General features: G+C 39.5%; 6 protein-coding genes across 15 annotated transcripts; 5 read left to right on the forward strand and 1 right to left on the reverse strand.

The window, feature by feature from the left end:
- The first annotated feature begins 11,697 nt into the window (after positions 1-11,697).
- On the forward strand, positions 11,698-20,809 carry tmem106ba (transmembrane protein 106Ba). 4 transcript variants are annotated; one of them, XM_064349616.1, is made up of 8 exons: positions 11,698-11,824; positions 15,372-15,575; positions 16,081-16,144; positions 16,310-16,469; positions 16,696-16,836; positions 17,646-17,695; positions 17,818-17,871; positions 18,188-20,809. In XM_064349616.1, the coding sequence occupies exons 2-8, from the start codon at positions 15,380-15,382 to the stop codon at positions 18,324-18,326; spliced, it is 804 nt and encodes a 267-aa protein (XP_064205686.1). In that variant the 5' UTR covers positions 11,698-11,824; positions 15,372-15,379; the 3' UTR covers positions 18,327-20,809. The 4 variants fall into 4 exon arrangements, with proteins under 4 accessions (XP_064205686.1, XP_064205696.1, XP_064205705.1 ...); XM_064349626.1 differs by having other exon boundaries at positions 11,705-11,824; positions 15,369-15,575; XM_064349635.1 differs by lacking the exon at positions 11,698-11,824 and adding an exon at positions 11,965-12,101 and having other exon boundaries at positions 15,369-15,575.
- Positions 20,810-24,886: 4,077 nt separating this feature from the next.
- seraf (Schwann cell-specific EGF-like repeat autocrine factor) lies at positions 24,887-27,920 on the forward strand. Its single transcript, XM_064349658.1, has 5 exons — positions 24,887-25,263; positions 25,724-25,819; positions 26,206-26,310; positions 26,700-26,795; positions 27,558-27,920. Exons 1-5 carry the CDS (start codon positions 25,029-25,031, stop codon positions 27,680-27,682), a joined length of 657 nt encoding a protein of 218 aa, XP_064205728.1. The 5' UTR covers positions 24,887-25,028; the 3' UTR covers positions 27,683-27,920.
- Positions 27,921-28,743: 823 nt separating this feature from the next.
- vwde (von Willebrand factor D and EGF domains) lies at positions 28,744-50,280 on the reverse strand. Its single transcript, XM_064349605.1, has 33 exons — positions 50,123-50,280; positions 49,931-50,022; positions 46,209-46,399; positions 44,813-45,044; positions 44,410-44,475; positions 43,724-43,956; positions 43,523-43,612; positions 43,272-43,416; positions 42,842-43,056; positions 42,628-42,701; positions 41,692-41,965; positions 40,922-41,118; positions 39,664-40,544; positions 38,543-38,679; positions 38,009-38,173; positions 37,553-37,657; positions 35,859-35,973; positions 35,343-35,593; positions 34,791-35,010; positions 34,347-34,484; positions 34,165-34,224; positions 33,845-33,991; positions 33,339-33,656; positions 33,075-33,170; positions 32,703-32,798; positions 32,057-32,152; positions 31,774-31,869; positions 31,462-31,557; positions 30,824-30,919; positions 30,484-30,579; positions 30,001-30,096; positions 29,815-29,912; positions 28,744-29,456 (listed from the first exon to the last, which is right to left on the reverse strand). Exons 1-33 carry the CDS (start codon positions 50,152-50,154, stop codon positions 29,442-29,444), a joined length of 5,259 nt encoding a protein of 1,752 aa, XP_064205675.1. The 5' UTR covers positions 50,155-50,280; the 3' UTR covers positions 28,744-29,441.
- An 8,534-nt stretch (positions 50,281-58,814) lies between these two features.
- On the forward strand, positions 58,815-64,367 carry si:dkey-30e9.6 (uncharacterized protein LOC564083 homolog). Of its 3 annotated transcripts, none has more exons than XM_064349684.1 (5): positions 58,815-59,016; positions 59,619-60,099; positions 60,383-60,506; positions 60,858-61,000; positions 63,046-64,367. In XM_064349684.1, the coding sequence occupies exons 2-5, from the start codon at positions 59,662-59,664 to the stop codon at positions 63,127-63,129; spliced, it is 789 nt and encodes a 262-aa protein (XP_064205754.1). In that variant the 5' UTR covers positions 58,815-59,016; positions 59,619-59,661; the 3' UTR covers positions 63,130-64,367. The 3 variants fall into 3 exon arrangements, with proteins under 3 accessions (XP_064205754.1, XP_064205765.1, XP_064205774.1); XM_064349695.1 differs by having other exon boundaries at positions 58,818-59,016; positions 60,383-60,467; XM_064349704.1 differs by having other exon boundaries at positions 58,819-59,016; positions 60,383-60,461.
- A 151-nt stretch (positions 64,368-64,518) lies between these two features.
- Positions 64,519-79,484, forward strand: scin (scinderin). The gene is made up of 16 exons (XM_064349672.1): positions 64,519-65,635; positions 66,435-66,589; positions 67,278-67,439; positions 68,681-68,830; positions 71,232-71,324; positions 71,438-71,570; positions 71,785-71,873; positions 72,019-72,234; positions 74,480-74,601; positions 75,134-75,224; positions 75,904-76,074; positions 76,236-76,413; positions 76,816-76,937; positions 77,925-78,002; positions 78,085-78,145; positions 78,858-79,484. Exons 1-16 carry the CDS (start codon positions 65,443-65,445, stop codon positions 78,989-78,991), a joined length of 2,148 nt encoding a protein of 715 aa, XP_064205742.1. The 5' UTR covers positions 64,519-65,442; the 3' UTR covers positions 78,992-79,484.
- A 1,885-nt stretch (positions 79,485-81,369) lies between these two features.
- Positions 81,370-84,716, forward strand: LOC135262643 (ADP-ribosylation factor-like protein 4A). Of its 5 annotated transcripts, none has more exons than XM_064349747.1 (2): positions 81,370-81,558; positions 83,044-84,716. In XM_064349747.1, exon 2 carries the CDS (start codon positions 83,044-83,046, stop codon positions 83,644-83,646), a length of 603 nt encoding a protein of 200 aa, XP_064205817.1. In that variant the 5' UTR covers positions 81,370-81,558; the 3' UTR covers positions 83,647-84,716. The 5 variants fall into 5 exon arrangements, with proteins under 5 accessions (XP_064205817.1, XP_064205793.1, XP_064205809.1 ...); XM_064349723.1 differs by having other exon boundaries at positions 81,375-81,558; positions 82,933-84,716; XM_064349739.1 differs by lacking the exon at positions 81,370-81,558 and adding an exon at positions 81,951-82,153.
- The last annotated feature ends 39,631 nt before the right edge of the window (positions 84,717-124,347 follow it).

Consider the following 124,347-nt stretch of genomic DNA (forward strand, 5'->3'; position numbering starts at 1 on the left):
AATGCTTAATGCAATCAATAATCCATTCATAAAATATAGCACCAGTTACAACATTTAATCTGTTTTAGTACTGCCAGTTAAATGTTTTAATTCAAGCCATTTAAGAGGAGAGCTCTGCTCCTGAAGACTGCCTAGGAAGGGAATGACATGTTCTATTTGATAATGCAGCCAGTAGACTGTCACTTCTTATTTTCCATAGATTCTCATAATCAGTATAATCACAGAAGAGAAGACTGTAATTTTGAAATACTACTAAGTGCTCCCTTACTTAACCCTTGGGTTGTTTTCCAGTCAAATTTGACCGATTTTCACATTTTCGGTATCAGAAATGTGGTTTCGTTTATGTAATAGCCATAAGGCTTCATAGGGCTTTATGCCATCTAGCTGCACAATGTAACTAGCTAAAAGTAACATTACTTATAGGTCTATATCAAAATAATACATAATTTGTGCTTTACTCAAAAATGAATGGCATAATTTAGGTAAATAAGATCTATAGAATGTCAAATGTACAGCCATGAGATTTCATTTTAAGCCAATGTGACCTAAATATTTTTACTTCAATTAGAAATGCAATTCAATTAGATGCTTAAAATGAAAAAGGTATATGTCTTATGATAAAATAGGTGATAGCACTCTTCTGGAGAATTTTTTACACTGCAGAAGCACATGTTTCTCCAGATCAAATGCTCTCTGGGGGACATAGTAGGTTGGCATAAAGAGACTGCAGCTCAGAATATGGGTCAATTTTCACTTGTGAACAAATTATGACTGAAGCTCTACCAATAGTCCAGGATATAAATAATGTGATACCCTTAATACAATACTCTCTGTCATTTCCATTCCATTTAGTACTTTACAGGTTACCATGGAAACCAAAGCTCTCTGAAGCTCTCATAGCATACTGTGACACTCCTGGATAAACATACCTTATTTTAACTGATTTATTTTTATTGTCCTTGTTGTTGTTTATTTTGTGCTATTACCGGTGTCTTATTCGTTCAGCAAGTTATTCTGATATGAAAAACCTTTGCTGTGCTTGACCTGAGGGTGAGTCCCAGTGGCTAGATAGATTTAATAATTGTACAGAATGTGCCATAAGAGCTATCAGAAATATTACCGACAACAACTTAGCATACATGATTTTCTTCTAATGTACAGTACAGTAGTGTCACCATAACAGACTATTCACTCATTTTATTGAAGGTTAACTCCTGACATAAATCTGCATTTGTGTTATTTTAGAATTTCACTCTTTTACAGTAGTTTTTTTTTCATGTGATTGCAGAATGACCTACATAAAGGGTAGCCATGGGGCCAAAGGCATTAAGTACTGGTGTGGAGAAGCGACTGGGGTGCTGACTTGTGAAGTGTAGGTCATTGGTTCAAAATAGAAATGGGACATTGCTTATACCCTAAAGCAGGGAAACACTTTAATTGAAGGTCCATATTAATAGGTTGTAGTTAAGAGTTACCCAAGTAATGAAATGAAACAAATAAACAAAACATTTTATGGTTATAAAGGTGACACGTGTCTGTCTCTGTCAGAACCATGTCCCTGGGGAAATGAAAACTGGGCTGCCATTATGCTCTCAGTGCCTGCTAAAAAAATAATACCTCACCACTCTTTGAGGAGTTAATTCACACTCTGGGCACCAAGAACATTGTGACACCACTGTTAATGGGAACCATCAATAACCGGGCTGGGGTTAAAATTTAATGTAAATCAAATTAGCGTTAGACCTATCAAACCAAGAGACCATTTAAAATTTCAATTGATCAAGAATCTCTGTCTTGACAGAACGTAATTACCACAATTTGTCCAATTTGCTATTAGCGTGAATGCAATCAATTATCTCTCTCAGTTCGGCCACTGCATCTCAAAAATTCCATCCGCCATTCTGTGCATTATGTTGTCTCAACATGAGAATGAAATTGTCCTGTTGCTTGATTATAACAGAAGAAAACTGTTCACATTTGCATATGACTAAAAGACAAATCATTAAGACTTCAGGCATATCCCTCTTTAAATTCCCACCACAAAACTGTGTAGGAATATTGTTCGAAACCAGACTATGCTCTTCAGTGAACCAGCGTTATGAAATTATTAGCACCAGGTTTCTCTGGCTGAGTCATTTAATCCACCAGATGTGAAGACAGTATTAAAATGAAATTGGATTGAAAATGAATATGGCAATTAGTAATGTAGCTCATATAGCTTAGTCTAGCGGATAAAAATTTCAACTTCCAAGCAATGTCCTAAAAACAAACATACAGCCAAAACTGAACTGCTGGTTCAGGACTATTATCACAGATTTTTTGTTTTATTAATCTGTTAAACTAATTTTCACTATGATACAGCATTGCAGTACCTGTAGAGCGCTAGCTATATGAACTGCTTGCAATGCATGCAATGTGAATAGTAATATAGTGTAGGATAGTGTAAGATATGTATGATATAAAGGAATAACATATATTTAAATAATATAATCTAAACAATATATATGTGTATGGATGTATGCATGATGTTGCCTATGTGAGGAAGAATCCAAGTTTGTCCAATGAGAGGAGAGGAGATAATAATAGCAGAATGAGTAGGAATGTTGCTGTTTCAGGGTTGTGATTATAATCCCCCCCTGGCCCATTCTGCAGCTCCTTCATTAATGAACATGCCACAGGATAAGCGTACAACTGGACACATGTCACTCACCCCTGCCATGGCAACCATCATCACTGCAACATCATTTTCCACTGATGAGCCCTGACAGGCAGGAGGAGCAGACTGAGCAAGTCCAGCATTCGTTAACCTCTCATCGCCGCCAATTACACCACCTATCCTCCATTTCCAGGGGGCTGTTTAACAATGGGAAAATTAGTACCAAGACGTGCTGGCTCACCGAGGCACAGCTTTCCGGAAGCCCACCCTTCGCGGCAGTCGGGATTGTTGTGCTCCTCTTTTGTCTGCAGTCTGCAACGTCTCGTGAAGGGGGAGAACAACAAATGTGCTCTGAGCTATTCCCTCCCCGAGACAGTGATCAGACGCTGTCCAGGGTGCTGAGACCTTAGTCGCCCGGCGGGTCTGACTTATCGCGCGTGACCTACAGTCATCCCTGCCCTGGCCCTGTCACTCGCTGTCCTCAAACCGCTCTGCAATTTGATAAATTAAAAGGTTACTTTGGAGATTACAATGGAGTGAATGTAATTAAATCCCCTTTCTCTGCCTCAATCTGACATCTCTGTACCTGGCTAAAGGCCAAATAAACAGACAGAAAGACAGACAGACAGACAGACAGACAGACAGACAGACAGGCAAGCATTCACGTGCGCATGTGCATGTAAACACACACACACACACACACACAAATTATCTTATTACACAACACAACATAAACAATTAATCTACGTGCATGCAGGTATATACGATTGACCTCTCTTTTTATTATTTCAAAACTTTAAAATGGAACATAAACTCCACACAGGTAGAAGAAGACAAATAGGTTTGTGTGCTGATCCAATTATAGCCTTTAACAAACAAAAAATAAATCATTAAAAAGTTTTTCATTTACGCATTTACAGGTGAAGACCAAGTGATTGACCTTGGACATTTGAAAGGAAATCTGTTAAGTTTCAAAACAAGCTAAGAGCTGAATGTACCGTGCAAATGTAGTCTGTTGTTTGGCCACTTTAATGGTCATTCAGGGGACTTAAATTTTGTCAGCAAGGATGCATTCTACTGGATCAACTCAGCATTCAGAAGCCAACAGTACATTCAACTCTCTGCAATTACTATAATTAATTTGAGATTGAGATTTTATTACTTATGGATCCTATATCATGTTATTTCACCATCATTTATGTGATAGTATTGGATATAAAAGGGCAAAGCAAAGAAAAACTGTTATTAAATTTGAAGCAAAACATGATTTGAATATAGCCTTAGTATTTTAATGTGGGTCGTTATGCTGTATTATCTTTCTAATCTAATAAAGTTATTTTGGGAAGTCTCAGTTAAAGAAATTGGATTGGTGCAGGGGGATATTTTATGCTCTTAAAAAATTCCACCAAGGGCCAGACTGGCCCAGGACACTAAGATCTAGATGATAATGTGCCAAGTAAGAGCCAAGCAAATTAGATCAGCAAGAAAAACAGTGACCCCCCTCTCATTTAGTCACTGGACAAAGACCAAACCCTACTACATATTATGGATATGAATACAGGAACTACTTCTGCTAGTTGTTGTCATTTTTTATTTTTCATTTCATATTTCGTATGATGAATGGTATAGTGTTATTCTTAATATTTAGTTATTTTACTAAGAGCCACCAATAATAATTGACACCCTTCAAAACATGTGTGCCTGCAGCATGTTGCATGTCTTCTTAAACATCCTAGAAGAAAAAAACAACAAGCCCTGAGTAAAAATTTTCCCAAAACAGCACATTTAATACCCGGTCATGTCAACAGAATTTAGTCTGAGTAAAATAATAAAACAATAAAACTAATCTTACATTAATTACAAACTGCAATTTGCTATACAGTACAGGATTACAATAAAAGGCTTATCTAAAAAAAACATCATTATGATTATTCATTTGTTTTATACACTGTCTTGTGTTCGCATGAGTTCTGAGCTGACACTCTAGTTCTTGTGAATTCCATCCTCTGGGAGATTAAGAAGCAATTAGTATTCATCTGCGAGATATGAACAGTGCAAGTCATGCAGTGCAGTGACACACAAAAAGCTTAGGAGGTATCACCGGGCATTTATCATCTAACGTGGCATTAGTGGCACAGTAACTGCAGACAGTTACTTTCATTTCCATCACATACGCCCCACAAAACCCACCCAATTGCATGACAAGGTGACACATCTATATCACATCTACCCAATACGGCAGGCAAAGCCTCCACCTCCCCCAGGAAGCGTAGACTATAAAGCTCTTACAAAGACAGAAGTGATGCTACAGAGAGAACTGGTGCACAAAAATAGGCAGACAGATAAACTAAATGAGAAATTAATCTAGATCAACAGCATAGCCGAGAAAATAAAAAGAAACAACTGCTGTCGGGCGGTGATATGCCTTTTGCATATGTCAGCCTTTTATTGCAGATGACATGCATGTATATGTTATGTGACAGGCGTCAGGATGGAAGAAAAGGTCATGTCAGATGTGTTGATTTGATAGGAAAAACACCTGTCACGGAACCAGTGGGTAATGGGAAATTGTGCAAATGTGAACTTACAAATGAACCATTATGAGTACAAACTGACAATTGCAGCCTTTTCATTTGATAAATTCGCCCCAGCAGTTGTATCACATATATGACAATAAATAAATATTTTCTTATTTTTCCGTGTTACGTTGTCCAAAGGTAGAGGGCCATAAGCAGCAGTGGGCACAGTTTTCCCCGTTTAATTGTTTGCCCCTATATTGTAAATGATAGGTGTTAGCATTTTTAACTGAATGTGAAAATGAAGTTTCCCATCTTTGCAGTGTCCTACATCAGAGCTGCCCAACCCTTTTCCTGGAGATCTACCGTCCTGTAAGTTTTCATTTCAACTCAGAATCAGAATCAGAATCAGAATCAGGTTTTATTGCCAAGTAGGTTTACACATACAAGGAATTTGTTTTGGTCAGGTGGAGCATAACAGTGAACATAAAATAGATAAATAAAATAAGATAAACATAGTGCAATAGAAGCATAACAGACATAACATAACATATACATAGTGCAAACGGTAAACAATAAACAATAGTGCAAGGGGATAAAGTGTTATAAGTACAGGTGCTGTCTGTTTGGTGTCCGTGGGGGTCAGGATAACCCCCCCTAAAGTGATACACCTGATTCTACTAATTAGCAACTCATCGAGATCCCTAGCTGTTGAACGCAGTGTGCTCTGTTAGGGTTGGAGTGGAAACCTAATGGAGGGTAGGTCTCCATGAATAGGGTTGGGCAGCCCTGTCCTGCATCATTTTGGGAGGGTGCACAGCCAGCCTCGGCTTCTGTTGATTCCACAATCGATTAGATGCAATGTTACTGCCTCAAAGTTACCTCCTGGAGGACAGCAAAACAAGTGCAGTTGGCGCAGTCAGATCATAGAAAGTAACAACCTTTCCTCCCTGAGTGATGCTGCAGAAATGATGCACTAATCTACTGGGCTGCCAGCCTCAGTCAGCATAGGAATGGTCAGGATTCCATCCTAGACTGTGGAACACATCAATTCACTGAAGAAATGTCCTTATAGATGTACCACCCAGCAACCTGTAGACACATTATTATTATTATTATTATTATTATTATTATTAGCCAGTAATAGTAGTAGTGGTAGTAGTAGATGCAGCAGAACTGAAATCAGCATAGCTCTTAATTATTAGTCACCCTGCCTTGGTGAGCACTAGCATTGAGGATAACTCCTTTTTCCGCTGTGCCATTTTCCATTCCACTGCTGGACCTGTGTCACAGTCCTCATCTTCCCCCTCACAGCAGGGACTTAATCCTGAGACGCTGTACAGCAGATGATTGTTTGAAATGCTGACACCTGAAGAGGTGCGGCATGCCCTCACCGCAGTCCAAGTTGCCTTATCTCAACCTTACAGGCAGCATTACCGGGGCGACCTGCTGGGGGACTGTTACCTCCCTGCATTGTCCAGCAGGTTTTCACCTGGATTTATTTCATTTGATTTATTTGCAAATCTGATCACGTTCCAGTGGATAACCCTGTATGTGCGAAGCAGCCTCCGATAATGGTACATTCTAAAATTGAGCAGGCAACTGCCACTCCATGAGAGGACCACAGAACATCTTATTCCTCCAGACTTTTGAGTTTTAACCCATCAATGCCCTTTTTTGCCCACGCTGACAGTTGTAATATACTTTCCATCACCAAAATGATATCATTGAATCATAAAATATAGTAATTCACAATGAAAAAATACAGAGGTATGACCACCAATGGTATCTTTTCATGCCATAAAAGTAACCTATATTTTTCCCCTTCTCCCTTGGTCCAGGAAAGTCTTAACCACTTAAACCACTCAGGCACAAATAGAACTACATTATATTAGCTTTCAATTTATATTATTAATTGAATTTAACTTCATAACCTTATTTGTATTGGTAATATCAACCACAGCAGTGAGGGAAAAAATCAATTAAGAGCATCAGTGCATTTTCACTGATGAAATACAGCTGATCAGAATTTGATTTCAGGTTGTTGCTGTTTGAAAAGAAAAAGCATTGAGACTGAAAGTAGCATGTTTCTTAAAAGGAAGGATTTGTGTTTTGCATATTTTTCTTTTGTTTGTTTTTTCTGACCTCATTTATGTGAGCATAGCCAGCTATCCTATGATCAGATACTAATCAAGTACTGAGTCTCTCAGTACTTATTTCACAAGTACTTAATACACTAAAATTATATGTGAATATAGGCACATTTATAAAATAATATATCTGTGAAGATAAGTGTTTATTTTTGGAATTTGTTGTCTCTAGTCCCGATTGAGCTCTTTATATAATTCAGAGCATTAGATCCTCTATGATTTGAATGGTTGAGATTAGATGACAAAGGGGAAGCAAAACTATCAGGATGCAATATAATACAGAATATTGAATTCAAGCTACCTGATATCAGAGAGGCATATTCCTAGAAATATATGCTCTCTGAATCTCTTCTAGAGCTCTCTCCTATTGGCCGTGCAAACTATATAAATGCAGTGGGAAATGTTCAGTGCACAATCCATAGCTCACAAGCCTCTGCACAAGCCTTGTTAGGTCAAGGGATCTGTAAGGTTGTTTGATTTCACTTTGGCCGTATAACCTCACCAATATTGTGGGCAGCTGCACCCACCAGCCGAGAGTCTGTTTCACAAAATATGTTTGTGTGCCAGAGGAGCAGGACTCCACAGGAGGGAAAAAATATTACACACTGAATGAGCAGATTCTGTATACCACAGTCCACTAAAACTGTGTCAGGGCTATACAAAGACGGATGAGGGAAGTTAAAGCTTACCTAATAGATATCTTTACTGTATGAACCTGAAGTCTCCATCTGTTTAGGCATGTGTTAGATTAGCTTTTCATCCAATAATTCTTCATGGCAGTTACTTAATTCACACATGCCATTATTATGACAAACAGGGCTGTCTCTGCTGGGAATACCAGGATTACCCACCAGCCTTCACTCAGCCTCTCTGAGTCCAACACTCGGTGTCCCTGCAGATGGTCCTCACTGGTCCAGGGCCTCATAATCACCTTAGAAACCACCTTGTCATCTCCCCCCTTCCTGACCCTGAGGGATGGGAGGTAGCAAAAATATCAATGCAAAACTTGACAGTACCTGGCACATTGCAGTGCAGACCATAACCTTTTAATTCTTCATGTCCAAAATCCAACCTGATTGTCCAATTAACACCTCCCATTGAGTTCAAAAGCCATTTTTACCAGGGCACTGTATTGCACCACATGGACTACTTTCACTTTGCCTAGTCAGGACTGTTATCTATTTGACCACCAGAATGCTGCTCTCTTATTGGTCTTCACCTTAACCCCACCTTCTCCAATGAAACATAAATGTAATTGTCATGTTGTCTAACTCCACAGGTCTTTTTCAACAAAGATGATTCCACTGCATTATTCCTACATATCTACAAACACTAACTGCTACAACCCTTACCACATCCTCTGCTTCTCTACTAATAGCTATCTGTCCATTTCACCTCAATACTCTGAAACTGAGCTCCAGTTGGTAATGGTCCGCTGCTAAACAATTCAAATATCAGCAAATTTTACTTTCTTCAAAGACTAATATGAGAAAGGATTGCTCAGGTAAACTTTATCTATGCTTGTTGACACAGGGGATCTAGGTAGAAAGACATAGATTACCACCACCAATGCATTGATTATGTATGCTCATTCTTTTCTTTGGCACAATGACAAAATTGTATTTATTCTGCATCCCTGAAGAATTACTTTCCTCCACCTTCATTTTCCCAGGTCATGCCAAATGACGTTTCAGAACAGAAGTATCGTAAAATATTTTGATGAATATTTTCGTGCACTCGGAAACGATAATACCAACAACTTTGAAGTAGGCCTACCCTACACAATGAGACAAGTTGCAAATCGGCGGGGAAGTACGACAAGTTCGGATCTAGACCATCCTGACAGACGAAACGATATAATAAAATATTTCCATGATTAGACCAGTAAATTCCACAGATTTTTTATTTTTATTGTTTTATGTGTTTGTGTGCGCATCGTGACAAAAACGTGTAGACACTGGTGCCAATGGATGTCAAAAGCTGCCTACTGCCATCGTCTGGAGAAAGTGGTAGTGCAAGCTCTAAAATTTGCCGATGGTTTCTATTTTCAGATTTTCTGCTTGTCAGAATGCATGTCCACAAGCAATGAAGAGGGTGATAGATTAACTTTTATTTGGCTTTCGTAATATTGTAGCGTAATTTATTGCGGGGTTATTGATTCCAATTTTATTATGCATTATGTGCATTTACAAGTTGTTACTTTGTGCACGGTGTATTACGAACACGTAACACATTGTCTGTAGCCTATATTTAAATGATGAAATAAGTATATGTGCCTAAGGCAAAACACGATACATGAATTAGCCTACGTATTATAGTTTACATTAAACGCCATATTGAAGGCATCCCAGAAGATACCCCGTTACTTGGGTTTCTGAATAATGTGTGTCAAAATATCTTATGTTGTATCTTGCCTGATTTTTCCCCCATTGACTGAGAACGACACATCCCAATTTAAATAGTCCGTTGGGACGGGAACACCGGCAAGGTCTCTATGCCGGTTCTGCATTTTCTTGATTTAAAATGGAAATCAAATCACACAGATAATGTGAAAGAGCACAGCTGTCGCGCGTTCCTCACGTGGCTTTTTGTCAAAAAGAACTATTGCGTTTCAGATTATTCCACCGTCCTGCGGAACAGGACAGAAATGTCGACCATCTGTCCCACAGCACTCTAGTTTTATTTATGTATGTGTTATCACCACAGCTTACGGTATCGTGTGACCGTTTTACAATACGTAAAACAGCGTAAAAACGCTTTTTCCGTTGAGATTGTATCATTCTCATGGCAAATTTTGATTGTTAAACTTCAACACGTATTTAATTTAGCTAATTAAATTATTGTAGTCAAAATTTCTTATGCTATCATTTTTGTTGTGAAGCCTATATAGGCCTACACTTGCCGCGGGGCATGTTGAAACATGGGAATTTTAGGTAATTGCACCCGAGTAAGAATGATATATTTGTTTCACAGCAGAATATTGTGGAAGTCAATCGTGCGCACGCACACACACACACAGCTTTCGATCTGTAGTCCACACCATTCTACTATTTTCCCTCGGTATTCAGAACCGTCTCTTGATACATGTCCATTACAACTCCAGAGTGAAATCTATCCTTTGTCTGTTGAATGCAAGTCCAGAAAAACTGGCTTTTTTACGGTATTTCATGACTTTTTTCATCTCTAGAGTTATTTTTTAAAGACCATATCAGCGCCATACCAACGTATCAGTATACATTAGTTTTTTATTAATTATTTTATTGCTGTAAAATTTGAGATGTGGTGTTTTGCATCATTTTAGCAACACAATTCATAAGTTGATGACAGAGCAATAAAATGAATGATGGGGGGGGGGGATCAGACTAAATTCCTTGAGAGGCATGCTGGTATAATAAAATGGTGAATGTGCATGTTTGAAATGTGTTTTCAATATACTTTCAAAATGAATGGGCCCATATGGGGGCATTTTCAAAACAATCTAGTGTTGCCAAATATTTAAGAAACCAAAGTGTGCAACAAAACAAAAGGCTTCATGGGGCAAACAATTACTGTCAAGGTAAAGAGACAAATATGTCAAGATTCCAAAAAATGCTGGTATGGCCCTTTAAGGCTGAATTACCAAACACACACACATACACACACTACACACGCACACGCACACGCACACGCACACGCACACACACACACACACACACACACACATATATATCTGCTATACTTTTTTGTTACATATGTTTTGTAAATTGTTGAGTAGGGTTGAAGGTTTATATTTTAACCCATGCTTGCTGCCAATAAATTTAAAGTGATAGTTCACCCAAATTGCATAATTCTTTAATATTTGTGTGACCTTGTAAATAGTAAATTGACTAATAGTACTCGCAAACAGCTCATTGGCTTCTGCTGCTTTGCTCTCGTTAATAGCCTGTTAGCTTCATAATGCAATTTCAGGGCTCTAAAATTCTGAGGCCCTGGAATTTGATTATTTATTTATTTATTTATTTAAGATCCCCATTAGTCATTACCTCAACAATTATGAAACTATGCAAAGCAAAAACAAAAGGCAAGGGACTAACAAATAGTTATATATAGAACGCTGTTTTGAGAAATGGTTCTTTGCAGCCAAGGACAGAACCGTAGGGTTCAATATAGAACCATAAATTCCATAGGGTTCTATATAGAACCCTAAAGAACCATTATTGTAACCCACACACAAACACACACCAGTTTTTTGTCGACCTGTCTATTTTAGTCTGTTGGGTTCATTTGTGAATAATGAACCATATTATCAGACTGTGCAACACTGAGGAACTAACTAACAATATACTTCAGTTAGGCTATATTTCAGTTTTTACTCATCAATACAAATGGATAGTTGCGTCATCCCCATTGGCACGAGACCCGAAGAGGGCGTGACCAAGAATAACGCAGGTCAAAGTAATGGGAGGAATAAGCAAGTATCTCCAACGACTGCCAAAAAAATAGCTACAGAAGGTTACATTCCGGTAAGAGTGGAATGGCATTGAATATCTGACTGTTCAAATGAGAATGGATGTTAGCTGTTTCGCTGTATTTTATGAAGGGTGATAATTACCTTGTCAATGACGATACATGCATGTTGTTCACACTAGAGTGCTACTGTATTGACCGCACTGGTGGACAGGCCGAACTAGCCACAGCCGTAGCTTAGATTGTTATGAAGCTACCCAGCTTTTAGCTAAGAGCTAACGTTATCAACGTGAACCGCATGCATCACAATTCATCCATAACGACAGATTGCGGGTAGGCTGCATCCCTATCTTAAAACGTAATCTTCTGCGAACGGCATTGTTAGGCTAACGTTAAGTGATAATCACCAGTCGCAGCTAGTTTGTCAGCTACCATTATCACGTTAGCTCTGTGTTTGGAGACAACCATTTACTAACATTTGTTTCGCGCTTGTAGATCATTGCTAATTAACGCTAGACCACATGCTCGTTTTACTAAAGAATATCTGATGGTTGTTATGGTAGCGAACGTTTGCCAACGTCTGTCGACCTAACTAATAAATTAGCAAGATAGCGTTATTTTTGACGAATGCCCATGACATGTGATGCGAAACGGCTTGCCATAGCCCTGTGGACTAGCTATCATTATTTGCGGTTGAGAGTGCCCGATAGCAAACGCTGCACTAACGCCATAGTTACTTGCTGAATGTGCACTATTGAAAGAAATGTGCTAGACTTGTTAACGTTAAATATGTATTGCGCGTATCGATAGCTAACTGAGTTACAGTATTGTACGTGTATGCTAGCAATTGTCTTATTCGTAGTCCAGGGTTTTGTTTTTAAAGAAAAACTATCGATAGCTAACGCTCCCTAGCTTGTAATGCAAACAGCTGGGCTCTATTCGTTAACTTCATTTTTTGTTGTTGTTGCTGTGTACCTAGTAGGAACATTTAAGTCCTTATTTATTTTATGAACAAAATGCTTGTTGCCGAAGCATAAATCTTTGTTTGCGAGGCTGAATTCAGGTAGGCTAATTATTATCAATAATACCTGCATAGCACTGGCATTTCCAGTAAGTGGATGTCGGTGTGACAAAATCAAAATATGTTGAATCACAGAAGTATTGGCAATTGTGTTGGTAGCAAGAGGTGGAAATATGTGCTTTCAAGCTGTACAGAAAGCTCAATAGTCCGGTGTAAAGCCATGGTATAAATGTAAAAACGTTTCCCTTGAGAACAATTCCAAATGAACGTGGCCTATTTAGGTGGTATTAAACACATTCTAAAGCAGGGGCCTATGGAGTACTTTAGAAACGACTAAAACATCTAGCCTGATAGGCTATGGGGGCATAAACCCACTACACCTGCAACAATGACTGTCCCAGACTGGACCTCTCTGACAGTGACCTTCCTGTTATGTGTGATTGACACACATAAAGGGCCACATGGACAGTTTAAGGGCAACAAGGTAATTAATTATTCAGCTTTGGGATGCACCCTTACATTAGAACCAATTAAAATAATTTGGCTCTGATACTGATAAGGTTATGTGGGAGGCAGGGCCAGTTTATTAGCGATTAAACTCCCATTTATTTTAATGTAATCAGCACCATTAAAATCTTTGGAGGAGTATAGTCATGGGATCAGAAGCACAATCACCCCTCCAAGATCAAAAGCAAACTAAATACAATTCAAGGTCAGCAACATTTTATATAAATGACAACAAACATATCCAGTGAGTTTCAAAATAAATGCTTAATTTTATGAATTGAAAACGGTACAAATTTGATCTGTGTCGAATGTAACACTCTTTTTTCAGTTGCACCTTCTGGAATCCCGGTTTTTCACATATTAATATGAAGCTCTTCTCAATCCAGTTGGCTTGCTATGATTTATTTTTGATGTAAAATTGATGAGAAATATTGGATTTATCTAAAATGAGGGCAATTTGTTAAAAAAAAAGCTTAAACAGCTTTTGTTAACCTTCATGTCTTGACTCACCGATTCATAACAAGGCCTGAAGTAAAATTATTTTACTTGACTGAGATTACAACAGTTTGTTGGGCTTGTGCTCAAATATTGCTGTATTCTGTATGAATATAGGTGGTCTATACATTAAAATGGGCAATATATTACTTTTTGTAGAACTGAAACAATTTTTGACATTACCTGTGATCACATAATGGAGGCATTATGGGTATTTAAAGATGGCATTTTAATTTTCTCACATTGCAGTATCAAGTGGAATTGTATTAATATGATGATATAACAACAAAATAAGAGAAATAGAAATACAAAGTTACTGTCCACTTTGTTTTCAGTCTATGTGATCTATGTGGAGTAGTGATTGTGCTAGTGATCAAATTGAATTGTTCTGAATTTGAAACGCTACAAAACAATTTATTTAAACTCGCTCCACTAGATTAAACGGATAATCAAAAATGCAATGCTTAAAAATGACTTTGAACTGATATACTCAGTGGTGGCACCTGTGCAGACTACATTGGTTCTGTCCAGAATAGAATCTGGGCGATGCCTTTGGCAGCTGTTGCCGGGAGACCTCGGGAGTGAATCATAATTGACTATAGCGTTGCCAGGGACTTAGGGCTTTAGTCGGCCAGGTAACACCCACCTCATCTCTAGCTGGTAATTCCTATGATCTATCAGATGCCTGCTGTCTGCCTTTGCCAGCTGTGCTCTCTAACAGTCGCTGCTGCAGCAGCTAGCCTCCGCATGTCACATTGCAGAAGGGGGTGAAAATAATCTGTTGACTGTCGGCACATTTTCTAAAAAGACACTTCACCATTTGCAGCACAAGGTCTGAAACAAATGGTCAGCATGAGTTTTTGCACTCTGTGAACGGAACATTCCACACATAGCCTATAGCCTGTTCTTAACCCCAGTCAAAAATTATGCTGGAACAGGTCATTTAGTTTTGTTTTTTTTCCAGACCCTCAATTCATTTGATTGCCCGAAAAAGTAACAGTCTGATTGCAAGAAAATGTATTGTCTTTACTAACTACAGTTTGAAGGCTTCAGCATAATAATTTGCTTACCATTATGCGGTGTAGGCTAGATGCTTAAAATTCTAAATTGGCTTACATTGGTTTGTTCAAGCAGGGGCTTTGTCCTTGGAGGCTACTTGAATAGGCTAGACAATTTTTATTATAAACAAGCTAGCTCCTTGTCAAGCACTTTATGTCTAGGCCTATAGAGGTCCACATACTTTTGTGAAGCATAATGTTTATTACACTTACTGTATGTGCAGAAATTAAGTGGTAACTTTGATTTTGGTTCCAAATTTGTATTTGGAAATCAGAGTGCCTTTCACCTAAGTCAGTGCACCTGTACCACACATTATTGGGCATTCCTATGCAAGTTGCTGTCCAAGTGCCCCTAAACTCTGTCGGAATCTCTCCCTCGGCTTTGGGATAGCCTCCTTGCCGCAGGCTCTCTTGGCGACGCAGAAAAACCAAGTCTTTGGGGAAAGCTTGAGGGCAGAGGGACCGGATGCAGATAAAGCCATTGGGACCTTGTCCCATTTTTCTCTTTCCTCGCCTCAGCAGCTGTTGTCATGGGCAAGTCGCTCTCCCATCACCCGAAGCACAAGGATGAGTGCCAGGAGGGCCTGACCTCGGCCCCCGAGTACACCGACTCGCACAGCGAGGACGGCAGGGGCGGCGACGTGTCTCAGTTCCCCTACGTGGAGTTCACCGGCCGGGACAGCGTCACCTGCCCCACGTGCCAGGGCACCGGCCGGATCCCACGAGGTGCGGGCACAGACGGCGCTAAACCCGCCTGCTTCCTGTTTCGTCTTCAGCGCTGTGTTCAGATCAGACTTGGCAGCCCCAGACAGAGATGGCTGCAAGCCTGAGGTTTTTCAGATGTCTACAAGCCAGAACACTTTCTATTACTCAGGCTGGGAATCAGGGAAATTAGAAATCTGTATTTGTAGTATGTGCAACCTAGGGAATAATTGGTTATATGACTGGGCTCAGTGCTCTTGAGGAATGAAACGTCCTGGATAGGGCCGCTAAAACTGGAAATGAGCCCCTCAGATTAAGCACTGGGACGTACTTAGTGAGTGTAATTAGGAGGAGTCGGGCAGACGGTCATGGTTTGCCAGAGTTAATGAGTGAACTTACCCAGAGAGGAAAAAGGAAGTACAAGTTCAGATTGGAGACACCATGCTTGTGTGACTGCACATGTGATTGTGTTTCTGCATGCCACATCATTCTGCCTGCCATTAACCATTTCAAATTCTTTCTACCACAGGTCATGAAAATCAGCTTGTTGCTTTGATTCCATACAGTGACCAGAGGCTCCGACCCAGAAGGACGTGAGTTTATGATCTCTCAATCTCAGTTTCTTAATAGCCACTCCATTGGGCATTGGACTAATATGGGGGACAGCTGTAAGTCTTGTTGCGAAAGTCTTTTCAGTGTTGCCTGTAGTCCAGTCTAATGGGTTTCCTTCTCCCTAATGATGACGTGTGGTCCTGTAGAAAGCTGTATGTGACGGCGTCAGTCAGCGTGTGTCTACTACTCTCCGGCCTCGCTGTCTTCTTCCTGTTTCCCCGCTCCATCGACGTCTCCTATGTGGGAGTGAAGTCCGTCTATGTCAACTACGACCAGGCCAAACGCATCGTCTATCTCAACGTTACGGTGAGCCGCTTACTCTTTGTTCCTCATTCCTTTTTTATCTTAACGTCTTCACAGAGTGACACTGATGCTGATTTGGTTGTCATCAATGATCAACCATGCTTTAGATCAGTTTTACTGACTGCGATGTTAAAAAAAGACTGTGTCCATTGCTGTGTATGTTAGGTTTTTTGTTGATCTTGGTGGGTGCACTGGTGATGGAAATAACTGCCATCTCTTTTGCTTCTAGAACACTCTGAGCATCACCAATAATAACTACTATTCTGTGGAGGTAGCTAACATCACTGCCCAGGTGCAGTTCTCCAAGACGGTGATTGGCAAGACTCGCATGAGCAACGTGACCTCCATCAGACCCCTGGACATGCAGCAGGTACGGCCATTTTGGCTCGGCTCCCACACGTGGTTAAACTGTTAGCGGGTAAGCCATTCCACATTGTTGGAACTTTTCAGGTCAAAATCCGAAAGAGAACTTGTACTATACAGCCAGGCCCTTGTCTATTGGGCGCCTTTCAAGTGACGGAGGTACCCAAGTGAAATTGCATTCTTAACAGAATGTGTGTAACGGCCTTTCCCATTTCTGAACTGAGCTTCAGAATTTCAAAGGAGCACCAGCCGGCTCGGCCTAATTCCAATGTGAAAACCCAACCCCATCTCTGGCATTAAATCACATTGATCCATCCTGGAGCCTGGCTACCTCCCGCCGTGCTTCGGGAGTCAGAAAACCAGTTTTCGCACTGAAAGGCATGACCGTGCACTGACTAACAATGCGCCTTATCACTCACTTTCCTCCCTGCTGGAGCTCACCCCCTATTGTGACAAATCGGAGTGAAAAGAAAATAATCCGTTATTATAGGCCTCAGTGTGAGAACGTTGCTAGTGTCTGTGATTTATATAGTAGCCCTAGACCTACTGGACTTGCCCTGCAGAACACCGTTTGTTTCAAGTCAGCTACTCCTCCCATTGTCATGTTCAAACGGTCAGACCAGCCAGTGCTGTTATTCTTCATGTTTCCTTTTACGAACAGAGAATTCCACTGTAGGCAGCATCCTCGGCTTCATAAATGACTGTAACAGCGGTTCGTTGGAACAGCCGTATTGCTGTTGTTTATAAGTGATCTTATGTCAGCTGAAGAATTACGTGATTAAATGAAGGGAATGGTAACACTCCTGTCGTTTCCAGATCGACTATATGGTTCCCACCACCATAGCGGATGAAATGAGCTACATGTAGTAAGTATACAGCTCTGTCATTTATGTTTTGTTTCAATAAATTTAGTACATAAAATGTTTGCTCTTTTTGGGGTATAGAAAATAAGTGGCGAGTTTAACCACTTGTCTGCTTTCTCTTCTAGTGATTACTGCACCTTGCAGACCATAAAAGTACACAACATTGTGGTTATGATGCAGTAAGTACCCCCTTTTTTAATGTAGACATATGTTTGTGTTTTAAATTCAATATTATTAAGAATCAGAAAATGTACCCCAGGTGAATAATTTAGCTGCATCCCCTGTGTTTGAACCCCACCAGATACTGAGTAGATTTCATTGTGAAACGCTAATAAATGGTGAATCTAAAGTGTATTCTATAAGAATAGCTGCTTATTTAGACGATTCTCTTGTAAATATGAGAATGTAAATCATGACAGTTGGATGTCCGCTGTTGGCAGCCAAGCAGACAAAATGCTGTGAAATCCTCTGACTGTTTTTTTCCTTGGTCACTAGGGTGACTGTTACCACGGCGTACTTTGGGCATGCCGAGCAGGTTTCTCAGGAGATGTACCAGTATGTGGACTGTGGAGGGAACACCACTTCCTTACATGGGCATGCCAAGATCTCCAATCCTGTTGCACTCCCTGAATAACACCACTGTCCATTGAAAAGTGCTGTTCGATAGTCCTTCATGAAGGCCATCCAGCTGGTTCACTGTGTTCCGTTATACTTAGTTTGCAGGGAAAGCAAGCGTCATGCATTTCTGTGTGTGTGTAGGTGATCTTGGTGTAAGATACCCTTACTCAGTTGTGACATTAGGAGTAGAAGTTTAGCAGTGGGAATAGGGGGCAAAAGGCTCATTTGTGTAAAGTTGTCCTCATCTCTATGGTCCTCACATTCCCCTGTTATGTTGGAAGGAAAGATGCACTTTAGATGGATATTGAAGATTCAGTGCACTGTGATGGCATAAAACAGAAGAGAAGTCTTGGTTAAAAATGGTAGAACCACTAACTCACTAATCTCAAACCAGTTTTGGTTTATATTTGATTAATTTCATGTTTTGCACTTTATTAAAAGGCACCCAGGCTTTTGTGAGAAAGTGAAACCCTAGGAAAGAGCTAGTTTGATGTACTAAGCATTCATACATTTCTATTGTAGGGACTGTGAATGTGTTTGGTATGGTCTGTCCCAACTAAGAGTTTTCCTTGGTTTCATTTTCAGATTCTTATTGTGTCAATAAAAGGTCAAATTAATTTCAAGCACATTTTATATGGTAAATGGTGGTAGGACAGTATGCTACTTTTCTGAGCTATTCTACAGTTTTTGCCTTTAAAGCAGGCATTTTGTTCTCCATTGTCATATTTTAGTGCAAGTACCTCTTGTCTACTACATTTGACATTATCACCTCATAATCTCATGTGATGTTACTACTAATATTTATTGCCTTTACTCTGTATTTATTTGTTCAGATCTCACTGTTGTGCAATATTGCTGTATGAATGATGTAAATGTGAAAAAGTCTTTGGGAAGGCTTTTTGTTTGAATGACCCAATTGGGTTGTCGCCAATGGAATCTTTACTTGCCTGTGTCTACTGAGTAAATTTGACATGTCATAGTCTCTTCATTTTGAAAAGTCGAAAAGGCATGTTTTTCTTCATGTTGCACTTCTCCATCGAAGTCTCAGCACCACACAGTGGTATATGTAGAAACACCACTGGAAGTTTGTTCAATATGTGGCCCAGTTTACGGAGGGAAGTCCCAAAAAAAACAGTCTAAACCACAGTGTAGAAAATAAAAAACAAGGAAAGCTAATTGATGTTCATGATCTAGGCATTACAAAATAAACCATGTATGTTTGAGACTGGTGCATTGAGCAATGAGTTTACTTGCAGTGAATTTACAAACACTTAAGTCTTCGTTCATCTAAAGAGTTGAGCTCCAGTTTAGTTGTTACCTGTACTTGTATGTGAAAGGTACAGTTAATTTCAAGATGAATTTTAGATGTGAGGATAATGAGGAGCAGCCACAGTCTCCTTTAAGCCTCAGGTTGGAAGTGCTGTCCCTTTCATCGTGTTTTAAAAAAGGTAATCATTCGCAAGTAAAAAAAATGTTTAACTTGTGACTTGCATATTATTAAGGGAAAATGTTGAAGAAATTACCTGGCATATGGGATAGGTTTTGTTATACTAGATGAATTACTTAAAAATTATGCTTTACTTTAATACTGATAATTTCTACAAAGGTTTGGGAAACTTCTCTTTGTAAATATTTGAATTAAGTTTACAAGAATCTGAATGCATACACAAACATTTGATGTCTACACGACCGCAGCTTGTTTAGACTAATGCTGTATTTTGCTATGGTTGCTAAGATAAGGCTGTTAACAGTTCAGCAGTAACATCAATGGACGCCTGAAGAGGTTGGGTAGAGCCGCTGAAATGGCTGTTTGTGAATGTGAGAAGGGATTGGGTTTAGAACCCGTGCCCTGGCATGCTCGTCAGGCTGATGCCTGGTGTTCAGCACGTGACGGCGCATTAGTTCTCATTCTTAATGTAGTGTCATTTGAACATTTGTTTTTTTTGTTTTTTGTCATCACGGCATGGTGCATAATTGATGCAGTCAGTTTCTCAGATTTCTGTGTCAGAACGATGTTTTGCAAATGATCCATCATTTTTGCAGTCTTGCACATGTTATTTATAGCTATGGTTATTTTGATGATGTTATCCATTCAAACTTCTGTTTGTTTTCTGTTTGTTTGGGAATGGATATTAAAGTACAAATGCATTTCGTAATAGTAATATTACAGTGGAAGGTATAATAATAAAAAAATCTAACCGAAGGATTCATGTCCAGGTTGTCACCTCCAATTACAAGGTGACAGCAGAACAGCAATTATTTGCTGTATAGCCTTCACACATTCTTAAGACCATAGCTGTAGAATTAGCTGTGTGAGAGTACACAGAGGACTGTCTTTGGTAATACACTTGTTTACACACATTTCCATCACATGGCATGTGTTACATACTTGTTTTGTGAGTTTATTTTTTATTTTGTTTTCCCACAACTGATGTGTGCTTTTCTAATGTAATACTATTGTTTCTTCTCAGCATGAAAATAAAATGGAAATTTCAATCACTTTTGATTGTGCATTTTGTGTTTGCTCTTGGACTTTTATTTTTCTTCCACAAAACATTTTTGTTTTATGATCCAAAATTACAGCTGTGGTCTTTTTTTCTCTTTTGGGGAAATTTAGTTACCAGATAAATTATAGCATGTTTTACATTATTGTGTTTTGGGAGGAAAATGTGCTTTTATTAGCGTATTTGTGAAAATACGCCTTAATTAGATACAGAATCAGTTGATTAATTCATAAAAGCAGCCGTTGCAGGAGCTGTTATTTACATAAAAATCCTTTAAAAAATCCAGTGACTCTGCCCTGTGGGGGCTCCTAGAAGCTATTGGGTTTTTACTGGATGTTACTTGGAGGTCTTTAAATACCATATCACTAATTGGTACCGTGCACATTAGATAAATATTGTGCAATGCAATGCATCCTGAAACAATGGTGCTGGTAAAGCATGTGGGGATTGGACACGGAGGATAGTCATGTCCATGCATTCTGCTGTGAAGGTGCGCATGGAGTTTACCTGTGAGCTTGCAATGAATTATCTATGCCCATTAATTTCACTTTAGCAACAAACTGCCTCGCTTTCCTATAACCAGAGCATCCCAAATGCCCTACAGTTTTTGAAGTTTAGCTAATGGCCATTTGGAGAATTGAGAATGTATTACCTGTTCCTTTTTCTCCTTAAATACTGGTTTGTATTCAACAATTAGTTTTTATATTAAATTAAACTGTAGCCTTATTGAACAATGGATAAACATAAGTGAGACTGCTTTGAGGGTTGTAGAAGATAGTAGAATTTTGCCTGTCATACAGCTGAATGCATATCATTTTACATCTCTTTCCAGGGGAGCAAAATCTATATCAGAAAAAAATCTGTATTACAAGACTAGATCACCCTAACCCTGTGTATGTTCCTTAGATTGCTATTGCCTATAGTATCCACAGGGTGGCATCTGTTGGTAGAAACGAATGCAGTAGACATCATTTGAAGATACCCTACAATGTCAAGTTTTCTCCGAACTTATATTTCATTTTTGGTACATAGCTACTTAGCCTAACTAACCTGAAGTGTTTATTCAAAAAGGAAAAAAAAATAATGAACATGTGCAGTTAAATGCTGACAAAAAGTCTACAGCTGATTCTAGGTGTGGAATTTACATTTGGTGTCTGTTGCTGTTGTCTGAAGGCTATACCGGCAGGGGTCATACCCCCAGCAGGTCCAACCAAGCCGGGAAGGTTTCAGGGTAGAGGCCAGACAAAAAACAGCACCTGGCCCTCCAGGTTGGGGGTTGGGCGTGGGGCTAACTACTCCACCCCATAAAATGCCATCTTGTTACAGAAACTATGACAAATGCTACTGTAAAACCAGGGGCCCTACTGTAGACTCAAGCCAACCCACTGGCAATATGAACACTCCTGCTGTTGTCTCTCAACATGTGGACCAAAGAAGTGTCAATTCCTGTAAAGCAGGCCATCATGAGGCTGAAAAATCTGAATAAATTGATCAGAGACACAGCCAAAGCATTGGGTGTGTCAAAATCAACTGTTTGGTACATTGACAAGAAGTGAGAACACACTGGTGAGCTCAGCAATAGCAAACAAGCCGGTAGACCTGAGAAGACCACTGTAGTGGATTACTTTCAATTTTGAAGAAAACCCCTTTTCAACTGTCAAACTGATCAAGAAGACTCTTCAGGATATAGGCATATGTGTCAAAGACTAAAATAAAAAGAACTGAACCAGCATATCCTCAGTGGGTTCATTGCAAGACAAATTACTAGTAAGCATCAAGAACAGAATGGCCAGGTTAGTACTTATAGGAACTGCTCATGATCCAAAGCACTAAGGCTGAGTGGCAGCTTCAAACTGGCACATGCTTTAAAATGTCACAGCATGCATCAAATAGGAAAAAAACATCTTTCTCAAAATGTCTGTATTCCACTGTGGGAAATTTTCTGAGAAGCGATTCCATGCCGTTGACATCTGCATAAAGATTTAAGCTCCTGCGATCCATCTGTGTCGCCCGTGGCAAGCTGCTTTGGAGAAATGCTCTCTGATCCCCATGTCCAGGTCAGCACAGACAGGATATAGATCGAACGGAGCCAGCAAATCAGGAAAACAGGGACAGCAGCCTGCGGATGGAGAATGCTCAGTGTGTACCGTGTAGAATGCGAGTTCTAATGCAGAATATTGCTTGATTTGGTTTATTCAGCATTTGACCGTGCTTTAAACAATGCATTTGTGACAGTGGTTTGATGTGATATTGTACCAAGGAGGACTGCAACTGGTGTTGTGTATGTGTGTCAGTGTGCTACCTTTTTGTTCCCTGAGACAAAGCTCTAGAAGTGAGAGTCTCCCGTGGATAAAGGCATGCACATCTGCTTGTGTCGTTAAAGACGCCTGAGCAGGATGGAGGCTCAGATTCGTTTCACTTAACAACTCAGAAACAAGACCCCCTGTGTCACGTGGGTGAGGCTGAAATCCCTCTGGATAGCCTTGCAGGTTTCAGGTTTCCTGTACAGTGTTCACTGAGGTAAAAATGCCAAAACCTTAACATGTGAGAAAGATTTTAATAGTGTTTTCTTCAGCGGCTCTACATCAGGTGAAACTGGGCCCCATCCTTTCGGTCAGATGGGAAAATTGTTTGAGGAAATGGTTCAGATTCACTGTCCTCATAGACACTGGAAGAGGAGGTTGTTCTCATTGACAATTTTCCTCCTGTGAAAACATTCTTTTATTTTGGGTCATTTTATATCTATTTCAGCATAGTATAGGTTATACTTCTGAAACAAAATACATCAGTTGCCTGACTGCTTCTGTGACTTAAAAGGAAATTCTTGAACAATCAACAAAAATAATTTTATTTGATTTATTTTGAATAGAACTGACCAGTTTTGTATGTCCATATGTTTTATACTTGCAATATTGTTCAGGTTATGACATTTAATCTGTGTCATGTTGAATAACAAAGCAATGCAAAACAGAAATATATTTTTTGCTTCAACAGCACTCTTAAATACGAAAGGGGGGAAATGTTGAGTTGCAAGTCGCACACAATGTCAACTGAACAAAAATGCATCTGTTGAAGCCATTTCACAACATCTGGTAAAAGAAACATAAATATGATCTATGAGTCTAGGGAAGCAGTTCATATGATTACATTAACATGCATCTAGACCGTATGGAGCAGTTCAAGAGAGCTGTTCTAAATTCTGTTTCTTGGAGTAGTTGGCTCATTTGCATTGCAAATGTACACATTTGTTATCGCTGGGGAATTGTTTGATGCACAAAGCAATGAGAAGATCTCTTTCAAATTGCATGAAGAGAGGCGAATGAAGATTATGAATGTTTGATGCTGTTATTTCAATTCTCATTATGACGCCCTCAAGTTATGGTGCAAAATGAAATTACGTTGTATGTTTCCTCTTATTTTAAAATTACTTTTAAAGTTTCATATTCCTCCATCACCATGTTTTGTAACCAATTGCACTTTGAGGTTGTGTGAGGTTTAGTGGTTAGAACTGTGCATGTTGGACCATAGGGGTTGATATTTGAATATTTCTGAATATTTACTTAACTGCTACTGTACACTGCTTAAGTTAAGTTTAATTGTAAAATTGTATGCTAAGATAAAGGTGTCTACAAAGAAACTAAAAGTGTAATAATTCAGGAAATGACGGCACAGTAATTTGGCATAATAGTTGTCACTTTTGTGATTTTTTACCTGATATTTTTGTTACTAAGGGAGCGAAGATATGTTTACCCCATGCCATTTTTGTTTTTACTGCAAGGTGGCAGTTTTAGTGTACTGCCTTTATATCATGCTAGTTTACACAGATGGGTAAACATAACAGGAACTTGACAGCTGACCTTTGACATCTCGTTGGACCCCAGAGACTTGAGTGTTTTAACAGTCAACTTATCACTGTTTGTGCTGCTTCATATTAGCAGAAATATATCACCAAACACAGCGTTTTGTAGTGACCTGTCTGCGGAGGAAACAGCGAGCTGAGTTACAGATCTCCACATGTGCGTAATTCATTTTCTCCCCCTCTTGGCCTCTCGGTAGCTGGGTAGCTGCAGCTGTTGTACCTGGAGCTCTGTGAGTTCCACATATCACCAGTGGGGGCACCAGAGAGGCAAACCTGTGACAGTGTTTCTGAGTGGGGCTACAGTAGAGTTCAGCTTTGGTGTGCTCCAGTTCCTCCTGCCTACTCTCTGAAGAAGATGGTGCTGTTTTTCTGCTCTCTTGGCCCGTTGAGGACGGGGCTCCTGCTGGCCTCCGTTGGTCTTTTCGTGAGCGTCTGTGAGGGCCGTTCAGAGGCGTCCCGCGGGGTGGTCATCCCCTTCGTGTTTGACCCCAAAGCAATATGCGACCCGCCATGCAAGCACGCAGGAATCTGCATCCGAAACAACACCTGTTTCTGCTCCAAGGGCTATGAGGGAGAGCTCTGCCAGTATGGTGATGTAGCGTCCTTTTGATTTTCTTACCCAGTCAAACCAAGAGTTTCTAGAGATACACGCTAATGCTTTTGCTAGAACAAATTGTATTGATATTGGTTGGCCCGTTGTTCAGGGAAATAAAAATGACATAAAAATGTTTGGATGATGTAAGTTTTACTTTTAAATTTACAAATTTAGCATACACTGAGTATTGCTGAATGAAAATAGTTTTCAATGTACTAAAAATGTTTTCAATGAACTCAAAATGTATGTATTTAATAATTTATTAATGTATTGCATTTGCATGTGTCTTATGTATCATTATGTTTTTAGGACTGTAAGTTTAGACTGTGTTAGATACATTCATGCTGAGTGGTAGTATAGTGTTCTAGGAACTTCTGGTCAGAGAAGACTCACTGTATAATAACTTAAAATGTGCAATAATGCTAATTTTAAAAAATGACTAATTCTGATTGTAGCTGACTGTTATCCCAAGTGTAAGAATGGAGGGGAGTGCCTTCGTCCTGGGAAATGTAGATGTCCTCCAGGATTTGGAGGAAAATATTGTCATAAAGGTAACTTTTGCATCTGCATCACATTTATCTGACTGTCCCATTTATGTGAATATTTCAAGGTATGCAAGGAATAATGTGTATGGCAGCTTCAAAATTTGGTAGTTACTGTAATTACAAGCAAGGTGTGCTGTACTGGAATGGAGAACATCTCTGAAAAAAGATGTTCAAGATTTTTCATGCATGTTTTCCACAGTTTTTCCCCTCTGTGATTTGTGCACATTTGTGTGTGTGTGTATGTGCATGTGCATGCATGTGTGTATATGTATGTGTGTGTGCGTGTATACGTGCATGTGTGCATGTGTGTGTATGTGTGTGCGTGCATGTAAGTGTGTGTGTGTGTGTGTGTGTGTGCATGTGTGTTGTCTTACTGTGTCTCTGTCTCGCAGTGGTCTGTGATGGGGGTTGCTGGAATGGAGGAGACTGCACTGCAGTGAATGGAGTAGTGAAATGCCTCTGTCCCTCCAGCTGGACTGGGTCTAAATGTCAAGAAGGTGTGTCCTTACTTGTACATACAATCAGCTCATTATTTATGTAGATTTTTATATAGTTGCAAAAAATAAAGATAACAAAAAATGCAACGAATGCCTTTTATTATTGATAAAATGCTTTACTTTTGAGCATTTGTGTGTTTGACTATTGAAACTGACCACCTATATATTGAGATGGACAGCCCATTACAGAATATATATAAACAGAAGAAGGGATAGAGATAAAAGTTAAAGATGATTGTGGATGGTTGCATGGTTCTCAGTGTATTGTAAATTACTGTGTGATCCTCAGTGCAAAAAGTATTTTGTCTCCAGTGTTAAAATGTCTGCATGTTCTTATGGAACACAAGTTAATTTGTGCCTCCTGTGCGAATGATTCGGTGTCTCGGCAGCGATTTGTCCCCAGGGCTGCAGGAACGGGGGTAGCTGTGTGGCCCCAGGAATCTGCAGCTGTCTTGAGGGCTGGCTGGGAGGGGCTTGCCACACCGGTGAGTTCCACCTACCATCACCATCAACACACAAATCATTTATCAGGAAACAGCCACACACAACAAAACTGCTGGAATTCATGTTCAAATACGTCTGATTTAGATAAAGACATCCTGAGGAGGCTCACTGTGTGTTAGAATATACTTTACAAAATAATAACGTGCTATGTATTAGTGAATTAAACCAATTCTTTGCAAAGTGGGATTTTGATTTTTGGATTGGCCTGGTTACAGGAGATCTGGTTTAGTCTTTGACGCCTGGGATATTATATCTTGCCAGAAAAAACAAATGAGCTGTCTGGCTGATGTATTTCCCAGAATGCATAGCATCAGGCATGCTCCCTGTGGATTTGGCTCCTAATTACTCAGGTTATGAAGTCAGGCAAAGTTCAACAAATATCTGTCAGAGGAATTGAAATGTATGATGTCATTATATACATTATTATATAAAACCAATTAATTGTCCACATAATAAAAACAACATTACTGAAACAGAAATACAGGTCAATTATTTTTCCCTTTTTTTGTTTTAATTGGGTAAATGAGAAATTATATCCATTCTTGAAGGTTTATATGGTGTGACATTGTTATATAAACCAAATTCTCAGATGATAAAATTTAGGGATGAAAGGCGTGACACCAGTACAAAGCAGCCTCTCATGAACAAGATATGACATACATCCACAGACTAACCTCACCTCTCCTGTGGCTGCATATGGATAAATACTGAATCCCCCCCCCCCCCCACTCTTTTTCCTGAAGCTGTCTGTAAGCGTCCATGTCTGAATGGGGGGAAGTGCATTTCCCCTGATGTGTGCAGATGTCACCCCCACTTCTCTGGACCACGATGTGAGGAAAAGAAGAAGGCTTTCTACAACCGGGGGTAACAAAGTGCCTTACACCCCAGAACTACAGGAGAACAAGGGGAAAATAACTCACTTTTATCTGTAAACCTAACGATTTTAAACAATGGTGCTATAGGTAAACTGTTTGCTATTTAAATGTTGGTATGAATTTATTGTATGAATCACTGAACTGTAATTTGGGACAAAAATGTCCTGATATTTGAAAACATTTTATTCTGTCTATACCAATTATTAAAAAAAGGAAAAAAAGTATAGTTAATAGGAGTCATGATTCACTGTGATGTTTTGGAAACGGGCAGTCAGTCACAACTGTGGGGGTTGTATTTTAATTGGCAAAATAATAGTCACAAAACACCTAACAGCTTGGACTTCTTACTTGAATTAAATACATTTATTCAGTTATTGTTGATTATTAGTATACTAACATCTCCCACAATGCATATTTTCTTTCCAGCAGTAAGAAAAAAATGCAATTGCAACTAACCCAAATTTAGTAAAATACAATGGAAGTATCCATTTATTTTTTCCTCACGTGAATTTGTGAGAACAGAACTCATGGAACAGAGGAAAGTTGGGAAAACATGCGAAAAAGTTGACCTTTCCAGTAAACAGCATTTGTATGCAGAGTAGATTTTGTCATTTTTAATAAAAATTATATACCTTAGCATGCTTTCAGCAGTATGCACACAAATGCACATACGCCTTACCTCACATCTTGACTGTATTAAAAAAGAATAGCTCTCACATGCAAATGATTAAGTTGTTACTGGCACTACACGTGAGGTTGCTTAAAGCACCTGATACTACTTTCCCATACAACATTTGAGAACATCTGTCTTGGTAGCGGCTGCTTGGTTGACTGTAGTGGCCAACTTCAGATTTTAGAATGAATAAAAGTCAGTAACAATCAAGAAAAATAACCCACAAATACAGATAAAAATATTTTATTTTAAAAATACTTGATTTACAGCAAAAGTAAATATATCTAAAATACTGAACAACTATAATTTATTTTCAGAATAGGTTTAATGCTCCAAATACTGATACAGATCCAAGTTCTGTATTCGACTTTCTTCATCTGACACTGCACAAGATTTTTAAGTAAATTTGCTTTCACTCTTTAATATACAGCAATATGAAAGAGAAAAATAAAACTCATAATTACTCACAAGCAGACTTGGCAAATGTGAACAGTCAAGAAAGTGTGTTACTAGTTTATGTTTTGCTTTCAGGGAAACATTAAACTATTATGAGCAAAGATGGAATTAAATTAATCAATTATGTATGTTGTATACAAATGAGAAAACATGTTACTTTAACATTGTTTCAGGCATAGTATTGTGTAAAATGACACAGTGCACATCAATTAATGAAAAACACACACTCAGTAACACACACACTAAAAATGAACTTAAGTAGCATTACATGATAAAGCCGGGACTGAATAAAACTTTTGAGAATAATATCAATCAAATTATGAAAAAAGATCACACTATGAGACAAAGGTCAAAGGTTAAAGGCGGGTTAAGTTTTGAGAAAACCCAACGAACCCACACAGTACACAGTGTCATGAGGTAGTGACAGATGGACACTGAGAAAGGTCTATTTTCATTGTCTCTGATTATTATCTCTTCTCAAAGCAAATCACACGCATACAGAAACACACGCGCGCACACACACACACACACACACTTCCTCTCAATGCTGTACTTCTCATGGGTTTAGAACTCCCAGCAGTTTATCACATTTGCAGCTCCTTCGGCACCCCCTTAAATGACACTCATCCCTGTGGAACCTGAAACATTTCATTAAAAAACACAAGTGTTCATTTAATCAGCTCATTAAGATCATCAACACTAATTTGAACGTCATTATAATGCCGGCCAAATTTTGTTTATTTAAGCATATTCTTCTAACATATAAAAGCCAGTGGGGGAGGGGGGTGTGGGCGGGCATGACTGAGAAATAGTGAAGGATCGTTATTCAATCCAATAAACTGCTATTGAAAAACTACATTAAGAATGGAAGAATTCCAGAGCCAGGGTCAGTCACAATTATGGAACAATTGCAAAATAAAAATGAGATTTCACTGAAAATAGTCACCAGCATATCCTGGTATTTATATAAGATATATAGTAAGAGCTGTATGTTACCTTTTTCCCACAGGCAACGCCTGTGTAGCCAGGGCGGCAGTGACAAAAGTTGGGTAGAACACATCGCCCACCATAAAGACACTTCTGCTTGCAAATTGCTGTAAAACAAGCGTTAGTTGTCAAGGTTACCTGAAAAGATGAGCACCACCATGATTGACAGGGTTCAAAGGATTATGGGAAACTCACGTGTCTGACACTGAAACCCCTCCCATCCAGCTGGACAATGGCAAGTGTTGGGACCCACACACTCACCACCATTCCTACACTTCTGCAGGCATACCGCTGTACTCAGCACATGGGTGGAGAAACAACAATAAAAGATAAAACAATAATAATAAGAAGAAGAATAAGAAAGAAAATTAAAAATGGAAGCCAAATGTTAAAATATTTATGCGTTGAAATAAAAAATGCAACTATTGATTCTGCACTACTGTAATGGTATTGAATCACTTAAGAAAAATACTGACTTAGAACCTGAGAGAATATAAAACACCAAAGGCCCTGGTGTCCTACCCCCTGTCCTAATCACTGTTACTACAGCCTTGCAGGTCATTAAAAATAATGCTGGCATCGAAAGGCACAGAGGACATGATGGCACACGGTGGGCCTGGAGTGACCAGGCCCTGAGCGTGAGGTGGAGGGTGAACAGGATAACGGCGTCTCACTCACGGACACTGCACTTCTTCCCTCTCCAGCCAGATGCACAGGAGCAGACGTTAGGGCCCACACACTTCCCTTTGTTCATGCACATAGGATCGCACACACCTAGAGGATGGACACACAGACACACACGCACACACACGCACACAGACACACACACGCACACACATGCATGCACAGACGCACACACGGACGCACAAATACACACACGCGGCTACATTAAATCTGGAGCAGCTATGCACTTCCCTGTTCCATGGAAAGTTAACATTCCGATGGGAAACTCACGTATAAAGCAACTCCCTGATAATTGTAAACACAGACACATCTGTTTTCAGCTGGAGATACTCACTCTTTTGGCATCGTTTTCCATTGTAGCCTTCAGGACAGGAGCACACATTGTTCCTCATGCACTGCCCCCCGTTTTTACAAGGAGGATTACAGACAGCTAGAACACAAACAGGGCATGTACAGCATTTATAAACAATATGCACCATACAGCCATTGATATAGCCTTTACACAGGGCTGGATTCTGACCTGGAGATGATTCAAATGTTTTTTTAATATATACATATCTCACACAGATACATATCTCAAATTCAGGTGGTAATTTGTTGATGTTGATGCATGTTCAATCAAATTAATTTTGCTCATTAGCTGAGCTGCCTAATGATGCACAAACACACTTTCCAAGGAGTTTCACATGAATACAAATTCAATTTTGAGCAGATGTCATTGAAGTGTGCAGAAGTAATTCAAATAGACTTTTTTGCACATATGGATTCTAACTCAGGACTGGCCAAAATGATCATATCACTCAATGATTTTCATTATTTCATTATGATTTAATGTACCAGCACTGAGAGTGTAATTTAAATGAGGAGGTAGAATCTGCAAACTACACTGCTTTCACTCCTTACACAGTGTAGAGACAACATCTTACACATCTGACACAGTGATATGTGTCTCATAAAGAGACAGAATCTTACCAATCTGGCACTGAGAGCCATAGAACCCACTGGGGCAGACGCACACATTGGATTTTATGCAGGTCCCACCATTCAGACATACTGGCTTACAGAGCGCTGGGGAGCAAAGGGAATGTAGTCAGACATAATTACATAAAGAATGACACCTGTAAGTAAGCAGAAATACCATTCTACAAACATATGGCAGTACCTGTAGTACTTTTAGACCCAAATGACTTCATTGAAAACATTAGTGGAACAATGCTACAGCATCTTCCCAGGATGAACTTTATTCTCTTTCTTGACTAAACTGTGGGAAAAAGGAAGACTTACCTGAGCTACAGGTGGGCCCATACCAGCCCGACTGGCACTTACATACATCAGGAGACACACACTCTCCTCCGTTTTCACAGTGCCTGTTACACACCACTGCGGAAAGAAATACGCAAGTACTGCACCTCAGAGAATCGCAAACATAAGCACAGCGACAGCCTAGAATTGACATGTCCTATAGCAATCACATCTGCATTATTAAATACTATTACGTGCATAGACGTATAAAGAAAGCACATCTATTGAATTGTAATAAAACTGGACTGGAGTAAATGAGTCGTACTTGTTTCACATCGGGGTCCCACGTAGCCGTAGGGGCAGGTGCAGAGGTTTCTGGCGAGACAGGTTCCGCCGTGTTGACAGGGAGGCTCACAGTTAGCTGGACAAGAAGATGAAAGAACAGATCAGGAAATTTACCTCTCTCTCTGTCTCTTTCTATCATGCCAGGTGTCGATATCTAAAGTCACAGGAAATCATTGCAACCATTCCGGAACTACTTCTTACACAGGAGGTCCATTTAACTGGCTCCTTTTTCAAAGTATCCAACTGAGTGTTTTCTCAGTCCATATCCAACTGTTTTATATAACCGCATTATTTTAGGCTACTTGTACTCATTTTCAAACCTACTTTATATCAAGTATTGTTTCTGTTCTTCAGTTATTAATAAACAGCTGAGAATTCTATTATGGAATAAAAATAAACACTGATTATCATAAAGGGCTAAAGAGTTCCCATTTGCATTGCTGGAAATAAACAGTTCTGGTGTTGGAGCCTTATGATAAACAATGTAGGGATAACATTATTACTTTACAGTATACTGTAGGGAGTGGGGCATCTTGGGCTTTATTGATAATCTCCACCGGTCCTTATGGGCCAGGTAGTGTAATGTCAGATGCAGGGTGTTTTGGCCAGTGTGCTGGTGTCATTACCTTCCTCACAGGACGGCCCACTGTACCCCAGGGCACAGGCACACGTGTTTGGCTTCACACACTTCCCTCGGTTCTTACAGTCCGGCCGGCACACAGCTGCAGGAGGCACAGTGCAGTCAGGGTGTGTTTGTGTGTGGCTATATCAACAGAACCAGGCTAGAGGGGCCGACCGTGCCAAAGCTCAGACACGCAGCCCAGATACTGTTATGAACACAACACAAAATCACACCCTTAAACTTAAACTGAGAACCACTTGAATACCTAACATGACCTCTGGTCTCATTTAGTCTTAGTGTGAGTAAAATTCAAGCAGGATGTCCCATCTCAGCTGCTTTCACATACTCCCCCCCAAACCCCACCCCCTCCTCTGACCTATGTGACAGCCATATCCAGTGTAGCCTTCCTTGCAGGTGCAGGTGTTGGGCCTGGAGCACTCCATGTTACGTCCACAGGGGTACCGGCACACAGCTGTAATACATTATTCAATGGCTGTTATCATTTTACACTCTACGGGGATAATAAATGATTGTAATGAGAAATGTCTGGGATAAGCACAATAAAGGGCAAGTAGAAATGTCCTGGAACGTTACAAATGAACTGAAAGCAGGTATTGTCAGCAGGGAAGAGGCTGGTGACCTTTGCAGTTGACTCCATCCCCAGTGTATCCATAGGGACAGCGCCCACACTTGAAGGACCCTGTTTGGGAGGGCTCACAGGGAACTCCGGAGAAGCAGGGAGAGTCTGCGCATGTCACCAGGGGACGTGGGGGAACTGTCCCCTCTGGACCGGTGTGCCGGGGCGGTGTCCCGTCTCGGCTGGCCCCGGCCTTGCGGACCTGTCCTGTGTTCCTGTCCTGTGTCTGTGTGCCTGCGGGAGTCCTCCGGTCACTGGAGGACAGTCGCCTGTCCCAAACGGACTCCACCTCGACTGCAGTGCCAGAGACAGGCCTCTGCCCTGTAAAACACTGGAAGTTAGAGGACAAACCTTAAAAATGAACCAGACCAGCTTACAAGCTCTTTTGTAAGAGATCTCAACTATAGACTTTGCATCTATAAACTATTAAAGGAGACTGATTGTTGGTGCCAATGTTAAAACTGTAATCAATGCCTTGCGAGTGATCAGGTGCACATGTGGCTTCGTACCAGTTGGAGAGCCCCTTGTGCAGGTGTGGCCGTTGCCATGGAGCCCAGATGGACAGGGCCCGCAGGTGTATCCAGCGGTCAGGAGCGGGCTCTCAAAGCACTGCACACCTGGGAAACATGGTCGCCTGGAACAGGGGTTCAGGGCCACTGCAATGACACAGAACAATTAAAACAGAGGGAACCTTCCAACAGCCAGAAGTTGTTCCAGTTAAACAAAATGAAAATTCATTCTAATAGTGATATACAACACTACATACAGTATCTTATTTATAGGTTAAACAACAGTGACTGTAAGTTGCAATGGTGATGCTAATCAGGACCTGGTTTGGGTCTGAGAGATCCCTGGCTCCTCCCACTAGGGCTTGCATCACGGTCATCACCTTCACAGAGAGGACGAGAAACACGTCTGTCAGATCTACGTTCCTCTGCTCCTCTGGGCTGCTGTTTAATGAAAGTGTGAGCGGTGTGGAGCATGCAGCAGTGCTCTTATGGCTGAACCCACGTTTGCAGCTCCTCCCATCTCCAGCATAACCCGCAGGGCAGGGTCCGCACATAAACGATCCCAAAGTGTTGTTGCAGCCAACTCCAGGGAAACAAGGTGCTGAAGCACATTCATCCACATCCTCTCCACACGATGTACCTGGAACACACAGTGTATCCTAATGCTTGTTCTATATTCCAAATATATTCAGAATGTAACCGATATTTTGTATTCTATATTGCTTAAATAATTGTAAATTAACAGTGAGAAAGGCATCTGATTAAAAAAAAAACAGATATAAAATCTACAATAATAATCATCATCATCATCAACATTCATAAATCATTACTAGGTACCATGGGTACTAGGGTTTGACAAATGGCTTAGTTACTAAATTTAATTACTAAATACTAAACCATAATTAAAAAAAAAAATTCTCAATCATCCTCAGTGCTTGAGTTTTACCTGTCAGTCCAGGTGGACAGATGCAGGTGTAAGAGTTAAGTCCATCCACACACCTGCCCAAGTGACAGGGGCTGGACCCACAGTCGTCTGTGTCAACGTCACACCTGTCCCCCTCAAACCCTGGAGGGCAGACGCACAGGTACTCTCCACTCCCGGGGGGGAACTTAATATCTGTGACACAGGAAGCGCCGTTCTGACAGTCACATGGTCGCACTGAGACCTGGAAAGGACACAGAGGTACTGCTACAGGCCAGCTCACTGCTGCTCACAAACACTGGCTTTTTCTTTGTGTTCGAAGAAAGCCAAAAGGAATTTCAATTTCACAGCTCCCTCTTGTGGCTGTAAGTTGTCTACACTGCACATGGACGTTATCTAAATTAGTTACAGTATACTGCATGTGTATTGAATAAATGGAGCATCAAAATGATCAGTTAAATGGGTATATCCACACACTGCATTATTTGCATGGATTTGCCGGTCAGGTTGTGGCTTCAGTTTCAAACAATCACTTAAAAACCAGGTTTGAAGCAGGTTTCTGCATGTGAGTCGCACCTGTACAAACGCCCTTGTTTCTGCACTGCAGTCATCCGTGACAGCGAACTGGAAGGTCTGCGGAGAGGTGGACGACACCTTCCAGATGAGCAGGCCAGCTGGAGAGAGCACGGCGTCCTCTGGACCCGACTCCAGGGTAAAGAGGACCGCCGAGCCCTCGGGGTCCGACGCCAGGAACTGGTATACAAAGTTCTCCCCCTGGAAGGTCTGCAGCTTGGCCTGAGCTGCCTGGAACACTGGGGGCTCGTTCTCTGTCCAGGCAAGAGCACCACCCGAATTAACGGACAAATGAACACATGCCTGCATACACTGTAGTACAGCCCGCTGGATCCAGTCAATGAACGTGGTAATATGTTAAATCACGTTACACTCACTTATCCACGACTTATAATACAAAGTGCACACATGCATTTAAATAAATTAATAAGGATCATTACACCTGGTTTAACTTCAATAGGCACACACATATCCCGTGATTCAATAATAAAATTTTAAATAATAGTGAGATAGATGTACTTTCTGTGATTGACCATGAGAATTTGGAAACGTCAGGGCGGCACATCAGGCAAGGGCTGCTGGGATTGAGGTCCCCCTCTCCATAGCACAGTCCGTCAATGTTACACGTCTTCTCCTGAAAAACATTAAAGGAGTCAGCATTCAGAGAACATGTGTGCTTCTTACATGGTTACATCGGTTGTAACTTTACCAATGAACAGGCACCATACTGTAATATAACTCATGATACTGCAGTATGTTTCAATTTTATTGTGATTTATGGTATCCAGGGGAACAAATAGCAAAATAAGCTAACAGGAGTGTGTTACAAAGGTATGGTACATACACTGCATGAGAGCTGGGAAGGGTTAAAACAGAAAATGCTCCCTTCCCCCTCTCAAATGGCAGCAGGCAGAAAAGAACCTTTTCTTTGCTTTGATACAAAACACAGCAAGGAGCCTGAATAAGTTAAGTGTGCTGTATGTGTAGTTTAAACAAAAAAACAAAAAAACACTAAATTGTTTCCTGTATTTGAGGAAATGTGAGTCATATTAACTGAGGGAGGGGGAATTAATAACAGTTGGAAGAACAGATTAAGTACCAAGCTCCTCATCTTGCCCGCAGTCTGTTTAGCTGTCCTGCTGACATACTGCACCCATTAAAATGACTCAAAGCACACTGCCAACTCGTTATACCCTTCAGAAGTTTGTTTGATATACTCAGTGCTCTGCACAGAACATTGGACACATTTTCTAAATGTAATTGTGAAGAAATATAAGCACCAACAGAGGAAGGTGCACTGGGCCTTTCATTTTATGATGGTATTTTGGCATTCTATCAGTTTTATTTGAAGACCCAGGCCAGCCCAGGAAGAATTTTACTGTTTAAAAAGAATGTGCCTACGTTTTAACATTATGAGACTAGTAAAGAACTTGAAAAATTAAGTGCACACAAGGCCAGTGGCTTGATGAATAAATATGGTACCTCCACAGCCAATATATTTTAAATTGTCATGCAGAAATTTTCATTTCAGTCAATGTGATGGATTAGGGTCTAATACATCTCACACACGTGCACTATTGTGTTTCTTTTTGGGCATGTCATATTTAGAAATGGAATATACCGCAATATAATATATTTTACAGGAGATCTTTAAGTGGCAATATACTGATATATTTATGTCATATTTTGGAAAATTTAAATGCGTTTGCAAGAGTCTGGGACCTTTTTCAATACACCACTGAAGACAAGCATCAATGTTCTCCAGTTGAAATGGGCCATTTGCACAGCTGAGCAAAGGTGAGTCTGCCTAGTTATCTAACTGCATTTAAGGAATTGGCTTGTCCTTATCCTTCCGGCTTCTTTAATGCTACATACTCCCAATACACATGCCTTTGCTATGTCTTATTCCTTCGGTAACTATGGCCATATTACTGCACGTATCTTGGGATGTCAAAACATACAATTGTTTTGTCATTTACATTTTTCACACATATCAAAGGTTCTCATGAAGCTCTAAGCACTGTGTAATAAGTAATAAAGTTGCCCGTGCAAGTTAAATATTTAGTTGAAAATTACATTTTCAGAAATATATGTTTTTTAGGCAACAGTGAAGACATGTTTATATGTTCAGCATATGGATGTTACCAACATATATGTTCACACTGTCCGCCCCGATGGCCCCATGCAGTAGAAAGCAGAAGTATGTCACCCACCTTCAGAGTACAGACTCCTTCAGTCTGGGGTGTGCAGACCTGACATGCCCCATCAAACAGAGTCAGGATCTTTGCATTGCTGAAGCTGTACCCATCATTGGACACCTACAGAATGGGCCTGACAGTCAGGATCCAACAACTACAAATTCATTGGTAATGACATACATTTTTTGAAATGTATTGAATGTGAATTTGTCTTTTTTATTTGTCTTGATATCAATCTTAGAGCATGAGATCTGCATTTTAATGTCTTGCTTAGTCATTTTTTGGCATGTGAAACACATTCATATAAAGAATTACATAAATGTATAAAAAATTTCATAAGAAAGTTAACATAGAATGTAAACATGCAAAAAGTACACATATAGTTTGGTATTGTGGTTGAGGGGCCATGTGGTTATTTTATTTTTAGTGATTTTATTTCATTTTTTTAATTTGGTAAATATTGATACTCACTCGAATTTGCCATCTGGCGATTGGTTTGTCGTCCACCATGTCCAAGTCCGGGGTGTCAAAGGACTGGCTATTCTCCAGAGGGAGCCTGCAGTCCAGGGACGTGGCACTGAGGAAGGAGGCTGGAATGAACTGTGGGTCCTCCAGTATCCACTCCCCATTCACAAACTGCACACACACACACACACACACACATATGAAGGGAAAGGTTATTGATATGCATGCTGCAATGTAACAGTGACCTCTATTAAATTAAAGCTCATCTTTATCATAGCTTTATCTTTAAGATTTGAGTGATGCATTTCACTTTTCTGTTGTTTCTTACACAACAGCTTCAGTGGGTGGCTGAAACTGAGAATGCTTATGTAAGGTAAAAACAAAACAAAATCAAATGTTAGCCCTTAATACAGTGTAGTTATATGAAATAGAGGCCAATGAATGAAACTACATTTTCGAGTTAAAACTAGTAATTATTCTCAAATGATGTTAATTTATTTAATTAATACTAGTTCAAAGATAAAAGGGGCAAAAGTATACCTTCTCCTTCACAACTTCACATTTGAGTTCAAAGGAGTCTTTGAACCCCTGACCAAACACACGGATGGTGGAGCAGTCATACTGCCGGACATCACAGAGTCCTGCTTTCTCCAGCTCGGTGATCTCTGGGATCTGATCTTCGGAACAATATCAGAAAACCAAACGACACACCAGGGACATGAGGGGAAAAAGAGAGAAGTTTCACTGACAAAAACAACAAAAAACTGAAACTTACAACTCTCGCTTGCACAAATAAAAACTCCCACCTGCTACCTGAAATATTTTTACCCAGTGATACTATTTTCAATGGTGTTTTTCCACCCAAAAATGCTGATAATTGAATTATTTACATCCAGCTTTTCTGGCTGGTGTCAATGCTCATTTGGTTCTCCATAGACTTGGAAGGCAAAAAAAGACCAGAAGGTGGTGTGGTGTGTGCAACAGCCATTGCACAAGTCCAGAGAGGACGATGGAGGGTCTAGTTCTCTGGTGAAGGAAAGACATGCAATTGGCTAGCACTTGCATTTCAGATATGACATGCGATTGACTAGCACATATAGCATATTTATGGAAGGCTGTAAATAGGCTTGACAGCCTGGTGGACAGAAATTGTCCCAGCATTCCTCATTCAAAGACACACGCACCACTGATAGATGTGTCAGACATGTTGACAGTAACCTCTGCTATACTTACAACAGGAACTATATAACAAGGCATAGCTACAAGCTATAAAAATGGACCAGGGCAGTGTTGGAGTTTGCATCAGTGAGCACTTTTTTGAGCACCAAAGCATGTTTGCAAAATGTGAACTATAGCCAAGACAAATGAAAATACAACATCAAACTGGCCAATAATGGGTCAGTGCAGCTCTGGGTTAGTAGAGTGGTGTAGTCAGGAGGTGTCCATACACTCGGCATTTGAAGGCCTGAAGGCCAAGGTTTGTGATATCACCAATAATATGCTCTGGGAGGCATGCTGCCCTGACCCTTGAGCAGTGGTCACATGGTCAATGTGGAACCTCCGCGCTATGCAGACACTTTGCTTAAGTGAGTCTTAAGCAAATTAAGCAGCAGATGCAACTTGAATCAAACAGTGCACATACGTATTCCAGGGATACTTACCAGAGAGCACGCTACAATCGTAGGATCCAAACCCAGGGAAACAGACACAGCCCCATTCGGAGCACTGGCCGTTTCCACTGCAGAGGCTGGGGCACTTCAGGAAAGACAGGATGTCCTGGTGCTGACTGCTCTCCCCGTCCCGCACCAGCCTGCGCTCGCACTCGTTCTCCAGCAGGGGCAGTGCGCTGCCCAGCCAAGCCAGATCATCCTTAAGTTGCAGGTCAGCCATGCACATGTCCACCACGCTGCCCAGTGCCTCTCCCAGCAACCGCCCGCAGCCCGCACCCACGCTCGAGTTGGCAACAGCATGCCGGCAAAGCTGCAAGGCGTGGCCCCGTGTCAGGCCGGACTCCGTAGGCCAGGTGGGTGGGGCCGAGGGCTCCGATTGGCTATCCTCCACGTGGTCTTCGGGGAAGAAGTAGGCAAAGCCCTCGATGTCAGACTGACTTAGGCTCTGGAAGGGGAAGTTGGAGACAAACGTGTAGGCCTGTCGCCTCCTTCTGCTCCGAGCTCGCAGCCCGTCGCTGGGTCCGTCGGGGTGGGCCCCCAGAGTGAGGTGAAAGGCGCCATCACTGGCCCATCCGCCCTGGCTGTGGCGGACAGCCTGTCCCCTCAGGGAGCTCGCAACCTGCTGCTTGTCCACCCCTTTGACAAGATCCGCAGAGTTGATGTATTCAGCTGTGACATCCAGGGATGGTATTACCGCCGGGAGCCTGACGTTGTCATGGTGAGAGCAGGAGGTCAGGTGACCGGGTTCCAGATGAGGCTGGAGTCTGGCAGATGACTGGCGTGACTCCCGCTCACAATTGCAGTAGTTCCTGGAGTTTGAGGAGCTTTCGAGGGATGGCATGCTGTCAAACAAGCTGCTGCCAGGTGGCACCCTGGCAAGATAGGAACGTGCAATTTAATGAGTACAAGTAGAGGACAAAAATACACCAGTTCAGTACATACTGTAATACTTCTCAAGTGTTACTGGAATCTACGTGATCACAGGATAGCAAAGCATCTCTTCACACTGTCCAGTTTTGGAATGAAACTAAATATTCAAATAAAGCATAGTCTAAACAAGATATTTATTACTTCTACAAATAGCTGCAGAAATTGAAAAAGTAATAATTATTCATGAGGTAAAGCATTCGCTTTTATATGTGACAGAAGAAGGGGCATGATGATTTTATAGCGCTTCTTTAAATATTCTTGTGAAATTTAAAGAATACTTTGTTTTGATTTTCAGAAACTAGATTGGACAGCTACTTACTTCCAAGCAGAAATGAATGTTCCAACATCCTGTGCAGAGTCACCCCCTGGTTTGTGAAAGTCATTCTGGGGATCCCCATCGAAGGTCCCACACAGGCCCTCTGTGTGGCCAAAGTCTGAGCTGGGGGCTCTAATGGTCAGACTCATCCCCCATTCAGCCACGTCCACACGCACGAAGGCTCCCGAAGAGAATGTGATCTATAGTTTAAAAAATTACAAGTTCTAACTGTGCAAGGCAAAGAAAAAGCAGTCTGGGATCAGTTCATCCCTGTAAACAACATCTGAAATTCAGGACATTGTTTACTCCCACACAAACACCCATAATCAGGTAAAAGGCCAAGACTGACATTTGGTAATTTAAACATATTCTTATTACAGCCAAACAGTACTTTGAACATATGGACCAACTGCTCCTTTTTCTTCCAAAGAAAATGACATTATGTGAATCTTTTGCAGCATTCTTCTATTTAGTTGCAGGTAGAGCTGACACACTGTGTGTCCTGGGGCCACTTCTACTAAAATTGGTACTCAGTATCACCAACTGCTTATTATTGTAATAAAAGTAATAACACATGGTATGACATGATTATCACTACAAAATATGTGTAGTAACATTTCCCCTTTCAATGATGTTGTTTGTAATCTTGATTATGTACATGTGAAGTCAATGTTTATCTTTGGAGTGAATTTATGAAACAAAAGTTCATGTAGAGTACAATATATAATTTGAGGGAATGAGTATGTGTGAATAATTTATACCCTGACACATACCGTCACTTTCCTGCCCTGGTAAGACTCTGTAATGCGAACGCTCCTTCGTGCAGTGTCTCTTTTCTTCACAGAGAGTTGTGGCTTTGTGTCATGCAGCTCTCCATCACACATGTCGAAGGAGATGAGGTTGCCTCCATCTCGGGCCACAAAACCACAGGCACAGGATGATGGGTAATGTAGGCTGCCACACTCCCACTGGCGAACTTGGACTTCAAACTCCCACACAGTGCTCTTGTACAGCACAAAGGTCCCCGTCTTATAATTATCATATTTCCTGTTAAACATATACCAATATTGATTTAAGTCTTCAGTATAGTGGTAAAATAATGAAAGGATCACAAACAAACAAGAACAAAACTTAAAATCATATCCAGATATAATACCTCTAAACATGGCCAGGTCAGTCTGATGCTCTGTACGTATTTGTGGACATGGTAAATGGCCACCACAGGAAAACTCAGGCACCTCACTGGTTGTCATCCAGCTATTGCTAATTAACAAATTATCAGTATTTTGGTCCAGTAAACCTTACTACATTTTCCAAAAAGTATCTCTCAGTCAACAGCACTTTTGGTATTAAAAAAATGGATTTACCACAGGTGTATTTGCATTTGGAGTCAACTGTGGCAAATTTATCACAGTGTCATAAGTGCCAGCACTGGAACATAGATGGAAGTGCCTAACATGGCTAAACATGTGACATCAGGCAACATCCACTGGTGCAAATTAGTCACGTAGTTTGCTAAAGATAAAACCACTCTAAGAGCCAGCATGAATCATTTTCATTGGGTCTTTTTGGGGGGCTAGTGTTCTGGTTGGCCCTCTGTATACAGTCGCAGTACAATTGCATCTATGATCACCTTTGCAGCCTTCGGCAGCACTGACATAGAAATAACGAATTATGAAAGGATAAAAAGTTGCACATGGTTGAAATACCTGCCATCTAATGTAATGATATGAGGGTCAGTGAAAGAGTAGCAGTATGCAGATGGAACATCCTTTACATGGATCTAAAAAAAACAGGTAAAGCAGTTATTAAGCCAGCACTTACATTATAAATACATTGTAACTAATTACATTAGGCTACACGAATGCAAGAGTAGGATTAACTGCATACTACGGTATAGTTTCATAGCCATGGCTCTCCTACCTGCACACTCTCAGGTGTGTAGCCACTCCACAGGAAGTTTTGACTGACAATGGGTTTGACCCAGATGGCGGTGGTCCTGTCTCCATCCTGGACAAAGTCAGTCACTGCAGTGAAGTGGACCGAGGCAGAGCTACAGCTCCCATTGTGACAGGGAGATCGTGGGAGCTCCACCTGACAGGCAGAAAGGGCCAGATTTGGGCCTAGGTGATCCTCCCCTGAGCAGATTGAGAGAAAGGTCTGACATCATTTTTTTCTCCTCACAACTCAGTTATGGGTCTTTATCTGTCCATCTGATCATATCAACTGTTCTTATGTTCTAGCAGAACATTAACAAAGCTGTGAAACCTCAAAGACATGATTGACAGTGACCCTTGAGGGGCCCGGTTTCTCACTTCAAAAGTAAGGTATGGGTTATTAGTGATGCATTTACCTTGATTGCTCAGACTCAGGTGTAATGTGAGAGTACACTCCTCAGTTGGTTGGCTTTCAGAGGAGCAGGGGACAGGAACCGTACTCTCCAAGGTCAACTCATACTCTTCTCCATCCTCTGAGATAGATATCGTCTCTGGATTCAACTAGATACACAACACCGAGGCACTCCTCACTAACCACCACCCATTTGCACAAAAATAAATCATATTTACAAGTACTGAGTCTTGCAAATCAGCTTAATTTCCATACCCTGATCCCAGCAAAGAACTCCTTGCTTTCCACGGGCGTCCCTCGAACATGTGGCGAGTCAAGGAAGAAACTGGAGCAGCCACAGTAAATCTGGCAGTGGAGAACAGTGGCCACAGCGGGTAAGCATTAGCATGATGACAGATCACAAAAGCAAATACCCAGTGTTTTACAGTTAAGGAAAGTGTATGTGTGAGCCTTTACCTTGTCCCCCAGTCGTAGGTTAATTCCATCCAGCTCAATGAAAGAGAAGGTCTGGACGGTCGTTTCCTGTTTAAGCTCCTCTTTGTGTCCTTCGGGGGAGAGGCGAGACCATGCCACAATGTACCCCAAAGAGCTGTTTGGACTCTGACCCCCAAAACTGCACTTCAGGAAGACGCTGTGGCCCGAAATCTCTGCTGCGATCTCAGGTGGCCTTGGCGAAGGGGGGCCTTTTTCTGGGATGCGCACAGAAACAATTTGTAACTACTTCTGTTCCACATAAAACACTGTGTAGCAAGTGAAGGGTACGGTAGGGGACAGCGTTATAAATATTCAAGTTGGTGTGCATGCTTGCTGTCGTTTATCACAGCAGGGAGAGTGCGTCTGACAAGGCTAACCCGGTTCTCACCCTTCACTGCTGTGGGACAGATCTGAAACGTGGATGAGAGCCCCATGCCCCTGTCAGCGAGCAGTAAAACTGGCTGAGGGATAATTAACGAGCCAGCAGACGGAGGATGCCACAGTCAGCGGCGAAAATGCAGGAGACACATGCTAAGCTCATTACGGAGGGCCGGGAAGAGAAGGGTGCATTCCGCCAGTGCGGCAACTCTGACATTAATTATTCTGGTGTCTGGTTGACAGTCTGGCTGTGCCCTGTCGTGGCACACAGAGGCTTTTGTTTACCTCACCTTTACAAATCCCATCCATGTCCATCTCCTCCGGGCCACAGACAGCTGGCTTTGAGTCTGGCATTACTGTTAAAAGGAAAGCAGACACACAAATAAGACCCTGTACAAACAGCTGGTGTAGGGGGCATAACACTCAATTGGTGTGACACAAGGATCAAATGTTTTGTTTGTGTAAGCTAATGGCGAGCATTCCTTTAATGAACTCTGGTCGGGGCTTGCAGTAAATCACCATAATGCTTCGAGGAAACATATACTCTTACCATCTGCACCAATAGATGCCAGTAATGCAAATCAAACTGGGTAAAGAGCCCTTCAAATTCAGTGCAGTGTAAAATCATCTCTCGTAAACTCTTGTGCACATAGGCCAGCGTATTTACCCACAATCCTCAGCACTTAATCTTACCCTGCGCACAGTAGCCCATACACCCCTGTGTTGGCTGCAGCAGGTACACGTAGAAGTCACCACAGTTCCGCACAGTGACGGGGATGCGGAAGAGACAGCAGTCCTTGCTGCTGCTGAAGACAAACTGCCAGGTTGCACATGCAGTGAGCTGCTTCACCTCCAGGGGGCGTGGCAGAGTTTCCCCTTCCCCCAGAGACAGCCACACCGGAGCCTGGGTCCCACAGTGGTTCACCTACAGACCCATACAAGTATGAAAGAACCACTTGTAGTTAGTACATGTTCTTTTCTTTCAGAGTTCACTTCTTTAAGTGGTCACTTAAGGACACATTAATCAAGAACTAAGGTCAGGCTCTGCCTCATTATGTGCATATGCCTGATCTTAGAAAATTCCCTTCAGTGTACCTTTTAAATGCGTGTATATACATATCTTTTGTATCAGCTGCTATTTGAGTACCCCCTCTGTTCATCTTGTGTCAGCATGCCACTCGAATATTAGTGTCCTTGTTCTAATGTTTTAAATAAATGCACCCCTCGATGAATCAGGGAACCTTGAGAGGAAAAAGGTGCAGTTGACATTTAAAATGGAGCCGTCAAGGGCTTTAACAGCAGGCCATGATCTCCAGCTGGAAGGAAATGAGAAACACTCCATCTCAGATGTCCTTTGGAACTCTGCTACTGTTTATGTGGATTCAATCCACTCTCCCAGGAACAAAGACCCAATGTTCACTTCAAAGACCTGCTACTGCCTGTGCTATGCAAAAATACACATAAAGCAAATGGCATTTGTACACTCTATTTTAAGCAAAAGAAAACAGTATGAGAATTTTTTCCTCTCCTTTATTTTTAAGTCACTTCAGACCCGTCACCCCCATCCCACAGGTGGACATTTCAGGGCGGCCAGCCAGCGGTGCAGTACCTGTGGTCTCGTCAGAGGCAGTTTGTGAAAATGAATGTTTTTTTTTTTTCCGATAATACTCAATTGACTATTCTGGGTCAATACAAAAGTACTGTCCTTGGGCTCACTGTTTTCACTGAGCTCATTGAAAGACATTCTAGTAATAGGAATAGCTTGAGCAGCTGAGACAAACTAACCTAGTGCTATCACAACTTAGCTTATTCCAAGATGGCTCTGCCCTAGTGCTAGTAGCAGCAAAAAGGCAAACTTCAGCTTATTTTTCTAGCAAACATGGGTCGATTCCAGATTTCGATGCTGGGCCTTATCTAAGATGAAAAGCTAATGAACCAGAGTCAAATTACCAAGTGCTTCACGATACTGATTGTGGTGCCCATTTTCTTCCAAAACGACAGAAGCACTGGAACTCTAAGGCACTGCACTCTGTGCAAGGCGGCTAATCATTGAAGATATCAAAAATGGGAGGGGAAAGTGGCGATTTACCTCCACACATTCAGTGGGCATGCTGGCAGGCTTGTCAAAGATCTGGAACTGATACCAGCCAGGAGTGAGGGAGTGATCGCAGATGAAGTCCTGCAGGGAGGAATGCTGCAGCCGCTGAGAGTTGAAGCTGACACTCCGATAGGGGTTCTGAAGAAGCGTGTGTCCCCCTGGAGCGCACTCCGGGGGCATTCCTGACAACAACCACACACATACACACACACACACACAAGCACAAGCACAAACAAAAAAAGTATCAGACAGAGAAGACATACGATCAAAATGGGACAAGTCCAGTGCGCTCAAGTGACAAATTATATGGTATGTTGCATAACATAAAAAGCAGTGTGTGGTACAAATGTAAAATTTGATGAAAAACACATTTCTTCAGTCAAAACTAACATATCCTCAGGAAAAACAATTTGTATAATAGAATTTTACCTGAAAGTGCTGTTATTTCTACATGGTAACATAAAATGTATTAAAATACCCATCTGGTGTTTGAAGTGTTGTCTCAGGACGAGTATTTTATAATTAAAAAAAACAGACAATGTATTTTTTCACATGTTAGATATTATCATGTAACACAGTCATGTGTTTTTACTAGGCAATACTTAACATTTTGTGGGGGGAAAGAATTTTAGAATATAAATATGGAATTATTCAGCACACTGTCAACTATTTTTAAAATATGCATACACAGTTGAGCCTAATAAGATAACCATATCTGGCCCTTACATGCATAGAAAGAGCGATAGCCTATTTACTTTTCTGGGGAAAAATATCTGAACTTTCAGCTGGGGGATACGAAGCCACAGAATAGCATCTTTCTTATGGACTCTTTTCCACAAGTCTCAGCATTCATTAACCCTAAAAAGCATTTTTGGTTCAGTACCAATTATTATGTGCATGTCCAAATGTTGCGGATGTCCAAATTTCAAATAAGGTTCATACGACAGCAAAAGTCAATACACTTTTGAAAGTTTTATGTTTCAAATATAACGCCTTTAAAGGCATGGCTCAACTATTGCAATCTCTCCAGTGTGGCAAAATGCAAAAGGCCCAAGAGTCCAAGGAGGTTTCATAGACTTACAGAAGTATTATAGATAGGTAAAAGGATTATAGATCCAGGCAATGCTAACACCACTAGGACCCAAGAATGGCTAGACTCCACAAACTGTTAGAGGACAGTGTCCCAGAACACTTGAGCGACACTGTATAGGAAAATGAAGTGAAATGGTAAAGATTCTAAATTTTGATGACAATAAAGTAATAGCGAAGAGCTTTTCCTGTACCCTTCTGAGAGCTTGATAAGAAGAATAAACAAAATAAAGAAATAGAAACAAGGTTCTGTAAGGAAGAGTACAGATAAATAAAGCAGAAGAAATGAGAAGACAGTAACGTCTGAAGATAAGCAGAAAGGTCAAACAAACTAACAACTTCAATGCCTCTTCAGACTAAGTAACAGACTTTGATATTTGAATGCTTCATCAAAATAGAGGACCTTAAGTGACCTGATTATGCCTGAGTCACAGCTGGTTCAGCCCAAAATTGCTTTGAAGGTCAGTTTGGACAAAAGCTTATTTATGTAAATAAATGTAATCATGGCTTATCGTGCTGTCCATTGAAGTCTTCCAGACACTCTTATCGGAAGCATAGAATGCCAGACACAAATTTATCATGTGAACAATGAACCTGATGGTTTAATGGACCACAGACTAATTGCACCTATCAGTATGTGTTCCAAACAGTTTGGACTAAATTGACCTTTCCTGTAATGTGTGTCTAGAAATGTGGAGCCAAAGACAAAATCTATGTCAGTGCACACCAGGTAATATAGGCCTATCAGTCCACAGAGCCAGAATTATCTATTGAATTTGAGGACTAAACAACAGGAAACAAAACTCCCCTCATCAGCCGAGTGCGCTTGGACTCTAATGGACCAGGCTAAAATCAAAGCTTAAAGGTGGGAATGACAAACTGTTTTCCTATAAAGAAGAAAAAATGTTCTACAGAGAAAAATAATTACCTGAAAACATCATTGACATTCCTGCCCCCAAACAACTCAACAATACCACTCAATAAAGCAGTCACAAAGGCTATGTCCATCACATTTCAACTGTGCTGTGAAAGTTGGACGTGAGGTCAGAGCTTGTCATATTGCAGTGGGGAGGGACCCTCGTCAGTGGAAGCCAGACAGTCAGACAAAAACATGGAAGGATGGAAAACTTTCACTGAGAGGTTTGCGGCAGCACACCTTTTTGAATTTTTATAACTAACTCCAGGCACATGGCCAGTGGATATTCCTGACTTGCGCTCCACCTGGACAGTTTCCTGATAGATTTTTCCTCTAGCGAAACCATTGAGGAGGTGTGACAAAAAGGGTACAAGCCCACCCGCTGTTTTCTCACTTTCACCACCTGCAGCATTTTGTTTGATTTTAAAGAACAGATTTTTCGACTGGATGTACTGCATAGTCTTGTGGACCATTCAATCATGTGACCCAAACTGCAAGGACATCTGAGAAGGCCTCTGATATACATGGGCTTTAGAGACCAGAGAACCATGGGTGAGAACTAAAATGATGGTTCACAACACTAACTTCTGCCATCGTGAAAGTCAGCAGGCATCAGCCTGTTAGGTGCTGAAGCCTACTTAAATGTCTCTGTCTATCTCACTTCAGCTGCAGGAAGACTGTTTACATGATTTGAATTTCTTTTAGAAATGAAGAGAGCCTATTTATGACAACAAGTAGGTCTACAGATGATTCCTAAAAAAAATAATACTAATCATTTATATTTATATGTTCAAACAAACTGTTGAAATGCATAAACAAGAAATGTTTGAGGGCTGCAAGAAGGAAAACGCCAGGCAGAAAATGATGCATGTTTTCAAACGCAGTCGTGCGTTCTATTGTTTTAATTGGTGAAAATATTTGGTCCTGAAACTGCATTGCATACGAAAGGTTTGGGATCATTCTAAATGTGTATAATCCGGTCTTGGAGATGCCCTTGCACTTCGAATCCGCTGTGGGAAAGTGCTCACCCAGCCCAGGAGTTTTAAGGCCACGAGTTAGAGCACACGCAAGAGAGGTCGTGTCAAAACGTCTTTACACATCATAGTAAATAACGAAAACCTCAGGGGAAAGCTAGACACCATTTTATGGGTAGAGTTAATTATCACAAGCTAAGCCTTCACAACCAGAAGTCCTTAGGCTACACTACTGTGCGTATCTTGTTCCTACACAATACTACCGTCTTGTAGCCTACGTCGCTACAGAGCAAATGAATGGTGAACTATGAACTAAAGCTGTTACTATCGTGCTACTTGACACCCTTAAAGCGTCTTTCATCATCGCATCAATAATAACTGGACAATTTTACTGTGGAAAGTCTGTGCCAAGGACATAGCTTTCTATTGCATTTAAAGTTTCCTTTTTCAACAATAAACTGGCCAACGTGAAAAAGAGTCATTAAAGATATAAAAGATATAAAGAGCAATGTGTTTATACAAGCGAGGAGTCAGAAAAAAAATGTTTAACTAAATATTTGTATAATTTCGGTAATATTTCAGTGCATTCATAATTCAAGTGTGCAGTTCCACATGTGAACACCTACTTAAATACAGGATATAAACTTCAGAACAACATGAAAAACAATCATATGAGGCCAACGAAACTTAGCTGTTGCACACGCTCGCATATGAAATGAAAATGGTTGACTTACCCATTTGACAATAGCCACTGGTCGTTAATAAGGTGATAGAAGGAATAAGGCACAGTAGGAATCGTTCCACTGGATTTTGTATTCCCATGGTCCTGTACATGTACCAAGATATTACTGCCAAGGTTATTTAACTCTGCATGAATTTTACCTTCATACATCAAAGCGACATTCAAACTCTCCGTGTTTTCTCACCTGGAATAACTTTGTGAAAGTCCCCATTTCATGACGGAATTTCAAGGAAATCACCTGAAGAGCTTCCAACGTTTGCTACTGTTGCCTCAGCTGTCCGTCCCGAGTCCAGCACATTTCGAACGGTCTAAACTGCGGTATGTGACCACAGATTCTGCAACAGCATCACAACAGAAGGGGCGTTCTTTCGCCTAACCCAGAATGTATGTATGCATAATAAATGGTAACACTTAAAAACGTTATGGATAGTAATGAGAGGCTGAAGAAGAATTAGAAAGGGACCCTGTTACAAAACGTTATAAAAAGGGAATGTTTCCGATCATTTGTATAACAAATCATGCAATTATGTTACTTGCGTAAATTCCATTGACATTAATGAGAAAATATAATTTATATGTGATTTACTTTGTTCCGGTTGAAAAATATGTTCGTTGAGACATCATGCGGTGTATGAAAGTGTAGTCTTGGTCCACTGTCGTACATCATCCAGTTTAATTTGCACAATGCTATTCTTCCACCCACCATGCCAACATTCAAACAGAATATGCAATTCAATTTACGGTCTAAAACTATATGCAGTATAAAGCCCAGAACACACATATCCAGTTGTCTTACTTAGCTGCTGCTAATTTACAAAAAAAAAAAAAAATGCTATAGCCAAAATTGAATTAAGTATTGTTCTTAAGGTAATACAGTGTAATTTCCTATGTTTTAAACAAAAACAAATTAGACCTTTGACCTCTTTTCCCTGAAGGTCGGTAGCTTCTAAAAATAATCCTGGGCAATGTTGCTGTCATCATGTTAGAGGTTTCTTTTTTACAAAAGTAAAAAAAAGTGTGTTTTAACTAATGTCTCACTCAAAAAAATGACTGCTGGAGCAATGCCACAAAGCAATGGAGGTAATTTGCCTTGTAATTTTCTCCAGAAGGTATAATTAAACACATTCCATACATCTGTGCTCAAAGCTGTAAAGACTTTATTTACAAAACAATTTTAAAAGACTTGAACAGATTCATTTTAGCTAAGCAGCATCTGGCATGAATATTTACTTATGCACATTCACATTCACAATATATACTTTGAAATGCAAAAACTTCAGAGGTAACAAAGACAGCTGTACTCTGTGAGTCTTAAGATATTTCATTAGGCACCATTCTGCTAAACAGAAAACCAGATGGTTGAATCTTCTGGAAAATCACACACTGCCAAAGAATTTGAACTTACAAAACCAAGCCTGTATTTTTCTCAATAAATTCTAACTGTGCCATTTGTATCACTTCCCAAAGGCAAATTTGCAAAGGTGAAATTCCAGAGAAGATCTGTTATGTTTACCTGTGATCATGCTCTGGTGTTTATGGTAGTGAATAAACATGACAAACTGGTTTAATTCCGTTTAAACAGTTAAGGTTTAAAAATGACAAAATTATTCATCTTTCACTGTGTACACTTGGCCGAGCTTTATGCATTAATACAGGACGGCCAGAGGTTCCCAGCCGTGAAATGAGCTAAACACAATCTGTTGGAGGATGTCTGTATGAGGAGTTAGGCTGCTAGAAACCATCTGTTGCCCAGCGTTAATTAAGGATGCTCCACCCTGTCCAAAGATGTGAAAATCATTTCTGGTATAAAAAATGAACCATCTGCTGTTTGCATTTTGGCAACCTCGAACTGTCAACATGATATACAATTTTCCATGATGGCTGAATCAACTTACACAACTGAAGAGCCCATTGGCATCATGTCTGTTGATTGTAGGGGCAACCACACTGAAGTGCATATAGAACACACATGACCTTCTAACATCCAGCATATGACCAGAACTATTACTCATATTTAAAAGATTGTCACAGGCTGTTCTTGGTATGTACCACTATATATTGCAATCCATTGGCTTCCTCTCAGGTGTCACTGACTACATTCACTGAGATCAGCAGGGTGAAATAAAACTATAAAGTCCTGGGATGATAAGTAAGCATCTAATTATTTAATATCTCAGTCAGAAAGCACAGCAACATTCCAGATTCACAGATTCAAAGGTTCCGGGTTCAATTCTCTGCTGAGGTGCTGCCATTGTACCCAGGAGTAAGGTACTTAACCTACATTAACTACCCTATGGTAGAAGTGGGTTGGATGCAAAAAAAAAAAAAGATCTATGCAAGTTGTTTTGGATAGGGGCATGTGCTGAATACAGAAATGTAATGGTAGTATTGTCCGATATGGACTGTTTCAGACCAAAATTGAGTTGCTTGAGGGTTAATCGTTTGGTTTGAATTCCTTTGTACCTCATAAACGTCCAGACATAACAGCATAATCAGCTTCATGAGGGTTCCATGGCTACTTCATCCAGTAGAGCTGGGCAACTGGGGCTCAAAACGGATGTAGAACAAATTCTGCTATAAATCTCCCGGACTATCAAACCATACGAGCCTGGAAAGTCAATTATTTGTTGAAAAGTGGAAGTTTTTCCACGCACACACACTTTCTTATTGTATAGTGCATCCCGTGATTTAGTTTGCAAGAATAGCTTGCTTGGATCTTTACTGTCAGCAGCTGTTTTTCCTAGAACCAAGTGTGTTTTTGAATTTTTTTCCTGTATGTTTTTTTTCTTTTGATCTGTTTGTGTTGTTACTGTATCTTTTTAAAAAATGCCTTAAACCATAAACTCACAGACAAATCTGACATCATGTAGGGCTGTGCACAATATACACACTGTAGGCTACTATTGTATAATACAGGGGGAAATTATTATCTGAAATTTAGATCCAGTTTCAAAGGAGAATTATAATAATTTCAACTGTTAAAAACTAATGATTTCATTCTGTGTGGTTGCACAAGCAATCAATCAACTTTCCGTTGAGTCACAGGAAAAGTACAGCACTTAGCCCTTTAGCCTAGTGCAGCCTGGGTCTCTTTTAATAAACTAAATGTCGCAATCACACAACTCTGGAATTAATTAGACTTCAAGTACCTCTAAGAAGAGAACTACCTTATATTTATAGAGGTTAAAAATGAATACTATAAAATAGTGATACACAAACACAGCCTCACACACACATACACACACACACACACAAAGGGGTCCCTCTTGCACAATCCACATAACATTTACAACACAGTGAAATTGACATCACATTCATGATAGAGTTACAAAAGAACTACAGCACAAATAAAAGTCATATTTCTGTGGCATGCCAAATAACATGATTTACAGCAGTTGGAAATGACTAATAACAGGCCTCATTTGACAATTACAGAAATAACCACCTGCATGCTCTGTGAATTCCAGTAAAGGCCAATGATCCATGGCCTTTCTAGTGCTGTCTCACCTGTCCTAGCCTGCCCACCTGTCCAATCTACCTGGGTTTTCTAAATCACATTCCCTCACCAGCAGGTGTTTAATATTTTAGAGTATGAATTGGCACGACCTTGAGGACAATAAAAAAGAAAGAGGAAAAAGACAGAAAAAAACAGCCAAGCCAAAACTGAAAAACAATCCCCCCCTTTTTTTGGTACAGAGATAGTAAAATTATCAACCAAGAGTGGCCGTACTGTTGGAGCATATAATATATCTTTTAGTCACCATTTCAGTGTAAATACACACGACGCTACTGCTAAACACGATACGTGCCAAAACCACATTTGCCCCAACAATTAATAGTAATACTAGTTCAGTACAAAATGAAAACAATATTTCCGTCAGTGGACTCATGAATATTTTATTAAGCCCGTATGCAATCTTGATAAGAAGGCTCTTCATCTTAAAAGGCATGATAAAAACAGGCAATCTTGATTTATGACCTACCTGAGGCGAGGCGGTGCCATAAGTGAAGGGGGAACGTGGACAAATAGGCTACGCACAGCAGGGTTTAGAACTAGTTTTACCCTTTGATGATTTCAGGGGCTCAACATTAAGCGCGTTTTAGCATTCATCCCTTACCAGTAATGTTTCTGAATTTCTGAGGGTCTACAGCCTCATTTGATGTAATACTTAACACTCAGCAACAAAGACACAGCGATCCCACCGCTCGTAAACACGCTAAAATTCCACTTTGAGTCTACTGGGGAGGTGGCGGATAAACAAACCAAAGGAAATTCGAGACAGGCTGGTAATGAGCGCAGGATTTTAAGTTATAATCGTTTCCACAGCAGACCACCGAGCACCGATTCGATGTTTTTTTTTTTTTCTGCACGAAAGCAACTGTTCTTGACCGGAGTTGAGCTTCTCAGCTTCAACAAATAGCCATTTGCACTGGTGTAGACACTATGGACATTAAAACTACGATTTTTATTGAGCGTGCAGTTTCACCACAACCCCGTATTGCCGGACAACAGTTTGTAATCGTTAGTCTCACCATGTGAATCCTGCTTGTAAATGACACCTGGGACAACAAATCACATTACTCACATAAATTGCTGAAATACAGCCTGCATTCAATGTAAAATCCCAGATTTATAATAGCTTTGAAAAAGGGTCTTTTCCCCCACATGAGCCTGCCATGTTGAGAACATTTGATTAATTATTCATTCCTCTACTCCATATTCACAGCTAAAATGCTCTAGAAAATTAGCAACCATGGCTGCAATGTAGATAAACTGGCCCACATGTAGATGGAGTATTTGCCTAAGGAATCCCCTTCTTCCTCATCTGACCCCAATAAATACCAGCTGTCACCTTTGACCTCACTGTCCATCTTCAACCCCCAGGGTTTTGTCTCCTGCAGGATATCTAAGGATGGAAATCAAAACAAAAAGTGATTTTGTCGTGGAGCAAAAGCCCTTTTCACAGATGAATCGTGTCATTTGGGTTTAATCATTCCGCATGATTACTAGTGACATTTTTCAGTGATGTCCCTTGTTTCACAGTGTTCATATCCAATTTAAGGTATAGATACCCACTTTTCCCACAGTCCCTCAATTTGTTATTTCAGCAGCCTTGCTGCTGAATTCGACCTGGTCTTGGCAGTTTATTCTGTAAAAACACAGCCATGTATCACCAGTAGACATAAAACACTTGTCTGATTTTGAGAATGAAAGCAGTGGACAGTCTGGTAGAGGCATCATTCTGGTGCCTGCCAAGCCGTGGCCTGTCTCCAGGGCTTCTGTGACTGAAGCATATGATTATTTACCTTAAAATACACAACATACTGTTGAAATATTTCCCAAAACTGAACAGAAGTCACTTTTGATTCCACAGGGGCATTTATTTAACTGTAGACTTACAACAGGAATTTACATCAACAAAAATAAAATCCATAACCATATCAGTAATGTTAGAGGCAATACCAGATGCATTTATTGTCCACAGAGTGATAGAAGACTGTCTGATGAAGAAAAGTGATGATTATTAGTGATAATTATATTTCTTGTCATTACCATCACCACCACCACCTCCATTATCACCATCATCATCATCATCATCATTATCATCTTACTGCAAACTCTGAAACAACTTTAGTACTTAAATACTTTAGTGTCTCTAAATGAATTCAGAATGACGATGAATAATCTGGTTGGCTAAATTGTGATCGCTTTAAGTTAATTCTTTTTGCATTTAAAAAAATCTATTTAATTGATTTTATTCTCTCTGTCGTTAGTATTTTAAATAACTACACGTTGGGTTTCTGAATTTTAAATATGTATTTTAATTTTTGCTACTTATTTTCTTTTCTAATTGTTGTATTTTATGTGTATATTTGGTACACTTGTAAAAACGGGTGCCTGCTTTCAGTGTGTTTCTGAGTTTGAATACAGGAACATTAAAATAAAACAAAAAATTAATCATCGTCATCATCATTACACAATTCATATTAGGACAGCTCCCAGCTATGCGACTTAGCCTAGACCCAGACTTGAGCTCAAAGATGGGAGGTCTCTGAGCAACAGATAAATACATCAGATGTTCCAGGCAAACCTCCATTTAGGCTACTGATATCCCCCACTGTATGGGGTCATGTGATTGACCCTATTGATGCTGCTGCCGTGAGCAGCCATGGGGCCACCCCAGTATGGGGGAAGACATTGCCGGCAAAAATTGCAGGGGGTATACCGCCAACCTAATGACTAAAGGGGTCATAGGTAAAGACATGAAAACATGTGCTGAATTAAATATAATACCTGAACAGGAATCATTCCAGGGCTGCAATTTTTTGAGTTTTTTTTTTTTTTGCTTTTGAATGCTAACCTTGTTGTTTTGCATTGACTGGAGCTGTTTATTCATTGACACTAACAGTAAGAGAGTGATTAACTCTATGGTACCATTTACAGGGCTTAGATTTCTGGTTTCAGAAAAAAATTGCATTATAAACATTAATGAAAATAAATAAGTAGTTTAAAATGGTCTATCTCTTTTTGGTTGTCAAGGAGACAGTTGTGCCCCTCTGCAGAGGGTTAAGCAGCGTGCTTATTTAAAAAATGAACAGAAAAAAGTCTATAGGAAATATAAATATTTTACTCACATTCACATTTGGATAAAACATTTAACAGCATTGAAAATAAAATCATCAAGGCACCATTCTTGTTAAAGTGCACGGATGAGCCCCACAGCTTGTGTCAGTGCTTACTGGGGCCAGTAGCCCCAAAGGGCGACAAATAATTGGTGGTTACCTCACCCAGGGTTACAGAGGATTCAGTTAGCAGGGACTCAATCCTCATTGTTCTCCAGCAACCCCTGCTGGTTGGTTGGGCACCTGCAAGTCTGTCTGTTAAGCTGCATGTTGATTGTCTTCTTCAGACTCATCTCTGTGCAATGTGATGAAAATTCAGCCATGACATGGCATTCCTAAATATAGCTGGGGATCCAGCAATGAATGCTGATGTGATTGAGTGTTTGAAATGGGGTGGAAGAAAAGGAGAGTGTAAATAAGTAAATAAATACAAGACTTCATGACGTACAGAGCAATCGATAGGAGTCAATTTGGTCCTGGCATTACGATACCCTTACCATTGCAGGCTAGACGCTAGCCATGTCTTCAAAGGTTTGAGCCTTGGACATATCATTTACTGGCTGCAAATGTGCAATGGTGAGATTGTTCTGCTAGATGTTGGGTGGAGATAAAAGATCAGTGTTTGCAGGTGGATGCACACACTTAAGCAACAGTGTATAGTGTGTGAGAGCTGAGCCACAGCAGCAATTAGAGTCATAACTGGCGCTCATCAATGATGGATAAATCTGGATTTTTGTCAGGGATTCAGGCGGTTGGACACAGGCGCAGAGTAAAAAACACAGGAGTCTCCAAAAGGAAAATTCAAACAAAGACTTTACTAAATTATAAACAGGGAACAAACAAAAGGCCACGAGGGGAAAAAACACAAACTCCAAAATATCTAAGAACAGAAAACAAGAGGAACTCAAAACACGGGCAGGGCAGAACACAGGCAGGCAGAGTACACAGGCAGAAACACAAGCACAAACACTCACATGAAGGACCAAAGCGGGCAGATACATACAGTCAGAAACAAACACAAGGAACCAGCACACAAGTCAAGGGGACAAGGAACTTAAATAGACAAGACACAGGTGAACTCAATACATAATCAAACGAGAGGGAAGGGATAATGAGAGGCAGGTGGGGATGATGATTAAATAATGAGACAATAATGGAAAACAATAATACAATTAACACGGGAAACCAATGAGGGAATGAACAGAAATATAAAAACTGACAAGTGCCGCCAACTGGGGGCCCAAAAAGGAAAAATAGAAACAAAAAGACAATTTTGTTGGATTTAATATAATTAAGAAGATTATATAACTACACCTAAGAAGATGATTAATTCCAGTCACCCTATCTCAGGGGCACAGATGGCGGGGGAGGCGGGGGGATACGTTGCCCCCAGCTTCATAGGGACCCCTATCCGTGCCCCCGGATCGGGGTAGTTCGATAAGCTTAAAAGTTGAGGCCTTTCTTTTGCTCACAGTTTGGTCCCCCCCACTTCAAAAATCTCTCCTGCACCGATGCCCTATCTTCATTGTTTTATTGTAGATTTTATTTAAAATAGACAGCACAAATTACAAATATAATAGTACCATCTAGTGGTTGTTTCACAAAATTGCCTGTTTGGCATTATTAGTACGACTGACTCCTTAACTTTGACCAACTTTGACCACTTTAGGAGGACCCATTGTAATCTAGAATGCTTGATAAGAATAGGCTGATCAGATGTTTTTTTTTCTGGACATTTCTTCATTTTTGGACCAAAAATATCCCTCTAAGCAGAATTCCGAAAAATTTATGGTTAGGTTTTGCTGGACTATTTGCCTAGTATTATGTTTACAATGGCTGTCTGCCCCGTCCTCTTTTTTGAAATACAATATATGATCACCCTACATAAGATTAGAGACAGTTATTATTACTATGGCTAAATAATAATAAAATTGTAATATTCATCTTCTTTCTAAAGTAATGGCCATCAATCGATGATGTTGAATCAGTCAACATAAATACATTTTCTTTCATAAAAATAAAAAAAACTTGTAATAAAATGTGTCACAACATAGTTTGGTAGTTTGGAGCATTCAATCACCATCTCTCTCTCTCTCTCTCTCTCTCTCTCTCACACACACACACACACACACACACTCATTTTCTCTTTCACCTTCTCTCTTTCTCTCTCTCGCTCACACACACTCTCTCTTTGTGTGTGTGCATGTGTTGTTGTGTGGAGTTCATTGTTCCTTAGTTGCCAAGACGTTTGTTTACTCTCAAACTGTGTGCTGTGCTCCGTCCTCATACTTACTCTTTATGTAAAGTCACAAGAGTCCGTCACTTAGCAACCAGGCTTTATTGGATTGAACAACTTCTCTGAGGCCTGTTCCTTCAAGTACGATAAAACAGTGTTGGATGGAAGCACTTCTCTCTTGACCTCTCTTGGACATATGACGGTGGTCTCTGTGACAGGTGAGTTGAAATAGTTGTAAGTGCTGCAGATTTTTGTTTGACAGCCTTAAAATGGTGGCCTCTGAGGCTAAAAGGATTCACTGCTTTTTGTACCTCAACTATGAAAAGCAGTGATGTAATTTACAGCAAAATGAAGCTGCGTTAAGCATATATTCCTGCTAAATGTGATATTGCAGTTATTAGCAAGATCACTAAATGTTAGTGCTTGTCTCCTATTAATGTGTAAATGGTTTTAATTTTAAATTTGGCTATTTTGTTAGCAGAAGCTCCCTGAAGGTATTGCATTACACCATGAAATGAAATGAGTTAAGTGAATGCAACTTCACTGCAAAAATATGAGGATGGACAATGCATATCCTAAAAATTGAATATTTTTTGTTTAAATTTCAGCATTTCATTATTTAATTTTCCATACACAGACACAATGGTTTTGTTTTATATAGAATATACAGTAGTTCCTTACCATTTGTGTATTTATAAAAAAAATATATCTTAATGTCTTTCAAAATATTTGTATCTGGGTCATTTTCTGCACATCTGATTCATTTCATAAAGTCATTATCATCATTAATTACATTGTCGATACACATTATTCTTTGCAGGAGGGCCTTTGTGTCCATGAACGGAGAATGTGGAAAAGCCTAAATGATGAATTCAGACCAGAACTTGTACTCCCCAGCATCTGTGTGCTTTGAGAAAAAGACAATATTCTCAGCAAGTCGAGACTTGGCTTCTGTACGGAGCAGAGGGTTTGTTCATCTTGAAAAGGCAAAGGACATCGATGTGTGGGCGGTTAAAGCACCCGATTTCTCCCCAAAGCTTTACAGCCATCTGCATCTGCCTCGGAAAAAGAAAGAAAACAGGAGCCCGCCCTTATTCATATCTGACTCACAGGAGATGCTTTTCAGGGTCAAGAGGCCGGCCCAGATAGTTTTACCTGAAATTAGTCAGAGCAGAGAACTGCCAGCATTCACCCTGCGATACCGACCACCCGGTGGGCTAGAATCCAAGCTGGCTTTTGTAAAAAAAGGCAAATATCCTTCTACGGCCTACAGTGACCCCAAACCTTATGATTTCAGACAGGTAAGACTTTGGTTGAAAAAAAAATTATTTTAGCTATAAAAATCTCATTTTTAAATGCAAAGTTATCAAATGTATCATGCATCATATCACGTGTGTGTTTCAGACATTATTCCCCATTTCATTCATTTTTTTATTTATTTCTCACTCCGAAAACCTCAAAGAGGCTTGAATCTAATCTGACGGGAATAACTAGATAAACAATCTGAAATGAAAAGGAAGGAATTATCATATAATGTAATGCCACATTAGTAATTACATGTTACACCTTGTTTTACAATTTCAGTATGCTGATAACATGCCAGATATGGTGACCACCCAGAAAAGGGATCCTGGCAATCTGATCTTCAAATCTCTGCACTTGAGTACAAGCATGTATTCATTTATCATTATATCATTAATTTTGCTCTGTGAGTTTCACTGAATTTTATTTACTTGAAAGTATTACAACAAAACACAGTCAAACGTTCATATAAAATGATCCAATAATCTACAGTCAGCTACAAAATTCCATATGTGATAATCATTTTCTTTTTTTGACTTTTTTTTTGTTGCTTTTCCCGTTATTATGCCGTTGCTTTTTATTGCAAAAGCCTATTTGCTGATTACGTGTATGAAGTCGCTGCTCTCTTGGGCACATACGCTTATCATGAGTTCGCTCAATATGATTATATATTTATACATTTGTATATACTATAGACTATGTACATGTTGGCTACATTATGCCTGCAATTGTCTTACTACGAATGATCTTTATCAAGTTGGAGGGACCACACCCAGGGAGGAGATTCATCAGAGGGCAACAATGAAGCAGTTTGACACCTTTAAACCAGAAGAGCCAAAATGGGACTCCCAGCTGATCTTACCCAGCATACCTTGGCCCCCAAAGTCAGCCTCCTACTCAGTGAGTGGACCACTTAGTGCCACTGCAAAGTTTACAAACTAGATACATTTGCTTGTTGCTGTGACACACTACATAGTGTATTATCCTAAGATTATTTTCATCTCAAATAAGTTTTTATATCCCATTTTGAAGGGTGTTGTCTGTCTACAATTCAAAATAAGCCAAGACTGCCCTCTACAGGATACTGGAAAAGATTATTCTGAAAGCGTTCATTTCAATGAATTTATTGAACCAAAATGTTATGTTCATAGTAAGGATTTCATTCGTTTCCTCAGTACTTCACCAGTGTACTGTTTCTCCTGGTGCATGCAGTTATTGACTACATCATAAAATCATCATGCGCCATGAAGAAGGACAGGATTTCATGTACAGTGGGGTCCAAAAGTCTGAGACCACAATGAGAATCTATAATATTTTCACGTAAACCTGGAAATAATCAGAAAGTTTGAGGATTCAGAAACATTTAAAAACACAAGAAGTTATTACATGTAAAATGAAGAAGAAATATTTAAGATTATGCACTATTTCTAGGTCAGCAATCAAATTTAAGCAAATTTGTACTTATTCTATTATACTACTATTCATACAAATACTTTGTACAAAAGGTCAGATTTCCTTGAGTTGTATCCCTTCCATTGAAGCATGCGTTCAGATGACAGGTGGATTTGATCTACTCATCAGAGGCTCGTTCAAGTAACTCAACTTGCAGCCAGTGTTCACCTGTTATAAATATGGCTGTGCCTCAAGTTTCCAGCAAAGCATTGCTTACTAAGTAGCATTGTGATAGTGGGAAACATGAAAGTGTCAGAAGTCAAATTGTTATTCTAAGCAAAGAGGGGCTTTCTCAGCATCAAATCATGGCTAGACTAAAGGTTTCTAAGAGGGCAGTGCATGGAACTCTAAAACGCTTTGCAGAAACTGGATCAGTTGTATCCAAAAAACGACCAGGAAGACCAAAAATGACCACACCATCAGAAGATCAATACATCAAGCTTAGTTCCCTGAGAGATAGAAAAGCAACTTCATCACAGATACAAAATTTGCTAAATAAAGAACGCAAGACTCCAATCAGCAAAAGTACTATCAAAAGAAAGCTGTCTTGTAGTGGTCTCGGAGGATGAGTAGCAGTTTCTAAACCACTTCTCAGGAGGGGAAACAGGGCCAAATGCTTGGGGTGGGCTAATAAATACCAGCATTTCACAGTGGATGACTGGAAAAAAGTCCTATTTACTGATGAATCCAAGTTTGAGATTTATGGCAGTAACAGAAGTGTGTATGTAAGGAGACGAACAGGAGAGAGAATGATACCACAGTGTATCAAACTCACAGTGAAACATGGTGGTGGGAATATTCAAGTCTGGGGGTGTTTTGCCTACTCTGGAGTTGGACACCTGCACCGAATTGACTACACCCTGACCAAGGAGAAGTACCACTCCATTCTTCAGAGACATGCTATACCCTCTGGTTTGCATCTTTGTGGAGAAGGATTCATACTGCAGCAGGATAATGACCCCAAACACACCTCAAAGCTTTGCAAGAACTACTTGAAGACCAAAGAAGTCCAAGGAGTCCTGACTGTCATGGACTTTCCTCCACAGTCATCTGACCTCAACCCCATTGAACAATTATGGGGGCACTTGAAGACTGAGAAAGCCACGCATTCTGTGACATCACAAGAAGCTCTTTGGAACATTGTCAAATCATGCTGGGATAACATGGGTCATCAGGTTATGCACAAACGCGTGGAGTCCATGCCAGCTCGAGTGCATGCTGTCATTAAAGCAAAAGGGGGACATACCAAATACGAAGATATTCTGAAGTTCATGTACATTTTTCAAAAATTCAACTTTTCACTCAAATTGTTAAGCTGATATTATCATTTGTAATGAAAGAATTAGTATTACATTCAAAACAAATTCAAAATAGAAATATCTTGACTAGTGGTCTCAGACATTTGGACCCCACTGTATGTGGTGTTGTAAAAATGAAAAATTCCAAGGGGTTGTTGAGGGCAGTTCCTCAGTGTGACACTTCCTGGTTCACAGAGACACAGACGGAGGAGAGGGGTGCACAGTGCTTTCATGGACAGAGTGGAGGAGAAACTCACCGACTCCTGGAAGAACAAATGAGTCTCTATGCACCTGCACATTGGGTACATTGATTTTGGCTGCAAACGAAGGCTTACAGAAATAACTGAATGCTCATTCAGGAATAGTTTATGTTGGGTAAGCGTGGCCAGCCATGAAAAGCTTATGTTATCCTTCACAGTGGACTATATATTCTTAATTTCAAAGTGAAGTGAATATAACTTTTCTCAGAAACTGCAGCAAGGTAGTGCTTCTCCCTTTTTCTTGCTAACTAAAACTTTCTAACCAAGGGCTTTATAGACTGGTTTAACCAGATTGGGAGCTGTTCGTGCTGTGCATTATGCATTAAGAAGTGCCTGCAGTAAGACTGCAAACAAGGTAATGGAAGGGAAAGAAAAGGTGTGTTTTTTGCTCTGGATTTTGATGGTGTGAATGAATATCTCCCCAATCACATATTATTTCATGTGCACACATTGGTCCAATGCTCTTCCCTTGGTTGTTGGAGAACCTGGGGTTAAATCAGAAGTGGTGGTTTCTATCACCATCCATACGAAAGGCTGCTGTAAGTGTTTCTCTTTTGGTATAAGGCATGATGCTTTCAGGCTGGCCAGTTCTCCCGCAAGGTAAATTACAAACGATGATAGGAGAGCAATGACTATGACTTTGAGTTAATGGTCGAACTGGAAGCCAGCAGGGGGCTGGACACTATATTAGCCTGTGTCAGCAGCATCTGCCCAAAGACCCAGCCATCTGCATGGACATTACCACAAGATCCTTGCCGAACTAGTATATGCACCACTGAAGCAATGTGTACAATACACTTACATAAAATAACATCTCCCTCCTCACTAAGTCAATATTTCTTCTTCCAGGTGTGGGTGGAGTCATTCTTTTAACACCTTCTTAATGATAGCTAGGGCCTGGAATGAGGACCTCTTTGGTTTGTAAGAGAGTTAACTGTTCATAATACTGTTTGGAAAATGTGAATAAAAAAACATATTGCTCAGATGTTAAAGGATACAGAGCAAAGGGTTAAAGAACATTTTCACTATCTGCAGTTTTTACTCTTTATCATGAAATTCACCTTATCATTTCTTATCATCCTCTTATTTGTCTATCCATTAGTTGTAACAGTGTTTAAAGTGCAGTTTACATTTTCAGGCGGCGCACCTTCATATTCTTCTTCAGAAATGTTTTTCTTTCACTTTACAACACAAAAGAAGAACCGGAAAAGGATGCACCAACACATTGTTTCAATAGCAATGTGATGAATAATGAAAGATGTTTCCATGTACAGAGTCTTCATTAATTTGTTATCTATAAAACATTTGCACAGGCCAGAGAAATGCTTTGCACAGATGTCTCTCCCTTTCACAGATGTCTCTCCCTTGTTAGAAAATCCCTGAGGTCAAATGTATGGGGGCTTTTTCCGTAGTGTTAGGGTGCTTGTAATGTGAGGCTTTAACAGGGGTTTGATTTCATTATTTTCGGGCATTTTATCATCATGAATACATTAATTGTAATATTTTTTACATTTTTGTATCTTCTGAATCTAAAATTTCCTCAGTAAAATAGTTGATTTTCTTGATTAGAGAGTATATAAATTATTTTGAACAGGAATGTTCAACAGTAAATGGATGCAGTAGAGTTTTCATATTGTAATATTGCACATTAAAACTTTGGTGCTAGCTTGCAGGGCAGTGTATGGAATTGTTCCATCATAACTCCAATCTCTCTTCAACCTGTATACCCCAGACAGATCTCTCTTCCCTTTCTGGCATGATTGCTTCTTCCAATCACCATGGCTGTCTGTACTGGCCATACATTACATTACATTTATTTGGCGGATGCTTTTATCCAATGAATGCATATCAAAAGTCGTTGGAACAACTACAAAACACAGGTCCGATAAGGTACAGTCCTCATTATGCAACAGTTATCCATGGCCATGAAAACATTAAGTTCAGTTCGCACAGTAAGCATAGGCTAGGTCAGAAGTTATGATAAGTCACACACAGTGACAGCTGTCATGGAAGAAGCACTTGACAATTTTTTGCTTTTTTCCTCACGACAGTGGTTTGTGTGTGTGTGCTTGTAGACGTGTGTGTAGGTGTGTCTGCGTGTGTGTGTGAGTGCGTGTTTCAGCATATTTGCTCGAATGCAAGCGTTTGTGAGCTTAAGTGTGAGCATATTTATGGACACACCCATTTAGGTCGGAGCGAAGAGTACTGCAGGCAGTTGCTGCTGGTTCGCCTCTCACTATAAAGAGAGAACTGCACAGTGTTTGCCTCACATTGCACAGTGAAGCCCTCTTTCCAAAGTGTTCAGACATTTGGTCGTACGAAACAGGTAGAAATGGCACTGAGCCACAAAGAGTTTGAGAGAGCAGGGAAGTCTGCTGGACTCCAAGTCTGGAGGATTGAAAACATGGAGCTGGTACTGGTACCTGAGATTCTCCATGGTAACTTCTACGTGGGGGATGCCTATCTCATTCTCCATACAGTCAAACAGAAAGAAACTTATTTCTATAACCTGCACTTCTGGCTGGGTGAGTAAAATATGTTTTTGAATTATTTATTGGTTGCAAAATTATCAAGTGAAACCACGGAAACTGTATCAAAAGGTTTTTATTGTACAGATGGTAAGGTATCATGTATGAAATTAAATCTTTGGGGAAAATATTTATTTTCTGCTCATGTAATGTGTTATGTGATGTTTCCTGATTTATAAACATGGGGATATGTTTAAAAGTAAAAATGCGAAGTATCAAATGTATCTTTAAATACAAGAAACAGGTACTCTTTTCACTTAAGCCACATCTGAATATTTTATACCTCTATTGATTAACTTCTTGTCTTAGCATGATCAATAACTCAAGGATATTGCCTAGTCCTTGTATTCTCGAAAGCTGTTAGGGAAGTTAAGGCAAATGGATGTAATGCATTGTCCTTTTGCCCTTAAAAGCATTTATAGCGCACAGCATATTAAAAATGTATGAATATTAACTATTGCACAGCATGTGGTATCACTAGCAGGTGTCGAACCAGCACTGCCCAGACTAGAATACACTTCTTTCTGAATCATATTAAATACACAAATATTTTGCAAAAACATTGGCTTAAAACATAATGGGTTATTTACTCAGAGAACAAGGTGTTAATGCCATATTTCCATGCACTTTCTAATAACAAAGTAAAACAAAAACATGCTGAAGAATAGCATAAAAGACTGAACCAGATGTGAAGACATATGAAAGGATTTCAGATTCATTTTGACTTCAGAAGTTTCTCATTGTGGACTGCCATTCAGTCAATGTGTTTATACCTGTCTTACACCTGTGTGAGCAGGTAAGGAGTGCAGTCAAGATGAGAGCACCTCCGCAGCCATATTCACTGTGCAAATGGATGACTACCTGGGAGGAAAACCTGTCCAGTACAGAGAAGTTCAAGGGGCTGAGTCCACCTCCTTCACCGGTTACTTTAAGGGTGGAATCAAGTACAAGGTATTCAGCCACTCTCATGCTATGCAGTTATGACTGCTGGAAATCCTGCTCAAAATTAGTGTGACAGTATTCACACCAAGGATAAAGACTGGTCGTCCTGTAAAAGACTTGATGTGAAAGAAAAGTTTAGCTTCTCTTCACTCTGCAATCCACCAGTTAAACTTGCAGGATGATTCATGTTTAGCTTGTGCAGGTAGACCTTTGGTGCCTGACGGACCAGAATGGCTCTCTGGTTTGTGATGGAATCCCACCCACCCCATGCAATGCTACAGTAAAATTTGCACTGCGGGGCTTGCTGGCCACTGGCATGGATACTGGACAAGACCGCGTGGCCATTCCACACAGCAGAACAGACTGTTAGCAGCATGAGCCACCCAGCACCCCCAAATATTGTATTATTTCATCAGTCTTTAATTCACATGCATGTTCCTGTTAATTAATTGCATCTTTATCTCAGCTGGGTTTACTGATTTTCAACTCATCAAGTCTAATGAACCTATAATGACACAGAAGGCAAACTATCCCAGGCTCAGATTTTGAATTACAAACAATTAGTTGAGCCATTTTCCCGCAGTGAGACACATCTTAGCTTTGATTGGTCAGCATGTGCCTCAGGCTGGAGGGAACACAATGCATGAGAGGAGTGAGTAAAGTTCATGTGAATCGAGATATGTGTTTTCTCCCTTAGGCAGGAGGTGTGGCCTCCGGATTCCACCATGTGATCACCAATGACCTGACAGCAGAGAGGCTCTTCCATATTAAGGGCAGACGGGTGGTCAGGGCGACAGAGGTGCCACTCGCATGGTCCAGCTTCAACAAGGGAGACTGCTTCATTGTGGATCTGGGGGCAGTAAGGACCAAACCTTTTATAAAGGAAGAATTCAGTTAATTTAATACACATGATCTTGCCTATGTTTATGGTGATAATAATCAGTTAAAGTACGGCTTTATTCATTTTTGCCACTTATAAATCATACCTTCTGACATACTCTGCTACACCAGCTTTTAAATTTGTCATTGTAACATAATTCCAACAAAGATTTCACCAAGTGTGAGACAGGGAAATATGAATATGGTTGCATATACTCCCTTTCAACTTAAATGCAAAAGATAGATAGGGATATTGTATTGACATGCCAAACTGCTGTACAGACAGAGGACAAATGCTTGTCCTTACATAGCTGAATGCTTTTTGAAAATCAGGAAAACTGTAAAAGGTAGGAATACTTATTTACATCTGGTTTGCATATTAAATATCATCTGGACTAATACATCTAAAATTTAGTGCTATCTTGTTAAGCACAGTGTTATATATATCTTGCTCTGGTGTTTTGTATTTTACCTTACCGTGTAATTTCTTTCCCTTGAAATTAGAAGTAGACAGCAAATATTCAGAATACATTATGGTAGACCACAAAACTATGTGGACTGAAACTAATCTGCATTCTGCTGGTTTATATAAACCTGAAGTACTGTATTATTAGGGAAATTTTCAGCACGGTTTTGTCACAGCAAACAAAATTATTCCTTCTATACACAAGAACTGTGTATTTTTAAGGTGTATTTGTGTGGCTTAGTATTATTCACCTCAGGTGTTGGGTGTCTATGAAGGTTAAACTCCCTCATTCAATAAGGTTTTGTGTGACAGCCATTCTCAGACATGTATTTTCTCTGCCAGTGTACATTATGGTAATGCATAGTGTACAATATTAAATTATTTGCGATGGCTTGTTATTTCTGCATATGATAATCTCAGGATCTTCAAAAGTCTATAAACACAAATATTTTTGATGCCACTGCATGTTGGCCTTTGAAAGAGGTTCAAATCAATATACAGGAGAGCTAAATGTAATCTGTTTCCTGTTTTATTATAGTAATTATAGTATATAGATATACATTATATTAAATATTACTTCACAATTTAAATGTATATTCCTCACCGTGTTCATTTGATGTAGGCTGAAATAATATACAATATACCAAATATACTGAATGAATTGCTGTAACACTGTTGAACAACTGAAACTACATACAAGGTAACTGCAGGGACATAAAACTGAGAAATCAGGCAACAATTTCTTCTCTGTGCAGGTGATATATCAGTGGTGTGGCTCCAACTGCAACAAATTTGAGAGGTTGAAGGCTGCACAAGTGGCAACCAGTATCCGTGACAATGAGCGTAACGGGAGAGCTAAGCTCATAGTGGTGGAGGAAGACAGGGAACCAGAGGGCATGATAAAGGTAACAAAGTCAAGCACACTTTTCTTTATTATATTTTTGTATGCATGAATGTTCAAAATATTGCTCAGTACATGTGCCAAGGTAGCCACTGAATATGATACAATGCAGATGATGGTAACAATGATACATGGAGTAATTCTATCCTTTCACACTGTAAAAAACTGCAGAAAGAAAATAATTGGCATATTAGCCTTCATTACACAAAATAAATATTATCACAATGTACTATAGTGGTGGAACGGTGGTGCAGTGGGTAGCACTGTTGCCTCACAGCAAGAAGGTTGTGGGTTTGAATCTCGGCTTGGGGCCTTTCTGTGTGGAGTTTGCATGTTTCCTCCCACAGTCCAAAAACATGCAGGTAGGCTAATTGGAGACCCTAAATTGCCGATATGGATGAGTGTGTGAGTGAATGGTGTGTGTGCCCTGCAATAGATTGGCGGCTTGTCCAGGGTGTAATCCTGCCTCTCGCCCAATGCACGCTGGGATAGGCTCCAGCACCCCCCATGACCCTGCTCAGGATAAGAGGGTATAGATAATGAATGGATGTACTACAGGTTGAGGGTCTAATTCTGACATATAATATGATGAATTCTCCATTAGTATGAGGTATTATTGGTCTTCTTTCACTTCATAAATGCATTATGAATATTTCATAGTGTAAACATTAATACAGTACAAATTGTGTTCTTCCTCACATCTGCCATAAAATATTAGTTAATTGATCATTTATGTGTTGAGGATATGGCTTAACCCCACCTCAGAGAGAAAATTTAATTGCAGCCATAACAAGCCATTTCATACTTAACATATAAATGCATGCTGTTCATTAAAACATGTATTTATATTTTTCACTTTTCATTGTTTAAATTGTGATTTGTAATATTTTCCAATATAGAGAGTACCTTTGTGCTTATTGGAAATGTAGTTGTTTTGACATTAAATGAAAATAACACTGAACTGAAAATAATCTCAGGTATTTATTCTAGAGGGAACTCCCATCAAAAGCTATACAGTAAAAACACTTATACATATGCAAAAATGCAGGGCAACCTTACTCTGCAGAATATACTTTTATATATATATTGAATATAAAACGGGCAAAGCAAATTATACAATATATTTATATCCTGGGAAATTTCTGTCAGCCACGGTCTTTTTTTTTATGTGCCTTTTCATATACGTGTTTGTGCACATGCATCCAGGCTGACTGGTGAAACCAGTTTCGTTTTGATGTTAATCCCAGGCTGTCTGACAGTTGTGAATAAGTAAACAGTGTGCATAATCTCTCTATTCCTAATTAACTGTTTGTGTTAGATTTCTTTCCTTGTGATAGCCTGGCAGTCATGCTAACTTTACATATAATTTCCACAACCTTGATATAATTTATTTCAGCATGTATAAGAAACAGTCTCAGACATTATGACCATGAGGCAATATAACTAACTAAAAAGGTTGAGGCCTATTTTTCCTGGAACTCCACTGAGGTGACTCATTTACTCACGTGGTCATATGTTAGCTTGAATATACAACAGTGAACAGTATGTCTCCTGTTTATTAAATTACATATAACTTTCCTTCCACTAATCCCAGCTCTCTCAGGCCATCACATAGTCCCCTTCAAATAGACAACACCTCTCTGCCAGCAGGGCAGTGAGGTGAGCACTGCTTCAGTCTGTCTGAAGCAGTCCTTTGCAAAAAGGACAAACACAGTGTGTTTGCAGATACTGTGAAAACACTTCTATCACCTCACCAGAAGAACACTGCCTTCCTCACCTTGATGGTGTCAGTTACAAACCGTCCATGTGGTGAGGTATGGGAGGGTCAGATAATACTCCAAAATGTTTAGCTTCTCCCCTTAACAAAGTCATTCACAATATATAGCCATAATATCATTTTCTTTGCAATATGAAGTTCTACAAAGGACGTTACACAACACCTTTACAGTGACAACTACATTTGTGGTTGGCTGCTCATTGCTGTGTAAATATTCTAAATATTCTAAGCATTCTACCTGATTTATTACTAATCAAACTTGTTTTCTCCAACCTCTGAAAAAGTTTTAAAAAAGATGTAGTTGTATTATCAACTAATTTTTACTGATGTCAAACTGAATAATATATGTATTAGGAAAAAAAAAAAAATTAAATTGCCTTTATCTAAAATGATGATCCAAGTGTTAAATGCAATCATATATTTTAGGTCACAGCCCAATAATGTATTGTTTCTCTCTCCCTGTGACACTATGGTATGAAATACATTGCATCTTTCATAATGTGTTATCAAATTACATAGCGATGTTATTCTGCTGAACATTGCTGCTCGTTGCACCACCAGATACACGGTGCCAGATAGACAGTATGTTCTGTTGCCATATTTTTAATATACTTATGTTGTCTCGCAGGTCCTGGGTAAAAAACCAGATCTTCCAGATGGGGATAATGAGGATGACGCCATTGCAGACATATCCAATCGTAAAATGGCCAAACTTTACATGGTATGGAGGCACGCATGTCGGCACACAAACACCCAGACACAAAGTTTGCAATCAACCTGCATTAGAGAATTAAGCTTCTGGATGGCACAGAATATTACCATTTCTGATTACAGGTATCAGATGCAACAGGGACCATGCAGGTGTCTGTGGTGTCCGAGGAGAATCCCTTCTGTCAGAGCCTTCTCCTGTCTGACGAGTGCTTCATTCTTGATCACGGAAAGAGCAGAATGATATTTGTATGGAAAGGTTAGTACTACACTCAAGCCTTACCAGTATCCGCAATCAGGAGTAATTTCTGTGTGCTGACAGAATTATTTACTGAAACAAAAGTGGCAGAACTATATGTAAAATTATGTCATGCAATGCTGCTTCAAGTGTTGTTATCTATTAGTGTTGTTAGCTATTCTGTCATTTCCTCATATCCATTTTCCTGTCATATGGTCAACTTCATCCCTTTAAGGCAGGAATGCTAACAAGAGTGAGAGGAAGGAAGCAATGAAAACAGCTGAAAGCTTCATAAGACAGATGGGCTACCCACAGAACACCCAGGTTAATCATATTCATATTAGCTCCAAATGACATGTTTGCTGGGGTCTTTGCTGCCATCTAAAAATACTGGATGGTTTTGTGAAAAATACTAAAATCAATAAATACAGCAGATAAATAAGCCTAAATTATCATGCCTAACTTCTAGATTCAAGTTCTTCCAGATGGAGGTGAAACTCCAATCTTCAAACAGTTCTTCCAAAACTGGAAGGATAAAGACCAAAGTGAGGGACTTGGGAAAGTGTTTGTCACAGAGAGAATTGCTCGGATCCAGCAAGAACCATTTGACGCCTCCAAACTCCATCAATCCCAACAAATGGCAGCCCAATACAATATGGTGGATAATGGAACAGGAGACACACAGGTAATTAAGCATGTCTGCCATTAAACAGGCAATGGGTTGCCATATTGAGCTTGTTAAATGACAGAAAATCAGAAAATGTTTGTTTTTCCAAGAAACATGCAGCTGAAGTATTTCTGAAAAATTTTTTTTTTTTCAGGCAGTGTGAAAAATATTTTCATGAATACACAAATATTAAGAACAAAATTTGTTCACATGATTATAAGGCTTCTATTAGGCACACCTGCTCATTAACATAATAGCCTGGTCCTCCAAACAGTGAATCATGTGGCTGCAAGTCAATAAGGCCTTGATGTTGTTCCAACAAACATTACAATAGCCAAGATTCATGATCTAAGCAACTTTGGCTATGGAATGATTGTTCGTGCCTTCAGTCTCTAGAGTTGATGAATGGTAGAACAGTGAATGGTGTGGGGAAAAAAACATCCAGTTCTCTAAGCAAAAACACCTTGAGAGAGGTTAATGAGAGTCATAATTTGTCATAAACAGCATGAATCCATGGATCAAACCAGCCTTGTGTCAATGGTGTAGGTTGCTGGTGGTAGTGTAATGGTGTGGGAATGTTTTCTTGGCACACATTAGGCTCCTCAATACCAACTGAGCATCAATTGAATGCCACAGCATACCTAGGCATTGTTACTGACCATGACCATCCCAGGTTCCAGAAACATGACAGTGACTCCACCAGTGGCTGGCACAGTCCCCAGATCTCAATCCAAAAGAGCACCTTTGGGAGGAGGCAGAATGGGAAGTTCACAACATGAAAGTGTGGCAGAAAAATCAACAGAATGCAATTGAGTCAGCACAGACTAAAATCCCGAAGTAATGTTGCCAGCAACTGGCTGAATCAATGCCACAAAAGATTCAGGCTGTTCTGGAGGCAGAAGGTGGTCCTACCTAGTACAAGATAAGTGTACCTAATAAAGTGGTCACTGAGTGATCAGTAACACGGTTCGTTGAAAATTCTCCAGGGGTGTATTCCTGAGTTTACAGTCATCTAACGTTGTTTTTCAAATGTTTAGTTAAACCAGGTCTTACACAAACAAACCATCGGCTCCTCTAAGTTCCTACCACAGACGGATCCTTGCTTATTCAACTTGAACATAAATCTACCCTGGGGCAGTAGTGCCTTATAATGACTAGGGAACCGGCTTGTAACAAAGGCTGTTGGCCAGCATCCCAGCTTCCATTGAGCAAGGTGTTTCAGTAAAATATACAGCCATAAAAATAGATTGTAGCTAACAAAGTAATTTGTGGCAATCACTCTTTATAAATACTGCTAAAAGTACAATAGAGCGACAACCAAATTAACCTATTGAAGTGCAATTCTCCAGAATGTCTCAGACTGCTGAACAAACAATTCTTCAATGTAGCACAGTGGCAACTGTTTTTATTGACACACACGATTGCACTTCCCAACTCAAATGCCTTCATTGCAGACCACACAATCTCTAAACCAGGTGAAGGCAAAAAAACACTTGGTTTGCGAAGCAGTTCCACTAGTACCCCAGTGCATTGCTGGTACTGTTGTCAGCAAAACATGGCCCTTAGGCTTTTGTGAGGTCCAAAGCAGGGGAAAATAAAAATGTTTCTTTGACTTTCCACAACCTAAATAAAGTTTCCAAGTTGCAATTTTTATTCTTAAGCAAAACAAAGTATTGTGCAATATCATCAAAATGCAGGGCAGCTATATCACTGAATTATTAAATAATTTAGGCATTAGGCTACCGTAAACATTGCTAAGGGGCGCAGCAGGAAGGATGAGAGTTTTGAAAATTGTGTGTAGTTTTTTAACTGAACAGGATGCCATTTGTGCTTTTAATAGTTCATCGTTCGGTTCTCATTCTATTCTTCAAACAAGCTGGTTTCTCAGCATGCCAGCATTTTTTTTAAAGTCGCCTCAGTTCACTGAATCATTACTGTATTTCTTGTGCAGGGACTTCTGTCCATAAAACACATGGGTGGGTAATGTAGCCTGCCAGTCATCTTGACATTTCTGATGTTAATCTGTGAGGGGAAAAGATAATTAAATGTAACCATTGGAATCTTCATCATAATCATAATAATCATATTTAATGTTTTATGGTTTTTCCTGACATTTGTGCCACCCACTTCCTAAAAATACCCAAATGGAAACCAGTATACCATTGCTACACATAATGTGCATGCACAATGAAATTGAAACACATGATGTAAATATTAGTTAGGATACTGCTAATGATGTTTTTATACTTGAAACATGTTGCAGATCTGGAGAGTGGAAAATGGTGAGAGAGTTGAAGTTGACCCAGCAACACATGGGCAGTTCTATGGTGGAGACTGTTACATCATTTTGTACACATATGCCAAAGGGAAAATCATCTATACCTGGTGAGTAGCCCTCACACCTTATCTTCTCTTTTTTTAAGCGTCTGCCATTTGAGAATGCATTATTACATTTTCCATTTGATTTGCAGATACCCTCATCAGGAATAAATTCTGCTTATTTTTCACACACTCAGCAAAACTCCACTGCTGAATATTTGCTTAAGCCATAGCAGTTATGTACCTTGCAAAAGGTTATAGCAACATTGTGTCACCCAGGATTTGGACCAACAACCATCTGGTTACAAACTTATTCTTCTTACAACTACTACACACCACACACCATTCCAGGTCATGATTGTTTACTAGGTACATATGAATGCTTTTGGTTACCTACGCAACATAAACAGACAAAATATTTTTAATATCGGCTGATGTCCTTTGGATAAATAAAGGTCTCCATTAGATGTTATGTGATGATCTCCCCCAATGGCATCTTCATGTGTCACTGGGAGTTGTATCTGTGTCCTGTGTGGCCCTTGCCTTGTGTTCAGATAGCGCTGTTCCCTAGTATAATTTCCATACAACTTGCATTTAGGCAGGGCTCCAGTGCCTCCCTGGATGAGCTTACAGCTTCTGCCTTCCTCACTGTACAGCTGGACCGATCCTTAGGGAGTCAAGCAGTGCAGGTGAGCCTCTGGCTTTCTCACTTTTTGCTTGACAAGCGAAATCGAGATAAGCAAAACTGTTTCACTTCATTGGCAATCTATTGTCTTAAAAGTAATAGAAAGATAATATTTTAAGACTAAAATATGAAACTAAAATACTTGTTAACAGCTTAAACTACATTTAGTTAAGATTTGCATTGTTAATTGAGAAAGCCACAGGAAACTTCATCAATGAGACAGTGCTCTCTGCATCACAGAATGTTAAATATTTAGTGCAAATCAATGTTACACAAGGGAATGATGAAGACTACGCCCTGTCTTTCCAGACAAACGGCCATATTATGGTGCAATAAAATGATTGATGCTGTTACCTAGTGGTTGTCCACAACAATGCAGAAAGTCCCTTCTCAATTTTGATTGGATACAGGGGTTTGAGTTAGAAATCAGTGGTTATTACATTGGGTCTTTCTATACACACATTTATTAAAACCATAAACATCTAATGGAATACTTTATAGTGTTTTCTGTTTTAAAAAAATTAAGCCTAAGCCATTCATTAAGCATTATTCCCACAGAGTACATAGTGGTCTAATAAATGAATGAATGAATGAATGCATAAATGAATGAATGAATGAATGAATGAATGGATGAATGAATGAATGAATAAGACACTACACTCAGATATGACTGTTTCTTCCAGGTCAGAGTGACTCAGGGAAAGGAGCCCTCTCATTTTCTCAGCCTGTTTAAACCAAAGCCTCTGATCGTGTTCAAGAACGGAACATCTCGCAAAGGGGGGCAGCAGTCCCCACCTCCCACACGCCTCTTCCAAGTGCGCCGTAACCTACCAACAATAACACGCATCGCAGAGGTTAGCTCTGAACAACAAATGAGCCTTCAGATTTACAGTAGCACAATAATCGCAAAAGAGAAATTCAATACTTTTTAGCTTTATTTTACGTAAGGTTAGATAATGATATTGTATAATGCAATGAACAGTCATTTTTGTCTCACCCACATTTTGTCAACCAGGTAGATGTTGAGGCTCGAAGCCTGAACTCCAATGATGTTTACCTGCTGAAGCTACCACAGGGGAAAGGGTACATGTGGGTGGGCAAGGGGGCAAGTGAGGAGGAAGAGCAAGGCGCTAAGTATATCAGTGAGCAGCTACACTGCCAGGCCCGCAGGGTCACAGAGGGAAAGGAGCCAGGTGAGCCTACACATCTTCACTCTTCACTGCATACATGTCTTACATACAGATGACAGCATTTCTAATAACTGACTGTTTGGTCCTCAATTAATCCAGATCCCTTGCAGTGTCCTAACTGGGAATCAAGCCTGCAGCCTTTGGTTCCAAGCCCAGTTCCCTAACCATTTACCCCACATTGCTGCCCTTAATGTTACAACACACTTAAATAAAGATAAAAGATGATGTAAAGGATTAGAAAGTTGAGTGTGTAGTCAAATACCACTTTCACTTTCACAATCAGTGTCAGCATCAATGAGTGCTTCACTTGTCGAGATCTCACGGTACTCTGTCATGCCCATAAAGAGAAAGGAATCATTTCTAAGGCATACATGTCTTTACAGTTGTTCCACTTTATTCATGCAGCTGACTTCTGGGCAGCATTAGGCGGGAAGAAAGAATATCAGACATCACAGCGGCTGGAGAGACAGACAATCACTCACGCCCCACGCCTGTTCGGCTGCTCAAATAAGACAGGGAGGTTCACTGTGAGTAGGACATCATGTCTTCATCATTATGATGTGACTGTGAGGTGATTAGAAGTGGTCAGGTTTTGATGTAGCAGTAAACCTGAAGGATACAGGGTTGTATGCAACAGGCACCACTGTTGTTCCAGAAAGAAGCTGTAGGCTGTAATGCCTCAGCAAATATACTGCTTTAAAAGTGTTAATTGTAACATGTGGAAGTTAAAGGTGTCACGCAAACGGGGGGTTAGGACCCAAAAGCAGAGTGAGGGAAAAAAAACTCAAAACTCCAAACGGTAAATGAAACGAAGATTTTAATAACAAAAACTCAGGAACAAATGCAGGGAACTGAAAAATGCCTCGCAGGGCAAATCCAAAAAACTCAAAAGTTCTTCAAAAAGAAAACGGCAAAACAGTACTCGGGCAGGGCAGGAACTCACGGGGGCGGAAATACAGAGGCAGGAATAACATGCGGAAACACACAAGTGAAAACACAACCAGAAACACAAGAATCCAGCACCCGAGTCAGGGAAGAAAATAATTTAAATAGACAAGACACTGACGAGACACAGGAGGGCACAATGCACAATCAGACCACAGAGGGAAGGGATAACTAGACACAACTGAAAAACAATAATAGAATAACTGGAACCAATAATACAATTAAACAGGGAAAAAGGAAAAGAACTACAAACTGAAGTGCCGCCATCTGGCGGCCCAAAAAAGGAAATGCAGACAAACACAGAACCATGACAAAAGGACATCTGTGAGTGCATAAGGTAGCTATCTAACTGTCAAAATTCAAACAATAAATGCAAACCAAAATTGCAATTTCTTGCCCAATTGCTCTTCTTTACTGATGATAAAACATGTTGCTAAACCCATTAAAAGTGTGACAGGCAATGCTAAAGCAGTTGCCCAGGTGCAAGAGTAAAAAGAAAATAGCAAAAGACAGTAGCAAAGAAAAAATAGAAAAATTAAGAACTATATTGGGTTTTTTTTTTTTTGCAGATTGAAGAAGTTCCAGGGGAATTCACCCAGGATGATTTAGCTGAAGATGACGTAATGCTGCTAGATGTCTGGGATCAGGTACAATGTCACTGTCAGATGTTGGCCTTAAGTGTTACAATACTGTACACATTTTGTGAGATTTTTTAAATTTTCCTTTTAGGTGTTTGTATGGATTGGAAAAGATGCCAATGAAGTTGAGAGAACGGAATCCCGGAAATCAGGTGGGGGATTTAATTTTATAAGTAAATAAATTAATTGGATTTTATTCTATTTAATTGGAAGTGATTTTAAAAATGCAATACACCTTTGATTTGACATGCAAAAACCCCATTCCACATGTTGAACTTTTATTAATAAAAGCAACAGATTAAATAAACATATTTAATATTGCTTTACATTTTGGTTCATTGCACAATAACCTCTGCACTGAATCATTAAGTTCAGCCTCAGACTAACAATTGATACTGTACATACTACATTCTAAACGAACCATTGTTTGCCTGAGCTGATATGATCACTACTCTGATATCAAAACGATAAACACAGTTTGTTTGGAACTGTTCTTTTATCATAATATCAACATTCTGAACAGAGCACCATTTAGAATTAACCCGATGTAATTAAAGTCCCATAATCTGCAGTCTGAGTAGAACATTTTATCGTATACACCATACATATTAGTTGCTGACACTGACATTCTGGCAAAAGCATTGTGTGGAACTGATGCAATCTCATCAGTCTGCAATGTTCAGTTCTGATCATGTTTGTTAAAGGTTCTGCATTGATGTATTTTTAATATGAGCATGTTGAGCCCACTTTGGTGGATTTTAGTCATCCATTTTATAATCCATTCTATTGCTTTTAACTTTCACCTGGACAGCTTTATGTGTTTTCTGGTTTGTTAATAAGACAGATATTTGTCTCTCTCTGCAGCGAAAACATACATTGAGACAGATCCGGCAGGACGTGATAAGGGGACCCCGCTGGTTATTGTGAAACAGGGGCATGAGCCCCCCACATTCACCGGATGGTTTTTAGGTTGGGATGCATCACGATGGGGGAATTAGATTTTTCGATTGCATTCCTACTTAGTTAGCACCATTTGGTAGCAGTGCCAAAAACCCCACATTTAAAGTGTTTAAATGTTTGTTTTTTTACTTTGCATAATTATGCATATTTTTTAATATGCATCATTAACAACCTTAGTATTAACATTACAAAACATTAACAAAATTGACATTAGCACTGGCATGAACAACATTAGCCTTATACATAACCATTAAAAATGAGCAACATACATAACAATATCTCCCATAAGTCACTAAAAACCACCCACTCTGCCCCCAATTAATTTTCTCACGTTATGTGGACTATCAGGCCAGCTACACTGTACATCTGTTTCACTGGTAAACTGAAAGTCACTCAAAAGCCCCTCCATCTCTTCATCACCACTGTACTCTGCACTGTCCACACTCTCAACATCAAGTGGCTCAATAAAGATGTGTGAATTATCAATTTTCTCTGACTGACTGTACTTATTAAATCACCACCTGCACACTGTACTGTTTCTTCAAATGAGCATTTTTTTTCTCCCCAGTTCACTCCTATCCTGTTATGACTGACTGCTAGAGAACTAAAAGAAAACATAACACAACACAGGGTCAAGAGTTCAGCTGTAAGGCACCTCAGACACAACAACAGTTACTTCTAAGACTTGTATTTGTCAATATGTTTTGTTCTCTTTTTCCACTGTGCACCTATAGCAGAGAAAATAAGTGAACAGCCATCATTCAAATTTCAGTGCCTTGGCACTCTCACAGTCACAAGAACTGAGAATAGCCATGGAAGCAGTGAAAGTGCCAGGAAACCATGAAGGAAAAATTTCAGTGGCTGCCAATTTTAGATATCATCGACATCACATCAGAGATGACAGCATTCAGTAGCGGTGTTGAAGAGAACACTGCAGAGCAAAACTGGCAACAAACTACTTTAATGTTGAGGATGGTAACCCTAATATTCAAGTTCTCAAAGAACATGAGCAGCTCCCTGAGACACACATGGTGAGCAGGGTCTAATTCCACCAAGCTCTTATAGAAGAGGTGAGGAGGGATCCAACAGTACCTATAAGATGCATTTACAGTGCAGAAACTGTGCGACCATGCCATCAGACCCAGGGTGGTGGTGACAGTCCAAAGACATGCAGGTAGGTTAACTGGAGACTCTAAATTGCCCTTGCATCATAAAATGGATGGATGGATGATGATAATAATAATAATAATAATGAGACCTTCACGTTTTGCATGTATCACATCAGTCTGTTTCCTATTTCCCCAGTCATTATTTTAATGTTTTCTCCTTGTGCAGCATATCATCGGACACTTAATGAGACTGTTCAAGTTCATCATCCTTCACTCTGCATGTTTAACAAAAGGTGAGGTATTTAGAGGGACAACTTGTAAGGCTGAAAAGGCAGAACAATGATGGCAACAGAGGAATTGAGTCCTACTGGTTGGCTATCAGCCACTGCATCCTGGAAGCTGAGTAGGGGAGGTGGTTTTTAGTGGCTTATGGGAGATATTGTTTTCAGTTTGGAACAATTACACTGAGGGAACACAGGGCCCTGGGAACATCGGTTGACCTCTTGGATTACAGTATATCTGATGATGAGGGTACACATATACCAGCACCTACATTTTTTATTTACTGTGCCAAATAATGTATAGTGGTTAGTTTTAGGCATAAAATAAGCCACTGAATTTAAATGGACTGGCCAGGCAAAGTTTACAAGTGAAGGCCTGCTATAATGCGGGGTTTTACTGCTTACGTGAATTGTCATTCACTCGCTGGTAGAATTTTTACTTCATATCATTTGGGATACATCAATAATTATTTGCCTTCATATGGAACATCGATTAAGTTGCTATACTGACAACTCATTCACATTATTTGAAGATTGATTTAACTATGGATATTTTTATCTCGCGCAGAGTAGGGGCAAGAGTCTTTCCCTTAGGTTAATACAATACAATACGCACGGACCTGTTTTCGTTTCGAAGATTTCGATATCTCCTTGAGCCTTCAAATTGTTGAAGTGGAAACTGTTTCCTATTCCGCAATGCACAACCCTGACCACCAGGTGGTGAACGTACAAAGGCCAACGTAGTGGATTCTCAGAACCTTTTGCTCTGCACATTTTAGACTAAAACTCCCATGATGTGTGTTAATTTGTATGTAAAAGGCCAGTTTTGTCGATATATTGTTTATTTATATGAAATCGATCCCGTCTTTCTTGTTTTTTCTTATTTTATTTAATTATTTGAATTTGACCGTAGTTAATTTGACAAAATACTAAATAGAAAACATGTTAGATCAATTAATCAAATGCATGTGTTAGCTATTGATAAGTATAAGTGTAACATTGTTTTAATTTGTTCTTCATTTAACGTTTATCATGGCTACAAATTGGTTCGCCTCCACCTCGATTGAATTCTCCTAACCAATCAGTTCAAAAGTAAACAATCCAGATGGCGTTGAATCGTCTTTACTGAGGGTGGCACTGTTTCTCCATTCTCCAATCTCTAGTGGACGGCTGGACGCGGACAGATTCAAGAGGAAACGAGACCCTGGTCGGCGAGTACGTTTTTTAGTATTTCGCTTGTTAGATTTAACCCATTGTAGAATTTTTCGCTGTTTAGCATTGCTGTTAGTTGGTTAGGCCTAGTTATTTTGTATAGCAAAGTTAGGAAGTGGACGTTTGTTTAAAATGGCATTTTCCTGCAGTATTTCAGTAGGAAAGGACAACTGCTCAGTTTACTTCCATTCTAGCAAACCACTGTGTAGTTACCTTTGAAGAACAACGTTAACGTGCAGAGTTTGGCTAGGTAAAAGTTTCGCTCTAGTAACTTCGTAAAATGACAGCAACAGGTGGTGGGTGTGGCATGAAGGTTAACGTGATTGACGTTTTACTAAACCAATAAAACACGGGAAAAGCGCTCAAGGCAACCAATTAGCACTCTCTTAAATTCTAAGGCTCAACCTGCATTTGCGGGTGATTAGAGCTGCATTACTACTAGCTTGTTAGCTTTTGCCACATTGTCAGTACTGCTGTATAGGCATACGAGAAGGGTGCAAACTGGTTCGGGTTCAAATGGAAAGCGGACTAAGCAATTGATTTCATGGCAACAAGGGACCACCATTAAAACGACCTGATACAAATTTACAGAGTGTAGGTGAGTGGATATTGTTTTCAGGCAATATGTAAACCGCGACCTTTTGGGCGTCAACGTTAAAATGACAGTTGAGGTTAGCTAGATAGTTACCTTCTGTTTGTAAGATTAAAATATATCTGTATCTGGCTACGATGTAGAAGTACATGTCTAGCTGTGTATGCGCACATCTCGACAATTTAAACAGCTATGACAGATGGCTAATGTGAAGTTACGCAATTAGACTGTCGTTTACAAGTTAGCTGGCGACTTCGTTTTAACGTCATTGCTTTTAGCTGGGATGCTGTCACAGCTGTTGTTGTACTTGACTAGCTAGTAAGCTAGTAGTAGCTAGTAAGTTAGCTTCCCTTTATCACACACATGAGCTAACTAAAATCAAGGTGAAATTTCTACGAAAACGCTTGTTGGCAGTATGGTTGGCTGCAGTTGGAATACTGTCAGCTTGAGACGGGGTTTCTTGTTGGAAGGTACAGTTCGATTTACAGGGTGGAGATGGGTGTAAGCTATACAGTAGAGCATAACCCGGAGGGAATAAAAGCAGGTTGCATTTCAGTCATTGCATCGACACCTTGAGCATGGCCAGCTAGATGCATATAATCTGATTGTTGCTGTTGTTTGATTGGTCATGTTGTTACACATTTTTAGTCATGCAAATGACATTTGATGAGGTAAAATTATCGTCCTCTGAAGTCAGCCCAACTAAAACAATTACCTTGCTCTATTCATTGGAGTTGCTTTGTTGTTGCTGCGCTAATTTCATGTCCTTTGTGTTTTGTTATTAGGTAACTGCTGTGATCCGCCGAGAATAGTAACGTTACAGCTGTTGAGAATATTAGCTGAAACAGTGACCTTATTCGTCTCTTGCATTTATCCCCTAATACATGGCTTAAAAGATGGGGAATGGATTATCAGAACAACACACTATTTTCCCAAGCCTCCCATCCTTCCAGTCTCTCCACATTGCTATACTTGGTCTGGATTGTGCTGGGAAAACCACTGTATTGTACAGACTACAGTTCAATGAGTTTGTTAACACCGTGCCCACCAAGGGATTTAATACAGAGAAGATCAAAGTGACTCTGGGCTGTTCCAGGACGGTGACTTTTCATTTCTGGGATGTCGGGGGGCAGGAGAAGCTGAGGCCCCTCTGGAAGTCATACACGCGGTGCACGGATGGGATCATCTTCGTAGTGGACTCTGTGGACGCTGAGAGGATGGAGGAGGCCAAGACGGAGCTGCACAAAATTGCGCGGCTCTCCGAGAACCAAGGCGTGCCCGTCCTGGTAGTGGCCAACAAGCAGGACCTGAGGAACTCGCTGGCGTTGGGCGAGATCGAGAAGCTGCTGGCACTGCGCGAGCTGGGCTCGGCCTCGCCCTGGCACCTGCAGCCGGCGTGTGCCATCATCGGAGATGGTCTGAAAGAGGGGCTGGAGAGACTGCATGACATGATTCTCAAACGCAGAAAGATGCTTAGGCAACAGAAAAAGAAGAGATGACTCTCACTGTCTTGAGAGACAGTTGTGACTTGCACTGGGGGTGAGGGGGGATGCAGTATTTCCGCACCTGTTGGATCCAGGTGTACTGTGGCCAACATGTCAGTTATCAGCTGAGTTTTATCAGTTAGAGTCACTTCAGACATCTGTGGGTCCTCAGACAACAGTGACTTGTTGCCCTCTTGAACTGCTGAGAGCATTAGTCTTATGAGAGTTCCAAAAGACTGACCTTTTATGTTGGATCAGTTTAAACGTTTACACTCCTATTGATAAGCAGAGCACTGGCAGTGAACGGTTTAGGGCCTTTTTGAAGGAATAGAGAAAAGTGATTTTTCTACATTTTATATATTTATATACATTTATAAAGGCTGTATCTTGTAGGTCAGAATAAGGATATCTTGTATTTGATGACTGAATTTTCAGCAACTACTGAAGCTTGGATTCCAAGTGTGCAAAATGGTCACCAAGGTTTTGTTTACGTATGGATATTGAAAATCTGGTTTCTAACACAGTACCCATCTTTTTAAATTCCAGTTGTACTTTTATAGGGTGGTGGTGGCAAACTTCACTTTGTTGTCCGACCAAAAGTCCATGGATAATTATTGTAATAAGATGAATGAATCACAGCTGTTAATGTATAGGCCTATGTGTATGGTTTTTTAGAAGAAGAAAAAAAAACATTTTAATGACGGAAGAAAACTAGTCACTAGATGTTGATAAAATGTTATTTGGGGAGAGTTTTGTTTGGGTGTTGAAAATGAGCTCTGATGAGTGTACCAAATGAAATCTCTGGCAATTTGTTGGCTTTGAATTCTGTAGTAGGTCCCAGGAGAGATTCCCTGTCTTAAATTTTGAGTTCTGTCTGTCCACAGTATGCTTTTGTATCCTGCAGACATACAAATGCACTTTAGTTTTCTTCTTTGTACTCAAATTATTATGAAAGGTTTTTGCTTCAGATGAAGCCTGTTATACACTGCAGACACAATGGTTCCTTGGTCAATGAATGAGTTTTGTTCATGTTTGAGTGAAAAGAATTTGTTCATCTTGAATAAAGACAAACCTGTATACACTAATATGATTTTTCTTAAATTAATTAAACACGGCTAGAATTTGAGCCAGTTTCGATTCTACCTACATGGATGATATGTCTAAACTATATTACTGCAAATTTTCGAAAGTATATGTAAACTTAAAAAAATTATATATATATATATATATATATATTTTTTTTTTTTCTGGCTTTGCATTGAATAGACTTAAATCAGCCTAGACCCCATTTTTGACCAGCTTAGAGAAGCTCATTTGGCATACAATTGATTTTTTTTATCCATTTGAAAGGTATGCTTTTATGAAATGTTTTTTTTTTTCTTTTTTTCCCCCAAAATTTAAATTCAGTTCTAGGACTCTATTGCTTTCAGTTACCAGTAGCGATTGTTACATTGGCATTAGAATATTCCGTTAAAAACATTCTAATCACATATTTGTGATCTGACATTTTAAAGACTTAATAGATGATAAACCTTGATGTTATTCTGTCATGTGATGTCTTTATGAAATTGACAAAATTCTAAGTGTTGTGTGGATAGTGATTTGCTTAACTAATCAGAACTGTAATGGAAGGTTTTGATAACATCTGGATGACTTGAATGACTGGATGTTGTCCTCTTGCGCAAAGAGGTTTATTGCCTTCCTTGAATAGGCAGAAGGCAGCACCACAAGTGTTAGATTCAAACGAAATGGCTTATTTACAAGCTGAAGCAGAACATTTTTGTGACCATATAATTTCACTAATTACCATGTTTACAAAGGGGAACTAAATCTTTTTGTTTAAATTATGAATCTCACATTTTTCATTTAGATTTTTTTGAGAAACATCTTGACCGTTTCTTGGGGGGGGGGGGGGGGTTTAAAATTGTAATATCAATGCAAAATGCAGTTTTGTAGTTGTAGATATCTAGCCTTCTCTCCATCTCAATCATACAATCTGGAAGTCTTGTATCATCACTGTAAAGACAGTTTACGATACTGAAGCCCACAAGAGAACACAACCTTGTGGAATGGAGTGAACATTTGAGGGAAAGGTGAGCTGGGGGGCTTGTTTGGAGGGTTGCATGGCTTGCAGTGACTTGTCAGGGGTTCAAAGAAGGGAAGCTACTATGCTACACTAGTTTTAACTGCCGTGTTAGTCTTTGATTTTTATGAGAGGAAGAATATTTTTTTGTTCACTCTAAATGAAAAAAAATAAATAAAGCAAACTTTATTTAGAAAGTAAGGCACATATTGGTATACAAGGGTATTAATATGCTATATAAAACATCCAATTGTGAACTGTAGAAATGTGCAATAAAAGGGTATAACGATAACATGATTTTACCACTGGAAGCACTTTATGATCATGGTGAAATATGATTTATTTTATATTTTTAATGACTATCTGGAAAATTGGAGATTTTGCGTTGTGCAATTTGTAAATCAGTTCACAGTGCATTTCAGTTTTACCCTGTATCTTGGGGAAGCTGACACAGGATCACTTCAGTGTTTGCATGTTTTTCATTAGTCAGAGAGCTGACGCTGTGACAGAAAGTGCTAGCTCAGTAAATAATGGTTCAAGTAACAGTAATCTGAAGTGATGGCTGATCCGGTCCAAGACCCTTGGAGCTATAGCATGCCAGACGGTCCCCCAAGAGCTGATGGCAGACAAAATACAACAGAAGGTGGCAGACAGCTAGCCAAGAATTTGAGAGGGACGTTATGTCCTGCAGCAAAATGCTTCACCTGGATTTCCTCCTGTGAATTTAAATACATCTACAAATAGACAGCTGTGAATCTCTGTTGGACCAAAGGTGTAAATTAGTGGTGAGTGAACTTGCTTGAAGGGCATTGACTTTTTAAGCTTCTGTTCCTCTAGTAATTATAATGGTTTCTTGTTCCCCAGTTTAAAGCCTGTAGTTAACAGTTCCCCCATAGAATTTGTGTTTGAATGGTGGTCTGACAATCCTTTGAGCCGGGGTCACAAGACACATGAACTGCAGGGCCCCAAGGGCAGGAAGAGAGAGACCACACCCTGCTGGCTTGCACAGGAGATGCCCTGGTGTTGTGTATGTGTGTGTGTGTAGCGGGGGGGAAGAGTTATGCCAGCCCACACCCCCTAATAAAACAATCGGCAAGCTGTGAGGGGACCAACGGCCAAAGCAGTAGACCTACAAAACCAGATCCGCGTAGCTGTTTTCTCCCTGCATTACATTACACTGCCATTGGGAGAACTTAGGGAGAAGGTTTTATCATGTAAAATAATACCTGCTGAGCAATTGGATCTGGGAGGCTACATCAATACATTGAATGACATAAATAAATTAAACTGGTTTCAACCTCCTGCAACTACAAGCCTATACTGTGGGCAAGCATGCCTACTCAGCTAAAAATGTGACCTCAAAATATCTGTGCTATTATCTGTTATTCTACTATTATAGCAGCATCAGGCTGAGCTAATTTAAATGAAATACCTTGCATTCTCTCTGGCTGCTATGTAGTGTTCAATACAATTTCAATAGTTTGCATGCACACTTTAAAATAGCCCACATCACCCTGCTCCTGACTTTAGCTAAGAACAGCTTTCAGTCAAGTTCACTTTTGAGTTCTATGTGAGTGATTAAATGTCAATATATAAAAAATATATTGTTATGCCTATTATGGTTTATAAATTACATGTAAACATTATATATTCTCACCTGCAAATTACAGTTGCAATTTCTTGCAAATATGTCAGGCTTCTACACTAAACCTGATTAATCTTCCCTATCCCCTGCTGATGAGAGCATATCACTTTCCAGCTGGATACTTACAGATTTGGCACTTAAATTAGAGTAGAAAAACACAGGACAGAGATATAAGAACTACTTTATGACATCTTACCAAATATACATTGTGTCAGGTTTATGACTGTGACAATCCAAATGACAAGCCAATGGTAATATATTTTAAAATAAAAAAATAATAACTTAAAACCTATTCTTCTCATGAAGCAGTGGCATTTGTCTTGGGTCTCCCGGAATCTCTCAGAGAACATGAATTTGTTCCAAGAATACCCTGCTGTTCTCCACGAAAGCAAACTCCAATCTCATTGGTTGCATGGTTTGAACCTCTACTGTTCCCAGCATAATAGGAAAGCAGAGGTCAAGGGAACAAAGGCCAGATAATGAATGGTTCCATTAGACAGATCACTTTCTTTCCCCTGGCTGTAATCACACAAATCCTGATGCAGAGTGCCTATGCCCTTTCCCTTTGATCCGGTGATGTAATTAACTGGGGATTAGGAGTGAGGTGTCTGGAAATTGTACAGTTGGTTTCCTTTCCCACCATTTACTGCTGAGTCAGAACGGTGCACAAGAGTCCTACAGACCAACACAGGATTGATATGTGTCCAATAATGGCCAGGTTCCCTCTACCAGACCCTTGATTATCATTGAATGTTAAACATGAAGATGTGCCATATTTGGACTGTTACCCAACAATCTGAACCGCAGATGGATAATGAACCTCTGGTCATAATATACATTGAAATAATTATGTAAAACAAAACTATCCATGTCAATTCCATATTGGTATGCTTTTCACAATTTCTATTTTTTGATCACAAAAAGAATAATTTCTTGATTTTAGGCTGCCACATTGTATGTATTTATTTTTTATTACCACCTGTTTGTGTGCTCTAAATAACAAAACTAACCACTAAATGGGAAAACCACAACTGTATTTAAGTTTGAAAACTGCAGTACAAGTAAATCTTAATTAATGTGTGACAGTGTAGTATAATGGGTAAAGAACTGGTCTTGTAACCTAAATGTCACTGGTGCGATTCTTGGGTGGGACACTGTCTTTGTACACTTGAGCAAGGTACTTAACCTGCATTGCTTCAGTATATATCCAGCTGTATAAATGTAAAAAGTGAAAGTCGCTCTGGATAAGAGCTTCTGCTAAATGTAATGTAACTCTAAACTACTGAAAGGACACACAGATCAGGGCTTTTGTTGATAAACTGAAGCTGAAACAACCCCTATCCAAAAAGCATAATCATTTTTAAACTCAACTGGAACAGTAAGGGTGTTTTTAGAATAAGGAGGGAAGCCCTGTGAATAATGTGGCAGAACAGTCTGTTTCCCTGTCCCTTCCATGACAATGATCAGTTTTCCTGCTGTTGTCACCAGGCTGGCACTCCATTTACATGAGAATTCTTACATTCCCCCTGCACTGGAGCCACTTGCAAGGGAGGAAAAAAAGTGCAAAGTTTTCAGTGGGGTAGCTGATTGTACAAGTCTTTCTCTCTGTGCTAATCCCAAGCACTCTCAAAGAGACGGTTCCCATGACTGTTGAGCAGGGCAGATGGAGGCTAATCGGCAATCGGTTCTTCAGCTACAGCAATCAGTCTATTCAAATTCCACTACAAACTCCACTTTTTCCCTTTGTCCCCAACAATAATACATTCATTGAAGTGGTTCATGAATATTGTTGGGTGTACAAGTCACAAAAGCACACAGATCAGAATGGTAATACGTTTTATTTATTGAATATTAAATTTGTTAGGATCATATGAAAATAGTTGACGGTAGCAACTCGCATTTAAAATGTGATTTATAACATTACAGAAATATTAAGCAGATGCAAAACCTACAGGATGGCCCTTGTCTTCAAGCTAGCCACAAAAAGCAGAAAGAATGTTTACATTTACAAGAGGATCAAGGGGAGAGCAGGAGGTCATGCCAGAGCTGTCTCCCAATATCATAGATGGACGAAAGCCAAGGTGAAATAAGAGAGCAGTGTCATTTCACACTGGAAGCAAGGCCACAAACCATCTTGTACAACATTCTTTTTAATGTATAGTTTAATTTTATTGTTTATGGCATACAAGGTAATAGACTACAGCCTCTCAGTTATCACATACCTGTGTGTGTATGTGTGTGTGTGTGTGTGTGTACACACATGCTCATTCACCTAAGGTTTAAACAGTTCATCTCACAACAATGATCATCACAATTGTTTTTATAAACATCCATAGGCAAATTCTATAAATAAATGCTGAAGAGTGTGCAAAGCATGATCATTATGTCATCTATGTTGCTTTAAGTAAAACCATCCATCCATACATCTATTATCTATACCCGCTTATCCTGAGCAGGGTCACGGGGGGTGCTGGAGCCTATCCCAGCTTACATTGGGCGAGAGGCAGGAATACACCCTGGACAGGCTGTCAATCCAAATAAATGTAAATAAAGAATGATGGTGACCGAAGGTAATTATGTTACTCAAGGGAAAATGGCCAAAACCTGGAGAAGGAACTGTAGACAAGAAAAACCCTAAAATATCTTCTTTGCATCAATTGTGTGAAACAGAAAAACAACAACAAAGAAGAAATGTCTTAAAAGATGAAAAAGGAGTTGGTCTCCCACAACCCTAAATTTTATAACAGGAGGGAAGCGGAGAGAGCTGGAGAGAGACCATAGAGAAAGGTGACAGCATCTCTGGGCTGGTCTGTGTGATGGAATTCTCTGACTGGCTGGCCTCCAGCCACGGTCTCATTGTCAAGGTGATGACCGCTCCATCAGAGAGGGTTTCTATTCTGTCTGCGCCCATGAAGGCAACACTGCTGGCAGCTGCCGGCTGAATGGGAGGCCGTGTGTGTGCGCGAGTGTGAAAAAGTCTTTGTCCCTCTCTATACCAAGGGCGGCAGGGCTCCCACGGGCTCAATCCCCCGCACCAGCGCAAAAGTAAACAGCGTGTTCGCGGGGCCATTGTCGAGTGCGAGGCAGAAAAATGCTGGCCCTAGTCTGCTTGCAGTCTGGCGCGAAGGACTAAGACGGGGGCAAACCAGGCTCTGTGGGCCTTTGTTTTCTTCGTATTGTCAGAAGACAAAAGTCATCAAATCCAATAACAAATTCAGTATGTGCATGGCTTCCTTTCAAAGATATGGAACCTCCTTCTCTGCCAGGTTGTAAAACAAAAAGCAGAAAGCAAAAAGTGGGAAGTTGTTGTTACTTGATTTTAAATAAATGTGTTTTTATTTTTTGTTCACTTGTTAGTACTTATGGATTTTGCCTTGTTTTAAACCTATTTCAAAACTCAAAAGAGTTATCACTGTTGGTTTTGGTTCCACTATGGTCCCACACATCTACAGTTCAAGAACATGGAACACAAAGAAGTGGTCTAGAGCACTTCCTTTTGATTATGATGCTAGACAATTGGTGCAATAAATAGTCCTTAACTGCCCCTTTATGTTTCACGACAGCTTTTGGCCTTGCTTTCAATGAACCTATTTAAGAGGAAATATATATGAACAGGATTTTGAATGGCAACAATGAAAGTATATCATTCTTTGCAAGCTTGGCAGATGCACAAATTCACACCAACTTTCATATAGTCCATTCATAAATCTGGCTCTTTTAAAAAAATAAACTTTAATCATCTTACGCTTAGTAGGAAACTAACGCAAGTTTCAGGTTTTCCTTCACAATCATACTGTAAGATGTAATTTTGGGTGATCACCAAGATGTCAAACTCACCAAAGAAATAATTCTTAATTGAATACAATCACAAGTCTAAGATTTTTTTATTTTTTTTTGATTGAATTCAAGACATTATCTGCATCTTCTGCACAGTAAAATGTCTGGTGCTAATTCAATTCTAGCTAGAATATATATGAGTCCAGTTGGGACCATATGCACTTAATAAGAGTCAATTTAATGCTGAATGTGTTACTGGGCAGACAAGCTTTGGGCAAGTACACAATCAATATATTTTCCTACAATTAACATTTTACATAATTCTTACTTTTAGTTCAGTGACATTCAGGAAAGCAGATGGGCGGTATTGATTGGCTGTGGGGGACACCTGCCCCTCCTCCTGAAGAATGACAGCTGATAAGGTTTATCTTGAGCAGTCCTGGAATTACCAAGAAGAGGTTTATATTACATTTAAATCAGAGGGAAAAAGATGCTTCCATTTGGCCTTTACTATCTCTAAATGAAGAGAGAAACAATGCAGGTTCCTCCCAAGCCTGGGTTCTCAAGAGAGCCAATGCCAGAGATATTCCAGGTTACAAATATCAGTGATGACATGATATCAGGTTGTAATGACCAGCATGAATCGCAGAAATACTGGTGTTTTGTGTATGTGAGTGTACACACGTGTGTGTTTGTCATACTGAGTAGATGTGGATCCATGCTGCAATGGTAAAGCGTGTGTGAAGAGATAAAAGCATCATAATAACACAAGGATACACATACACTAATGACGACATATAGACAAGTACCAACATACAAAAAAATAAAATAAAAAATAGACAAAAAGCAGCAAGGTCTGGTTTAAAGCACATAAGATACCATGTACCAAGTACCATGCTGCATTACATTTATTGCATTCAGTGGAGTAAAAAAATATATTTGCATCTTCTTAGAGTGGGTAGCAGAGAGAGACAGAAAGAGAGAGAGAGAGAGTGAATGGAATGCAGTGTATCTAGAAAGAGCCAGTGGGTGACATATCTTTATCACGGTACAGCTGGCTATTAATGTATAATTTATCAACTGATATTACTGCTTTCTTTCCTTCCCTTCAGATTTGCTTTCTGATTGCAAATAGTTTTTTTTATGTCTATCCAATATTTCTCTAGGGAATTGGTCATTGAAGCCATAATCTGTTACTTTCAGTTCTTTGCCTTTACTATGATCTATCACTTCGTACTTGTAATGTACAAACTTTGAAACCCCCCTGCCCCTTTGAATCCCCCCCCCCCCCCCCTTATCTGATGTACTGGTGGAAGGTAATGTCTTTATCATAACCTTTTTCCACATATGATGGGGTCTCCAGGATGCATCTGAGCCTGAGTTGGGATTCCTGGATCAAAAAGGTCTGAAAACCCCATGCTCTAAAATCAAATCTCCATGTAGTAGAATAACACGTTTGGCTTTTTAACGTCCTGATCACAGGGAATAAATTCCACGGTCTAATGGCTGGTTGCTGTGTCTTGGCCAATGCCAGAGTGAGTGCCAGTTGAGACCACCTGTGTTGTTTTAAGATAGGGCTCTCCTTTGTCTTAGTTTCCTCAGTACAGAAAAACACATCACATGCTCAGCCTCAAGTATAATATTTTGGAAGCACTGAGTAATGGTCAAGTGTGTTTGTCTTGCCCAGCCAAGAGCTCATACCGATTGTGCTGGCACAGTGAGGTACAGTAGCAGAAAGAAGCTTACATTCTACTCCATTTTCACATTCTCAGTCTTCGTTTTAACATGGTTTAGTGCAAGTTTAAATCAATGTAAGCAAATTATCAAAAGCTGTCCTCTATAAAAAAAGGCCTCTAAATAGCTTCCATAAACATTATACACATTTGCAATACATTCAAATCACATGAAACAAACTGTCACAATGTTCTCAGATTCCCAGAGAGCTATAGTTTGTTTTCTAGTATCATTTCAAGATTTCTGGAAAATGAGGAAGGTGACACTGTGTTGCCATCTAGGGTGAAGGACAGGTTCAGCAAGGGGGAGGACTGAGCTGTGTCTGGGCTTTAGCCAAATTAAGATAAAATGGATTATTTTTGAGCCAGCTTGAGATGTCTTGTAGGCATGCCAGGATGTGTGCTGAGACTAATGTTATGGTAGGGAGAGGTGTATCATCAGCAGGAATGATAAGACAGATCATGGGAGGAGATGACAGAGCCAAGAGACTTGGGGTGTGTTTCAACTGCTTATTCTTTCACATCCTTGCTTCCTTTCCTTGCCTAGCCTTTTCTAGTATGGAAGGCCAAACTGGTCAAAAATACATGAAACTGAAGTCTCGAATCATGCGTTTTCAACGTGGACTCATTCCACCCGATGAAAGTTTCTGATTTCTCGAAACTGAACCCATTCCCCCAAACAACCTTGCAAACTGGAAGGAGCAACAGCTGAGGTAGGCAGCAAAATCATTGACAGCTGTTCCACAAATCCCCAAGGTAGTCAGGGAAGACAGCAGGCGTTGATACTCAGTCATGTCAAAAGCTGAAGAAAGGTCAAGGAGAATTAGAGCAGAGGAGATAGAAGCTCCTCACTGACTGCACATAGGGCAGTCTCGGTTGAAATGTCACAGGCTGTATGCTGAAATTTTTTCCAAGGTGCATGTGCTCCTAAGTTGACATATTTAGAAGCTCACAAATGCATCCCAATTAGATGTGATCCAAAATGATTTTACAGTTAATACACACGAATTTTCAGGAGCACGTGCTCCTAAAATAGGAGCACTGTAGAGCCCTGGGTCAGAGAATTTGTCTGTAGTTCTTTGCTGTTGTTTGTGTGATGCAGTTTCTGCTCATTATATAATTTAGGTATTTTTTTGTAGATTGTTCAATAGGGTAGTTAACATGTTGTCAATTGAATCTGCACTTTTTACATTTGATATCTCTCTTGGGGCTATATTTTCCTCCTCTTTGGAAGTACTGCGCTTATTTGCATTTATAAGTTATCTAGGTAAGTGCATCTGCAAGATTCCAGTAAAGTATCTAAACAGTAAAGAGGCCATTTATAATGCAAGCTACCAGCTGTTATTCAAGGAGTTGTATAAGCCATATTACCTGTGGTAGCCTATATTCAGTGGTAGCTCGCTAATGGTAGTGAAGATCTGTACACTAAAGCCTGTTTCAGATCCCTCTATGTCTGATGCCTGAAGCAAGCTTCTCTCTTCTGCTTCTCCATTGAACAGTGTCAGTTGTCAGGCAGGATTCATAATCTTTTCAGATTATAGTGGGCATTCCGTTAGCCTGCTACAGGAAACAAAGGTCAATTTACTCCATACTGTGGTGTTTCCCCCTTTTGGTCAAACCCAAACAAGGTGAGTGAAGTGCTCAATACAACTATGGATATTACTTTCAAAGCTGAAAAGCTGTCATGTTGGATCTAACAACATTCTGATCTATGAGATATGATGTATGTGGATCACGTTCAGCTCATCCTAAAATCTTCCTCAAAAATAACTGTTTTCAAGCAGAGGGAGAAAACTGACAGGATCCTGCTGGCTTCCATATGTTTAAGCATCTTTCCTGGGGAGTAACGGAGAGCTGTAGGGGTACTGGCCTCAGACATTAATCACAATAAATTAAAGCCAGAGTCCTTTGCCCATCTGGTGTCCCTCTGAAAGGGATCGGTCAGTCAGAGCTGCCCCCGAGGGCAGCTCATTCATCACTAGCCCTCTGTGATGGGGTCATCAGGGCATGAACCTTGGAATCTCTGTTGTAGATGGAAGTGCAACATTTGTTTTTCTCCTGTTGATATAAAAATTGTGATACCTTATCGAACAGATGCTATGGTTTCGCAAGGCTGCAGGAATAATTGAATAGCACGGCAATACAGATAGAACAGTATTATGCCAGCTTCAATCTGGTCTGAATATATTAAACAACAATGTCAACTGACTGCAGCAATTCCAGATGAGTGCAAGCTTTTTATGCATTCAAACCGTAAGAGGGCTACGCTGAATATAAACAAAAGCTTAAGATATCAGGCACTCAATCAGCCACTGATACTTTATCTAGCTTTCTTCACCCTACCCTATGGAGGCCAATCAATCATACAGAATAAAGCATGCACGTAAGATGTAATCGGTAAAGTGTTTAAAAAGCCCTTACAAACTTGCCAACTTACATTGATGTCTCACACTTTTAATCACTTTCTTGATCCCTGTGGTTAATCTTTCTTTGCACTCCCCTGACAAGCTCCCCACATGCACAACCATCTGTAATAAAGCCATTTTAACCCTTAAAACCCAGGCCTGTTTGGAAGAATCTCCTCCAGTCTTAAATCAACCCCATTATTTCCAGAACTACATACAGTACAGACATGGTTCAAAGTTTGAAATTAAGAGCACATTTGTACCAAAATGACTAAATCCCCTGATCTTACTGAATTCTCACTCAGTAAACATACAAGACATATTTATTTTGAAAAAAACAACTACAAAGAAATCCAAATAGGTCAATAATCCCATCTACTTGTTAATTTTGTAACACTAAATCTTCACCTTTGCCTTGTGGAAACACCTGATGCTAACTACACATATACATGACAAATTTACAACAACACTTAACCCATTTTCTGGGTTAATACAAGAGAAAATGGTTTGCAGATAATCTTTTCCATCAGAGGATAAATCAATAGTGCTCTTTGAAATTTACCCAAATTGTTGTTGCACGTATTTTGTGGGGCAATCACTGGTGTGGAAACGGATAATTTTCTGTGACGATGAAGCTACAAGCAGTATAATTAACAAAGGTTGTTCTTTTATGTCATTTATTAATAGATTAATTCAAAGTTTAACCTGAACATGTATTATGAATAATTTCATTTTTAAGGCTGCCTACATATCAGGTCTTGACAATAATATGGCTGATGCTTTATCATGTTTTAATGTTCATTTTTGTTTTGTTTTAAATTTTTGCATTAGGTGGCATGGTGGTGCAGTGGATAGCTGGATGGTGCACTGCATAGCTCTGCAATACCTTATACTAACATACCTAGAATATCTCAGAGAGCATAATTTCTTGCCAGGTTGCTAAATAGATAAGGGACATTAGAAGCAATTTAGTAGCTGGCTAGTTATATTCATTACGAATTTGCTAGTGTGACAGTTAGCTGGTCTAGCCCTGGGGTTCCCCCAGCTGGATCCAGGTGTTCGATGTGTTCCATATCAAGCACACCTGATGCAAATAACCAAGGTTTACACCTTCATTGTGTCACTTCCTTTTTCAAGAGGTCAGTTGCTGAAGTATATAGAAGTCTGGTAAGTTTCCGTTACCTGGATTTAATCCGGAAAAATTGTGCAGGCTGCATTGGGAAATGATGTGTGGTATTGACCTTACGTATGGGCATGTACTATCCTCAATTAGTGGAATATATATGGTTGATTTTTTTTTTAATGAAATGCAGATTGAAGTTTATGAACAGCGTGTAAAAGATATTATATCGGGTGGCTTTTAAAACAGTGGTTAATTGTAGCCCTGTCTATGCAGAGAATAGCACTGAGTAGGGTTTTAGCCCAGTTAGTATGGAAACAGCTATTCCTCAGTGGATCTGACTGCAGAAGGCTAAACACTGTAGACCACTGTCATCTGGATGCAGCAGGAGTACAGTCTGCATGCAAATCACTCTGCTCTTGTCTACTCAACTCCCAGCATTCATTGGGGATGAGAGCACACAGCACTTCTGTTCACCTTCCCTGTCAAATAGAAGTTATACAAGAGAGAGAACATAATACAATCTCTTTACAGATGGGAGGTCTAGCTAAGGCTAAGTTTATGACTAAGCCTTGTAGGAAAAAGCAGATGTAAACTACGCCGTCAAATAACTGTATTGTGTGACTTCTGAAAGGCAACACAATGTGTTTATTTGGTTTTTGAATCTGTTACAGTTCATACATAAACCTAGTAACTACTTTATGTATATTATGTAACAAAGAAAAGCAGTCAGTCGATATTATCACCCTAACAGCATTGGCATCTTACTTGTTAATAATGAAAATAATTATTCTCTCATATTGCCAACAGTTCCATTCTGGTCTCATCCCAAGTGAGAAATTGTCTCAGTTATGAACATTTTGATTTTCTGTACACAAAATCTTTTTGTTTACCCAGTATTGATCCCTCAATCCTAATTCCCCCTCAGAACCCACTGCAAGACAATGAATTGTGGAGACCAGGAATGTGGTCCCAATGTCAATATTACACTTCATCGTTTCAGATGAAGTGTCATTTCTGTCACAGAATTAGATAGAAGTGTAAACCCGTCATCTGTTTCAATAGACTCTGTACATTGATTTGATCATTACTGTAAAACAGAAGATAATTTGTTCCAACTGCAAATGTTCAAGGTTGCACTTTACATTTGGTGTGTATGAGCGATATTGAACATACAGCATCTTAAAAGGATGGTCCATCAATGGAGTGATTTTGCTTTATCATAGCAATGTAATCTTATGTGACATTGACTAGGTGACTGATAGGCGTGCAATACATCTCTCTCTCTCTTTTTCTCTCTGTTTCATTTATGCGCGTGTGTGTGTGCATGTGCTTGTGTCTTCACAGGCACACTACATATGACAATAACTTGTAGTACTTCAACAATTATCAAGTGACATACGTCACTAAAACAAATACAATGGGTAATTATTCTGAGGATGCTTTGAATGGCCCTGTTGTTTCCATTACACGTGATTATCAGCAACAGGATGTAATATTGACGCAGCCAAACAAATAGCACGTGCTTGTAGCACCAATATGCTGTTATAACGATAAAAGGCTTATGTGACTCACCACAGATTACAGACTGGGTTCAATAGAGGGTGGGTACATAAGTTTTCTAGGGTAAATAACTGGTGGTTATAGTGGTTTTGGTATCATTTTACCAAAATGGGACATGGCCAAGAATAAATTATTATTGGATATATTATTGGATATCCCACGTGTTTTGTCACTCACTGTACTGGGCATTACAGCTTTGTAGAGTTTGTCTCATATTAAACATAGTTTTTCTTTTGTTTTTCTCTGATCAACCTAATAATGGAAGATTGCCACTTTTCCCTTTTCAACAAGGGCTCCTCTCCCTTTGGGGTTTGAGTTTAAGAGACATTATTAGCACAGTGACTCATAAATGCCCCACAAAATATAGGAAATATGTCAAATATCATTGTGAGGTCCACATGAGTTCATAGAGGCTACAAAACCAATTAATGTTTATACTGAGCACTAAATTAAGAACAAAAAATTATTAAATCTTAAAAATCGGAACACTTGGAAACATATGGTGGTAACAGGTTATAATACACCACTCGTGATACCTCATAATTTTAATTATTAACTAATTTATCATATAATTCATATTATATGATTAAAAAAAAAAAAAAACATTGATAATGACATCTTGTTTGATGCATATTTATCACATTACCCATTATGACATGGTGTGTTGGGCTTTATTGACCATTCACAGACAGACACATAGGCCTGTTTTAAGTTAAAAGTGCTTCTGTGTAAACACCATTACTAGCTCTCTTCTTTTCTCAGTAAATACTAGCAGTTGCCATCTTTGGTCTACCAATGTTTGTTTTTTTATGTTCCCCAGGTGTGTACAGACTTAACTAAAACTGGTTTTACTTTCCTATTGTGCAGCATGAGATTGTAATAATTTACATAATCATCTTAAAATAGTTATGTTTCTTTTTCATGGATGTTTTTAAAGATATGGTACAAGGCAATGTGTCACAGGAATATCATAGCTTTTTTATTGTTAGTTGCCATTTTTATAAAAAAGTTTCTCAAGCATGTTCCTCTCTTTCTTCTTTCTGCTATTATGTTGTGTGTTGTGTTGCTACAGTGATTATTAGTGAACATTTATGCATGTACTGCTGCCACATTGGCCAGGTCTCTCAAAAAATAAATTTCTTACCTCAATGAGACTTCTTGCATAAACAAAGGAAAAATAAATTAACAAACAAATAAATAAATAAGTAGTACACGTTCCTATGATACAACAGTTGTGACTGGTGTAGTTTTATCTCTCTCTCATTAATTCTGTAATATGTGCACATGCATACATGCACAGACTAATATGTTCTAAATGATTGCCATTCTAAACATGTCTGCTTTTTAAGTCAAGGTTTTCCTGCACCCTTTTCCTTTTCTTTGAAGTAGGTTCAGCAGAAAGCGATTCATTTTTTCCACACTGTTCCAACAATTGCTTTTGTCCTTGCCCTCTCCTTTCACCAGCCTGGAATAAAACAAAGCTTTCCTGGTTTCACAAATGAGCTGAAATACATACATTGATCACTTCTGTATGACTGTGCAATGGGTGTTGTTTTTCATCCATATTAACATAATTTATAAAATAAAACATGCATATGATCAATTGAAATCTCAGCAGGTTCCTCATTAATCAACAGTTAGTCATATTTCTAAGATGAGGTGATAATGGTTTAATTGACAGGGTTCTTTCAGAGAGTTGAGATATCTGCGATTCCAGAAATAGCAGTACCATCCATTTATAGATCAAACAAATTGGGTTCCTTTGAGCTTTTCCTTAGTTTCAGATATGAAAGGGCTCAGATAAATACTTTTTGAAGTCATCTGAAACTCAATGCCGTACATTCTACAGAAGATCTAAGCAGAACTCGTAACCTCATTAGCCATATTTCTCTCTCACTGTGATAATCACAATAAGCTTTTGTCTTCTCGCTCTTTGATGCATGACAGCTGGGTTCTGCTCCTACACATACAAGATTCTGAAGCAGTTTGAAGAGAGAATCGACTCACTGAGTCATTTTGCACTAATTCAGGCAATAATAGTAATGAGTTTGACAATGCATTGGTCTTCTTAATGCTGCTGTTGATGTTGTTCGTTGCTGTTGTTACTACTGCTATTGTTATTGCTGCTGCTGCTGTTAAATCAAAATTGAACTGTAGTGTGCTATTTTACATTTGGATTCTTCATTGCAAGGTTGGTCAAATAAATAACTCCATTACAGTGGCTATGGTCAATGAAATAATTAGGATCAAAAGAATGGAATGGAAAAATTCAAGCATTCGGGTCTGGAAATGAGATGCTGTTGAACAGCTAAGCTTCCTTTGGTGTTTGCTTTCAGTACAGTCAATACAATACAGATATGGGAATTCAAAATCAAATCAAAAATGAAGAAATACTATACTATACTATACTATACTAAAACACCCATACTATAAGAAACTAAAGGATCATATGTTAAAAATGTCTCTAATGCAGATATTAATTGGAGCTATGTATTAATGAAATATTAATACACAGAAAGAGAGTCCTGGCCCAGAAACCATCTTTATCAGAGGGATGGGGGCAGTACCTCCCCCTTCCCCCCACAAGCCCTGCAGCAGTGCACCAAGCAGGCGGCAGCTTTGTTTACTCGCGCCCAAATCTCTCTGGAAGTGGGGCGTCTGCAAAGCACGGCCCAGTTGCTCTCAGCAACACAATGGCCTGGCAGGTAATTGAAAAGCTTTGAATAGAAGGAAAGAGAACAGTGCTGGGACAGGAAGACAATCAGGCCAGAGGAAACGTTACGCAACAGTCGACCCCCTCTCCCCGCAGAAAGGCTCCTCCGCCACGGGGGCCATGTCTCGCGCTTCTGACACGGCACCTCTCCACAAACAAACACGCGCGGGGCCCCGCGGCTCTGGCCAGGGAATCAAAGGTGACCACGCCCTACATCCTCTCCCGCTGCTCACCTCACCTGCTCACCCGCTCTGATTTTACAGCAGTTTTCGGCACTACGTCGAATTTACTGAAACATGAAATACATCATTGTGTGCTGACTGCCTGGCTTTCTATTTCACCAAAATGGCTTATACAAATGCTGTAAATCAGGGCTACTTTCACAACATTTATACAGTTGAATAGTTACCGAAGATGGGTCGTGGTCTTGGCAGGCCGGACTTCTCCCAAGTAACCTCATATCTCAGTTATTTTAATTAATTTTTAATCTTATTACTGTCATATTTTAATTTTGTGGAGGACATTGATAAGGCTACAAAGGGCATGTTGTGTCACTTTGAACAGTTGCCAAGGGGCTGTGCACTTTGTTGCTTAAATATATTTTTGGAGTTTATTTAAAATATTTATATAGTATAGTTCATGAAAGATTAAAGTAAACGGTTGGTATGCAGACAATAATGAAAATGCACTCATTAAGAATTATTCTACTACTGGAACATTGACAATGTCCTTTTTGTAAGGGCTCTGCAAAATATTTAATCCTCTGAAGAATGTTGTCGTTGGTGTCACTCAACCTTAAACGAGAGTGTTATCTGAGTTCATTCCTTTCGGAGTAACACTCACAATGGGAGCCTCCAGCGAGCCAGAAAATGACGAGGGTTCTGCCATAATTTTGCAAAGTGCTTTTCCACATGAACAGGTGCTTCCTTGGCAGGACGTCACTCGGCTTGCTGGCTCTGCTGCATGAACAGTGTAAACAAATCACACTTTCTGAAGGATGAGTAGCGGTCATGAGGGGAAAATGCGCCGACACATGGAAGAAAAGTATATTCTCACTTTCCTCTGGTCACATATACAGTGTACTGTTGAGCACAACAATCTGGTATGCGGTTTAATCATTTCAATAAATACACAAATATTTCAGGATTCCCACGTGGCTCTCGTTTGATTCATCTATTTGGTATTATTGCATAGATAAAGAATGAAATGAAGGAAAAATATAATGAAAACACAAAATACCAGAATATAGATTCAACATGGGTGAAGATTAAGAGACAATAGTTACTGCGCATGATTTTTCCTCGCTTTGAAAAATGGTGACGCTCTGCAGTTCTTTAATGGTTTGATCCATGTCTGGCTGGAGGGGAAAACATTTGATTCCTTATCTGAAAAGCTTATGTCAATTTTGGGGTTCCACAGGGATCTATACATGGCCCACTGTTCTCTGTACATGCTTCCCCATGAAATCTCAATCAACTCCTTGTAAAAAGTTTTTTGAGAGACATAATACTGGAATTTTTCTGAAATGTCACACCTTTGTTACTAGTCTATTACAGTCCTGTAATATCTGGTGCTCCATAATGAAAGAAAAAACTAATAGAGCTCAATAAACAAATAGATATGTATGTACAGTGCATACATACTGTAATGCAGGAGTAGTGTAGTGTACTGAATTTATTTAATGTCCATCTCTGTCTCTCAGTTATATATATTCTTACATAAAACGTTATATATTACTGAAAACATTGAACTATATAAATCTGTTTAACTATTTGAAGACTAATTAATAAGTTAAATTTAGATTTTTGTGGAGGACATATGACATCCCTAATGGTGCCATGTAAAACCATTTAGAAGTAAATAAATAGCACCCTATATGATTCTATAGCAAGAACCTATAAAGAGGAACCTTTTTATATGTATCAAAGGATGGAACCATTTAAGGTGCCATATGGAACATTTTTTCTTAGAGTATATTTTTTGTATTTTATCAAAGGAGAAAATAATTTTAGAGGCCTGCTGTTACAATAAAACCTCATACCATCAATGAATGTAGTGAAACTATGCTGGGTGGCAGTGCACTGTCAACCTCTAGGACTAAGATTTTGGTCAAGCATAATTCACAGAGCGAGAAGGGCAGTCTGGAATCATTTGATGTTAACTGAACTATGATATGTTTCAATACACACAGCTGAGAAGGAAGAATTATATTTGGAGTAAATAATTTGTGCACTTCAGGATATGGGTGGTGAAGCCAAAGCTGACATATGAGGTTGGATCTGAAATGAGTCTGCACGTGACTCTGGTTATGTTAATCCATTCACAAGACTCAAAATAGTTCTTATCTCGCAGGAGGTGCTTAGTTATTGGCGCGGTCATTTAACTGAACATTTGATGATTATGCACTCAACCAGAATGTAAAGAACTTTATTGTGTAAATCAACCTGGGCCTGAGTAGGAATATAGGTCTGGTGATGTTCTCAGACAATATGGCTTTCTGGTTTATCAAATTCTATCAATACTGGTATATCAAAAAAGAGGCTCAGGGAAGCAGAATCACAATTAGCTGCACAATACACAATATTTATACTATAATTATTATTTATAGTGAGGAGTTACACTAAAGCTTTCTAATTATGTCAATCGCAGTTTGAGGCTGATTTTTTTTTAAGTAGCTCCAACACTAATGGTGCATTGCTTCAAGGCTACTCTTTTGCGGTATAATGCTAATGGCCACCGACAAAAATGACATTACTACCATTCTCTATTCATCAGTCTCTACACTAATAAATTAAAAGGGATTGGCTTGTTCGGTTAGTGTATATTTCTGTTGTGCAGCTTCTCAGCAGGTGGGCAACCCCCTTTCATGTACTCAGCCAGCCAGAGACAAGTGAGCTTTGGCAGCCCGGAGAAGTAGGTCAACCCTCTGCAGCAAGGCTTTCCTGTCTGCATTCAGACTGAGTATAAAGTCTGGGGAAAGTGTCTTGCTTTGCATACCAATAAAAATGCAGGACAGTTTATCCTTCTGGCCTGGGCCAATATCACTATCACAAAGAGCTTTTTTAAAAGGAGTGCTGATGGACATGTTTCTGAATGATGTGAATATAATAAAACTTGTTCTGAAGTCATACACACCCTTGTGTGCATTGAGTATTTCCCTTGAACCTGAGGCCATTGAGATAGAGTACTCTAATCCAATGCTCAAGGGAGCACAGAAACAGGTCACTATGTAGGTTCATTTACCCAGCCCGTTGGCCCATTTTCTGTTCATAATATACTTATGTGATACTGTGCTATATGAATACCCTGGTGAGATATTTTACTTCAGGGAGCCTGCACCCTGTCCTCTATGTTCTGATGGATGGCAGGAGCTCTCTCCCGAAATAAAAGAGTAAATTATTGATAAGAACATTGTGACATGTCAGAATATCATTTCCTGTTAATCCAATTATTGCACAGATGTAGATTCATGGACATTTAGGATTCACTGTGTGGCTGCTGACATTGACAAATGTAGCACTGTCCGTACGCTGTAAAAAATCCAAACTTACTGAAACCCTTCTCAAAGTGTGCAGAAGCTAAAAAGTCACATTTCTTTCACTGGCTGGATATTTACTCTAGAAATGTACTCTTTATATTATATAAAGAGGAAATTTTAGTTTTAAGAAATTCTTGAACACAATAAGTTAATAATTCTGATGCAAGGAAGTGTCAAGAAAACATACTTTACCCACACCAGTTCAGGATGGTCACCCAGTGTGTGAACAGTCTCATTAATCCTCTCTCATTATGTTCTGGGCTTTAAATCTGATATATGGACAAGACTGTTTACACTAAGAGTACTGGCAATGACCCCAAATGCGTTACAGTTCAACACACAAAGACAAAGTTTGTGCTTGTTTTCATTTCTTGAGCTTACTCCCAATTAAAGGCTCATAAAACACTTCCATGGCCAAACTGCAGTTATAATTGAATGTCTGCGTTAAAGCTCTGCCCAAGATAACCTTAATAATGCCCATGGAAGCATACCAGTTATACTGTTTCCTGGTATAGTTCTCTCTGTCAGCCATGTTTGGACAAGATAAGCACATTCCTGACCCTGATGTCCTGTGAAATTTTGGATGGAAGAGGAGGAAACATTGATGACTTGGGGTATGTCTGGTCAAAATCCATTCTCACCTTGAGCAAACAGAACCTCCACTCTTTCAGTGAAGAAATTTTCAATCCATCAAGCAGAAATCTTTTTTGAATGCAGCTAAAATAGCACTTTTACTTCACACACATACATTTCCATAGTGAGAATATAGCATTTTTATTTTAAGGGAAAATTTATATGAACAAAACCGGAATTTTCCTGTACACATCAGACATTTTTTATGAACTCCACTTGTATTTCCATGGAAATAAACCACTGTGCATTTGGAAGGATCATATGGTAAGGCACTCTTCATTAAATGCAGCATGGAGAGATATACATAATATGTAGGTTTAGTGCTTCTCAGAAGAAATGTCTGGTTATATACGTTGCATTCACACAAGTCTTTATGTCAACCTATAGTACATACTTTTTGATTGATTCAGTCACATAGACATTATTTGACTATCCACTGACTCAGCTCTGAGCAAAATATATTTTTCTTATGGCTGGGCAAAACAAGTTTATAACTGCTAACGAACAAACAAACACATGCACACATGTGACGGCTTAAAAATGATCCCTTTAGTGTACACAGTCTTTCATAGTACTTAAGCAGGATATAAACCATGTGACAAAGACTTTCAGGGTTGTATGTACACTCCCCCTTCCCCTCATTGACTCCTGCTTTTAAACTTTTTGAAAAAAAAAACTTGCAATGGGCTTATTCCCTTTGTGAGAGCCTTTACCCTCTGATGCAGGGAAGAAGAAAGGGAATGCGTATGAACTTTGAAAACCCATGCCTAGATGTCTGAACTTTGAAGATCATCTATTGAGGGAAATCAATGAGACAGGAGCAAGCAACCCAGAAGAAATCAAAACGTGAACCCAAAAACACTTAACAGTATTTTACTCTGAGAAGACAAGCGTAAACCAGTTGTGACCATCTTCAAATTCAGAACAAGACCTCAACCTGTACAGGATCAAAACTCTGGCGCAGAGTTGTTTAGAATGATTGAAATATGCCTGTGCTCAGGGCGATGTCTGATCTACGTCAAAACATTTCCTTGCAGTGGCAGAAACAGCCTTGGTGCACGATGTTTCCAATCTTGCACTAAGCAGTTTTGGTTTGCATAAGAAATTTTAAAAAAGACAAGGATATAATTTTAAATATTAAATATTTCCCTATTTCCCATTACATGGACAGTACAATCTCCTGCTTGACAACCTTAATTCTTATTTTCTTTGAAGCATTTGGGATAGACAAATCTACTATATCATTATGTATCTACTATAGCTTCAAGGTGGCTAGTCTAAGGACAGTATCTGTCATCTGTGATTCTGCCATAGGGCTAAGATGGTGAGTGAATACAGTGTGCATACAGTATTCATCTGTCAGTGCTGTCTAAAAAACCTAAATTTCCAATCATGTGATTTCCTGGCTGCCAATTATTTTAAAGCACAACATCTGCAGAACTGAATGTATTTTTGTCATGCATCATTATTTAATTGTCCTACTTTTAACATATTTTGCACCTATTTCATTCTTCTCAAAGACATCTTATATGAGATAAGGACATATTTAATCATACACATCTGTTTTGACATCTCTGTCAAAACTAAATCTGTGGTCTGGGTTATTGGTGGTCTCTTAATTTAAAAAACCCTCTAATCCAAAGTCCTGTTTGTAACCTTAGCATTATAAACAGTGCCACAGGGTTTGTCTCACTTAAGGGAATGTATGTTTTGGCAGAGAACATTTTCTAATGGAACTTTTCATTGGGGACCCTGGCAACGTCTGCAGTTAAGATAGTTCAAGAGTAGGAATTCAGCATGGAGCATAGTGTTGCATAACTAGCATGCTGCATGGTGAAGGACATTATCTTACATAATGCCAGTGAGCTAGTGTCTGACCAGGGAATCTCTCTCCTCAGGCTAAAAAAAAGCATAAATGGAAACCCTCTGCTATAATCAAATAGAAAAACTAAGACAAAAACAACCCCAGAGAATGAAAGCTGGAAAAGGCCCACAGGTCTACACATGGATCAGCTTGTTTTAGACACAGAGAAACTCTGCAATCTGAGCAGCTATCAATCTTTTAGCCAGACTGAAAACTCATAAAACCATTTTAAGACATTGACAATTGCTATTTGAACTATCACCTCAATGTTATGCTTTCAACCGCTCGGTCTTACCTTGCTGTGCACTCTGACCTGCGCTCAGGTGTCCGGCTGCTGGAAGTCAGGCTTGTAAGTAGTAAGTAGGCTTCTGTAATTTGTGTATGCAACAGTAGTTGCATACACAAATTCTCCCCAAACCCCTCTTATTTGTTATCAAAGGTTACGAACACTGGGAAGTGTGAAGTCAGGGAACTCATGTCTTTCCAACAGCCTCACACATAAACACTCATAAACATACACACAAACTGTTACAACCTGGTCTAAGGTCAGACCATAACAGGGTGAATAATAAGGGAAATGAGTGGGAAATGGATAAGGGAAACGTACTGCAGATGGATCAGTATCTCCACTCCGTATCTGCCTATCCATGTCTAACTGTAAGCTGGCTAGTCTTCGAAGGGTACTGGGCATGGGGCGGCTTTGAACGCTGAACTTTGAAAAGATAGCCGATAGTCTGAAACCAAAAGTCCAAATAGCGTACCCCCAATGGAGTGTTAAATCTCAGAGTACCCAGAGTACCTTCAAAAATAATAATGGAAAAATAACAAAGCAAAATAGCAAACTTGTGTCCCGATGGAAGGACCTGTAGTCCACCTGGGAAAAACACTAACTGACGGGAACACTATACGGCGATTAGAGGGAAAAATGAGAGTCGAGGGTGAGAACGAGTGAATGGTCAAACATTAAATCCAATCAGCAAACAAACTAGAAGGGCTAAGGCAAGAATCGGAGTCGAAGGGAATGAGTCAATGGCCATACACAAGATCTAATCAGCAAACAAACCGGAAGGACTAGACAGGAATTGAAATCTAACAAAAAAAGAAAAAAGAATAGGATCAGATACACAAAATCAAACAAAGCAAACACTATACAAAACACACCAAGCACAAGTTCAAAGAGCTAGTCTCGACTGGTAGGAGGCAAATGATTTTTCACACCAAGTAAATGTCATAAATGACATTCAAATAATGATTTACAAAAATATAGCGCCTTTTATCACTATCAAATTATCCTTTATGCAAGTATTTGCCTATTAACAATCGTTAAATCACGTGCTAAGCTTCCACTTGAGCACTATGCGAAAATGGAAAGTGAAAGTAACTTGGTATGCAACACAATAGCTAAGCCACAATTTCAGCCAGGAGGAAGCCATAAAATACATTTGTCAAGCTCTGTAAATGAGCCTGAAGAATACGAGACTGTAAGGTTACTGTAATGGATTGATACAGTAGTTCAAGTTATCATAGATCATAGAGAGAGTCGATTTTTTAAAGTAGTAGCTTGCTTTTTGGTAATTTACTTGTCACTGGAATGTCTAATTGACAAATAAATAAATAATAAATAAATAAATAAATAACAATTTGTTACTGGCAGTTAGTAAAAAAAATTCTGGTACACAGGTGAATAATCTTGTGACATAAATGCCCACAGAAAAGGAGTAGGAATGTCCTTGTTATGGCATACTGTTTGGACATTGTTTTGACATGATATGACTGCAGTGCAAAAATAAACTATTCAGCTGAAATAGTGATTCCACAATTTTTTTTTTAACTTACTTTGTTTTTTCCTCTCTCATATTGGATATGGACCTGTTTAATCCCCAGCACTCAGTGACGTTGGGAACTCTGTACATGCTGTACAGTACATACCTGGGACATGCTGCCCTGAATTTTTACAGTAAGCAGCTTCAACATCTGTCGTCTGTATTCAGCCCATTAGCTGTTCATTTCCTGTTTGGCATACAGCTTTCTCAGGATGTGCGTTCAGGATTTTGCACAAACAGCCTAATTTACTTTCAGTATAGCTCTGACTCATGTTTCTCTTCCTTTGCCTGTCAGGCTCCAGAACTGACGCACACCACAACACACCGCACCTGGAAGCTGAACAGATTCTGATTCTGTGTGAGGTTCCCTTCTCTATTCCTAAAAATGCTCATAGTATACACAATGAAAAACTTTAATCAGGTTCATCCATTTCAAAATCATTACACATTTTAGCACAATTAAGATAGTAAATACATTTCAAAATGGAGTTAGCTGGTCGTGTCAACTCATACAGCTGCATACATTTAAGCCACCATGTATGTTGTTTACCAAACTTTGCTGCTGCTCAATAATCTGTAATCAGTGATCTCAGTGAGCTAGCCTGCACAGCAACATTGTGGTTTTTAACTGATATTTATGTTTATAGTTATGAATAAATGTATTTGTTCATATCTACAACCTCAGGGAACACGATGTCACTGTGCAAGCTGCTGTGGAGTTACATTAAGTGTATTTCTATGTCTTTAAACCAAAGTGCTCGCAAATAGAAAGCTGAAGTAGAATTTCTGAATATCAGTCATAAACACATAATCAATACTGATATAATGTACAATATTATTATTTTTTTGGCTTCATCCTTTTGGTATTTAGGTGAAAATGCAGATTTAAATCATCACAGGAGGAATTTATCAGCTTAATATGGCTGGTTTAAAATATCACATTGACTCAACATCAAAATATAATTTATGAGGGGGGATGCGAGATGGGCCCCATGGTACTGAATCCGGACAGTGGCAGCGCTGGCTGTGGCCAGGAGCCCTGCAAGGAAATGCACAACTGCCTTAGTTTAGCATCACCCATGGAAGGAAGGGAATTCATTGAACCAGGGTGACAAGCATGTTACCGTGCACCAGCGACCTCTATTGGTCAATTGTGCACCTGCATGTCCACCTGTTGAGCTGCACATGGAGTGTCTTCCTCTTACTCATGTTTGTGCACAGCCACCTTGTGAACTTTAGTGTGATAAAAAGTGGCAGCTAACATTTTTCGGAGGCGATCACGTGCTTGAGGTCTCATAAATCGATGAAGAAAGATGCAGAGGAATACACTTGGGAGAGTTGTTATGAATATAAGTATGACAACATTAGTTACGAATTTCTGATGAATTGTTCCTGAAACAGGCTATATATTTCTCAAAACATGTTCACTGATTTTTACATAAGCAAGACGCTGTCACAAATTTCCTTTAAGGGTGTTTCAAGTGTAAAACTTACTTTGTCTGGCAGTATAATCTCTTGCCTCCTTCTCAAACAGTTCCCCAAGTTCCACCACGTGTTCTTTTCACCTTCAATACAAGGCGTAATGTTGCCAAGTAGAACAAATACTTCTTTGTGCTTAAATATTCCATCAATTAGTGTGAGACTCAATTAACATACCCTTTAGGAACAGAGGCCCCTGAACAGTATAACATCATATAAGAGCTAATACATCAAGAATACTCCCTTTGATATCAATATTGGGCATTGGGGAGTTGGAGACAGAAATATACACAGTGCTGCAGAGGAATACTTAATGTGTGGCAATTACAACATAAGTAAATATTCGCCTTCTCACGAGGGACATGAGCCGCCATGGCCGCTGGGACCCGTCTTTATCAGAACTCAAGTGGTGGTAAATAAAGGAAGGATGCAGCACAGTTGTTGTTTTTTTTTACATACTGCAGTGTGTGTGTGTGTGTGTGTGTGTATGTGTTGGGGGGCTTTTTGGAGGTTTTTAAATGCTCTAAATTTGTTTCTGTGATTGTCGATGTGCCTCCAAATCTCACAGCTGTTCGGTTCACTTTTTTCTTTTTTTTTTGCAGTTTAGCGTGTTCTTTTCTTGTGTAATGAATTATGCGACTGAAAGAAGGTGATGTTTTTGGGCCTGGAGGGGAGTATGCATTGCATGTCTTTATCATGCCCTGGCTCTGCTTTTCTAACATATCGTTTTGTTTTTTTTTAAACTGCCATCCTCTTTAATGTTTCCTTTCCAGTGCCTGTGACTGACCTGTAACTGCAAGCCCCTATGCAGCCGCTAGCCTTTATGCAGATGGTAGTCTAGCGTGATATTTTCATGCACTGTTGGTAAAACCGGTGTTCTGTGCGCAGGTTCGGAGTCTAAGGGCAATGGATTGCATGTACTGGCTTGATACTGTAGGAGGAGAGGCAAGGATACATAAGAAGTGAATGGGTGTTATCATGTCAGCTTTAGGGATGTTGAAAATAAATATCTCCATGTGTCTGAAGCAGTACTTGCAAATTTGTTGATTATATAGCATGACACTAAACCATTTAGCATGGATATACACTACAGTATATTGACATATCACAATGATAATCCTGAGGGTGTTTTGTGCTATTTGGCAGAACATTATCCAAGATGGCTTAAAGAGCACTGTCAGATACAAGTTCACTGTAAATGAATAGTAGATATGAAACGTGATAAAATCTACAACAGGAAGTGACATCACCTCTTAGAGTCTTAATAAGAGCTAGATCAGTTCCACAGACATGGGGCCTTGGTATTTCGCATGGAAAACAAACTACACTAGTTGTGTCTCCTGTTACGACTTCTGCAATGAGGGCTACGGGTTGGACTAAACTGGTTGCAAATGCCACACAAGGGGCTGCTATGTGGCTCATTCGGTTAAGATGGTAAATGGTAAATGGATTGCATTTATATAGTGCTTTTATCCAAATTGATGCCTTACATTCACCCATTCACACACACACTCGCACACCAACAGTGAAAGGCTGCCATGCAAGGTACCAATCAGCTCGTTGGGAGCAATTCTGGGTTAGGTGTCTTGCTCAGGGATACTTCGACACGCCCAGGGCAGGGAATCGAACCGGCAACCCTCCGACTGCCAGACAACTTCTCTTACCTCCTGAGCTATGTCGCCAGAAATAGATTAGGCTAAACCATAACTTTAGGATTGTGCTTGCAATTCAGTTCTTTTCTTTTTTTGTCTAGAAATAAAATGTTGTCCTAAATGGTCTGAATTTGTGGATATCAACAAATGCTGCACAATACTGTGGTGTAAATGGCTCATTTACCTCTGTAGCCATGAAGTATTTGAATTTGCTTACTGTGTCTGGAACAAGAGAATTTTGAGGGCATTCACATCAGTTAATTTAAAGGCTAAAGTTTTTCACCCACATCTGGTGTAATGTGGAGTTCATGCTTAAATGTACCATTTAAGTTCAAAGCATATAATTTATTATTATAGAAAAGATTTGCTAAGCTGATTCTGTATTACCAGTCATTTTGTAATTAATTTTTCTCATTTAAATTCTATTCAGAAGTAAAGAAAGACAATGCTAACATGAAGCCGTTAGGCATCAGAGCGGTGAGCGACTCTTTGTATGAAAATAGCGGGTGACTCATTGCACCCGTGAGGGTGGTAAATTGCACTTGATTTATGGGGCAAAGGTGAACATTTATCATTATTTCAATACCAGCTCATTTTTGTGATTGTAGCTAATTTGAAACAAACTAAAGAAAATGTTTAATACAAGCAAAAGTGTAGTTCGGGACTGAGAAGTGAAGCGATGATACCTAAACAATTCATTGTGGTAGTTGCATTCAAATGATTCTGCACTGCCCTCTGGTGGAGACCAGTATTATTAGTTTGAGAGGAGATTCATTCAAGTATATTTTGAAACACACCTATTTTGCTCACCTTGATAATATATGTCACAAATTCGTAATAGTAACTGGAATCGAAAGGGTGTAATTAGGCATCCAGTTTTATACTAACCTCTAATCTTGCACAGGGTCAGGGACATTGTCTGCATAATCAACGACTGCATGCTTATTCTGGTCTGTCATGCAAAAGAAATTGCAATCTCACATTTACATCCTGTTTAAATACAACTACATTTGAATATTTTTTTAAAATATTCTGCGATGAGCTTGTATTGCATGCATTTTATCCAAGATTTTCATGCAAACAAGATTTGCATACAAAACATACAATGTTAAAAATAGCTGTAGCCATTGTTCTTCAGATGATTTTTGATAGAGGGTTTCAATCATAAATACATTGCATCTGCCTTTTTACATGCTATCATTTTGAATGTATGCATACATAAGTATGCATTGCTTATCCATGCCAGAAGATAAAAGTTGTTTAAATATACCTGAAAAGGGTTATGAAGCCATTTCAAAGGCCATGAGACTCCACTGAACCACAGTGAGAACAATTATCTTCAAATGGAGAACACTTGGAACAGTGGTGAATCTTCCCAGGAGTGGCTGGCCATCTACATTTTCAGCGACAACTCATCCAGGAAGTTACGAAAGATGAACCACAAACATTCAAAGAACTGCTGGCCTCTCTAGCCTCAGCTAGAGCTGAGACTGTACAAAAATGGGATTCATGGGATATTAGTAGAGGGGAAACCACTTCTAACTTAGAGAAACGTCAATGCTCTTCTCACATTTGCAAAAAAAAAGGCACCTGGATGGTCCCCAAGCCTTTTGGGATAATGTTCTATGGACAGATGAGTCAAAAGTGGAACTTTTTGGATGGCAAGGGCCCCTTTATGTCTGGCCTAAATCAAGCAGTGGGCTAAAATTTTCCAAAAGATTTTTAACTTCACGGAGAATTAGCTGCTATTGTTACGAGGCATACTATCTATGCTTGCTTGACATTTCAGCCATGACTAAATTTAAAGTGTAAAGTGGACCAGTCCATCAATAAATGTCCTGTAAGATTATGATTATTTGCGTATTTGTGTGCATTTTGTTATTATTTCTTTTTGTCCTTGTGTAGTTGTAAGGTCACATATTGGTGTAATGCACATGTTCTCCACAGAGAGGTGCTGTAGACATTCTTTTCAGAAAAAGTCTTTCAAACTCAAACTTTTTTAGCTGGTGCTGGTGAGAGCAGCATTTACTGGAAATTTACTGGAAATGAGAGATAAATGTATTAATATTTGAGTGATGTTGAAACCCTGTTTTTGTTTGTTACATGCATGTTCAATTGTGGCTCATCCATTGGTTTCTGATTCCTTTTAATCACACCTAAAGTTAAAATAATAATACACTGCTGGATCTTATTAAAACGATCACACTTGTTAATTTGTAAGATATAGGCTCAGCACAGTTATCATTTAAAAGGTGTGCATGTTTTCAATTATTTGGCCATGAGCCTCTGATAAAAGATGAAACAACATGTCAAAGTATTCTTCCTTTTTTTATTGGTAATTTGAAAATCATTACATACCAGAGGTTTAAATGTAAATTGTGTGAACTTTTAATGATGGCTGTACAATGAGACTAAATAGATGCTTAAATTTTGTGGCCGGGCAGTCTAACAGTGTGATTGTGACCCATTGATCATATGAATATGGATAGCTAGAGTGCACACTAAAAACTACTGCAGCTATTTGTGTGTGCATGTGCGTGTGTGTGTGTGTTTGTGTGCATGCATGAGAAGAATGAAAGGAAAGGACAGGGTCCGGTATTTATATAAATGATCTCTGTCAGGTTACTTGTGTTTGCTGGTGCTGTAAAAAAATAATAATAAATAATAATAATAATAATAATAATAATAATAATAAATTGTGTTTTGTCATATCAGTGCAACCTCACACAGCACTTGATCCACCATGGTTAGGAAGACTTGCCAATGAGCAACATTGTTACTTTTCTTCTTTGTTAATTGTTCACATTCTGCAAAATGTTTTTATAGTGACCTGTATTACAGCATGTATACGTGTAACATTTAAAGACCTATAATATTTGACTGTGTACCTTTTTACACTCTGTGGACCACTTATGGACTACAAATGGCCAAACACGTGGTGTGGGAAGTACAGGAAGCTGGAGTCTAGCTAAATATAAAATATCTTATATATCCAGCAGAGAGAGCTATTGCACCAGGGGTTATATTTTAAATAAATTCTCTGTTTATTTGCTTAAATAAAAAGTACCTATAATATCTGAACAAACAGGATTAAAAAACAAGGATAACAACAAGAATGAAAAGTGGTGTGAAAATAATATATTACAAAATTTAAAATTTTAAGTAATGCAGGGTACTAAAACCTACAGAAATACAAACATTTGTCAGGTAATCATAATATTTACATTCACCCTGTGGCAGTATATCATAAATAACGGAAGATAATGAATAAATATTTTTTTCTAACAAAAACATCCATGGAAGTCAGAGTACAGCATTTGGCTGGAGGTTTAACAGGAGAGTTAACAGAACAGCTTTAGGGATGTGAAGCTGAATAATGCTAACTAAAAATCTTAGTGAAAGGACTTTTCTTCTTTTATACTTCTTCGATTACTCCTATAATTTCCTTTTTTGAGTCAAGATATTCTCATGTTATTGCTTTGTTGTAAGATCCTTTAAGTTTATAGCTTTATTTGAAATACTACATACTTTAATATAGGATGCATAATAAATGTATAATAATATGTCTATTTATATTTGCCCATAATGTCATTTCATTTAAAGAACTGAAATTAAAACAAAAACAGTTAAACAAACAGCCTCTGATTTCAAGCAGACACGCAGGTGCTTATTTTTCCAATTCAACCTGGTCTCTTTAAATGTCAGTGGAAATGCTTTTTTCTCATCTTTTTTTCTTTCGGTCTGGCACACCACACAGTAACACTTTGCAGCTTGCTGTGCGGTCTTCTCCCACAAACAACACTTGAGTCTCTGCACCCAGGTCTGTTTTATATGCATGCTCACAGTCGCGCACTAGGCCACCGATATCTGCGAGCTGCGTGATTAATTAACATTGAGTTCATAACCCTACAAATTAGCACTAGTGCACACAGGCTAATGAGCTCACTGTGAACCTGGAGGTTACAATAACCACCACTCACATCCATCAGCCTATACATTTTTCTGTCAGAGAGAGAGAGAGAGAGAGAGAGAGAGAGAGAGAGAGAGAGAGAGAGAGAGAGATAGAGAGAGAGAGACCCAGTGAAGCTTGTAGCAGCTGTTTCCATAGGAAGTTTCTGGCTTCAGAAAAAGTGTGCGTGTTTGGATAAATGTTTGTATAAATGTTCACAAACCATGTTGAGCTAAATTCACATTCAGCCCACCTTAAATTGTAGAAGTTTCTTGATCTGGTCAAGACTGTTTACATGCTTGTCTGGCTGTTTTTGACCTTACACATTGTCTGCCACTCCCCATTCACAAACATTCCATGCAAAATCTGACTAATTTACATACAAAATTGGACAGCGTACAATTCTACTGGAGTTGAATGGAGTACATGGAAACCTCACAACATGGAAACACAGTAGTAGTAGTTTCATGGTAGTCTCAAAAGAAGATTCCAATTTCCAGGACCAAATCGCTGTACATTTACAATTATATGCAAGCAAGTGTGAACATTTAATATATAACATATAATATTCTATATAATGGTGGAAAGACTCCTAAAACATGGAAAGTTTCTGACAGGAATTTCAGACATCATACTGAATAAGAAATTAAAGAAAACTGCCTTGATGATTATGTGTAAAGTACAGGCTAAATGAAAGAATAAGCTTAATACGTACATCATCTGTTTGCCCTATGTATAATACTTTGAGTATATATGGGTACATTTTATGTTTTATGAAAATGTATTTGATATTATACAATACAAACATATTTTGCTCACAATTTGATTAATTTCAATGTATAGGCTATTTTTTCCAGATCAATAGTATGATATTTTGTGATAATGGGGACCTGCACTGAGGTGTTTGCTCCCCTACATCCAGCTGACCACAGATGTCACCAGTCCAGGTTTATTCTGCGGAGTTGTTGTGGATGACAATGAAGACATTGGCACAAGAAAGGTCTCAGGTGTGCTCTCCATGGGTGACCACATGGCTGTGACAATCCGATCACTCCTTTACCTACAGACACCTGCTAACCCCAGTTCGCAAAGGCTAAAGGATTCATCTGCTTGTCTTCAAATAATTCCCACCCATCATACCAGGTCTGGAAGCCTCACATAACAATAAAAGTTTCAGATACATTTTTTTAATGGCCATAGTTTAGTCATGAGATTATACTGTGCGTGTTTACATTTCATACACTTTCTTAAGAAATTGGGATATCAAGCTTGTAGGTGATGATTTATTACACTGAGGGTGATAACTGCTTTATTATTTGCGATTTAACTCTTTGATTTTGATATTTGGTGTTCCTTCTGGAAAACACACTCAATGTCTTCAGTTTAAGTGATATCTCCAAAGAAGCTGGTGAATGTAAGCCTCCTAAAGAACGAATTATGTTTGCTTGATTTATTATTTTGTCATCGCTAAATTCACACATATTTGGTTGCATGTGTCCTAGCCTAAATGATAACCATCTAACAAAAAGCAAAATGTTTATCAAAACAAATCTGAAACTTTTTCGTGACAGTCGCGGGCTACTCCCATTACAAATTATTTGATAGAGGATGAATTGTGCCCGAGAAGACGGCTCTTCTCTGTCCCGCGAGGCCTGATTAAGCAGCTGTGGGTCACAAGTTGTTACAGCAGCGCTCCCAAAACACGCGAGGGAGTTTAAGCGCTTTTTAAATATGTAATGCTATATTTATAAGATAGTATTTATAAACACATTTGCATATATCAAGATGAAAAAGTTGTTTGAATTGGGGGCAATTTGCATTTGGTGAAACATATGGCGAAGCCACGGAAGCCATGGGCCATGCCTTCATTAACCGAGCTCCGTTTCATCAGCGCCTCGCGCTCCCGCTGCGCCTCCCCGCGGCGCCGCCTTCTGTCCCCGAGGTTTTGGTGACAGGGGACAATATGTCCCCAAGGTGAGAATCTGGGGGTATCGCTCTCGTCGGCTCTCCGCGGAGTTCAAATGATTATTTAATCAGACATTCGCTCAGAAAAAAGGGAGAGAATAAGAAAGTTACAAAGCGGTGGTTATATCCGTTTACTGATGTGGACAGACCAACGAACCGGCAGGTGAGGGTTGGCGCGTGATCATGCTCCTGCAACAAAGCAGCTGGGAAAGAACCGCCGGACGGAGTCCATCTAGACCGCATTTGCATTTTAAAAGAGCTTTACATGGTATGCTATGGCGATGAACCTTTAGCATATGCAAGCGCGGTTTCCTATATTTGTGTTTCGTGGAAACGTCCATGAAGGACCTCCTACATTGCTCACAATTTATGTTTGTGTTTTGACATGTGATATCTGCCCTGGTCAAATCTTTTCTGGGTTGTGTGTTATTTTATTCCCTGTTCTTCTTCTAAAATATGCCAAGGGGGCCAGAAATAGCAGAAGCCACACTTGCCACTAAGAAGGGCTTTTATCCAGAATGTTTTTCTTTCTCTTTACATAACTGATTACATTTGGACACCCCTGAAATTAGATCTATAGAGTGCTATTGCTGAATGCAGTGAGATATTTCCAGTTTACTACTCTGACTAATTTAAGATTTAAATGCTCCTATAAACCACTTCTGCTTGCACTTTGCACTTTAAAATAATATCTCTGTTGCCAATGCTAATACAACTACCACAATATGAAAGCTATTTTAGAAACAAAAAAGGGTGAGAATGTATTTTTTGCCAAGTTTGTCTGACAAAAATACAACTTGCATACGCTCTCACAATTTTAAAAATATTTTGATATTAATGTTTATTGACTATACTCTATTAATACGTTTACCTGTAGCCTAATTTAAGGAAAGGATATGGTTGCTGTCCTGCTAATGCCATAATTGTTAGGATGGATCTGTGCAGCCAAGACATAATTCTCACTGAAATACTACCAAACAAAGCCTCTATTCACGTATGTGACTGGATAAAGCTCAAAAAGGTTAAATACAACTTCAAGCAAACCTCCCAAAACTGCTTGGAATTTTTTTTCTTTTTTTCTGTGAACATGTTGTATTTACATTTGAGTGGTGTGACTGATGAGGCACATTTGGAACGGATGATATGAGCGAAGCTGGGACCCATTCCCTGTTCTGTACTGTACATCTCACCCAAGCCCTGGAGGAACAGAGGAATTAAGCAGATTGGGCCAAAGAAAGTGGCTTCTCAGCTATGTACACAATAAATTCAAAATACTGGTTTAATTAATTTGCTGTTATGATAATGATTTCAACTGAGCCCGTAAATCGACATTTTCACAGTTTTTTTTTTTCTTCTGCAGTGCTGAATAACCCTAATATTTTCCTGCCGTTTAGTCTGAGTTAAAATGGGGGCACACAGAATACTTGCTTTTATTAAGCCACACGTCTACACATTCCAACTGGGAAAAGCATTCAGGCTTTTAATAAGTAATGATTGCCGAAGATCAGAGGATCCTTACACTACAGCAAAACAAGTTAAGCACAAGCTTTGATAATGACTGTTAATAATTCAATGTGTGTAATTATCCCTTTACAGGAAACTGCGAATGTGGTGGGACACTTTTGGGATGCAGGCAATTAAAGAAAGATCAGGTCATCAGATCAGGCTGGCCCCTCATTGTTTTTCTGCATTTTTGATGTTGACCAGAGCATCAATGAAAGGCAGGTGCAGTGCCATCAAGGAAGATCCACTCACTGGTGAACTACTTCTCTCCATCTTCATGATGGAGTCTGGGACAGAAAGAGTAAATGAGATTTGTTGTATGTTGCCTAGATGAAGGAGCTTTCGCTTGCTGCTGAGGCCAAGAAGCAAGGCAAATGTACTGGTACCCCGAAGGTTGCAGGCTTGAATCCTGATTGAAGTACTGTGTTTGTACTTCTGAGCAAGGTAACTTTGAGCATCAATTGCTTCTGTAGATCCAGCAAATAAATAATACAGAGATTTAATGTAATGTGTATTGCATTAGAATACCTTAAAATTATAATGTATGTAATGTAATTTGGTTCCCAAAATAATTGGAATTATATGAGAATATATCAAGTGCAAACAATGACTTAAAATGTGCAGTTTATAATGTTGATATGAATTTATAATTAATGTAAATGTGAACACAGACATATTTCTTACCCATGGCCGATGAGGCACTGTTTGTTGTAAAAAACAGTTTGAACCCTGGCTTCCTTATATATATTTTTAACAACTGTCTGCATGCATTGTATAGTATGTCTCAAATGACAGTTTTTCTTTAAGGTTTTAGATTTGCAACTCAAATAACCAATCAGAATTTCTAATAACAGATTAATCAGGTTGCTAATTACTGTCTTTGTCCTTTGAATGTTTCACCCTTAGGGTGAACACAAAAGGCTGCAGAGTGTCTGGACTTGGACTGAATCGCTCTCTACAGTTCCTTTCTTTTCCTGATAGAGAGAGCATTCAGATACACGTGGCGTACATTGTCAGGGTAAATGAGTAATCACAATATCAATGAAGTATAAAAACACAATGTCGCGCAATCGACAACCTTTGCTCCCTTCAAGCACAGAGTTAATTTGATCATGATGACACGCGGGCCTTTCATGCACTCACTAAGAAGCAGCTGGAGCTCAGAACCAGAGATGCAAATAATTTCACACAAAAAGAAATCATTATTACTTCTCCACTACATAAGGGCTGGGGGTTCTGAATTGCCCTGGATTACAGGCGTTCATTCCAGCGCTCAGCCACAGAGTCGCTGCTAGGCCTTGGGCCAGTATTATGTTCCCGCGCACTGGTAAGAATAAGATCACAATTGCATTTAAGCCCAGAGAGTTTAGGAACCCCTAATTGCCAGATGGCGAATATTTTCTCTCCCTTTCAAAGCCGCATTAATTGCAGAGCTGCCCAGGGGCTGAGCTGAGCTGATCAGTGTGATAGCAGCTCCTGACCCTGATTAGCCCGCAGTCTCCCCCCCGCAGAAAGGGGGCTTTGGATGTTCACCCAATCATTTGCCTATTGAGCCACCTGGGCCTCCACAGTGGTTGCAGGGGACTGGGGGGGGTGAGGGGCTGAGGGGCTGAGGGGCTTGGGGGGCGGTTCAGGGTGTTTCAACATTCCCTGACCCCCCCTCCCTCCCCATCACCCCTCTCGGTGGCTCCTCGTTTACATATCTCCCAAAGATGTAATTGAATTAAATTAAGCTTCTTGAGGGCAGCTGCCACAGCTGCTGTTTGTGGCATGTCAAAAGACCCGCCACTTGGAGAGCACTTACATATGCTCCAAATTAGCAGGTCAGATAGGCGGTGCGCTCGATGACAGTGCGCCGGTGCCAGCGCAACAAGGGGCCCCACAGCTGTGGGCAATTCACTGTGAAAGGGGCTTATCAGGGGCCTGATTATGTAGAGGGAGAAGGAGAGCGTGCAGGTCACTGAGAGAATTAAGGACCATTAATGGAACTATTAGCCCCTGATAAACAGAGCTGATCGGGGGTCAGGGAGTCGCAAGGTGAGCCAGTCTTAATGTCAAGCCCCTGCTGCAGGTGAACATCAGTCTGCCATCAAGCACAATTCCAACATGGCCTTGGAATGAAACAAACTTTTTGTCACCACTTGTAAAACTACAATTCCCAGATTCCCACTGTAAAACCAGTAGGAAGGCTACAACACAACACAAGATTTGGCATGTAGGGTAGCAGGTGGGTTTTTTGATTTCATTCCAGACAGCACAATTACACAAACTGTACTGAAATGTGTTCGTGGAACCATTACAGGCATTTTTTTTTTTTACCCATAACATATGTAAATTTCACAGAAGATATTTTCTGCTTGTTAAAATCCTTGAAAAGTTTTATAACTTGGTACTATTTCACTTATTGATTCTAACAATATTAGTTGCACGTGTAGACATATATCACTTTGCATGCTATCAATAGTTTGCTTTGGTAATGTTTCCAGGGAGATGCTGTGATATTTGAATAATGCCTGTCATAGACTAATCAGCAGCCGTGAACAATTATCTAATGACTTGTCATTCAATTTTTGTTTTGCAATTATGCTATTTTTGCTTCAGATTGAATGATGTTTATGACAAATTAACCATTATGTAATTGCGGTAATATATGCTTTTAGAGGTGTGTGATTAAATGCCAGTATGATTGAAATGCTGAACTCAAACTAATAAAAGTTCCCATGTGCTAAAGTAAAAATTTTATAAATTGCAGAAAGTAAAAGAATACAGTTTGATTACATATGCAATATTAGATTTACATTCTCTCAAAGTGTTAACTTACAAATCTTCGGAGATTGTATATTAAATTTCTTGTGTTAAAGAAGTGAATTATAGTGAAAATGTGTCATGCAGGTAAAGTCTGGAATCCAAATGACATAAGAAATGGAGAGCACTGACTTGCCTCTCCACCATTACAAAATGCCAGCTTTCCACAGCCAGGTAAACAAGCTGTTAAATCGGTCAAGAATGTCCTGCATCTTAAAGGTCTGATAAAATATATCTAGGTCTCCATTATTGATGTTGACTGGTGCAAGCGGTCTCTTGTCTCCTTGAGTGTAGGTGACCTCTTTGCTGTTGCGGACAATTAGTTTGAACTCCATGAGTGCATTTCACAAAGGAATTCAGGTAGTTCTGTCGTCTCACAATGGACTCTGAGTAAGATTGTGCTAGCGACTGTACATTATGCATATCATCGAAATACTCTCCGAATGGGCATCAGAACTTAGGCCTTTTTCAGGCTGACATCCTTCTGTAAATGCCACTCATTTCCACAATGATAGCAGCATAGGTTTTACTTTGACAGTAGTGTGGATGCTACTGTTGTCATTGGCCTGGCTTGTCTGTGTCTAGGGTATCGGTTTGGGGAAAAGATTTCCTTTTTCCCCCCAGATAAACCCAGAAAAGTCTGTGACTCAGCTGTTTGCACGCTGTATTATAAAATAATGGATATGAAGCCACACCAAACAGGGATTTAAAAATGCATGAGAGCTCCCTGAATCTCCTCTCTCTCCTTAGAATAGAGCTATCACTGGTGCCTGTTATCTGTGGAACCCCCAGGTAGAAAATGGTAATGATACCACTTAACATCACTGCACATATGGAGGGAAAATGGAAATGCCAACAGCACCTCAACTATAAAGAAAATCAAATTGAAATATTAATCTGCTGATTAATATAACATTATGAGAGCTCATTCTCTTTGTTGTTTAACAACAAAGGGTTGCAAAATAAGCAACTGCCTAAGAGGTAAGGGGTTTGAAAGAGTCCCACAGAGGAGCTCAAATCCCTCTCAAACATCATTATGGCACATAATGTATTCACTTCCACAGTGCTGAGATTTGATATTGATGTTTACTCATTTATTTTTTAATTAATGTTCGTTGTTAATGAATTCTTTGATGAGAGGCATTTTGTAATCATTACCCTTCAAGTAAAATAACAGTTCTGAATTTGCCCCCAAAAACAAGAAAATGCTAGGTGTAAGGGGAAAAAGTTGCAGTTGAGAAGTAGGGTCATTGTTAAAAGTTTTTTCGCCATCGCAGTTATTGCCGCCTGCTCTTTGGAATCCATGTGGGACGTGCCAGTGTGGAAAGAGTTACGTGCTTAATTAAGAGAATCTTACTTACTGCTTCAAATGAGCTCCTTGGGATCCTGGGGATAGTAGGTATGCCATCGTGCCTTTGGTGAAGCATTGTCCTTCCCTTCATAAATATGGATCACTTGAGATCTTTTTTTGAGGACAGAAAGTCAGAGCAGAAGACTCAGAAGTGAATGCGCTGGTCAGGCTTCAGAAATGTTTAACAAAAGGAATAGAATGTACGCATACTGTACTTGTTGGATCCAGCCTTTGTATGCAGTTATATGCCCCTTGTTAAGAAACGTTTCCTGATTTATGTTTTTGTGCTCATCCTTATGTGCAAGACATGTGGTTGGAGGGCATGCTAGTCATGTTTCTGAGCTCCCCTCCAGGTATTATTATTATTATTATTATTATTATTATTATTATTATTATTATTAACAGGTTCCATTGTTCAGGGGGATATAAGCACTGATAAAATAAAACTACAAGCTTGCATGAATTGAAAATACAATTACCTTTTCAAAATACTCTCATAAACAATCCAAAATTCACAAAAAACTAGGGATGGCTATTTATGTATGCATTTATTTAGATTTTAAAATAAATATTTATCATTTCAATCAATGTGTTGGTATGTCAATAAAAACCAGACTCACCATTATCACTGCAGCTTAAAATATGCTTTTACATTTTATTCATGCAATTAAGGCGTGACACAAGAAACAAGCACACTTGACTGACCATGGGGAGAGATTCCCATTGCTGCCCAGTCTTCCTCAAAAACATGTGTGGAAGTCAGATTAAAACTCATTACTTTCTCCTACAGTCAACTCTTATTTATTTGAATAAATTCATTTCTTAATTGTGCCTGATGAGCATGTGTGTTAGGCAGTATGTAGTGTAAGATAAAGAAAAATAAGATGGATTACTGCCCCTCAGCAATTTAAAGCGATAGCAAACCATGGAAATCAAGAGTGAGCTCAGTTTTAATTCCGGTGTGCTTTTCTTACCCTCTTATTATGGATGTTGGAAACATGTCCCTACTGTGAAATAAATGATAATTTATCTAACCTTTTCAATTTTTTTACATTTTTACATTTTATGAAACATTTGTGTCACCCAGGTAGGTGCAACACATTGGCGGTGGGTGA

This window comes from Anguilla rostrata, chromosome 1 (genome assembly GCF_018555375.3).
Source record: "Anguilla rostrata isolate EN2019 chromosome 1, ASM1855537v3, whole genome shotgun sequence".
Lineage (NCBI taxonomy): Eukaryota > Metazoa > Chordata > Actinopteri > Anguilliformes > Anguillidae > Anguilla > Anguilla rostrata.

What these genes read in the sequence shown, in the direction of transcription:
- vwde (XM_064349605.1), bottom strand. Translation starts at nt 50,154, where the DNA reads ATGAAATGGGGACTTTCACAAAGTTATTCCAG. An exon ending in AGATGGGAGGAGCTGCAAAC is followed by an intron (nt 34,225 to 34,346) that starts GTGGGTTCAGCC and finishes CTCTCTGTGAAG; the next exon opens with GTGATGACCGTGATGCAAGC. An exon ending in GGGACCCCGATGTGAAACAA is followed by an intron (nt 31,870 to 32,056) that starts GTACGACTCATT and finishes TTCTTTCCGCAG; the next exon opens with TGGTGTGTAACAGGCACTGT.
- seraf (XM_064349658.1), top strand. Translation starts at nt 25,029, where the DNA reads ATGGTGCTGTTTTTCTGCTCTCTTGGCCCGTTGAGGACGGGGCTCCTG. An exon ending in AGGAAAATATTGTCATAAAG is followed by an intron (nt 25,820 to 26,205) that starts GTAACTTTTGCA and finishes TCTGTCTCGCAG; the next exon opens with TGGTCTGTGATGGGGGTTGC. An exon ending in TGGGTCTAAATGTCAAGAAG is followed by an intron (nt 26,311 to 26,699) that starts GTGTGTCCTTAC and finishes GTGTCTCGGCAG; the next exon opens with CGATTTGTCCCCAGGGCTGC.
- tmem106ba (XM_064349616.1), top strand. Translation starts at nt 15,380, where the DNA reads ATGGGCAAGTCGCTCTCCCATCACCCGAAGCACAAGGATGAGTGCCAG. An exon ending in AGGCTCCGACCCAGAAGGAC is followed by an intron (nt 16,145 to 16,309) that starts GTGAGTTTATGA and finishes GTGGTCCTGTAG; the next exon opens with AAAGCTGTATGTGACGGCGT. An exon ending in TCGTCTATCTCAACGTTACG is followed by an intron (nt 16,470 to 16,695) that starts GTGAGCCGCTTA and finishes TTTTGCTTCTAG; the next exon opens with AACACTCTGAGCATCACCAA.
- si:dkey-30e9.6 (XM_064349684.1), top strand. Translation starts at nt 59,662, where the DNA reads ATGATGAATTCAGACCAGAACTTGTACTCCCCAGCATCTGTGTGCTTT. An exon ending in AACCTTATGATTTCAGACAG is followed by an intron (nt 60,100 to 60,382) that starts GTAAGACTTTGG and finishes TTACAATTTCAG; the next exon opens with TATGCTGATAACATGCCAGA. An exon ending in TATATCATTAATTTTGCTCT is followed by an intron (nt 60,507 to 60,857) that starts GTGAGTTTCACT and finishes ATCTTTATCAAG; the next exon opens with TTGGAGGGACCACACCCAGG.
- LOC135262643 (XM_064349747.1), top strand. Translation starts at nt 83,044, where the DNA reads ATGGGGAATGGATTATCAGAACAACACACTATTTTCCCAAGCCTCCCA.
- scin (XM_064349672.1), top strand. Translation starts at nt 65,443, where the DNA reads ATGGCACTGAGCCACAAAGAGTTTGAGAGAGCAGGGAAGTCTGCTGGA. An exon ending in TAACCTGCACTTCTGGCTGG is followed by an intron (nt 65,636 to 66,434) that starts GTGAGTAAAATA and finishes CTGTGTGAGCAG; the next exon opens with GTAAGGAGTGCAGTCAAGAT. An exon ending in ATGGAACAGGAGACACACAG is followed by an intron (nt 72,235 to 74,479) that starts GTAATTAAGCAT and finishes AACATGTTGCAG; the next exon opens with ATCTGGAGAGTGGAAAATGG.